General features: G+C 38.5%; 2 protein-coding genes across 4 annotated transcripts; one reads left to right on the top strand and one right to left on the bottom strand.

Annotated features, from left to right (window-relative positions):
- The first annotated feature begins 69,357 nt into the window (after window positions 1-69,357).
- Window positions 69,358-130,292, top strand: OXR1 (oxidation resistance 1). 3 transcript variants are annotated; one of them, XM_065752219.1, is made up of 15 exons: window positions 69,358-69,561; window positions 80,600-80,682; window positions 87,872-87,979; window positions 89,453-89,572; window positions 93,156-93,308; window positions 95,783-95,967; window positions 98,427-99,220; window positions 102,384-102,552; window positions 104,755-104,917; window positions 119,791-119,871; window positions 122,966-123,091; window positions 123,874-124,026; window positions 128,682-128,777; window positions 129,317-129,390; window positions 130,054-130,292. In XM_065752219.1, exons 1-15 carry the CDS (start codon window positions 69,408-69,410, stop codon window positions 130,187-130,189), a joined length of 2,595 nt encoding a protein of 864 aa, XP_065608291.1. In that variant the 5' UTR covers window positions 69,358-69,407; the 3' UTR covers window positions 130,190-130,292. The 3 variants fall into 3 exon arrangements, with proteins under 3 accessions (XP_065608291.1, XP_065608293.1, XP_065608292.1); XM_065752220.1 differs by lacking the exon at window positions 69,358-69,561 and adding an exon at window positions 76,260-76,307; XM_065752221.1 differs by lacking the exon at window positions 119,791-119,871.
- Window positions 130,293-136,515: 6,223 nt separating this feature from the next.
- Window positions 136,516-142,871, bottom strand: ABRA (actin binding Rho activating protein). The gene is made up of 2 exons (XM_065752968.1): window positions 142,083-142,871; window positions 136,516-138,116 (listed from the first exon to the last, which is right to left on the bottom strand). The coding sequence occupies exons 1-2, from the start codon at window positions 142,814-142,816 to the stop codon at window positions 137,639-137,641; spliced, it is 1,212 nt and encodes a 403-aa protein (XP_065609040.1). The 5' UTR covers window positions 142,817-142,871; the 3' UTR covers window positions 136,516-137,638.
- Between the last annotated feature and the right edge of the window lie 1,308 nt (window positions 142,872-144,179).

Below are 144,179 nucleotides of genomic sequence, written 5' to 3'. Positions count from 1 at the left end.
GCAGCTGCCTCATAAAGATGGGGATAATGTCATTTGCTTTGTTTATAGAGAAATTTCAATCCCAAAGTTTGGAGGTTAATACTGGATTAAATAACTTGAATGTTGAAATTAGAGTCCTCATTCAATGCAGAAATTTGGAAGTAAATATTGTTTAGGTTTGGTTCTGAGCAGTAAATAGGTTTAATTTCAATAGGTGCTTCTGGGCGTTTAGTGGCTTTGAAGATCGGGATGTTTCTCTAAATAGGACTATGATTATTTAATTGTGAGCTTCTGTGCACAGTGCAATTCATGGCCCCAAATTATAATCACATTTTACCGCTCAGCACCTAAGTCTTTCAAAGCAGAGGAATCTGCTGACAACAAACATTTGTGCTGCAGAGAACAGAGGATAACTTGTATTTTCTCAGCAGTCTGATTCTAAATGTTCCTCCCGAATGCACAGAAAACATGTCCGTGTAAATAAGAGCAAAGAAGCATTGTACTTTTCTATGTAACTACTACTTTACTACTGAAGTGAAAAAATACGTACCATGCTGGTACACTTGATAAAGCTTTGCTTTCTAAAACACTGTGGATACAGTATGTACTCTCATTTTTTACAGCAGGTTGACACTAAAACTACTGCTGAGATAAAATTAATTGGAGCCGTAAATATCACATTGCATCACTTTTTCTTGCTTGCTTGTGCAAGAACTTATCACAGAACCACAGAATCACGGAATTGTAGGGGTTGAAGGAACCTCTAGAGATCATTGAGTTTCCGTCAAAGCAGCTCCCTAGCCCAGGTTGCACAGGTAGGCGTCCAGGCGGGTCTGGAACTTCTCCAGAGAAGGAGACTCCACCACCTCTCTGTGCAGCTGTGCCACTGCTCCGTCACTGCACTGGGAAGAAGTTCCCATGCACATTTGTGTGGAACTTCCCGTGCATCAGTTTGTGGCCATTTCCCCTCGTCCTATCTCCACACACTGCAGAGTAGAGTGCTACCTAATGTGGTGGCACACAAGTACTTGCAGCTGGAACGTCTGGTACTGAGCATGGTGGGCTCACTGTGTTTCAGAAAGAGACTTGGAAGAGGTGAGTGTAGAACACAAAGCTGTGAATTAGTTATAAGCATAAAGAAATGAACATGCAGCTCCTCAGCTAGATGTCAGTGCCATGGGCTGCAGGAAGTGTTTTGGTTTGTTTCAAAGGAGAGAGTATAAATGAACAATGATGTTTTAGAAAGGAGAAACAGTGAAACCTAAGGTCATGAGTGGTACAAGTTCCTCAGCTTACAGTCCACCTTTTAGAAGCCATTTGAAAGATGATACATGTCCCTCAGATGCCATTTCTAGATGTTCTAGTCTGTTCTCAACTGAAAACTTTATTTTAATGCGCAGATAAAAGGCCAGAATGATTAAAACCATCACTGAATGTCACTGTTATGGCCTGTGTAACATTCATTTTATTACAGGAGCTGGGAATAAAATAGAAAAATATATGCGGCCTTTTCTTTGTGTGTGTTGATGAAGCTTTCTTTAATGACTGTTGTCACAGGGATGGATGACTCTTACAAGATGTTAACCATAACAAGTTTAGGTGTTGTCAGTGATACATCATTTTTGTGGGGTAAATAACCAAAATTAGTGTGTACTTTCATATTCTCTCTTCCAGCCAAATGGGTCTAAATTGCCTGTCTATTTCATAATGTCACTTTTAGGCAGCTGCTTTCTGAACTTCAGAGATGCTCACTAACAGCCCAGGTATTGCTTTACCTCCCGTGCTAATTATAGTTAATGTCAATGCAAGAAGTTCTCTATTTCTTAAACTGGTTTTCTTCTGGGAAATTAGGATATATTCCTCCTTTCAGAATCGACCTTCAATTTTTTAACCTACCTAAGATGAGAAAAGGAGGCATAATCCAGTTCCTCAATTTCCAAACAGTTTTTTAAACATATTGTTCTCTAAAACTGCTGAATATGTGCCCATTCCTAAAACACAGAGCCCCATAGCAAGCAGTGCTAGATGGTTGAGATTGTTACACCGACCAAACACTCTCCTGATATGGTAGCTGTGAAAGCACTGATAATTTCTGAGTGACAAGGGGGAAGCTGTCATGGTGAGAAGCAGGCACTGACCTGAGTAGCGACTGCTGTCAGTGTCACAGCAATTGGCTGCTGAAAGTCATTTGGAAAACAGATTGCTTTTGCAGAGAATTACTTGGATAACAGTGATTCTGCAGAGAAATTATTTTTGAAAGCTGCAGTAATTTCTTACTTAATGCAGGCCTGTTGTGCTGAGTACAGGAATGTAGTAACAACTGTTTTTCCTTTTGATATCTGGTATCTGGAAGTACCCACAGCTTCTGAACGAAGTGAGCTTTTTGCTGTAAGATTGATGACAGCATACTGACTGACATAGACACTTCTAGCTTTATGCCTTGTCTTTAAAGCTCTCTTCTCTTCTCAGAGGGTAAAAAAAGTCCAGTTGTCTTTCAAAGTTGCTTGCACGTTATTGGACAAACAGAGGGGATACAGAGGGGGAATGACCCTACAAAATGCTGTATGCAGCCAGATGTGTGTTGACTTCTTTGGAGATCCGGAGAGGCCAGGGATATTATTATTATTGTGGTGAGGGAGTATTCTTAATATAACGTCCAGCACGAACTTACTGATTTTCAGTAAGGTGCAGCATCTTCTGGGCTGAAGTTGAGGGGATGCTTCTTTGGAACCACGCTTAGGAAAACTGGGACAGGAAAAAGGAGTGAAAGGGTGTTTTTTTGACTTTTAATCATGTCACTTGCATTCTGTTGCTAACAGCTGCTCACTTTTAAGATTACCCTGTATAATTGAATCTCTTTCAAAATTGCAGTGGGTAGTCTGCCCCATACACAATTATTTTTCTCTATCCTTATTTTTCAGGCTGCCTGAATAAGGAAATCATACTGCAGAAACTAAAGCATACAGACATAAAAAGTCTGTTGCTTTTTCATGTGTGTTTATAATTCCTTGATCACCATAAAGATTTAATCTGTTGATTGGGTTCTCCTCCACTGTGTATATGGATAACACCTTGTCTCTTTTCACCTCCTGTTGCTCCATCAGAATGAAGCAGATGCAGATGAAGGTGCTTCAGTCAGAGCTACCGAGATGTAACCAGCAAAACCCTCCTAAATTTCAAGAGGGACTGAAAGGGTATCCATGTCCTGCAGTTTATTATTGCCTCACAAGAGAAGGAATAATAGCAGGAGAGGGGAAAATGATAAGGACAGAAGGGAAACTGAGTGTAAAGAAAACATGGGACCCACAGCTGTGTTGTGGGAAGCAAATTTGGGTCGGTTCTTGTTCAACATCTTCATCAGTGACCTGGATGAAGGGATAGAATTGCATCCTCAGCAAGTTTGCTGCAGATACAAAGCTGGGAGAAGTGGCTGACACACCAGAATGCTGTGCTGCCATTCAACGAGACCTGGACAGACTGGAGAGTTGGATGGGAGAAGAATCTTATGAGGTTTAACAAGGGCAAGTGTAGAGTCCTGCACCTGGAGAGGAATAGCCACAAGCATCAGTACAGGTTAAGGGCTGAACTGCTGGAAAGGAGCTTTGTGGAGAAGGACCTGAAGTCCTGGTGGATAACAGGTTGGTCACAAGCCATCAGTGTGCCATTTTGGCCCAAAAAGCCAATGGTATCCTGGGGTGCATTAGGAAGAGCATGGCCAGCTGGTCAAGGGTGGTTATCCTCCCCCTCTGCTCTTCCCTTATGAGGCCACTTCTGGAGTACTATGTCCAGTTCTGAGTTTATCGGTTCAGGAAAGACAGGGAACTTCTAGAGACAGTCCAGTGGAGGGCCGCAAAGATGATGAGGGGCCTGGATCAGTTTGTGGCCATTTCCCCTCATCCTATCACCACACACTGCTGAGGAGAGTCCAGCCTCGTCCCTTTGCCTCTCACTCCTTAGATATTTATAGATGTGGATCAGATTTTGGATTGCAAATAATGGATTTTGTATCCATTATTTGTATTCCTGATTGAAATTCATGGGTTACTACATCTGCAGTAGTTCTAACATTTCTGCTCTTGGAAGCTTTCCAAAATCTGATTGCTTGTGCTATTTCTCCATCAATCTTATAAAAAATAAAAAAAATAAGAGAAACAGAAAAAAAAAAAAAGCCTATTTCAGAAAAGAGTCAGTGTAAGAATAGCTCTAATCCATGAATTTGCTTATCTGAATTCTGCTTATGTGCTCCTTCAGTCCTATTTTCAAGTGGAACAGTATTAATGGAGAAATATGAGACAGAGACAAGGAGGTTAAGACAGGCGAATCTCTGGGGTGCTGCTGTCTGCTTGACAGCAGGTGGAGAAGCAGTTAGGCGTGGGGAGCAGGAAACTTGCTGTGCTTTTATTGAATGGCTGCATGTGGGAACGAAATTTAGGAGAGATGGCAAGATTCAGTAGGAAGAAAGACACAGTTTATTGTCTGCTGAGCTTAATTTCAAATCCCTAATTGTGCGCTGTTTGTATGGATGCAGGGATAGAGAGGTGAAAAGGTCTGTACTGGGTCAGTGGTGCCTTTGTTTTGAAGCCCTTTAGGCATTCAGTGATGCAGAGAAGTGATAAAAGGACGAATTGTTGTGTTTTTTCCTTTGGTTTGGTTTTCTGCAATTCTGAAGTGCTCTGCATAAACCTGCACCTTGAATTCTTAGCTTTCTTAGTTCTAGTGGGACACGGTTTTATCAGTGACTGTTCCCGGAGCAATAGTGAGTGTCTGTGTGAGTTGTGAACTGAAACACTGATTAATTAGCTAAAATAACAATGATACAAAGATAACTATGGATAAAAGGCTTCAGTCTCCTGCAAGAGGCCTTAGGATGCAGATGGGAGAATCAGTCCCAAAGGACAGTAAATCCCACTGTATTTATGACTGGTGAACAAAATGAGAGGAGAAAGGAAATAACTGAACCAGTGTGAGTACAATATGTCTACAAATTGAGCCTTCAATTTACAGGTACATGTTTAAAAGCTTACAATTTGACTGATGATCTCATCTGCTGTATATTATGAAATGCATCTTAAAGCCTCAAAATCCCTTCTCTGACAACCTTGGAAGCTTTATTTGTGGAAGAAGCAGCACCTCGGAAGTATGAGGGGTCCTGCAGTGCATATTGAGTGCATCTGTGCAAACGTGTTTTGGTGTAAAATTGATTTGTGTTATCTTATTCCCCGTAGCCACTTAAAAAGACATTAAATTTCCCTTCTAATGTCTTGAAAATCTCAATTATACATTTAATTGCTACCCAGAAGGCATCTTTGAGGGGAAGATACAGTGAACACATGGCTATTTTAAAATGCAAAGGCATGTTAGTTAAAAAGAAGGAAACAAAGAAAGAAGTATCATCAGATAACAGTGGGAGCTATTTGGGAATTCTACGTTTAGTTCATTCCCAGGTATGACAACTGTAGAACTTGAGTATGAAGATCTCAAGCATTTTTTTAATTATTATTATTGTTATATCTCTGCTAGAAGCTGTATTTTAAAGAAATACGTACTCACATTGTAGAAAATGTAAAATGGTAGAATTGTAGTGCAGAGAAACCAACAGAAGTAGCAGTTTGCTGCATTACTGTGTTCTCTTACGGTACTGCTGAGATTTCCCAGTCATTAGAACTCTGCTACTGATGTTTGATTGGTGGGAAATCCTGAAATGGCTGATCAAGATGCCATGAACATTTCTTTTTAATACTTCGTGTTAAAAATACATCATTCAGTCAAATGCACTCTGGTTTGTTCTCAAGATTGGATCCAGTTTCAGTGTCTGAGCACACGAAGACTTTGGTCTGGTGGCATCTTCGGTAGTTTCTTAATGCCTCAGGAGAGCACTGTGCATGAGACGTCCTATAAAAGGTGGTAGGAGAGATGTAGTTTCCCCAGCTTTAATGGTTGGGAGATTCATTGGAGCCAGAGACGGGTTTCTGATGCAGATAGCACATTTAACTGTGGCTGTGTTATAGTAGAGGCAGATCTTCTGCAACAGAACCCGGGCCTGTTTTTGATAACCCAAGTCCTGACCTGCAACCTTGAAAATCCCAGTAATACAGTTCTGAAAGGATTCAATCCCATAGCATGGTCCATTGTAAGCTCTCTCTAGATTTTAGGTTTTTCTCTCTTTGGTACTTCCCTGCCCTGTTGATAAAAATGACATTCCGTTGGGAAGAATTTAAGCTTGATCAGACCACGGAAGAGCTGCAGCTGATGCACCTATGTGGTCAGTGCCCTGTTCACTTCTCAATTCTTTCTCTCAGCTATTTCCTCTCTTATATATATCCAGTTATTTTCTTTGTACAAAGTATGTCAGCCATTCAGAATTCCTGATTGTATAACGTTGTTTTCATTTGGCTTAGGTTCAGTGAGTTCTCTTCTCATCTGCTTTGGGCATGTTTTACATTTGCTCTTTTCTCAGCCATTATACTCATTTTAGAGAAAGTGTCTCCTTTTGCCTTCCTCCTCTAAAATTTCACTCCCTGTAAGTGAATAAAATGAGAATTACTAGATCCTTTTTTTCTAGGTGGCCTGTGTTTGAGTGGAAAAGAGATTAGATTGGTCAGTGCACGGATTAAAAAACATCTTAATTCTGTGGAGTGTAGATGTATGGCTCCTGAGACAGCAGGATTGTTTGTTTCATTTTTTCTTACTGAGAAAACCTGACATTAAAATAGATCTGCTGACATTACCTAACCTACCTCCAATCGAAGATAGCTTTAATTTAATAAATTTTTTTGGATGGGAGTGTTTTCCTTTAGAAAAATGGAAACTAACCAAAGTAGGACTGTGTTTCCAACTTAAAAGTTATATACCTTTGAAAGAAATTGTTTACTTTCTTATTCCAATTAAACTCAACATTGTCACCATTATTTTACCCATTTGCAATTTATCATAAAAAGAATCAAAGTGAGAAATCATTGAAAGGATTTGTCTTTTTACTTTGTCATAATAGTTCCTTGAAATGATCTGAAATTATTCTGTTCCTTCTCTGTTCTGCCTGTCCCTCTGCTTCCCTCCCACACATTCTTTTACTTTAAAGTCATATTGCTCATTCTTACTTAAAAATATACATATATATGCTATATTATGGGATGGGGATTTTGGTTCCTAAAAAGATTTTTTTTTCTTTCACATCCTGTAATTGATTTTCACACAGCAGAATTTAAAATGACACTGACCTTATCAGCTTTTTACTGAGTTATATAACATCTCTGTTTCTGAAAGATTTCATCTCTAAAAAGGTGAAGTCACTGCAGCACAGATGAAGAATTCAGTTCTGGCGCATAAAATACCGTCTACTCTTTTTCTACCTGTATGCTACATGCCCTGTGTTGTTTGGGTTTGTTTTTTTTGTTTTGTTTTTGTTTTACAGGAACAGATGGTTAATTCCTACCTCCTTCAAATCAAAAGCTTCGTATTCTATAAATATGTATACCTCTATAAATTATTGAATTCCAAACAGATTTTTTTTTTCTGCAGTATATGTTATGGAATAAATCGAATGGAAGCTGAAGGCAGTCAGTATTTTGTCTACATGAATTATGAGTACTATGATGTACTAAATATATGTCATTTGTCACCAAGTGATCTGGGAAAAGCTGTGGGGCTGGATCTGCAGGGGGTCACTGTAATGATCAGCACTGAGACACACGCTGGATTGCTTCATGTAATTCAGATTTCTGCTGCAGAGCAGGAATGAGCTTTCTCTCTGATTTTAGATATCTCCAAACAAATCTTTTGTTGCTCTACAGTATTTCTATAAAAATAAAAAAATGGCCTTAATCTTACAGCCAAACTAAGCCAGCTCCATCTGTTTTTATTTACCAAAACCGTGCATTATCCTAAAGTATTATTTTATAGAAAATTATGAAAATATAAAAATTGCATAATGCAAAGGTACGCTTCCAGGTTTTGACTTCAGTGGAAAACTCATTTTTTAAGCCTAAATCATCTGAAAGTGGAAAGCAGTCAACTGCAGTCAACTGTATGAAGCACCGGAGCTTTCAGGCTTAGTGGGGAAGGAGCTGCTCACTATAGTTAGCTCCTATGTCTGCACCTTGCTAAGGGTGCAACTGCAGGTATGCATGCAGCTGGTGTTGCAAGGAGAGGACCCTGCTTGGCACTTGGAGCTGGAGCAGAGCCACTTGTACACCCCTGCAATAAACAGGAGGGTTTGGGGCCAGCTGGCCCTTTCCCATCTGCATTTAGAGCTGGCTCCAAGCAGCTCCTGCTCCCACTTTACGTGGACAAGGGATGAGGTACTCTGCAGCTTTTTGCCTTTGCTGTTCTGCTGTTTGCTGTGAAGACTTACACAAGTTTTAGTAACGTTGTTTGTAACCTCCTAATGTGGCAACTAGTTAGCCTCAGATTTGCTGGGATCTGAACTGAGTATAGAGAAATGCAGAAGGCAATTGAAATACATGAAAAGAATAGGATATAGTCTTTTCCTTTTTATCCTCCTGATTTATGTCCCTAAATGTCTTCCATGTCCTCTTACTTTTCACGAGTGAGAGATTTTTACCTTTTTGTTCAGAAGAACAATTAGCAAGGCTTAGCCATAATATTTTGATTTCCTAAATGTTCATTTTTGTAGAAGATTAGCCAGGGAAAAAAAAAAAAAAGGCACGTTGTGAGATTAGTTAAAATACTTCTTGAAATCCTGCCAATACTTTATGGACAGAAAATGCAATTTACTAATTCTGATTTTGTGAAAGTCACTGATTTATATACAGGATCTAAAATCTTGACAGTTTTACTGCTTGCATCTAAATTCAGCTTCCATGTTTCAGCTTGTATGCTGTTTCCTTACAAATGCTGATCAGGTGGTTGTTTAACAGCTCTGCCTTGGAGCTGAGCTCTAGTTAGGAAACTAAATGCATAAATGCCTCTAAACTCACTTGCCTCATTTAACATGCTGCAGTCTCATTTGTCATCTGAGCTCTGGTTTTGATGACTTCCATATGTATTTAAATCTCTCCTTGGCTTCTCTTTCTCTTTCTGTCAGACATGAGCTCCTTATCGACTTGTACCAGCCTTATGAGGCTGGTATCTGGTCCTGGGGATCTTTCACCTGGCAGTGCCAGCCTGGCCTTGGGGTGTTCTTTCTTCTGAAATGGGAGAGAAAAGCCTTAGCGTGCTTTGGAAAGCCACAGTACAGTGCTTTTTTTATTGGGTTCTTCTCTAAATAATGCCATTTACTATGATGCTTATAGATTGCTAGTGTCTGCAGTGGGTGTAGTTGTGGTGCTTATAACAGTTCTGCTCTCTGGGCTTATTGATTTCAGAATAATAATATAAAATCCTGCAGGGCACCTGTGTTCTGCAGTCTTTTCTTTCAATGTTTCTCAGCTCTTATTTTGTATCACCGTGAGTGAAAAACTCAGGAAAAGATTGCTGCTTGTCACAAGTATGTATCTAACCAGTGGCTCAAGGGAAAGGTCACCTATTTTCTCTGGCGGGAGCGTGTTGTCTTTACTTCAGCATGAAACTAAATTATGGCTTTAGGCTCTCTACTTGAATTTTAGTATCACCACCTGCTGCCTATAGAGCCCCCCAGCACAAGGGAAAGAAGGAACAAGCAGTGTGGGGCTCTCAATACCGCACTGGGTGTGCACTGCAGCCCACACAGCAGAGGCTGGTCACCATTCTGCAGCTGCAGATGTGGGCTGTGGGTGCCTGCCTGCAGTGCTGCTCCTCTCCCCATGCCTTCCCTCACTCCCTCTCTCTGCCCTGATGTCTACCCTCCATCTGCAGTCAAAAGGTTAAGAGAATACTCAGTGTGGCTAAAAGGTAACAATCCCTTTCGTGCTATTGTGCAGTCGTCATGGCAAATGTGGAGGCTCCCCTTGGCATTTTCTCTTTACTCCTTTCGCTATCAGTGTGTTTCACCCTGCTTAATCCACCAGGGTTATACTGGTGAGTGTCCCTAGAGGTCAGGCAGCCTGACCATAAGTCTCTGTGTGTACTGCAGAGTGCGGAGCCAGGATTAGTGGTACCCAGAGTCCTCTTCAGACCCATCTACAAGACAGGCACTTACTCAAACAGCTAGTGCCCAGTGAAACTCACTGGAGAAAAAGTAGCTTGGTTGTAATAAGAGAGCAGTGCGTTTTCAGTGAAGAGTGTGTTATATAGAATAGAATGAATAGTTCTGTTGGAAGGGACCTTTGGAGACCATCCAGCGCAGCTGCCGGACCACTTCAGGGTTCACCAAAAGTTAAAGCATATTGTTAAAGACATCATCCAAATGCATTGGGCACTGGAGGTCAGCCACCTCTCTAGGAAGCCTGTTCCAGTGTCTGACCATCCTCACAGGAAATATATTTTTTTATGTCCAATATGAGCTTTCCCTGGTGCAGATTTGCACTGTTCTGTTGTCTTCTATCAAATAATAATCAATAAAGCCAATCAATGTAAAACTAATTTAATATGATCTATACATTTACTGCACATTTCATTAAAGTGTTATAATTATTCTTCAAAATACTGACTTGATAGACAGAAACTCAATTCTCCTTTGGCTACGATGATGAAGAATTTCTCATTTTGCCTAGTTTCCAACTTCTCTTTGACAAGTTACGTGCTTCTAGAGAGATTTATCTGATATTATTATAGCCTGCAGAGCACTTTGAGTACCATTTATGTTTCTAGCAAGGAGAAAAGTTAGATATTTCAGTCTCCTGGATGAACAGCTTCTCTCTCTTCACTGTAAGAGGAGCTTGCCCTTTGTGAGTTGGTGCGAATTGCTTCATTTAATGGCAGTTGCTTTTTGTCCTGTGAGAGCTTTTGTAAGAATGTGTATTATGCACACGTCACAAATCTAAGTATTTGTCACTGGAATAGTATGAAAACATAGCATCTGTACAAGCTGGGTTACCTAGGTGCCTCAAAAAGGTATTGTTTACTTGCAGTTCCAGCTGCTACTCTTTGTCCAGTCATTCCATTGCCCTTTATTTAGTGAAGACATTTTGATGCTTCCAAAGACCTCTAGATTCAGTCCTACATCTGTTTAATGTTCTGTGCCTGGGTCTTAGAAGAGTAAAGCAGCAATAATGCCTTCTATGTGGCAGCATCGCAGAGCAGTGCCAGGGTGGGAAGCTGATGTCTTTGGGAAGGGGCACTTTGAACCTCAGTGTCAGAGGGAGTCTGATGGCTTCAAAAGAGAAGGGGGAGCTCCATTTGGGAAGGATAATGAGAGTTTGGATGAATGCCTGTGATGGTGGTATCTTCTGTCCTGGATTAACCCTCACAGTCTAGTAGCAGATCACAGAGTGTCAGTCTCTGCACTGTGTCCACCTGCTTGGACTAAAGGTGGTGGCTCTTGCTTGTGGCTGTAGGTCCCAGTTGGTTGCAGGTTGCAGGAGTGGGCTCTGTATTTTGAAGGAAGTGCTTAAGTTGTTTCCCTGTGTGCACCTCAGGTCGTGTGAATTACTGAACAAGGCAGAAGCATGAGTAGATTTGCATTTTTATGTCTTAGGGCAATTGTGTCCTCAGCATTTTCTTCTAACTTAAGCAGTGGCTGCCTACTGTGTTGATGCTTATTTGCAGAGACGGTGGAAGTGGAGTACACAAAGCTGTGCTGCTGTAAGAATGTCGTATCTTCCAACCTCCTCTGCTGTCTCTTTGAGAAGTTAAAAGACCCTTTTGCTCCCAGATTTCACTGCATAAATATATGCATATTATGACTGCGTATACTGTGGCAGTCTTAGGAACATTAAGTGCCCTGTGGTATTGCTGCTGACATGTAAACAACTCAGAAAACAGTCAAGCCTAAGGTTGGATTCAAAAAGGAATGTTAATTGCAATTGCCTAAGTAAAAGCAAAAAGATAAAACTGTTTCGTTGATGTATAAATTCCTTGCAGTTAGCACAGAAAATAATGGATGTTATGATAAATACTTTACACAGAAAAATGCTACAAGCTTATATGGCTTCAATGTGGATGAGGAATTCCATGTGTCACAAGGTATGAAAGAGAACACTAGCTATGCCTGTTTTCAGAAACTCACTGAATTCTGCGCCTGGGAAAAAGAAGATGGTATTATAGGATGTGATAATGCCAGTGTGAAAATCCCACAGTGATGTTCAGGGGAAGGGATCTGGGTGCTGGTTGCATACAATAAAGTGGTTTCAGAAACACCATCTAAGCAGATGATGTAAAGGTTTTCCTTAGTGATGGAACCTTAGATGTCATTGGATATAATGCTATACCATTAATGAAACAAATACGAATTAAATGGAAATTACCATCACTTTATAACCGTTATGCAAATTTTTTCTGTGCAGAATGTGGCAGAGCTGGAAATTTCAAAACCTATGCAAATTGTACTAAAATAGATCTGCATAAAGCACTGGAAGAGCTTTTGTGAAAATGGGACTAGTGGGAGTTATTTAAATAACAGTATAGCAGCTATTAACAAAATAGCGAGATCCAAAATAGTAATTTACTTTACACATCACTTCTAAAACATGTCCAGAATCAAGATAACTGTCAGCAAATAGCAGCCCACTTTTCTCAAAACCCTAAAAGAAAAGATCGAGAAATTTTCATACCTGACAAAACACACACTCCAACTGCTGAGCGTATTATTTCTGCCATGTGAAGCAGCTGTAAAATATTATGCAGTCATGGCGAAGCCATATGATCTTGAGCTCATAATCATTACAAAACCTAACACAAGAGAAAAACAATGAACTGTATGCACTGTAATTATCTGAGATATTATGTGTTAAGCATGATTGCTGCCATCTTCCTCCCCATCACCATCACCACCCTCCACACTGCTGCCATACCTCATCCTCCTGTGAATGCATGTCTCCAGGCCCATTCATGGTGTGTGGAGTGTGTTGAATCCTTTGCCAGTGGACTCACTAATCTTCTCTCCCAGGCAGTGAGAATGCCTTGTCCCACTTGAACCACAAGCGGATTCTGGATTCTCCCGCTTGGAGTTAATGGATGTAACCTGGCAGCAACCAATCTATATGTCTTCTGTAAATGATCCTCCAAGGGTTTACCTGTAGCAGTGCTGTCATGCTCCCAGGAATAATCACAAGGTTTGTGTCCATTTCTGTAAGTCTTTACTCTTTGGTGTTCCCCTGAACACATCAGGTGTGAGCTTTGTTAAGGAGGCTTGGGTTGCCTATTCCAAACGTGACAAACTCAGTTTTTCAACAGTTTAAGTGTTCTTCATCATCTTCACCATGTGTGGTGGCTGTTCTCCTGCATGTGCTGTGACTGCGTCCCTAACAATGACTGGGTAGTGGAGTGAGGGTGGGTTTGCTTTGCTGCCTGGTGTTCTGACCACTGACGGCTCGTGTCTTTAATTTGCACGGTAAAATTTGATAATGTGTGCAAAGGAATGAAAAAGAGTGTTGTAGTGCTTGCTCTACAGACTCCTTTCTGGCACAAAACTCTGATGCCCCCACCATTTGCTTTCCTGAAGCTCAGCTCAGTGTCGCATTGTTGATAAATGCTTACTGCTTTGAATCGCAATTTGGGCTGTATGGGTGTGAATTAATTCCTAATCCTTTCATAACACCACCTGTGGGAAGGTCTTTTATATTCTGCCATCGAGTGATCTCATATACTGCTTGCATTACCACAAAACTGCATGGTTGATTCCCGAAGTAACATTGTGAAAGATTGCTCTTTTCCTTGTTCACTGGCAGGCATTTTCTACCTGACCTTTCTTGTTTAGTTTTCTTCCCTTTTTCAATCCATTATGACCAATTCAGACTTGGATTGCAAGTGTGTTGTGCTCAGGTGTAGTGCTTATGGAAGAGCCGCACGTGGGTGATGTCAGAGGCAGAGCATGTACTGAGCAGCTGTGAAACCCCTTTGCTTTCCTTGGTTCAAGGAATTTCCCAGCTGAAGGGTTGCCTTTGTGTATATGCATGCAAATTTGGTAGCCCCTGATGAATGTTTCTCCCCTACACGTGGAATTCCCTTTTGCGCTGAGTGATACTCAGGGGCAATGATGTGCAGTTCAAGGAAGTGCAACCTTTTGTTGCAAGCCTGCTGCTTGCTTTCCTTTGATGCTACTTCTGTCACCTGCTGTGAAAGTGGTGAGAAATCATTTCCTGCTTGCGTACCCTCTTGCTGATGGCTGTGAGGTCCCATCTTGCTCCCTGTGCTCAGCAGCTCATTGCCACCAGTGTTGGGTTTCTCTGGTGTGTTCTGTGTCAATCTAATTCTGCTATCTTCTCTTCGTGAGTGCATGGCCAGAGCTGCAGGTGCAATTCAAGTGCATTCAACATAAGAATGCCCAGCAGACCTACATGGCATTGCCTTCTGCTTCAAGTGTGCAGAAGGAGCCTCATGCAGAACGTGGAGCCAGGCTGGAGGGGCTGGAGCAGGCACAAGTGTTTCACCTGATGCATTGCAATTGTCATGGCTTTCCCAAAGTGCTGGCCATGAGCAAGTGCAGGTTTCTGTGGAGGCTTGGGAAGATAACAGGGAAACAAACTAACTGGTCTCAGGCTTTCTCCCCTGTATGTGTGAACAGATCATTGCAGGGCTGTATTGAAAACAGATAAAGAAGTGTGTTTTCCAGAATCAGATAAATCCTGGCTTCAACACTGGTTTAAAACACCTTTCTTTCTAAAAAGAAATCAAATCCCTAAGGAGCATTTCTGGGCGTTCGGTAATATCACATGAAGAATAAGCATCACTCTTCAAATGAATGATTTTGTTTCCCCCATTAACTGTGTGGTAAAATCTCTGGAATTGTCTCAAGTGGCTCAGGGACTGTTTTATATTCAGTAGATAAGGATGAGTTCGGCTTTCCTCCAAATCTTTGTTGCAGTAAGGGATTTTTACTTAGAAATCCACAAAGATCAAACTGTACATTTTCCCAGCCCCTGGAATGCTTTGTATTCTGGTTTCTTCCCATACACGGTTTAAATGCTTTTTAATTTTTTTTTTTTTCCATCTGGAAAAGACTTCCAGCCATGTTTGCTTTAGCTGCTTTCAAGTTCAGTTTAGATAATAATGCCTTATTTTTTCCATGCTACTTTACAAAAAGAAAAAATACAAATCAGTTCAAAATTCTAAAAGAATTGCAGTAGGAACTGGGTAGGTTTATGACAATGAATGGTAGGGTCAAAATCCTAGTGCTGTTGAAGCCCATAGCTAGAATAGAGGAGACCTCTCAGTACATTCACTCAGCTCAGATTTCATGGCTTTCTATATACACTAACCGCCTGGAGAATGGGCTGACGAGTGCTCAACCACCCAACAGACATCTTGATTTTTGAGGGAAATGTTACAGGTCCCCTCTCAGTGCTCTGCTCCTGGAGGTGCTGCTGGCCAGGCACAGGTAGAGCTGGAGCCACCTGTTAGACTCTCTGTAGGATGTGCTAGAGAACTTTGTAGTTGTATGGAGAGGATTTAAAAGAGAAACGCAATTCAAGTTCCAAGTCTTGTCAGTATGAACGTACAGACATGTTGTGTCACACAGCTTGGAGATGCACATTCCTGCTGGATTGCCTAATGGGCAGATGACTGCAGAAGTGGCAGGCTGCTGAGGGGCAGATGCGTGCTGCTGCCTGGTGGGTCAGGCACTGGGGTGGCTGCACAGCAGGGCTCCGATGGCTGCATTGCCATGGTATGTGGCAGCTGTTTTAGGGAAGAGGCAGCGAGGCATAAATGGAGCAAAAGGGTTTTTAGCGGGTTATTAGCAATAGTGCAATTGAATTACACAAATAGGTGTGTGAACTGTTTGTTTTCGACAGGGCTGTCTAAAAATGAAGTGCTGCTCAGCTGTATTCCAAACAAACACTGTATCTCCAGACCCAGCCAGTAACAGATGAGGAATTCTTCCCATAGCTCTGCTTGAACTTCAGCCAGAATGGGCTGTCTTCATTAATTGTCAGTAATTGGACCTTCATACCCATTTGGTGTTAGCCTTTCAACTTCTGTTATGAAAGTGTCAGTTTCAACGTTTATGTGAGACCAACTGCCATACCTCATGGAAGCCACAAAGAGCCAGGTGGCAGCAGTAATGACCACCTCAGGATTTCATGCCTCTGAAAGGCCGTGGATTTTCTTCCATTTTTTGCACACCTTTTTAATCCCCAAAATTCATATAGTTTAAGGATTACTACAGAAAAATTAAGTTTTGGCTCTCGTAGTTCAGACCTCATTCGGGTTAAATCTTTGCCCTCCCTGTCAAACATGTATTTCCAAGTCCTGCTTGTGCAGTATTGACTCTGAAACCCTTGCTGCCATTCCCTCTGCTGTTTGGCTGTGGCAGGGTCATTTTGAACCACACTAAGCGAGAGGGAGTTCAGCTGCCCGCTGTTGAAAGCTTAGTTGGAGACTGCTTATGGAATACATGCATTTGAAGAAAAAAACCCACTAAATCTTGTTACAGCCAGTGCAGCTTTAATATAAAAAAGAAAAACAAACACAATGTGAGGCCAGTTATACAGCAGGGTGCTGGAAAAGGGTCAGGCTTACAAAGAATTCGTTTTCCTGGCTTCAAAACACACCCAGAACTGAGGCTTTCGTTGCAAGTCACTGCAGTCCAGTGAAGATGCATTTCAAAGGCTGCAGTGTTTTTCCAAATTATTTGACAACCATGACAGCTGTTTCAATATACAGTGCAGGTGAGCTGAAGGAAGATGCGTTTTGGCCTCATTTATTTTTGTTACGACATTGTTATAAAGTCATGTCCTTGCTTGAACCTGTGTTCAGAGTAGAAAACTTTCTTTTTGCACATTAATTTTCTATAAGCATTTGAACCCAATCCTTTATTAATCTTGTCACCTGGAAATGTCCATGTGGCATTTTGCTGCTCAGATGACAGGTGTTATCCCTTTCTTTGTGATTCCAGAAGAGCAGGCACAGTATGTTTGTACCAGCCTGCTGTTCCCCACAGTGCTCCAGTTACTTTGTGAGGTAGTTCTGTCCTGTAATTTGCAGCGTTATTAATTAGACTGCCTTCAGACAGCAGGACATATGTGCACTTACTGATCTTTAGGTCTCACTTGTCTTAGTTTGAAATTACGGAGATAAGAAACACTTTGTAGATTCTCTGTGCACAATATTGTTGCACAACACAAAAGTAAGATTATAATCTGTGGAAATCATAGAGGAAGCTTGGGTCAAAGGCAGAGCATTATTTCTTAGTATCTAGTGATTTTCTTCTGCAAAGTCATCCTTTAAACTGAGACAGTTTTCAAGAGGTAATGAATTTTAGGTACTTTCTAATTATCTGAGATTTGGTATATTCAACACCATAATGGAATGCCAAGTTGACCAATGAGTCAGTGAAATAAGTATATGTCACGCTCCAATATAAAGGAGGGCGACGAAGGTTCATTTGATTATGTATATACCCAGCGTGAGATTAAGAAACAACGGTTCAAATGTTGGTCCGACCAGTTTATTACCAATATTGACCAGGGAGAAGGGGAAGGCGGACACTGTTAGGGTGATGGGGAAGGGAAGGTGAGCGATAGGAAAGATAGGAAGGAAGCAAGGGCTTGTACAAAGCAGGGATAGTCACCAGCCAGGATCCCAGGGGCAGTCTGGTTGCAAGCGGCTCCGACGGTCCGAAGCAGAAGAGCAGGGGCGGCAGAAGCGGGGAGAACAGCAGCAGCGACGGGCAGCCCTGAGCAGCAAGCAGTTGTCCGTAGAAGCAGCACCGGGTCAGCACAGGAGGAGGGGTGCGGGGTCAGCACGGGAGAAGCGGCGAGGGGTCAACCCCCGGAGGGGCAGCAGCGAACAGTGATCAGCTCGGGAGGTCTCTCCAAAGAGAAGGCCTCTCCAGGAAGCAGCAGGCAGTGATCAGCTCGGGAGGTCTCTCCTAAGAGAAAGCTTCTCCAAGAGGAAGCCACTCCAGAGAAAACCCTCCAACTTCGTGGCTGCAGGACCCCTCTATTTATCTCCCAGATTTCTCCAGTCTACGTGACGAACCCCTCGAACCTCTCCTGCTTGGGCATCAGGCGGGTATCGCCTAAGATGGTTATCTCCCCCTGGAGATGAGTTCCATAAACGAGTGTTCTCCGGTCATTGAGCTGCAGCACTCCGGTCATTGAGCTGCAGCGTCAGGGGAGTATCACCTGAGATGGTTATCTTCCCTTGGAGGGGAGTTCCACAAAAGAGTGTTCAATGGCCACTGAGCTGCAGCTTAGGCCGCCCCAGGACATGCCCATCAGCTTGTCCCTGAGACAAAGGATTTCACAACCCTTTCCCAGGACTAACTTGGACATGTTCGGACATGTTCATCAGCAACCTTTGAGGCAATGGTAAAAGATATTAGTCTCTTACACCACCCCGTGACTCAAAGGTTGCTTAAAAATTGGGCACTGGTGATCCATGATGGTGAGAAAAAGATAGGAAGCAGAAGGGTAAAGGAGGGAGGGGTGTAGGGAATCAAAATGTTCATATAATTGTTACACACGTTTTTTTAGTCTTGGTTACAATTGTTGCCCTGATATGTCTCACTTCTCCATCAGCAGAGGAGGAAGTAAAGTACATAGAAGATACTACACGTTGTATTAGTTGAATAAAACATGGTATCATACAAGGAACAAACATAAGAGTTGCAATAGCACACAATATATAGAATAAAATACGTTTTACCCATGGTCCACCTGGGAGCCAGGAGAAGAGGTCAAGGTCTGGGCTTTTCCAAGTTTGGACAGGAACATGTGCTATTTTTCATATACCTTGAGCAATTTGTTTGCATCAATCTTTAGACAAAAAGTAGAATCATTTAATTTGCCACAGACACCCCCTTCTTCAGCTAGCAGGTAGTCCAGAACAATGCAATGCTGGAGTACTTCTGCCCGCGTCTGTGAGGCTTGATCTGCAAGGAGATCAAGGGCATAACATTGGGTGGATTACTCCAACATAACATACCCCAGTCCAGTTTACAGGTAGTCGTTTATATGCATAATGAAAACAAATCAAATAATGTCCCTTCAGTGCTAGTCGTGAGCTTCCTAACATTCACCCTTCACCCCCCTGCTCACTTGAGAGGTGAAGGTTTCCTGATGACTCTGGTAGTTCTTCTGGTGCTGGAGAGGCAACTAGGACCTAGGGTTTTGCTTTCCTCAGATCTAGTTGGCCATCCAGTCACCAGCATTTCGAGCCTATCTGTTGCCAGTCCATCCATCAAATTTCGTGGAATGCCCTTTTTCCAGCCCAGAGTCCAAAGACCATTACGTTTATGATCAATGTTTCGCCTACCTGTTCTTAGTGAGCATGAAAGCTTTCCAGTTCCATTAAGCTTTGGGCTAGGTGGCCTGAGGACAAGTCTGGCTGCTGCAAGCCTTACTCCTCTTGGTTCAGATTTACTGGAGGAAGAAACCACCGGCCCATATTTTCTTCCATAGTTAATTAACTCTTGGGCAACCTCCCCCCATGTCCATACTTTGCATCCTGACTGCAGATGATTAGAGGTTGCAGTTCCTTCTAACATTGCCTGGGTTCTTTCTCCCTGAGGCATAGCCTGTATCTTTCCTTGCAACTGTATGCCTATGGGTTTCAGCGATTCTGGAAGCCCCCTGATTAGAGGGGTCATTCTCTCAGGATCAACAGGCAACATCATGGGAGATTCATGGTGTGGCTGCAGCTTCCTGTCATACATCATTTGGAGACAGGCAGCCTTCTGAACATTCTCTACTAGTTGATCAACAGTTCCAGTAATGGCAAGGGGGTCTCCCCTTTCTAGGGGATTAAGACCACCTGCCCAATAGGCAGCTCTCTGTGTAAGGGACCAGGGAGCACGATTGTTACCAGTAGTTAAAAATACTCCTGGTCCCCAATAGCCTTCAGCCTCCTTTTCAGTTAAAAGTATCTGATCTCCACCTGTGAGGCTGACCCTCCATACGTACTCTGTTTCTGATTCTTTAGGAGAGCGGCCAAAATCTCTTTTCAATTTTGCTAGCTCAGTAGTAGAGAAAGGGATTTCTTTAACGTTCATTTGAGGATCTAAATCCTCGCTATTATCGTATGAATACTCAGTTTTTATTAAAGGACGCAACTGAGCTGGGGAGGCTTCTAACTTGTCTACACTTGCCATTATACCTTGCAGTTCCTCCCTTGGATATGTTTTTTCTTGAGATGCACTAGCACCACTGGCATCCTTACTCGTTAACACTTCCCTTAAAGCTATTTGCAACAGATCAGAATTATGTTTTTCTCTTTCTACTTGCTCTTCTAGGTTTACAATTTGATTTTGCAGAGCTTTTATCAATTCCTGACTTACTTTAACTGATTCATGCAATGCTTGTAAAGCTTGGCTCTCTGCTTTAAGCTGCTGGTCGCGGAATTCTACAGCTGCAACCAGAGCAGAGCCCAATACCGCACAAATAAATACCTTCCCTTTTCCAGCTCGGGTACGAGCATTCTTTTGCAGAACACTAATACGGTCAGAGACGCTCTGCACGTTATACCAGTTCTGCCGTGCCCAGTCTACCCCTGTTAACGAGGGTTTAGCACCATGCTTTTCCAAAAGTTCAAATAATACACCTTCACAACTCATTGTGGCACTGTCACACATTTTCTCAATACCCACAAAAGGTCTACACCGAGGGAGAGAGGAGGTATTCAAAAGCACAACTAACACCTCACCCCCACCCAGGGAGGCACAACACACCTATCAAGCAAAGGTAAATACAGTTCCAATCACTCCTCCCTTGAGAGGAGCACACAAAAAGACAAAAGCTAAAAACAACACTTTCTAAGGTAAACAAACTTCTTGGAGAGGTACACAGTTCCTCACTACCCAAGAGGCGCACACGAAAAAGCTTTAGTTATCAAACACCAAATGCAGAGAGGTCTTCCCGAGGAAGCATGCACGTATTTCACAAGTCCTCGAGAGGTATACACATAAACAGCAAAGTTTCAGAATTTGGAGCGGTCTTCCTGGAGAGGTGCCCACATCTAAGTTTTCAAAAATATCGCTCCTTGCAACTCCAGGAGGTACACACAGAAAAAGGTACCATTTTCACACTTAAGTTACCAGATTCAGAATTTAGAGCGATCTTCTTGGAGAGGTACACACATTTAAATGAAAAAAAAAAATATCACTCCTCACAACTCCAAGAGGCACACACAGAAGAGGATTCAAATTATACCTGGAAGGACAACACTCTCACGAAGGGTATCCTGCCGACTACGCCATTAAAAATGTCACGCTCCAATATAAAGGAGTGAGGCGAGTCATGGAGGTTATCCTGCCGACTACGCCATTAAAAATGTCACGCTCCAATATAAAGGAGGGAGACGAAGGTTCTTAGATTATGTATATACCCAGCGTGAGATTAAGAAGCAACGGTTCAGATGTTTGTCCGACCAGTTTATTACCACTATAAACCAGGGAGAAGGGGGGGGCGGACACTGTTAGGGTGATGGGGAAGGGAAGGCGAGCGATAGGAAAGATAGGAAGGAAGCAAGGGCTTGTACAAAGCAGGGATAGTCACCAGCCAGGATCCCAGGGGCGGTCCGGTTGCAAGCGGCTCCGACGGTCCGAAGCAGAAGAGCAGGGGCGGCAGAAGCGGGGAGAACAGCAGCAGCGACGGGCAGCCCTGAGCAGCAAGCAGTCGTCCGTAGAAGCAGCACCGGGTCAGCACAGGAGGAGGGGTGCGGGGTCAGCACGGGAGAAGCGGCGAGGGGTCAACCCCCGGAGGGGCAGCAGCGAACAGTGATCAGCTCGTGAGGTCTCTCCAAAGAGAAGGCCTCTCCAGGAAGCAGCAGGCAGTGATCAGCTCGGGAGGTCTCTCCTAAGAGAAAGCTTCTCCAAGAGAAAGCCACTCCAGAGAAAACCCTCCTACTTCGTGGCTGCAGGACCCCTCTATTTATCTCCCAGATTTCTCCAGTCTACGTGACGAACCCCTCGAACCTCTCCTGCTTGGGCATCAGGCGGGTATCGCCTAAGATGGTTATCTCCCCCTGGAGATGAGTTCCATAAACGAGTGTTCTCCGGTCATTGAGCTGCAGCACTCCGGTCATTGAGCTGCAGCGTCAGGGGAGTATCACCTGAGATGGTTATCTTCCCTTGGAGGGGAGTTCCACAAAAGAGTGTTCAATGGCCACTGAGCTGCAGCTTAGGCCGCCCCAGGACATGCCCATCAGCTTGTCCCTGAGACAAAGGATTTCACAACCCTTTCCCAGGACTAACTTGGACATGTTCGGACATGTTCATCAGCAACCTTTGAGGCAATGGTAAAAGATATTAGTCTCTTACAGTATATAGCCTTCATTTTAGCCAGTTCCTTTCTCTAGAGGTTTTCAGCAACTTTGTGCAAATAATGTCTTTGTATTCCCCTTCTCTGTGAAACTATAGCCAGGTAAATTTAATGATTGGTTAATTGTAGCAGCTCATGTTCTCTGAAATGGATTATGGACTGATCCTTCAAGCAGCTTGGTGGGCTGATCTGAGGACAATTCACCATTTGTAGCTACACGTGAGCCACAGTAGGGTAAGATTCAAGTGCTGCAGCTGATTTAGCAGGAGCTAAAAGGAGAAAATACTACATGGCCTAATTTACAGCTGCTGATTTTCTGTGTTCTGCTGGGGCATGCATGAATTATGTATAATGAACACATTGGCATTATTTTACCTAACATATAAAAAAAGAATTACTCAATCTAGCCATAGAATAAAGATGAATGGTACCTTACTGCCTTGAATTATCTTTAGATTAAAGAAAAAGTCCCAGTCGGTGGATATTAGTGGGCCAGGATGCAACCCAGTGGCAGCTGAAGCTCCTGCTCCTCAGCCCAGTAAACCTTTGCTTGCAACCAAGACAACTTCTGAAGAGGAACAGAAAAACACCGCCAATACCCAAAGGCGCAATCCACGGAGGAGTGAGTTGAAGAGATATTACACCATTGGTGAGTTTTCCTTCACAGAAAAATTCAAATGTACTCATTAAAGTTGCGAGGCTTTTCTGTTTACTCGTGTTTTATTTCTTTTAGTTAGTTGCACTTGTCTCTTAAGATTACAGATGCCCGCCATGAGCAATAAGATGTCATGTCTTCATGCTGATGTCAAATAACCCTTAAGAATTAGCCTGCTTTATTTATGATGTGCTGCTTGCAAGAATTGTTTCCTCAGTGTCCTTTTCCTGAAGAACAACTATTGAAGAAAGCATAGAAGAAATCTGGGGAGGAAGGGTATAGGAAGGATGTTACTGCCTTTGACAACTGTTGGTGTTAGAATTTAGGAAGAAATAATTTAGAAGGCTCCTGGTTAGAAAGAGTTTCCAGTTTGGAGAAGACCTGCTGAGCTTGAACTATTTCTAGGCCATGCAGCCAGGATTAATCGGGGGGGTTAATCAATATCTTTTTCCATATAAGTTTGGTTTCTGGATATTCTGCTGGGATTTCAGTATCTACGTGTTTAATAACATCACCTTAGGTACCCCTGCAGGTGCTTTCACATAAATCCTTTCAGGACTGGGCCTGACTGATTCCTTTGGTAATATTTTGCTTCTCACTTTTAAACTGCATGGTGAGTTGCCTTGTAGTGCTTGTGCCTGGTTCATTAATGCTTCTGAGAGGCAGATGTGCTAACAAGAGTTGGACAAACAAGAGAAGTGAATGTTAATGATGTGCTTTAAAGAGCTACAACTCAACAGATATAAGAAAAAGAGGTTAGATTTCTTGGCTGTTGAATTACAATATAAAATGTACAATATATAATAAATGTACATATATTCATTACATATACATAAATCTATATAATAAATATAAAATAAAAATATTTGTACACCTTTAAATTATCTAAAAAGTAAAGAAGAATGCGTCTTAAACAGTTTTTCATTTGTATTACATCTGAATGCTTGAAATTCTTTTTAAAGAAGGAAGCTGCATTTAAAATGTGCCACCCAACTGCCTTCCAAAAACTCACAGAAGTCTCAATTATTTGCTCTTAAAATGAATTTAAAAGAGGCAAAGTGAAGACATTGATGGGTTTGTGGCACTGTGGCCACGAGATTCCGTAATTATACTTCAAAAATCTTGAATTGTATAATCCTTCTTTAAAGGAGACTGTAACCCATCACGTGTGAGAAAAGCACCCTAAAATGTAATCCTTTATCCTTTAGTATAGGATGTGCTTTCTGAGAAAGCTTAATGAAATCAGTACGCTTGACCAAATTTTTACTTGAAATGTGTGAAGGAGCACTGCTCTGTGAAGTTTTATTCCTCATTCCTCCAAATAATCTGAAAGGAATATAAAAAATATGCCAAGATGGTTTCATGCCTACATCAAGGAGTGGGATGAGGGAGTTTTTCACTAGAGTAGTAATGGGCATAAAGATCAACCATATCATCAAAATGAGTTTTTAACCTAATTCAGGATTAATAAAATTATTGGAAAGTTGATCTTAATTACGTGTCCTTCTGTCGTCCAAATCAGAGCATGTTGTGCTTCATTGGACCGACATATAGAAATGTTTGTTGGAAGAGACCTCTAAGTGTTAGATACTCTGATTTCCTGTTGGAAGTAGAACTTCAGCCACTACTAGATCAAGACAACCAATGCTGTCTTGCCAAGTCCTGAAAATCTCCAGGGATGAATACTCTGTGGCCTTTATGCATACCCTGTTGCAATGCTGGAACATGGAGTGTGTCCACAAACAGCATTCAGCAGGCAGCTTGTCCATAAACAGGTGCAAACATTTGTGAGCAACAGTTGTATAACATTTGGAAGTATAAATGTATTTTTTAGGAAGGGTAGACCAGCGAGGTGAGGTGGTGGAGTTGGTCTGTATGTGAGAGAAGATATATAATTACACATTCCTGATTGTTGTGAAAATGAAGGATTTCCTCTCGGACAGCACAATAACGATACCAGATGAACATGTTTACTGTGCTGGATGAGTCTGATACAATGAGGGAAACAAAACTTATCTTCCTGAAGCTCCCTTGAACTTCAGTGTTTTTTAAGTGTGGTCCATTTGACTTAAAATTACTTGATTTTCTTTGACTGTTCTTAAAACTTAATTATAATAGCCATAGTCAAGGAGTTTGAAGCTTTTTGATGATAAATATAATGTCAAGTTTGCAGTGGACAGGGACTCTGAAACAGGAAATAACAAATTCTAATGTTTTGTGTACAGTTGGCCATTAAATATCTTAAACAAGCACATTAGGTCTGTTGGTGACTTACTACAATTACACAGGGCTTTACCTTGCTTTGACCTTGCTTGCATTTTGTTCTCTAATAAAAGCAATTTGTGTCCAAGATCAAGCAACATGAACTAACAATTACTGTGACGAATGGATTGAGAACGTGTTGAAATTCTAATGATCTCATCTGGCTTTGCCTCTTTCATTTAAAAATGAGTGTTCCTTTATGTTAACCTCAAACCAAATTGGCAAATGACTGTTTATGATGGTGACTAATGGAGTTTGAGTAAACTAATGCCTGTTCTATGTTGTGTCATACTTTCATTTTTCATTAAGTTTGTTTTCAGTAAGTATAATGATATTCAGAATGTTTTATATATATAAGATTTGTGTTCAAATCTGGATATGTAGTGTAGCATCCTTATTCGAACATGTATGTATATACAGTTTTTATGCTTTAAAATTCAAATTAGCAGCATCACATTGCCTATTATAACAGGGCTGGTCTGATTTATTAATGGCTGCCCATTAAATGAAATGAATTTTATATGAAATTTATATATAAAGAATGAATATTATATAATATTATTAACTATATATAATATATAATCATTATAATATTATATAATATTAATATTATATAATATATATATTGATATAAAGAATGAATTTTATATATGAAATTTATATATAAAGAAATGTGCAGCCAGTCATACTTTACCATGTTATGGAATAAGTGAAATCAGAGTTATTTAAGAAAATATTTTTTTGGATCTGCACATGCAGAAAACAATTCTAAGGTCTTTATATAAAACTTATTCTACTTTACAGACCCAAAGACATGTGACATTTACATTGCACATGCATGCTTTGCAGAAGGAATTGTAGCAGCTTGTGTCTGCTCTCAGGTCTATGAGCTGTCGGGTCATGTTCCTAAATTCTCTGTAGCATCAGGGTTGGATTTCATTTCCTTTGTATTTCTTTTTGTGCGTGTTTATGTCCCTTTATGCAAATACAGATTTCCACTTCTAAAAGGTGGGGAAAAAATAGGTAAGAGAGAGAAGAATGAAGAGGAAAAGGCAACAGGGAACAAGTTGTGTGCTCTGATGAAGTGAAATGGAAAATGGAGAGTCAGTGAGGAGGAGAAATAACTCTTCCATATGGCAGGCTCAGCAGGCAGAAGGGGTCCTGCAGCTTCACTGCTGAACTGGTGTGAAGAAATTGAGTGGGAACTCCTAGATTAATAGTGTAAGTGTGGGAAAAACAGTCTGCATGGTGGGCTGGATAAAGTTTTTCAGAGAACTCTAGGAACATCACCCAAGACACTTAAAAATTAAAACCTAAAATTAGAGTTTTTTAGATGCCTCAAGCACTTAAAAATTCACACCACTTATTTCTGAATTGATGAGCAACTCCCCCAGAAGAGGAAGAGAAGGTATGTGGGTCTTCAGCTCTCCATGAAGTGGGCTGGAATATTACACAGTGGAGTATTTTGTGGGTAGCTAATATCAAAGCAGTAAGACCATACCAGCCTAATGCTCCACCCAGGCTACACGCAGCTCTTCTTGATGGTTTGCAGTTTGTATGGGTACAACATCACAACTGTGTTGATTGTAGGACTCTATTGGAGCTCTCTTCATGGTGTGTTGCCCCAGGATATCCATTTAGCAACTTATTAAGGTTATTTGTGTATCTAATGTTATTATGCTCTAAAGATAGACACTTGTGGTGTATTCTCTGATTCCCGTTTAAACATGGAAGCTGTAGTGCATATTGCTTATCTGCCTTTAGAAGATGTTGTGTGTCTACCTAGTAACTCAGTTACTGGAGATGTAAAAGGCCTCCTTTTGTTTCTTCTGGCTATTAAAATAAAATGGTAAGACTGGTATAGAATAAATATTTCAAAATTAAATGGTTGCATAAAAGTATTTTTCTGATACCTGGAATGGGTCAAAAGAAACGGTTGTTAGTTTTGGGGGAGAGAAGGAACATAGCTTTTTTTTTTTTTCCCAGAATATTCTAATATCTTATAAAAGCTTTAATGCAAATATTGATAAATGAACTTTAGGTAGCACACTTTATTTCATGTAGAAAACAACTGTCTGCTATATCAGGTGGTATCTTTTGCTGGCATAGTCTCCATTTCCAATAGAAGGTATCACTGCTACAACTACAAGCAATAGTTCAGACAGAATGAATACATATGTATTTATGCACATAACATGTAGCATGCAGATACCTGCAAAATGCTGTCAGGGTTCTCTTTTGCTCCAGTTGTTCATTTTTAAAAATTTACTTCATGTTCCACTTGAAAAAACCAACCCCTACAACCTCTTTTGCAAATGAGATCAGCAGAAATATTAATGAAGAAAATATTTTCTGCTAGTTTGACGTGTCAATACTAATGCGCTACGCTGCCATGCAGACATGTGTTTATTTCCTGAATGTGTTACATGTTATCTTTTCAGAGCAGCAGAACTATGTTGGCATAAAATTGGCGTGGAAAAGAAATGAAGCTTTTGTGATAACCAAATCTGAATAAACACATGTTAGTTGACTAAGTTTCCCAAACAGACCAATACTAGCTAGTGCCAAAGTGCTAAATAGGGAAAGGCAAGAATTTCTTTTGGGTTTCAGTGGGTAGTCACTTCAGTTTCAGTTGGGATTAGTTTAATCACTGCCACTAATTTAGTAGTTCAGGCTGTATTATTTTTAAAAGAAGATGGAAGTTTATAGCGTGATAGAGTCCATAACTGAAAAAAATTATACGGGAGAGTCTAAAACGAAATCCTTATCAACTAATAAATTAGTAACAGTCAGTTCTTCCTGTTATGAAAGGGGGGACTATATGAGAACTGATCAGCTCATTGTATTTAATGAGTCTAGTAAGTACATCTTGCTCTTCTGCTATATGCTTCCAGTTGAGTCCATTTAGGTCGTGACACCGATAATGATTTGGAAGCGTAAATGAATATCATGTTGGTTACATATGCAGTACCTTCACTTTCTTTGTTTACATTCATTCCAAGCTGCTTCAGTAACATTTCTATTTGCCTTAAAATGTGTCAGAGCAAACAGATTGTGTGAATTTATCCATATTTATAGCATTGTCTACTAAATTTATACTGTGTCGCACTATCAGCTGATACAAGGTTGTTAGTTACACAGGTTTAGTAAATGATGTGCCTGAACTAACTTCAGTTACAGTGGTGATTTCATATATCATTTTGCGTGGTGGAGCTTCATCACCATGCATGAAGCTGAGTCGTGTTGGAGAGCCTTAGGCCATTGGTGAGGTATCACAATGAATATGTTGTTGAATTCAAGACTGGAGGAGAAAATTGCTGCACTTGAAAATATATGTTTCCTTACAACTCAGCAGAGAATCTTATTAGGGTTTATCTCATGGGACTACATGCTATTGCAGTCATTGCATAAAAACAAAGTTAGGAGGCTTCCTCTTGCCTTTTCCTCAAAAATAAACATAAGGATTTTGTGGATGTTTCTTTTTTTGCTAAAATTCATTTCAACTTTTAGAGATCTTATCTGGGACTTTCTGGAAATACCTTATTCCTTTTATTGGGTCTGATAGTAATTCATGTATTTACCACAGGGAGGCTTTCCTGCTAAGAATACTTCCCTTTCCAAACATGTCTTTGAAGGATTCTTCTTATCATTTAGAAGATGAATATATTTTCATCTCTTCTGCAGAATTAAATATGATTCCTTCCTGAATCAGCCTCCAAATGTCTGATTTTTCCTCCTATTCACACAGTTTCCTTTTTCTTTGTTGCTAATAATGTGAAAGCATGACACGTAGGTAGATTTGTTAGGGTTTATGAGATAAGTGATGAAGTTTAGTGCAGTAGATGCCATAAATTTGGGCTATGTCCTCTTGCTTATAGAGGAGGACAGATGGGAGATGAAGCTTCCAGCTTTCTCTCGGAGGATCCAGATGCAGTTCTCACACATTTGCATAGTCTGACACTGTCCCGTTCAATATGCTTGCAAATTTTTTACTGAGCACTCACTGCTTTTTGAGGAACAGCCTTCTGACCACTTTCTTGCCAATATTTTCTCAGAAAGTTTTAGGAGAAGAGGCTATTTTTCTAGCACTTCTTTACCCGTTTGTTTCTAGCACTTATTTACCCGTTTGTTTCTAGCACTTCTTTACCCATTTGTGAGTGGTCAGGAAAGGGATAATTTGTGCAGTGTGTGGCTAATAAGGAAAGTGACTTTTCATAGCAACAGTAACTATGCAAGGCTCTTACTCATTCACCTTTCATGAAAAATTTCATTAGTGATTCAGATCACATAGCTACTCCGGGTGAGCAAGCATTCGTTCACATCTTTGTTTTCTCTCTCTGTTTTTGTTTTGTTTTTTTTTTTAATTTAAAATTTGGAGCCATTAAAAGACAGTTTTTAATACTGTATCCTTCTTTTGTCCTTTAATCTTTGTATCTTTTGAATATGAATGAGTTCTGAGCTGCAGAGGTAGCATCCACCAGAAGAGTGATGCTCATTAACGTTCTTTCATCTTAGCATGTCTTCTTTCTTAGCATTCTGTTTTTGCTTTTAATCATATAGATTGCTATCGTATCATCTGGTAAATCATTTTGAACAAGATGTATTTCAAGATTTCATAATTTCCTTGCTTAACATCAGGACAAAGTTATATCTTTTATTGTTTTATACACTCATCTAAGCAATTGCAAGATCAACAAGTACTGCATCCTCTTTGTATGCTGAAATTTGAATATCTGGGTGAGAAGAAGACTGTAAGATTGATTGGACTTGTAAGCTCTGGCCTCATACAGAGTAAATCACCTCCAGTCTCTCTCTTATTTGAGGTCTCTTGTATACGGGAAAAAATGAAGAAAGACCTTCATTTCTTATACTTCAAGTATGCCTTGAGGACCAGTATTTTGGGTATTGTGTAATAGTGGAATCATTCTTCTAGCAGTGTAAGAATGAACAAGAAAAATATGGGCTGAAATAACTGGGTAGTTTAGGGATAGTAGGTGCTGATAAGACTGAGGCTTTTGAGCCTGGAGTCGGGGTTCGGGGAGGACAGTTATTACTGCTAGTGGGAGAGGTCTGAGTCAGAGATCTCTGAAAAGGAAAATCTTGATCCATAGAAGTTAATGGGATTCATGCAGAGGATGCTGAAGGAGCTGGCTGAGGTCACTGGCAGGCTGCTCTCTATCATCTTTGATAGGGGATGGATTTCATCAGTAGTCCATGATGATGAAAGAAAGCCGAATGCTGTTCCCCTTTTCGAAAATGGTAGTAAGGATTGTCAAGAGTACTGTAGGCTGTTGAGACTCACTTCTAGGACTGTCACGGGACAAGTCCAATTTGGAACTACTTCTGAACAGATGAAAGGGAAGATTGTACAAGCTTGAAAAGTAGTCCAATTTGAACCTAATGAGGTTCAATAGGTTCAAATGTAAGGTGCTGCACTTTGATTGGGTCAATTCCAAATATGCATATAGATGGGAACTCATTGAGAGAAGGTCTGTCAGAGAAGGACCTGGGGATTCTGGTGGATAAAAGCTGGACATGGGCCAGCAATGTGTGCTTGCAGCCCGGAAGGCCAACTCTATCCTGAGCTGTCTCAAAACAAGCATGACTAGCTGGCCGAGGGAGATAACTGTCCTCTTCTACTCTGCCCTTGTTGGGCCTTATCTGCAGTACTGCATCCAGGTCTGGGGTCTCTTGCACAAGTGTGATGTGGAGCTGTAGGATTGGGTCCAGTGGAGGAACAAGAAGATGCTCACAGGGCTGGAGCACCACTCCTATGAAGAAAGGCTGAAGGAGCTGGACTTGTTCAGTTTGGAGAAGGCTCCAGGGAGATCTCATTGCAGCCTTCTAGTACTTAAAGGGAGCATATAAACAAGGACAGGACTGTCTTTTTCAAAGGGCAGGTAGTGATAGGACAAGGGGGATTGTTTTTAAACTAAAAGAGATAAGATTTAGATTAGAGTTAAGTAGAAAATTCTTTACTCAGAGTGGTGAGGCACCAGAATGCGTTGCACAGAGAAGCTCTGGATGCCCCATCCCTGGAGGTGTTCAAGGACAGGTTGTATGGGGCCCTGGCCAATCTGATCTAGTGTGTAGCAACCTTGCTCATGACAGGGTGTTTGGAAGTAGATAGTCCCTTGCAACCCAAGCCGTTCTATCATTCTGTGATTCTATGAAGGTGATTTGGAATATCCAGTATGCATTTACTATAGGGAAATCATGCTTGTCAAATCTTACTCCCCTCTGGGATTAAATGATGAGATTTACAAATGATGGTAGATGATATCTACTGTTACTTTGGCAAATACTGTGTTTATTTGTAGTCATCATCTCTGTGTTTTTATGCTTTTGGTGATTAAACAAGTGATGGGCTGAAAAAACTCAAGACAGTAGCTAGTGAGATGGTCGAGACCTGGAGCAATCTCCCTGTGCAGAAATGTTGAGGGAGCTGGAGAAGAGGCAGACTTGGGAGGATCTTACAGCAGCCTGCCACTGTCTGCAGCAAGGCTACCAAGATGTCTGCTAGTCTGCTCTTTGTGATGTGTGGTGGAAAGATGGATGACATTGGTCTCCTGAGCTGAAATAGAAGAGATTCAGATTTGATAGAAGAAAAAGCTTTTTCTCATGGAAAGTCAAACAGTGGATCAAGTTACTTGTTTTTCAGATTCCCCACTGTAAATAATAATAATAAAAAAGGAAATAGGAATGCTTCAAGTTCTTTGTTGTAAAATATCATAGAAGATCAGCTAGTGCAAGAGCAGCCAAATATTTCTGTTATAGGGATCATTTTTGTTTTTCTTGTCAGTATTATGAAAGCTCAGCTTCACTGATAGTGTCAAATTTCTTGGGAACTTTGTTATTTGATATATATATTTTTATATCCATAAAAAAGTCTGGAGGATTGGAGAGAAAAAACAAACAACGTTGGGGTTGGACCAGGTTGCAAGTACTCCAGTAAATATGAAGCTAATATTGAGACAGAAGAGCCACTGAGTTCACAGAATGACAGAGCTGTAGGGGTTGGAAGGGACCTCCAGAGATCATGGAGTCCAACCCCCTGCCAAAGCAGCTCCCTAGCCCAGGTTGCACAGGTAGGCGTCCAGGCAGGTCTGGAACGTCTCCAGAGAAGGAGACTCCACCACCTCTCTGTGCAGCTGTGCCACTGCTCCGTCACTGCACTGGGAAGAAGTTCCCACACACATTTGTGTGGAACTTCCTGTGCCTCAGTTTGTGGCCATTTCCCCTCATCCTATCTCCACACACTGCTGAGAAGAGTCTGGTTTAATCTCTTTACCTTCTGCTCCTTAGATATTTATAGATGTGGATCAGATCCCCTCTGAGTCTTCTTTTTTGGAGGCTGAACAGACCCAGGTCTCTCAGCCTCTCTCATAGACCCTTTATCATCTTTGTAGCCCTCCGCTTCACTCTTTCCAGAAGATCCTGGTCTTTTTTGTTATTGGAGAGCCCAGAACTCCAGATGAGGCCTCACCAGGGTAGAGCAGGGGGGAGGATCACCTCCCTTGACGTGCTGCCCATGTTCTTTTTAATGCATCCCAAGGTGTCATTGGCCTTCTTGGCCACCAGGGCACACTGCTGGCTCATGGCCAACCTGTCATCCACCAGGACACCCAGGTCCCTCTCGTCAGAGCTCCTCTCCAGCAGCTCATCCCCCAGTCTGTACTGCTGCATGCGGTTATTCCTCCCTAGGTGCAAGACTCTACGCTTGCTCTTGTTAAACCTCATCTGGTTGCCATCCTCACAATGTCCATGTGAATATGAAAGCTAAGATTGAAATCTGATGTTACTTATTTTAGGTCAACAGCAGTAAAGTAGAAGTTGGATTGGAGTAAAGTGACTGAGTGGCCAAAATGAGCTGATGCTGTGAATCAGTAACCCCTACCAACCTTCTCTCCTATCTGATCCTTGTTGCGGGAAGCACAGTCTGTCTTTGTTTCCTTGAACATCATCTTGAGTACTGCAGTTGGGTGGCTGGAGCCAATGAGAGAGGGCTGCCTTCCTTCCGTTCAGGCAAGTTGCTTCCCATTGAGTTTGGCAGTGATCTAATCCCAGACATTTTACTGTACTGAGACAGACATGATGAATCTTTCTGGGATCTGAACATAAAGGTGTTCCAACACATACAAAACTTCAGAAAAGGTGTTTGAAAAGATTCTTCTTCAGATGCATTTTTTCTTCTTTTCTTTTTCCAGCTGATTTTTGCCCTTTTCTTGCTTCAAGCTTTCTCTTCAGATTGCTAGATAAATCAAAATGAGATGCTGTTTTCAGGAGACAGAGCTACTGTTGGGTTCATTTCCAGGGCAGACTGTTCTGAAGTTCCTTCTGGATTTCAAGAAGCTGGCTTGTTTTTATATTTTTCCCACCCCCAATATTCCATGGGAACTGAGTCTTGTTGCCAAACTTTGATTTTTATCTTGGGCTATGAAGAACAGTTGGATTTTATCATGAAGTTCCTGCACTACTGAGTGTTCCTCAATTTCAGAGCACTAGTATGCACGTAGGAGTGTGTAAAGACTTAACAAGCATAAAGCATTCAACAATGAAAGAAATCTTTTATAAATTTAGATACTAATTGGCCAGATACGTTCATGAGAACTAAATAGTAGCAGCAGCCCACTATATTTCTGGTGAATTTCAGTAATTATTACGCTTGAGAGATTTTCTTATTAATTTGTAGAAGAATGACTGCGTCTTACCTATGCCGAGGGAAATGCGGCAAGGATGACTCGTTCACAGGGTTGTTGATCTGCAGTTTCTCAGCCACCTTAGCTGAACATTTGCTTAACAACATGTGTGACCACTTGGTTATGTAATTAGATGCTTTTGTGGTCTACCTACAGTTTAAATCATGTTGCTCACTTTTCATTTGTATGTAAGACAGTGCTGAGACTGGCTGATCAGTAGTTTGCCAAGATATTGATATTTCTCTGAATAAGCCTGAGAGAAAATACATCCTCTGTATACTTATTTTTGAAATCATAGAATTTAAGAGTACTAAGTAGAATCATAGGATATCCTGAATTGGAAGGGACCCACAAGGACCATAGCGTCCATCTCCTGGCTCCACAAAAGAGCACCCACATTTCAAACCACATTTCTGAAAGCACTGTTCAAATGCTTGTCCAAAGACAATTATACAATGTTTCAGAGTTGATCTTTAGTTCATTCTATTAATTAAATTATTGTTATTATTATTTGAGACAAGGAAGTTTTGTTTTAGTAAAGCATGAGGCACTGATTGGTCACAGTTCAAGCCATTCATATCCAGCTGCTGAAGTTGACCATTACCTGGGTATTGACCACAGCTGATCTCAGAGAGAAAGTGGCATAATGGTGAATCCTGTGAGAAAACTGATTGCTACTGCTGGTGGCTCTGAGTTGGCAAACAACAGTCTAATGATGTGGCCAAAGCTCAGCTCTGGTGGGTGGAGATTGATCCCAGTCGGATTGCCACTGTACAATCCATGACTGAGTTTGATTTCATTGTTTTTATATAAAGTGTAACAACTTTCTTAGCCTGGCTGATATCGACCTATATCTGTACTGATTAGTTGTGTGATGTTTGTTTTTTTAAGACTAAGTATGTACTTTCTTAACATATCAGGTAGAAAAAGGTATGGTAGCAGTTGTACAAAGAAAACTTGTTTCTTATTAGGAAAAACTTTAGTGTCTGTTAGAAAACAAACCAAGCCAGGTGTGTCAAGAAATGTGACCTTTTTACATATGCTTTATTTCTCTTTAAGGATTAAAGATGGTACTGCAACTCATCACAAGTAGAGTACAAGAATTAAGAGAGAAAATATGAGGGCTCTTTCCCCTGTGTCTTGAAACAGAAGTTTTTTTCCCATGTCTTGAAAAAATTGTCCTTTTAGTGCATTCTTAGGAATAGTGTGTTATTATTACATTTGATTGTAGATAATTTGCCAGAAAAAATACACATTTTTTTTCCTGGAAAACTTTACTAATCAAGGTGGTTTGGGTTCAGCTCAGCATCTCCATATTCACTGAGCAGAATTCCTAAAATTTGGTGGTGTTTTAGACATCCAGCCTCATTCCCTATTTCATTGCTATAAACACAATCAGATAAAGACAGAAAATTTATTTTATTGTTGATTGTTTTCCAATTTCTTCTTCAGGATACAAAAGCATTTTTCTCTACACTGGTAAGAAACACATGATGCAGATCACAGAATAATGTAATGCCTTGGGTTGGAGGGGACCTTAAAGATCATCTAGTTCCAACTCCCTGCGATGGGCAGGAAAAAACAGAGGCTGCACGAGACTGATTTTTTATTTTATTTTTGATACCAGGTATCTGTTGTGATAAGATTCTCCACTGCTTAAGAACCAGGTGTTCTTCTGAAGGATGTTCTACTTCAGTCAGAGGTCACAAATGTTGTTGACTAGATTGACTAGGAAAAAACATAACTGCAGTCAGAGCATAGCTGATGCTGAATATGCCTCACTACCACTACTGAGCTCTCTGTCAGGTGCTGGAAGATATTTACTTTTGCAGTGGTAAAGATGTTGGAGAATGGGAAGCATGGCAGGTATGAAGAATGTAGGATCATTGAGATACTGATACAAGAAGAAAACAAGTTGGAGTGCAAGCAAAGGAAAAAGGAGAGTAGGGAATGAGTAAAGCTGCAAAAAAAGTTCAGTTGGAGAGAGCTTTGGTAATGATACAATTTATAAAAAAGCCCCATCTCATGCAATGATCCAATGTACTGTTAATAAAATCCCCCCAGTGTATTTCTCATTTTCATTCCGCAAAAGATGTTCCTGTCAGTTGTATTTTTGTATTGAGCCTATTTTAAGCAAGCCGTAAATTAATATACTGCCTCTGTGAACTGCAAAATAAGAGGTGTTCATTATGGTGTTCTTGTATGTTTGTGTGTTGGTTATCAGTGAAAAAGTATTATTTCAGTTTACAGGACAGATTGTGAGATTTGCTGTCATTCTTGTATTCTGGGATTATATTCCAGATTATATTCATATGCTCAATGATCATCAGTCTTCGGCTTCAGAAATTCCTTTAAAACTATTGGTGGTGATACTGCTGCTTTGTGCTGATACTTATCCATTGAAACCTCCTAAGTCTTCAGTTGCCTTTCCAGTTGGTTGCTTAAGGCAGAAGAATCAGAAACATGAAATGCCTGTGCAAATTGCAATTATTTATACCAACGGCAGCCCTGGGATGTAATGTAAATGTGTGTTCTTCCCCAAATGTCACATCAGCAACATGCCTGTTCTGGTGGGTTGGGGGCTGTGTTTTAAAGTCCAAAGTGAACACAAGTGTCTTGGGCAACTGGCCTTCTCCATCCTCAATCTTCCTGCAGAGGTCCCATGTAACCCTCAGGGTAACACCAGCACTGTTCCACTTCCCAGGAGCCAAAAACCAAAAGCAGAAATCTGGAAGATTGTGTAACAGTGCCACCAGGTGATAGCACAAATGTAGGATTTGCTGCCAGAGTAATGCTGCCAACAGACTGACTGCAGTAAAACATGAAACACGATTTTCCTCCCTAGGCTGATATATATATAGTTCTTTGGGCAAAACTTATGTTTGCTACAACATCCATAGTAGACAGTGTTTATGAATGAGGGTTTTGTTGTTTTTCTGGTGGGGAAGAGGGGGTTGCATTGGGAATTTTTTGCAATTTTTTTTTTTTATTTAGGGAGGCATGTTCAGATTTTGGCAGAAGGATCCACAGTGGAAGGATCTGTCTCTCTGAGCTTCTTTCCTTCTGGCATAGTGCAGATGAGAGAATAATCAGGACAGTATTCCAGTGTGTATCAGTCCAGTGTTATTTGTGTGAAACTCCAGTGTATGAATTGCTATTGATGCAGCTTGAATCTAGCTCATTTAGCATCAAGTAATGTTGTTTAAAAGCACTTTTAATTTATGTGTGACAGCAGTGATGCTCCTGCTGGGGTGATTTATGTAGAAAAGCTTCTTGGAATGCGATCCCATCCTAGTGGGAAAAGCCATATTAAGAAAAATATTAGCAACTAGGGAGCTCTGCTAACACTGGGGACATACTAGTATAATGGGAAAGCTGCTGTTTTGCATGTATAAAGAGAAAATTAAATAAACAGGAGCACCTTACAACACAGCATATTCAGGAAGCACTGATAAAGGTAATAGAAAATGATTAGGGATTTTAAATCATTTCCTCTTTCACTATATTCACATTTTGTTAATAAAAACAAAGTCTTCAGTTAAAATGTGCTTGGAATTAATTGCTTGAAGCAGCCTGCCCAAATGCATGTCCCACTCAAGGAAGTGCTTTGAGATTTTGAATTAATGACAAGAATGAAACTAACATATTTTCTGTTTAATTCTTGTATTCCCTATCAGAGCTTGTGCTTTGCTAGGATGAAGGGTGTAAAGAAAAAGGAGTAGAAACAACTGCTCCCACTCTTGTAAGCTGCTTTTAAATTTTCAGGAAAGAGAAGGAATAGTGGCGGTTTTTCTTTTTTCTTTTTTCTTTTTCTTTTTCTTTTTCTTTTTCTTTTTCTTTTTCTTTTTCTTTTTCTTTTTCTTTTTCTTTTTCTTTTTCTTTTTCTTTTTCTTTTTCTTTTTCTTTTTCTTTTTCTTTTTCTTTTTCTTTTTCTTTTTCTTTTTGTCTATGTTCCATAGACAGCATATCTCTTCTCAGTATGGTTTAAAATTTTCAGAAGGCTTTGTTTCATTGATGCAAGCAGGGTGAAACAATTTTCCACCATGCTTCTTACCAGAACCCAACCAAAATATCTGTTCAAATCAAAAACTTCAGTTCATTTCTTTGGAACCCAAGGGCCTCTCCTCTACCTCAGCTATGCTTTAAGTTTTTTGTTGAAATACAAATTCCATTCAGGTAAACTGAACTACTCAACTTGCAGACATTATGACCATGGGTTGAAATAAATAGTTGGCTTTCTTCTGATGTTTGAATGCTGGTTTCCCTTTGTTTTCATAATACCAACAGTGACAGTAGGTAAATTAGTTGCTTTGCAAGGCTGGTTATCTGCTCAAGTATCTTACATTGTTCCTTACTGCCAAGTCCAACTCATATTTCTGATTTTACTGTCTGGGGACAATTATATAGACATGAGAGGGTAGACTGTCCTAATCAGAGATGTAACATCTCATGGTAAATGCTATTGCTGGCAGTCTGTCAGTTTGTACTGACTGGAAATCCTCACATTGGTTACCAAAGCTGGGAAACAACCATACCAGTTTCAGAGATCTCACATGTGCTGTAGATCTCTGTATCCCATTGGCTGGGATAGTCTCCTAGTGTGTGTGGAATTAATAAAAATTATGTATGACACCACTCCAGTTACCAGTGTTTCTTAATGGTAATTGATTTAAGAGCTTTTCAAGTGTAGCAGATATTTACATACTGCCTTTGTTCCGGGGAAGGAGAGGGTAGTTAGTGCTGTCCCACATCCCGCAGGGAAATGTGCTTTTACTCTCTTCCAAAGTAGTAACGCCTGTAAATCTGATTACCAAATTAGATTGTCTTCCACCTAGCCATGCAGAATTTGGAAGCACAGATAATTTATAAAGTGAGGTTTACAAAAATTAGGAGTAGATACAATAATGTGTATATATATATATTATTTAAAATGTACAGCACAACTGCTATGTAGCACTGCTACATTCAGTTTTGATGCCAAGGTAAAGGCGTAAAGCTGCACTAGCTCTCAGTGTTTGTAAACTCTGAGTTTGCTTCATCAAAACTTTAAGGAAGAATCTGACCCATCATTCCTACAAGATGCTATTGAGGAGACTACGTGGAGTAAGAGGAATTGTCTTTTATTTACATAATGCTGTTATGTCAGAAGTTTATGTGATTCAGATATGTGTATTGAGTTATGCTGGCAACAGGAGGAGCCCTAAGGTTCCCTGCCTTCCTGGCAGGACACTTGCGTGCATATTGCGGTGTCCATGCAGGGAGAGACTGGGATACAACTTGCCTGTTTCTCCCACCTGCTTTTTGTCCTAGTAGCTCTTCACCTACAGTGGAAAAGTACATTAGCTTCACTGAATTCACATTTCAATCCCTCTATTTCCTCTTACAACTCACATAATTATTTAATGTAGTTAGAACATGAGCTCTACTATTTGTCACTATGGGGCCCAAATAGTGTTTCCATCTGCTGTAGAACCCTGCAAATGATGGCAGTTTATAATAAACATGTGCTTATTAATAACATTTTTTGTTGTTGTTCCTTATTTTTATTTATTTATTTTTAACTGATCTTGAAGATTGCTCAGGAAAGAATTCAGCTATCTACATGGCAGTATTGAAGCTGACCTTTCAAGCAGTAGTTGGTACTATTTGCAGAGCTAAAATGTGCTGCTTTGGGAGACTGGTGACCTCTTTACAAAAGAAAACATGCAGGAAGAACACCAGCTGTGAGTTTCTTTTTGAGTCAGGATGTGATCACTGAAGTAAAACTTCTTGAGGCACAAACTAGAGTGGAAATTTGGCTCGTGTTACTGTGCAGAGTAAGCAGAGGCAGCAGCAAAGGCAATAACTGTCTTTGCTCTGGGTCTTTTTTGCACACTGTTCCACGATTGTGGTTTCAAATCCATCCACTCAAAACAGTCTGTAGACATCTGTCTTGTGTCTACATGTAATCAAATCAAAGAGATTTTAACTTCTACAGTGAAATAACTGTGGCAGAAAATATATTTTCTTGGGATTTAAGTGTAGATCTGTCTTGTTCTAGAGTGACAGTGTGAAAGTGTAATTTGATAGACAGTCTCTGTTTATCACATAAATAAATGCTGTGATTTTCACAGCATTGATAAATATGAACATAAACTGATCCTGCTATCTAGAAAAGGGATGCAAATGTGGAGAAGCAGCTCATTATATAAGCTTAAAGTCTGTTCTCAGACCTTCACCAACTTGGATTAAGAATGCCTTTCTCTCTAAATATTGTACTAATGAGTATATAATGAAGTAACCACCCTCCTTATCATGAAAAGCTTCTCAAATATTGGACACTTTCTGAAATTGATAATGAGAACATCTTGACATTGTTAGATTTACTTAAGCTCAAGGTAAAAATTCTGACTGACTCGAACTAATTACAAGATAACTTTATTAAGCAATGAGAGTGTCTTCCCAGTTGCTACCTCGTGTAGTCTAGCAGGGGCTCAAGCTGCTCGTTACTGAGAGCACACCAGTGAACTTCTTGTGCTGGGTCCAAGATGAGAAGAACAAAAGCTGTGTCCCTATGTCAGAAGATCTCCAGGCAGAGGCTGCTGAGGGGAGCACAGAGCTGAACATTAAGGAGGAGAAGATGATGAACTCACTCGAGAGCATTTCAGGATAGGTTCGGGCTGGATATTAGGAAAAATATCAACTCAGAAAGAGTGGTTGAGCACTGGAAGAGGCTGTCCAGGGAGGTGGTAGAATCACCATTCCTGGAGGTGTTCAAGAAAAGGGTTGATGTGGCACTGAGTGATGTGGTCCAGTGGGCATGACGGTGATGGGCTGATGGTTGGACTTGATGATCTTAGAGTTTGTTTCCAACCTGTGCCTGCACACCACTGCCTTTCTTCCGCTTCCCCACTGCCCCTTGTTTGCCAGCACAATAACTTGCTGGAGCACATGAACATATGGAATGGAAGCCGAGGAGCAGGAGCCAGGAGAACTGTGGGTGGAGCAACCTTGTCCAGTGGGCAGCAGCCTCCGTGGTATTAGGGCTCAGTGCAGCACAAGGACTAGCTGTGGCCTGCCAAGGTTGAAAGCATGCTTAAGAAAGTACTTCCAGGCATCAGAGCGGGAAGAACAAACATATGAGGGAAATATTTAATTAAAGCTGGATGAGCTGGCGTACCCTAGGCAGGAGCCAGCTTCCTCTAGCAGAGGCATATGAGAGTCAGGAGGCAGAAAATTTAGGTGTCATATAGTGGTCAATACCAAGAAACAGGTTGCAAAAGAGGATGTTTTGAGGATGTAATTTTGCTCATTTTTATTTCTTGATAATTTTATAAACTGAACAAATGTTGCCTTTATACATGCTTAAAATATGGACTTACTGCAGGAAATTGATTTGCCACATCTGAATGTATCGGGAATCTGAGCCTTTTTTTATGATAACATGAACTGACATTTTTGATGTCCTGAATTTGAAGATATTTGTGCTTTCTTAGAGTTTCCTTATTATTTATCTAATGTTTTTTGTACTGCTCAGAAGTATATTTCAAGATCTCTGTAAATTTTATGATACATATTTATTTTAATATTATATTTTATACAACTTCATACGAGATCTTCATGTTGAGAGAATATGTAGGGAAAATGTTCTGTATCTGTCCTGCATTGGGAAGTGATAAACAGCAATTGGTTGTATCATTTCATATAGCATAGCCGACAAGTCCTACAAATCCTATAACAAAAATCTGCAATATTTGTGTTCTATTTTTTTAAAGTGAGAATTCAGTTTTATGATATTTTGAATTTACATGAATATTTATTATTAAGTGGTCAAATATTTTTCTGTGATACGGTAGAGAATATAACTAGCTTCACAACTCAATGCTGATGATTACTAAAATTAAAAAGTATGGAAGAGATTTAAGCTATAGGGGAAAAAAAAAGCAAAATTTATTTGAGCTGATATGTTGAAATCATTCTACTAAGAGCTCATTGAATTAGTGTGGTATAGATCTTTTCACTCTGTTCACCAGCCTTGCACTAATTCAGACTGAATGAGTGTGAAGTGAACTGGTGATATGAAAATGCTTTCTGTTAGTCAAATGTGTCATAAAAGACAATCCCAATTAATACTAATTAGCTACTGTGGTAGCAGCCATAGCGCAGAGACTGAAAGGTGAAGAATCATAAAGTAAACATTAGTCTGTCACCCATGAAATGCTCTCTGCAGAATTGTGTTTAATCTAATTGGTAAGGTGCTGGGAATACATGTATGCTGTGATAGTATGGTCTATCTGTCAAGCTAATAAAGCAAGCCCTACTTCTCAGAGCTCCATTCTCATGCATCCATCATTACCACTGCATTCAACTGTGAGCTGTGGAGAGTAAGCTACAAAACTTGTTCTATATGGCACATTTTATGCAACAAAATTTGAAGTAGATTTGCTGGTTGCTGGTACCCGGGAGGGTCATCAGGCAGAGCTGATGTTGGTGCAAATTTTAAATATACAAGCATCTTGAAGAGGCAAAAATTCAACATGTCTTTATTGTTTCCTTTTCCTAAGGATTCAGCTGCTGTATGTTTCATAGAAGACAGCTATGCTTGGCTGTGGCAATATGGTACATCAGTTCAGAAGTGATGCATCATTTACGCAGAGCTGAATAATGCAAAGATAAAAATTAAAAAAAAAAAAATTTGTTTGTCTGAAATGTTTGCTATATATACCATTGCAGCAACCAAAAGTATTCTGACTGGCTGAAAAAATGTGCAGAGCCACTGCCTAAACACACTTTTAACCTTTAAAACTAACATACAGACATTCTAGGTCTACCTCCTGCATGATTTCTTGCTGGATATTCCAGTCCTACTTTCTCTTTTAGTTCTGTCATTGCTGTTAGCCTATGGAGTTCATGCAGGATGGGCAGTTGCAGTAGTGAATAATGAATAAAAACTTGTATTGTGGCTGATTCTTCCTGGAATAGCATTTTGAAGGGCATACTGCATTCAGCAAGCTTCCTCCTTAATGTATTAATATGGATGACTTTTACAAAGTTAGGTCAAGCATGAGTCATGTTCTTTTGACATGGCACAGCTCCTAAATAGCATTAATGTCATGTCTACAGATACAATAGGGCTAATTTGCTAATAAAAATTACTAGTGACATCTGTCAACGGGATGAAATTAATCAGATCATTGCTGCTGCAGTGGAGAACATAATTGCTCCTTGGTGTGAGCTCTGGGTCTCCAGTTACGCAACCAGAATGGCACTTGCCCACAGACATTTCTTCAGATCGCATTTACACGCCTACATTCCCACTTCTGCCTGATTTCACTCCCTTCTGAGCAGTGCTGCATGAATTGGGTGTCAAGCATAGATTTGGCACTTCCAGGATGTTAGGGGAGAGTTTATAAATACAGCATTGAACCTAAAATACGATGTTGTGACAGAACTTTTCATTTACTAAGTAAGTTTGCTTTATCATGTTCATAATTCAATTTTGTATTGATGTTAGCAGTATAGTAATTCTTATACAAGGAACAACCGAATGAAGGTGTATTTTAAATAAATCTATACTTCAGATTTCTAGAAACATTGTTAATAGTCTGCTGTTGTCTACTTCTTTTCAAGATCTGTATACTAGTAGTATTTTATAATACAACATGAATTAATGGTGATGTTTGTATCACTGGATACAAATAAATAGAAGTATAAGGTTTGGTTTTGTTTAGCAAGAGAAAATCAGGAAGAAATATGATCCACCTGATTGTGCTTAGTCGTTTTGTTTTGTAAATTGCTGTGTTTTCTTTCATCAATAGATTGAAATGTTATTGAGCTTTCAGAGGACATGGAGTGTTTTACGACTAAGTACTAGAGTAATTACAGAATCACAGAATTGTAGGGGTTGGAAGGAACCTCTAGAGATCGTTGAATCCAACCCTCAAAGAAGATCTAAGATCTAAGATCTTTGTCAAATAATATTGACAAGATCAGCAGCACCCTGAAAGAATGAGAAGAAAAGGAACTGAACTTGAATCCAGAAAGCCAAGGAACTCATTTTGCCTCTGCAGCAACGAACCTGGATGAGGACTTGTTTTTATCTGCCAGAGAGGAGGAATAGAGGAACTTGTGTGGATGGTAAAAGACCTGGTTAGGAAGGGTGACACAAAGGCATCTGAGCATGTGAGCATGTGAGCAGCACTGAATGATGCTGAGGATGCAGTAGATCTGGCTCTGTTTTTTACCAAGCACAGAGCCATTTGCAGTCTCTTCACTTCTCAGTGTTCCAGTTTCTGGAAGACTTCATTAGCTTGAATGGAGATGCTCTCAGCTGGCTCAGATCCATGCATGACAAAGCCATGCATGCTGAGAAAATTTAAGCACAGTGCTAAGAAAATCCCATAGGACTTAGCTGACTATGCAGTGTCATTTATATCTCCATGTTGTCCCCTTGACTAGCATGCCTGTGAGGTGCATCAGTTTTGCACGATGTTACCCTGGGTAATAAGAAGGGTCTAACTGGAGTCCACTGCGTGAGCAGAACATTGCCTGGAGTTAATCAGCTAGGCTAGCTCATCTGTAAACTTATTTTTAGGCGATTTCAGATACAGTTTAAGCTAATGAGTGTGCTGATTTCTCTTCTCTCTGGATAAATGGAAGAATGAATTAAACATTTTTTTCAAATAAGATATTAAAAGTATTGCCTTACTTAGGTTTTATCATCTGCATGATTGCCTTGGGCAGCAGCTTTTATTGTCTCGTTATCTCAGTCCATTGAAGTATTCAGCTGCTGCTTTCATATGGCCTGAATGAAGGCTCTTAGCATACCCATTAAATTTAGGAACTGTCATTGCTCAGAGACAAGATCTAATATTGTCTAGAGATCAAAGCCTTGATTGATGGCAGACATTAACACCATCTCACCTTAGAGATATCTTCCATGTCCAGCTAGTCTGACCAGACAACAGGTGCAGTATCTTTTCAGTTAACCTATGTGATCCTGCTTCTATATTCACCACTGAATTGGGAAAATAGCTGTGCTGTTTGATTAGCGTTGTGGCTGATTTGTACCAGGGCTGCCAGCTGGAGCTTCACCAGCACATTTCTTGGTCAGCTTCAATATTGCCATGTAGATAGCTGAATTCTTTATGTTTCTTTGTAGCTTTAAGTAAGTAAGAAAAAGCTTTCCTACTTCTATAAGGCACCTGGATGTAGAATTCTTGCAGTACTACTGTCTGAGCAAATTGACCACATCCTCTGTGGGACAAGGGCTCACTGGGTAAGGGAGAGAATTTTAGAGTGGCATCCAGAAGTTCTTTCTGACTTTCAGCATGTAGTCTACAGATTTGTGTAGATTCAGGCCATCATGGTGGTGACTCTTCCTGCCAGCACCTCAGCACCAACAGAACATCGTGTGCTGGGAGCCCCACCTGGGCTGGAACCAGGACATGGGGAGCAGTGTGGTGCCAGTTCAAGTGATGGCAAATCAGTTTAGGGATTTTGACACACTGACTACTGGGAACAGCAAATAATATGCAGCTGTGTCTTCCGTTTTGATGAAGGAATAGATTGCCAAAAAAACATTGATTTTTTTATTTATTTGCAACTCCATTTTCAGTCAACATCAATGCATCATTTGTGATTTTTTCAAATGGAACATACTGAGTTTAAATTTCTCTTTTACTGGAGAGAAATACCCCTCCCTTCACAGTCACACCTTACTCATGTCACCACTTCTGGCATTACATGCATTTGTGAACAACTGTTTTGAAGGATGAAGTACAGGAAGGGAAACATTTTGCCAGAAATCTCTACTGAACGCCCTGAGAGCTCACTGAGAACTGCAACCACTGCCATCAAATCAGACTGAGGCATTAGTTTCACAAAAATAAGGCCAAATACCCCAGTGGTACTATGGCTCTGTTGCTATCTTTTAAATTTATTTTAATTAAGAAAACATTGGAAGTTAAAATGTTTTGTCACTTATGTACATTAACTATTATATATATTCTATTAACTATTATATATTTTATGAAGGGCTGCTATGAAAGTAATGCCTCCTATTTTATTATTGTGGCCCACAGTATCGGAGGTGGATGTTGTGGCATGACAGTAGAGGCTGAATCTTCCCACCAACATCCTGTAACATGTTGTTGCCATGTGACAAACGGCAGCAGAGGGGCAGTCTTAGAAAATGGCATCTGACATGGAAGTTAAGTATGAAACAAAACTGTGGAAATGAATTCCTCCATGCAGAAAAAATGGCAGCCATTGACATTAATCAAAATTTACTGAATGTTTCTGGAGACCAAACAGAAGATGTGAGCACAGTGAGGCAGTGAGTGATGTGTTTCAGCAGTGGTGACAGCAGGTCACCTTGACTGGTGCAGACTTCACCGGCATGTAGGCTCTTCTTCATCACTGATGAAAATGCACTACTAATGGTGGTGACTGTGTTGAAAAAGAATGTTCTGCAGCTGAGCATTTGCTCTATTAAATAGTATTTTTGTGCTGTTCATATTGGTTGTAATTTCCATGGAAATTATTAGGAGGCATTACTTACGGAGCAACCGTCATAGATGTGACCCTAGACAATTCTTCACTCACTGCAGCCCAGGCAAACTGAAAAATTGGACACTCTCTAAATTAGGCCTTACATATGAGATTTGTTCTTTACTAAGACATTGGCATAAGGTCCATCAGTGAAAAAATCTGCATTATATTTTGTCTTCGTCTGAAACACTTTTTGCTGTGAACTGGTTATGTATGAAGACTTCATTCTTTTGTCATGTTTCCATCTTACTGTAGTGATTAGAGAATACCTCATTGCAAAAGAGCTGTTTGGGTCACACTGTGCGTTACTGGTGAAGACTTAAAATTAGGGCAGAATAATAGCAAAAATGCAGGATGCTGTGGCCTGGGGTCTGAGGATCCCAACCTCTTTTTTGTCACAGTGCCTGTGATCAGGCACATATATCCAGTGCAGCCTGAAGTCCTGCTGGCCATGAGGCTGAAACAATGTGTAACTTGGTGCCTACAGGAAAGAATGACAAAGAGGCAAGGTACTTTCAGCAATAAATGCATCAGTAACTTCAGTGTCAGCACTTCCCCCATCAGAAGAGGAGAAATGGAAGAGCTTCTCAGGGCTAGTGATGAAAATATAACTGACAGTGAGAATGGTCAGATTTTGGGAAGAAGTGCATCACAATAAGTAACTATCCAGCATTCACTCCATGTTTCTGAGTCTCATCATTCTTCTTGTAATGACTGCACATGGAAAATAACAGAACATAGGGGAGCTTGAACTAAGTTAATGTGGGTGAATAAAAATTACTGCATGAAAAGGAGTAGCACAGAAAACCACAGTGTCATTTCCTGAGGGGTTTTATCTGTAGCAAAAAAAATGTTTCCGACTCTTCCTTCAGTAAATAAATAGCTTGGATTTTGGAGCTGGATTTTTGCTTAACCGTTGTCTTTAATCTTTTTTTTTTCTGATTTTTTTTCTGTTTCCAGATCTAAAGCCATCTACAATTTCTTAGAAGGAACGAAACAGGAGAGTATGAATGCCCAATGCTAGATAGATCAGAATAAATAATTTTTATTCCTTTTTCTCTTTTGAGACATGTAGTACATTGTGCTTTTTGTTTGGGTCGGAATTCTGACCTAGCAAATAGGACAGACCAGCTCATTCCAGAGGGCTGGAGCTGTGCAAATTATGTTTATGCAGTGTTTAAGTGTTTGTTTGCCATTATGTTTGAAGCTCTTGTATTTCTGATTCTGAACTGTAGAAGTTATAATTTAAATATAAAACGTAAATCCTTTGCATTTATAAAATGTAAAGTCTATATTAAGTCTTGGAGATTCCCTTCTTCCTACTTATTCAAGCACAAGAGAATTAGAAATATAGAAAATAATATTTTGGTCTCTCTATAATGCATACTGTCTGGACAACTGCTTTTATAAAAGGAATTCTTTCTTGTTGGTTTTTGTTTTTGTGTTGTTTTTTGTTTGTTTGTTTGTTTTGTTATTTCCAAACAGAAGAAACAGTTTTCTCCTGGGGCTGGTTGTTAAATAGGGGAATCAGGATAGCACATGTGTAATCCATGAAGCTGATATCATGATGTCTGTAACTGATACTGGAGTGTAAGAAGGAAACGGATTTTGGCATTCACTGCAGGGCTAAATATTTATGCTGACAACTAATTATACACACATACAGGGCCTTGCATTACAAAACTAAAAAAGCAGACTTGGGTCTCTTTCCGTAGTCCCTTGTCTTTTAAAACATGTAAAAAATGTCTGTTACCCCACTAGTTGCTTGGGAGAAGACTGCCATTATTCAGGTGAGGGATGCAAGAACAGTACTGGACCTCTCAGACCAAATTTAAGAGGGATTTAAGGCACACAGACAATGTGTTAGGTCTCTACAGAAAGGTGAATATCATCTCTTCAAAACTGTAAGTTGAAGTCTTGATCCCAATAAAATAGATAGAAAAATTCTGTTGATTTTATGATATTAGGATTTCAACTTTCAGATTCTCTTGTGTGCCCATCAAAGTGAATGAGTAATGCCATTGATTAGGGTGAGATCGAGAATGAGTCACTAAGCTTCTGTTGTCACTAATGGTAAGATGTAGATTGTGTCTTCTAGGACCTGTTAAGGATTTTTTCACATCAACTTCAAAGACGTGATGATAAATGTCTTATAAATAACCATGGTAATGTTGAATGAGATCAGTTATCTGTCCTCAGAAAGGGAAGTTAGAGAAGATAGAGGAGGTCTATTTCTAAGCAGAACATGTGCTGTAGGGGTTTGGTGGTGGTTGTTTGTTTTCAAGTGAGGAATCAACTGTTTACTAAAGATAATTGGAAGAAAATTGACAGCATTTGTGAATTTGTTCCTTTCATGATTCAAGAGATAAAACTGTTTTGTTCTTTCTCTCTCTTTCTCTAATGAAGTGCCTCTTAATAAACTACTAATCAAAATCTTCTGTGCCTATTTTTGATGTCAACTAATTCTTATTCAGTCTCTCTATCAAAAGTCCATCTTCTGAACATATTGGCCAGAAGAATCTGAAGTGTGTCTTCCCAGAACTGTTGCACATATATGTGGCATGTCAGGCAGGCACCCTTCTCCACGTTACGTGGTAACCACCTTGCTGAGGATTGCAGTGTGTACAGGGGGTGGTGATGCTGGATGCCTCCCAGCCAGGGCTCATTTAAAATGCAATGGCATGGGTTGTTTTCAAGCAGTTCTCTCATACAGAAAGGTAGAAAGGAGGGGGAATTTATTTCACTTTAACTATGAATCTCTGCTTTCCTGATGTCTTATTCCTATCAGAGAGCTGATTTCATGCAACTTTCAGTATTTTCATTGGCTTTAGCAAAGAAACAAAATTATATATTTTTTCTTTCCACATGATGGAAGATAAATGTAGGGTTTGATTTTCAGTGTAGATAAAATTGTTTTAAACTAAATTGGAATTTTAATTAATACCAAATGATTCGTTACTGTGCAAACTCAGTCTTCCCTTTTCCTACTCAATTCCAGCCTTTTTAACACAGCAAATTAGCACAAATATTTTCAACATTTCACAAAATAGAGAATGATTTGATAACTACAGTGTCCTAGTGCATAGTGTAAGCCTATGAAAGCCATTTATGCCCTATTTCTCTAGTTCAGTATTTTGTTTGAGAGAGGTTTGCAGAATGGGAGAAACAATCCTCATACAAATAACCAAATGACTGACATGGACTACAATCAAAAAATATGCACAAATAAAAATATGATTGCTCCAACTGTGCAAACTTTTAAACTCAATTGATACAAGAAATCCTTTATCTTTTTAAGCTCTCCAGAAGAATTTCTTGTCTAAGTTCTCTGAAATGAGTAAAATGTTTGCTTTTTTTTTTTTATAGAAGTATGGACACCAAATATACATGTAAACCAGGATTTTTCTCAAAAGTGTCCTTCTCAGACTTTCTGCCTTCGTGCTCTTACACCACTGTGCCTCTCCCTCACACAAGCTCCTGCCCTTGTCTCTCCCCACCACTGCCCTTTGGCCCGACTGCCTTTGCTTGTATTTCTGCATGAGTCTGATGCCCAAGGGCTCAAAAGTAGGGAGACAGCCCAAAGTAGGGAGACAATGTCCCCATGATTTTTTTTCCTTCTCTACTTGCTGTAATCTGATGTCTTGTTCCCAGGACGCACAAGTAGATTGATCTGCTTTCCTCTCTGGCCTGGCAGCTGGGTAGTTTCCTCTGTTGGAGGTACTCTGGAGGTTAAATGTGGCTCTTGAGCATGGCTTAAATTGATCATCGCCTGTAAATATTATTCAGACGGAGTAAGAGTGTCATAAGAGTTATCTTTAACACAGATTTAACTTTAGGGAAGTGAAATGTGAGTAGTAGGAAAAAGTTCCGTGTCCGTCAGCTGAGGGAAGACAAAATATCATAGCTACAATATTTTACAGGGAAACTTCCTTCTGCAAAGATGTTCTTTATAAAATAGGAAGAAATATCCTGGGTCACGCAAATGTAATATAGACCACTTCTGTCTTTCTGAGTACACTGATTTGGGTTACTGCTTCTAAAAAACAGAGGAGCATGAGTTCAGGTTTCTCCTTCAGTGACATAAGTAGATGCAGTAGTGATAATTCTGTAAAAACCCAGTGGAGTTTAATCGAAGAACCTTCAGGCAAGTGCACATTGATGTGTAGTGCTGATCTTGTCTGCCTTCTCAGACTACAGATGGTGGGCCCTTCTGCAGCAAGTATATATTTGAAGAGCAGGTCGAGTCCTAGCAGGCAGTATATATAGCTTCTCTATTTCTCAAATAAGGTAAACACATTGTGAAGTATTTCTTTGAAATGTCCTCTAACTGTGTCCCTGTAGGTCTGGCACGTGGCTCTGGTCACAGGCCACTTTTGTGCCCAAGTGTTGTTTCTTGCCCTGTGCATTCCCGCTTCGAGCATTTCGCTTCCCCTTGTGTAGGCCTGTAATACGGACTGGAGAGTCTTGCTGCTGTGGTCCTCCCAAGGCATCAAAAAGCATTCAAAGTAGGGTGACAGAACCACAAGTTTTGCATGTAGCATGTTGGGTGCCACCCACTGCAACTGTTCTCTGCTTCAGGACACCAATGGATGGCAGATTTCTTCCTATGTAGATGATACCTGCTCTTTCTTAAATTACTTTTCCATAATCCATCTGTATTTGTTAACAGCTGAAAGCTCTCTAACTCAGATTAGACTGTTTCGATTTCTCACTTATCCTAAATTGTCGTAACAACTACAAGAGTATTATTGACATGTGCTGTGGTTAAACCCTGAAGGAATATGAACACTGAATAAGAATGTGACTTTCCCTTTAGATTCCTCTAGGTAAATTTAAACTATCTGCCCGCACATAGCATGCTTGTTTCTCTTATGTTCTGCCAGACTGTTTCTGATGCTACTTCCTGACTTGACTGGTGATTCTTAGTGTACTGCTTTACATTAGAGATATTCTTAATTTAAGATAAAAGTTTTCACTTCAGATTAGTCACTTTGCATGTACAGGAAATGTATATATGCATATATATGTATAATTGCTAGTATTTATATTTTTAACTGTCTTCAAACTGATACAGGAAAGAATGTAAAGTTTTGTAAATTGCACAAAGAATAAACTCTTGCAAGATGTTACCACTGTTTTCACTCTGGAAAGCAAATAGATACATGAAGGAAAGGTAACTTATCAGAAAAAGAGTTTAGTTCATCATATCAGATGATTCTAATGCTTTCAGACCTGGGGGTTACTTTGATTTAAAAAAATATAACTGTAGAACCCAAGGAGTGAATAAAATTTCACTATCATCTATCACCTCTGCCCCTTGCTTCTGGTCCTGCAGAGCTTGGCACATCCTAGTGAGGAGTGAGAGTTCTCTGGTGTCTCCTGTTAACCTCCATCTTGTCAGGAAGTGAAGTCAGTCAGAGCTGAGAAGACATGCTTACAGCAAACATGGCACAGTAGAGGTCATCACTGTAAGAATAGATAGCATAGCAATACTAGGTGACGGCCAAAGTAGTACTGGCACTTCTGTGTTGTAGCTAGCTCGCTTCAGAACTGGTGCATCTACATCATGCCTTTCTCCTCTCCTTGGATGTCATCTTCACTGCTTATACATGTCCCTTCCCATACACACTTTGCCTTTTGTAGGCTAGTTTGAGTCCTGGTGACATGTTTTGCTAAGGATAACTGATTGTGTATCAGGAAAAAGCCTGCTAGCAACAACTTCAAGATCAGTGCTGTACTGTGCTGGATGCAGAGGAACAATCTTTCCTTGTTCAGGGAAGGAGGAAATAAGCAGGACAGTACAGTGATGGTTTTATACCGACATGACTGTTTCATACTGAAAGATGGAAAGGTTAAAAAAAAAAAAAGAAGACAGAGTTTGCTTTATTTTAGCTTTAAAAAAAAAACAACAAAAAAAAAAAACCTGTGGAAAATTTCAGAGGTTTGAGTGAACTGCAAGGAAGTGGCTGTCCTTATCAAGGGCCTTTCTGGCTGAAGGAAGACAATGTCATGCTTCTTTCCTTAACAAGCTGAACTGCTCATTTTCATAATTTGTATGTACGTAGTCAATTATTCATCCTGTAAAAATCTGGAAGGCATGCAATATGCACCCAGAAAAGCATTCTGCAGCCCACGTGGCCAATGAGTCAGCAAGTCCACCAGGGACAAATTTAATGCTCTGTGGATTAAAGATCAAACAATACTGTGATTGATTTATTATTGATTTTTTTTATTCTTCTTAAAGAAAAGAGAGTATCTGTTCAGTAGTGCTAATTTCATCCTCTGTTTCTGTGTCTGTGTTTCATTTGGCTCAGCATTCATTCCATTTCCAAGATACAAATCATATTATTTACCAATTCTTTACCATATTCTTTACCAATTTCTCTTCATATATACAAGAAAGTCAGTTTTTACATCGTATCTCACTTAAAGGAACTCTGATGTTACTGTTAAGTGAACTTATACTTTCAAAAACAATTTATAATTTAAAAATAAATATGGAGGTTCTGATATTTAAAAAGACAATAAATTAGTGATGAAAAGTTCTCATTTGAGAAGATTTCTTTTTATTTTCCTTTGAAATGTATAGTCCACATGTCTAACTTCAAAAGGGATAATGCAAAGTTAGTTATTTTAGCACAGATCTGCGTAGATGCATTCACATCTTTATGTAAAAACATGTTTTGGTGAATTTATTTAGATTATGATTAAGTAAAAGATGGGATTTTTCCTCACCACAAAAAATGAAGAGATATATTATCTAATTAGTCATTTTCAAAAGCAACAGTGGGTTGGGAATTGCTGCTGATGAATGAAGCTGTGTTGATTCTGTAGAGGAGGTGTGGGTAGGGCATGGGCTGCCTTTTGGCTGCAGCAACCACAGTGGTTGCAGAACACTTGTGGAGATCTCTCAGCTGTGAGGAGAGGGGAATAAATGTTGCCTTTAGTTCATTCTTTGCACATGCGGAATTGACCATCTTCCCCCAATCCCAGCGTAGTGCTAGCTGCATCAGCCCGTGGCTGCGATGTTAAAATCTCAGTGAGGATTTTCTAAAATGTAAACTCCACTGAGGGATACCAAGTTATTTGCAGAATGATTTTTCACATAAAGTGAAGGCCCATTTCTATGGCTTCAGCTCCATTGGTGCCTATATTTGGGGATGATTTAATTAGGAATTAGGGAGTACTGCAGTATTGTTCCATCTTCAGCAGTCCATGGGAATGATAGTTCGGTTCCAAGGGTCAGACTGGAAGTTTTCCTAAGCATTTCTTGTAGTACTTGCTGAAGGAAGCTTTCAGCTCTTAAGTTGCCGTGAAAATATGCTATATTATGTTGCATCACATGCTGAGGTTTCTTCTTCATTTGTCCTTATCTCTTTATCATTTTTGTTTTCTTATTATTTCTTCATTCTTATTCCAGTGGGCACGTACAGTATCACAGCAATGCCTGAAGAGCTGGTTATATCATGTAAACCAGAATTTGCTTCAGGTAATACATAGCTTTCTAAGTAAACCAGAAAACAGAGAAGGGAAAATGTTTTATTGGTGCTGAGATGAGCACATGCCTGTGGTCACAAAGGAAGAGTCAAAGGTTGAGCTGAGAGCTCCAGTAAAGTATGAAGAATCACTGTTAGGCCCTCTGCAGCAGGAGGTGTTATTTGTGAGGAGACCACGACCTGCTGATGTCTCCCTGCATGCTGTTTCCCAGAGGTCACCTTCTCCTGCTCCAGGAGTGCCTTTAAAAACAGAACTGGGGAGAGAGAATATGAACTGCTGTGAGAAAACCCTTCATTTTCACTAAGAAAAAGCCTTTCAAATGAGTGATAAAAACTGCACAGACATGCTTTCTTTCCTCCCTTCTCCGTCAGTAACTGTGCCAGTACCTCTGTCTCCGTCAGTAACTGTGCCAGTACCTCTGCTACTCCCCTACGTGATTTGTGACATTTTGTTTATAATGAGGGAACTGTATTGCTGGAACCACAGACAAATAGTGAAGGTGTTTTTTTCACAGGTCTTTCACTTTTTCCTTATAAGTCTCCATTCTCAGATACTTGCGATTTCAGTGCTGTGGATTTTCAGCCAGTGAATTTCCATGCCTTAAAGACTTGTACATTCTCCTCCTTTTTGCCTGTGCAGCACTAGGTTTTCCTCCTGTATAAACAGAAGTTTGTGAGCTGCTGGTTAGAATCCATTATGGAGATGCTGGAAATAAAGCAGCAGCTAACTGGAGTTTCAGTGCCTCTGGACATAGATTTATGCACCAAAAAAGAGGAAGCAGAAACAAAAATGAAGAAACAAAGAAGTAAGCCCTCCTGTACTTTGAGCTATTGCGAAGATAAATGTGAACCTTAAAGTCCACTGTATGGCTGCTTGCAAAGCAGTCAGTCCATTCTAATAGCCTTGTACTAGCATTATTTACTTGCAGAATTCCTGCTAATAAAAGTTTAGCAGAAGAAACAATAACAAGATAAAATTTTGAACAGATAACTACTGGAACAAAGTTTGACAAAATGCACTATATTTAGACTTGTACTTTTCCACTGTCAAAAACTTACATTTCAAATCTGTGCAGAATGTCCTCAGGGAGACATACATTTCTGTCAGAAGGAGGCAAAAAAAAGGTGTGTCTGGCATTAACAAATCTTGGTCAAATGTAGTTTAGCTCTGCATGCTGGGTTTGCTCTGAAAGCAGCTAGCAAGAGGAGAATGTTTCCCTTCCAGTTTTTATTGATTAACCCTTTACTTGCCAGTATATTGTTTGGAAATAAAAATTTTCAGTGGAACAAGAAAAGCAAATTGCAGGACTTGAAAGTAGCACCAGTGGGGTTCTGCTATAACACTTAATTTCCCCGCTTTGTGCTTTCCAGTACAGTTTGAATTGTGTGTGGTTCTGTGTGGAGTCAGGTTGGACCCAGTGAACCCTTGTGGGTCCCTTACAAGGCAAGATAACCTGTGATTCTGTAATTCAGACAACCTGTCTCAATTGCAAAGCTGAGTTGGGATTGTCACCCAAGAAGCCGGAATAAACTGGCCTCAGCATCTTTTTCATTTTTGACCCTGCCCATTATTAGATCCCTGTGATTTGGAGTTGAGCTGTTACAGCAGTGCCTTCTCTGATCAAGTACTTCTGTACTGGATGACTCTACTGTGTGATATTGCCCTTCAGAAGAATTGCAAGGATATGATTAGTAAAGCTAATGCTCAACAGTGTCAGCAGTGCAAGGTGGAGGTCAGCAAGATTCTTTCCTGTACATCTAAGGAATTCTGGAGTGTGTGAATCACGATACTGTGTACTTTCTGTGGAAAATTGTGTCAGATGTGGTAAGTAATTGCTTCCCTTATAAATTCGGTCCTGCAGAAAAATAGCCATGGATTATAATGGAAGATACAACCTTAAATCTTCCTGCTGTTTGCCAAACCTTCTTGACAGTAAAAAAAAAGAAGGCCACAGAACTCCTTTTATTTCTGAAGAAGTTTGTGAGTAAAACAGTTCTTAGATACTTTCACTGTCCCCACTGTACTAGTTGATATGCAGTTCTTCCTATTGAAAGGGAACAGGTATTTAAGAAAAGCAGCCATTAAAGATGCTATTTGATACTAAGCTAACATGCGCTTTCTGAAGTGTCTCCTCAACATAGCTTCAGAGACTTTATGCATATCCACATCATCAGCTGTACCAAGCTATTGGTAGTACTTCAGTGTGGTGACATGTGAAAAGAGACTGTTCTCATCAACATGGATATTCAAGACAATAAAGAAAAGATAGTAAAGCTCTTTTAACTGACTAAAGAATAAGATTCCCAAGCAGGCAGTTCACAATTTGTTTCTTGTCATAGAAGAAAACACTTGGTTACTTACTACTCTCTGCTGAATTCTTGCTGTGATAGTTTGATCAGTTTCTATAGAAATGAAATGTTCTCTCTTCAGCACAGCAGGATCTCTGTCTCTACTTACGAGGTGCCCTCTTTTCACTGAGTACACCACATTTTCATTACAGAACCAGCTCACTAAACATGTGAAAACTTAAAAGAACTACAACGGCATTAGTTTAAATCTTTCATATGCTTTATGAAAGTGAAATCGTGAAAGAGAACAGATACCTCAGAAGAGTGAGGATTACTGAAGTATAACAGAGTCAGATGCATGCTACTTGGCTGTAAGCAATGAAATGGTTCACGGGATCATCCAGCTGCTAACTAGTGGAAGGAGAACTTACTTCACTGACTGAGAATTGATTGCTGAAATTCACTTGTATTTTCCTCTCCTAGAACATTATCACTATCTGTAACAGGGAGTAAATGTAAAGAGCAGTATCTCAAATACATTTAGGTGTGGTGGCTGCCTGTCAGCACAAAAGAACAGAGGAAGAAAATAGTTTGAAATTGTTTTGGAGTTCAAGCCTATGGATCTACTTGGAATTATTCTCAGACTAGTATTTGGATTCTTTTATTGAAGTGTGAGGAAAACAAAAAGCAAAGATCTTCCAAAGAAGCACTGTTGATCATTGGTGATCAGTCTGAAGATTATATTTAAGCAATCCAACGCTCTGACATCTAGATAAACAAAAGATTTTCTGGACACCTTTTGACAGCAGGGCAGACTGGTCAACATTCCCAGTCATTGCCTCAAATCTTCTTCAAGATTCTACTTCATAAATAAAAAAAAATAAATGTTGGAAGAGCTTTTTATTTAGGGAGGAGTGGCAGAGAATGATGTGATACTAGCATCTAAGAACATATTTGTTAAGAGAATGGAAAAATGAATTTTGGAGGAGGAAAGGACAATCCTGCTGTGCGATGAAACAAAGCAGTAACAACAACTTTCCTTTTTAATATTTCTAAGATTATTTTAAACCTCAAATGATGCAAAAAGCTTTTGTGAAATGCAAGAGGCATAGTAGACCACAAAATTGAGCAAGATTTTCCTGTCTGCAATGTGCCACTCCATTCTGCCCTCTAAGGTCTAATTACTTATTTCAAAAGACCAGTGTGACTCTGAAAGCTTCACACAGTTTATGTTCCTAATTCTTTTTCATTAGGGTGATAATAATGATACTTGAAGAAAAATCTTGCTATCCAAACAAGTGGAAAAGCACTAAAACAGTCAAAACACTGCTGTGGATATCAAATGTGTCATAAATTGTGTTACAAAGCACAGAATAGCCAGGCACTGAGCAGGGCTGGTTTGTTTACTGAAACACCACTGCCGTGAGTCAGACTGGTTTATAAAACAGGAAGACAGCTTCCACATCCAGGACATTTTGGTTGTACTTTGTCAAGGGTAGCATTTAGCTACAGCAAACACAGACCATTACTTTGGTCCTGAAGTCTCTTTAATATCATCACTGAAGTCTTACTCTCTGCTAATCCATTCAGCAAAAGTATTTTCTGTGCATCTGCCAAACCAGTCATGCAGTGCCCTGCAGCACTTACAAGCTTGTTTTTCAGGCTTACGTGCAGTCTGTGTAGGAAGGGTGGGAATGTTTATGGTGCCAGCAAGTCCTTGTGGCATCCAGACTGAGTAACCTTGGAAACAGAATGCTATGGCTTGTGCTCCCTTATGTCACTGCTCCTATTGAAAGTAATATTAAATGTTAAGTCTGTTGAGAAATTGTGATTTTAATGTGCTGTCTAAAGCTTATAATTGACCTCAATCTTTATGTTCACTTAAGTAAACACTGCATGCATAAAGAACATATTCAGCACACTTTATAAATTTAGACTTTTTGCTACCTCATTTTCTACCTGCTGGCTTCAGTATGTAATGGCAAAACTACTAATCCTCACAGAACTCAAGCAAAGGCTGATAGTATGCAATATCAGATTTGCTACGTATCTTGTTTGAATGAATACTGTTTTTCCATGATTTACAAAACCAAGCACATTAGATAATAAAAGGATAAGAGCTTGAAATAAAAGCATAAGTCCTTATGTAAATAATGCTAAATATAAATTGCATAGTAAAAAGCCTGGAAACTTCATGGTATCAAGGCTAAACATTTGTAAGAGGAACATAATTTAAGAATTGCTCATTACATGTAAACTGAAAATATGCATCATATGAGAATAAATGGTATGCTTACATTTAAAAATATATATAAATATTCAAGGTTCTGACAGTTGGATTTTATATACACAGGGAAAATGCAATTCTGTTAAAAAGTCAATCAGTCAAATAAGGAAGGACGTGTAGAACAGAAAAAAAAAAAGTAAAATATGAGTTGCAGATTTCTTCTCAGGCTGCTCTATGGCCACTATAATATGGAATGTTCAGCAAAATCTGGTCATTGCCTTTCAGTTCTTTTTCCAAATTTGCTTCACTGTGTAGAAGTACAACTTCTGATCCCTTCACACACAGACATTTAAAAATGTCTTGTATTTGAATTCTTTTCTATACAAGTTCCTGACTCTGATGAGTTACCAACATTAGCAGTGGATGACTGACATTTCCAGAAACTGTCTAAGGTAACCAAGGCAGAAAAGCCACGTCAACTTCTGTACACCTCACAAGAGATGAAAGCCACAAAATAGTTTTTCTCCTTTGTGTTTCAATGTCTGCAACAGTTGAGGTGTCATGCCTCACTAAGTCCCCAAACTGATTGTTCTGAGTTTCTTTGGTCTGCACGGGTTGTTCCCTACACACTGTGAATGACCAAATAAAAGAACTTGTTTCAGGCTTCTGGTTCCAGAGCAGTATCATGGCATCAGCATGGCTGGGTAGGATGAGATCAAAGTAATGCTGTACTCATGTCTAGCTTAGTGTCCTGTTTCCCACAGTGCCTGCTAGCAGATAACTAGGGAAAGAATACAGATGAGAGTGAGTATGGAATGACACTTCACCAGTATTTCTTCCAAGCTTTAGGGAGTCTGCGGCATAGAGACTTGCAAAAGCCAGAGTTTGTATCTTTGTACTTAATGATTCTTGAAGGACTTTCTATGAATTTTCATACCTACTTTCTGAATCGTTCATAGTTTCAGCATTCACAGTGTCCTGTGGAATTCTGTGAATTCAGTTATGAATTAATTCTGTAATTCAGTTACTTTGGATGACAAAATATTTCCTTTTCTTTAAATCGCATGTCATTTAATTTAATTACGTGTCCCTACTTGGTACTTATGAGAAAGGGTGAAAAATTTTTTCCATGAAATTTTTTTCTACTTACCTACTTATTTTTCTCCACTTTCCTAGGAAGCATCTTGACACCTGTCTCGCTCTTTTCAGTAGTTTGAGTACATTGCATCTTTTTGAGACAGGATGATCAATCTGTTTTCCTGAGAATAATTTATAGTCATGTAACAGTATATTTTTCTGATAGTCATTTTACTTCTAACTCACACTGAGTTTGCTTTTTGGTTTTCTGATGATATTTTCATACATTCATTTTTGGTAGTAGTTCATTTTAAAGGTTGTCCTCGTGCATATAAACATAGTCATGCACTCAGAAGAAAGCTGTCTTTACACCTATCAACAGTGATTTTCAATGACCGTTTCATCTGTGAACTATATGATGAAATATTATTTAATTCCTTTCAGTAGATTTGACATTCCTGTATATCGTTGGCAAACTCCATTACTTTCTTGTTTTTTCCTCCTTGCCTATTAATTAGCAAGTTGGGAAGCATGGATCTCTGTTGGGCTACTGTGATCATTTTTCTTCATCTACTGGGAAATCTGACCTCTTGCTTACTGCACTTTAGAGAACATTAAGACATAAGCACTCCCATCCTACAACTTTGTTTCCTTGATGAGAGACTTTGGAAAAGCTTTCTAGGAGAATGAATGTACTGTTATAAACTGGTTATTCGCTTATTCCTTCATTTCTTCAAAGAAAAACAATGACTTTACAAACCAAGACTTAAAACTTCTGCTGATACTTTGCTATTGCACTGATCCAGATGTCTAATAATTATATCACAATTTAATTTCTTCATGAAGTCTTGAGACCAGAGAACCAGAAACCAGAGACTCTTCACTACTACCAAGTTTACCAAAGCTTTCTCTACAAGAAAGGAAAATTAATGTGCATCTAAAACAAGCCTAAAATCTTTGTTTTAGTTCAAAATTTGTTCAGGCTCCTTATAAAGATGATACTTATTACATCAGAAAAGAGTGTATCAGCACTACTGAACTTCAGAATGAACAGCTGTAATTTTAGTGCTTAAGATAGATGAGAAAGAACATAGTGGCAATATTTTGTGCTCCGTATTTAAGAGGAACTGAGCCTTCATAATCAGATGGTGATGCATAGGTTTACAATTAAAAATGAAACAATTGCATTTGATGCAGAGTGAAACTGACCAATATGGCCCCGGTTTTCTGCAGCATGAACAGCATCTCAGCACTTGGTACTACTACCCAACGCATGTACCAGTGCGTTGTGCCCCCACCTTTAGTGATCAACTGGGCTAACCATTTCAATTGCTGGAACAAAATGAGACAGTTGTACCATAGTGCAGTCAGGGCACTATGCTACTAGATACCACACCCTTTTCCAGTGACCTTAACCAGTACATAAGTTCAACATCATATTAGCAGAAATTTGGGAGGCAAGTTACATCAATGTTTTAATATCTGATTTTTTCCTTTTGTATTTAGTAAGAAAACGAAACAAAGCTGGAAAATAGTTTTTTAGTCCCTTCTGTTCTAATCATCAGCTTTCCATTCACAGAGGTTCATTGGCCTTACTGAGATTCACGGCCAAAACATCGCTTGAAACTAGGCTGAAATTCATTAATATTAGGAACTACACTTGGGAGAAATAAGCATTTGATTTCTGCAAAACACAGCAACTGTTTCCTTGACAAGAAGCACTTTGTTAGCACTTCACATGTAACTTCAGTGAGCCAAATGGTTTACTGATTCTAAGTCTTGATCCTCAGACATTAAAGTTAAAAACCTTGACAAATAATCATTAATTACCTATCAAAACAATTGTACTTCTTTGGAAATCTGTAAACAATGTATGTACACGATATTTCTTCCTCAGGTGAAATACAAGGAAGACAGTGAGACATGCCATTATGCATTCTGAGTGAAGCCTGCAGAAGAGCCCATCCAAGCAAATAGAAGGAAATTAATCAGAGGCAAACAGGATCTGTTAAGCTGTGTATGTGCATAGGTTCTTAATGGTGTATACAGCATTGCAGCTAAATGTGGCTGAATGCAAGAGAGAAAACACTGCAAATTATCTCTGGGGGAAACTGACAGTAATCAAATACAAGATACTAAAGAGTGAGGAGGAGAGTAATGTAAAGCTGTGAAATGTTAGGTGAAACAAGTAAGGTCATGTAAAATAGTTCCTTGATTCAGAGATAATACAGTGATAGACAGCCTCCAAATGATTTAGCTAGCTAGAAGCAATGTATCTTGATTTTTCAGGATAAATTGTAGCAATTAACCCCAAAAGGACAGAGTGAGTAACCTCCGTAGGTTTTATATATGATATTATTGGCACAAACGAATCAGGCATACACTTGTGATATAGTGCTGGTGGGGGAGGGAAGGAGACAGAGCAGATGTTGCTTAAGAGGGATTTAACAAGGAAGAAAAAGCAGAACTTCCTCCTACTGAGCTCGACATACTCCTTCTTGTGTTTCATTCAAAAGAATATTTCAGGAATGTCCCGCACAGATTTATATGGCTCAGGAAAAGGTATGTACAGGAAGCTTTCATGTACTTACTTTACTTAAGAGCAACAACAACAACAACAACAAAAAATCAGGTAGCAAAGAATGGGACAGAATTCACTCTTTTTCAGCTAATCCTTCGTCTTAGAATATACTGCCAAAGAAGGAGCAAGTAAAAAAGAGAATCAGTATCTCTTATTACCAGAATAAAATTGCAGCCAGAAGGATCAGCTGTTGCCATTAGCCTTATTCAGGCTCCTGATAATATCTGAGGATATTTTTGGCCCTTTTATCTCAAGAATATCATTCTACTTCAGATGGCATTCCCACATAGAACCGGCATTATGAAGCTGTTAATCAACTGCTCTTAACTCTGCTTTTTCCATGTTTCTGAGCAGAATCATTTTGTTCAGATCCACGAAAAGGATCTTTCTAACTCCTTGTATTTTATGTATAAAGGTTGCAACTAACGTTTATAACCTAGAACTAAAAGCCAAAACCTCTTCTGCATTGGAAACTGATCTAGTGTCAAATAAATGTAATGTGAGTATGTAACAAGCAGTCAATTGTATCTTTAGACAGACAGAACTTTTTCATCACTTCAGCTATTAATGTGAGTTTTTTCCCCCCAAGGCTGGAGTATGGCTTTCTAAAATATGTGGAACTTGCTGTGAATATGTGGAATACAGCTGGTCATGAGGTGGCAAGACACACTGTAAAAACAGACATTTTTTATGAATCTACGATTTGATTTGAAATCTTGGTTTTATTGAGATAGCTTAGTCTTCAGTAATGGTGTACTATGGAACTGAGCTTTGGCAACAGTAAGTACCCTACCAGTGAGACATTTTATGTTGTTATGTACCAATCTAGTAATGAAAAGAAGTCTATGGAGACTTGGAGTCTGGTTCTGTTGTTTCTGAGCAAGTATCAGCAACCTCTTTACACAGAGTCCATTAACAACATGATAAGCATTTAATGATTGTTAAGGAAAGAATAATTAAGAGTTGTTCTGCAAAAAGAATAAATAAAATTAAGACTGTCTGCCTAAGATTCAATATCTGGAGGATAATCAATGTTCTGATCTGCAACATTTGTCATTTGTATAATTTCTGTGTTTACAGAGGATGATATTAACTAGTAAATGCTCTAGAGTCATCAGTTGTACTGTTAGTGTTTTCCACATTGAGTTTCAAAACAAAAGAAGAAAGAACAAAATGTCAATAAGATGATAACATGAAGATATCTGTGTCTACTGAAAATTAATTCTGTTTAGCTAATGTTCAATCAAGTGAGCTTCCTTAAACTGCACAGGTACCTGTATATGCATGCATGTGCATGCGTATCTCTTAGCGTCCAAATTAATTTTCATAAAATTCCCTGAACAGAACAGAACATTCCCTTCACAATAAGCTATTATTGACCAAGTATGAACTGAAGACCTGGAGGTCATTTTATGTTTATTTGATAAGGTAGCCTATATACACAACTGTGTTTGAAACTGAAGTTCTGCCATAAAGATGGAGAAGTCCCAACATGATCTGCATTTGTCCTCAGAGACAAATGTCAGAACTTCCATGTTTGTATCTTTGATATTCTAACATATGCTGCTATATGATATTGTAGAACTGAGTGTTTCTACATCTGAGGATGCATAATATTGATTGATTGAGTGTACCCTCAGTAAGTTTGCAGATGACACCAAGTTGGGAGGATGTGTTGATCTGCAGGAGGGTAGGGAGGCCCTTCGCAGGGATTTGGATAGGCTGAACAGCTGGGCTGATGTCAACGGGATGAGGTTCATTAAGGCCAAGTGCCGGATCCTGCACTTTGGCCACAATAACCCCATGCAATGCTGTAGGCTCGGGGCAGAATGGCTTGAAGAATGTAGAGAGGAGAAGGACCTGGGGGTGTTGGTTGATGCTCGGCTCAACATGAGCCGGCAGTGTGCCCAGGTGGCCAAGAAGGCCAACAGCATCCTGGCCTGTATTAGAAATAGTGTAGCCAGCAGGAGCAGGGAGGTGATCATCCCCCTGTACTCAGCTCTGGTACGGCCGCACCTCGAGTACTGTGTTCAGTTTTGGGCCCCTCACTACAAGAAGGACATTGAGGCCCTGGAGCGTGTTCAGAGAAGGGCAACAAAACTGGTGAGGGGTCTGGAGCACAAGTCTTATGAGGAGCAGCTGAGGGAGCTGGGATTGTTTAGTCTGGAGAAGAGGAGGCTCAGAGGAGACCTTATTGCACTCTACCACTTCCTGAAGGGGGGTTGTGGTGAGGAGGGGGTGGGCCTCTTCTCCCTGATAAATAACGACAGGACGAGAGGGAATGGCCACAAGTTGCGCCGGGGAAGATTTAGATTAGATCTGAGGAAACATTTTTTCTCTGAAAGAGTGGTCCGGCACTGGAATGGCCTGCCTAGGGAGGTGGTTGAGGCACCATCCCTAGCGCTGTTCAAGAAGCGTTTAGATGAGGTGCTAAGGGATTTGATTTAGTAGTTGGGTAGGGATAGTGATAGGAGGATGGTTGGACTAGATGATCTTGTAGGTCCTTTCCAACCTAATGTATCTATGAATCTATATTCTTCGGGAAAATAAGGACAGTATAGAGTAAGTTTTAGAATATACATTCTCATAATGCTAAGTGACTCTTTTTTTAAATACATAAATCAGAGTTGGGTAGTGACTATGGGATATAATTTTTCAGGGAAGGTAGTTAATTAAGGAAACAAAGCTTGTAATGTACCTTAGTACGTGAAAATACAGCCCACATACAGCTGAAGATCGATGATCCCAAAAGCATCAAAAATTGTGGAATATTTCTGAAATCTGATGAAATTACTTTGAAAGATGAAGCTAAGCGTATATTATGGAGTAAAATACACTCATTCATTTTATATTCATTTCTATTGATTTCCATGTTCTTACTATAAATATTCATCACTATGATATGTGTGCCAGTGTAAGGGCATTTTAAATATGGCTAGGAAAGCAAAAGTTGCTCTCTGCTCAGAGTTCCCTGTAAGAATTCAAAAGGACTTGCTGGGCTGCCATAAGTACAAATAGTCTGACTGGAGTTACCTTAGATACCAGCCTAACAAACAAAGACATGCACAATTGCTGTAACCACAATACATACAAAGCACAAGCAGGTCAGATGTTGCAGCTCCACAGGACTTACTTGCCTTCTTTAAACTTGTTAGATTTGGGAAGACAAAGAACAATGATATGAAATTAAATGTAAGGAGCAGTGCTTAAGATTGGTTGCTTCAGTGCTGAAGTGCATTGTAAAGTGAGGCTGAGGTGTCCAGGTCCAAGACAGCTATCCAGATGTTCTCCTCAACCTGGAGAAACCTCATGTCTAGTTGTGGTACCCTTATTGTATGGCTTGTACAACAAGAAATGAAAGTCTTACTGAAACAGATTTGAATTACTAATAAAGTTGGAATTTGACTTAGTTTTCTACTGAGAAAGAAACTATTCTAAAAAAGATGCTGTAATGAAGTCCTGTCTATTTCAGTGCTATTTCAGGAATACGGAAGCTATACTTGAAGTACAGCAGCCTACAATAAAGGACTGCAAATTCCCTTGTTTCCCTGTTTATTCTGTCCTGTTCTTTCAGTGTTCCATTTCCTGAGGAACAATGATCAGCATCCATGGCTGAGATTGAGACATACCACCAAATTCATTCTGATCTCATAGGGAGCTTGTTATAAAAAATGGAACTATAGCCCTATCTCCTGTAGTCTGACATTCCAGGTTTACCATTTTTGAAACTATTATGTAGGTGACGACAGCTGCCTTCTTGCTCAGCATCAAACCTGAGAGGAGGATGTGGTATTGCAAAACCCACACGGACAGACTCCCCGAGCTGATGGTTCCTGGTAATTAACCTGCTTTCAATAGGCTCATTTACTAAGTGTCACCTACTGGTTATCTCTTCCCAACTTTGGAACTATTTGGACCTTCACAAAAATCGATTTGTGTAACCACTTCTAGAACGATGTACGTCATACTTTGTCATTCAAATTATTGGGTTTAATAGGGAAATATGCCTGAGAACGTGGGAGTTCTGCATGCCTCAGTTCTAGCTCCTCCTTCAGCAACTGCATATGCATTCTGCATTGCTTTATCTTTCACTGAAATAGCACTGGAAACAAACTGCAGTCCATGATTTTCTCTCCTAACTGTTTATCTTTTGCACTAGAAAAAATGTATTCTTGCTTTACTTTAGTTTTTAATGAAATCTGCTTTTAGCGAGAGAGAAGTTATACTTTTATGCATGTTCTAATTCAAATCCCTATTTTAGTCACGGTTATAGAGGCTTTTCAGCCATGTAAAAGGATGAGATCTTGACTAGATGTGGTAATTTAGAATACTTAACAATGGCAAACAGCCTCATCATGGCATTGAATGAGAACAGGTGCCTCCAGAAGGGGTGATGATGCATTTGGTTCAGACTGTCAAAATTACATAGTTGCATATAGGTTGCTTATATACAAATGAACATTGGTTTTGACAGACTGACAATATACTAAAGACAAGGTTTTTCATCTCAAAAAGCACATACAAATTTTGCTTCTTACAAGACAGAATAGAGGCTTTGTGTTGGTGCCTTCTGTGTGCAGCTTAGTAGTGCTATAACTTTGGCAAGATGGAAAGCAAGAGGCCATATCCTGTACACCAAGCATGTGAATGGCAGAGACATAAGCATTTTGCCTGGAATTAGTTACTGCAATTATCCCTTATTTTCACAAGCAACCTATCCGTTCCCAAAGAAATTATGTGTCAGTAACATTCTTTATGACATCATTTTTTCTTTTTTCTCCTTTAAAATACTTTCATACACAACTGTATCTTCAGACTTTGAAAATATTTCTTTCCTCGTTGTATTATTTTAATTTGATGAAAACTGATCCATGTTCTCTCGTCCTTATGCCGTTAGTTCTCTTAGGATGCAGCTCAAGCAGCTGTCCGCTTTATAATTTCTGCTTCCATGAGTGTTTACACATAGCTGCAGTGTGAACCAGACTTGGAGATCTAGCTGATGATAATATTAACCCTGAGGGAAAAAAAAATATATGCTTAGCTACTTTCCACTAAACTAAGACACTTTTAAGTGGATCATTTTCTCTATACAGTTAAAAGCCAAGTGAATGCTGGTGCTCACACTGATAGCATAGTAACAGGCACAAACAATTGAGGGAAGATGGAAGCAGCTCATTCTTTAGGAGGGCCAGGTTTAAGTGATTGTTGAGTTTAAAGAGATGCATTTTCTGCATCAATACCACAGGCTAGAAAATAATCCTAAGGAGAGGTCATTGTTGCACATTCAGAGATCATATACAAAGTTCTTCTCAGTCTCATTCAGAAAAATTCTATTGTTTCTAGATGCTGAGGACATAATGGCAGCATGATGAAGGAATGTTGTTCTGTAAAGATGTTCAAGGTCAATCCAAGTTTAAAAATTTGTATAAATATTATGAAAAATATTTATATTTAGTTTAGTTTCATGATAAAAAGAACAAACGCTGCTCAGGTAATATGTCAGTAGAAGTAAATGTAGTAACAGAGATGCATATGTGGCTATAATATTAGTGGACAACACAGCTCAAAGTTTCAAGGCATCTAAGCTCCAGATTTCTAAGCTTACTCCTAGTGCAAAGACATAGGTATATTTTCTCTAGAAGAGAATAAAAAGAGCTAAAGGCTGAATGTGGCTTTTTCACGGCTGCCAGTAGAAAATGAACTGAAATGAAATGAAAACTAATTACAGTGTTTAGGGCAGGACAAAACTGGTAGGCAGGATAGTTTATATACCAAACATCTAGTGGCACTTGGACCACATAGTGTGTGACTCTGCAGTTCCTGATTTATTCATTAATTCTGGAACTGACAGATTATACATTCATTTCTACTGGCAAGTTTTTCAGAGGAGAGCAAGGGGTGAGAGAGAGGGAGAGCTAATTCTGCTGAAAAATTATTTCAGTAAAATGTTTTATTTGGGGGGGGTGAATGGAACATTGTTATCTCCTGAGTAGGAGCTGATTTTAGTAGTAGAAGGGTTGATTTGAGTGTACTGTTTACATCAAGTAACCCTCAGAAATCAGCACTCCAAAATGCTGACGTTAAACTCTGATTTAATTGAGCAGCTGCTACAAGTGAATAGGAGTTGAGATAGCTCAGCACTTTGTTCCCCTGTTCTGCCTGCACACAATAGACTTGGCTCAACAAGAGCATTTTTTATTAAACAATGCTTTCACATGCAGCTAGATGTAGCACATAACTGCATCATGCTCCGATTGGAATATAAGAACATTAATTTACCGTTCTGTGTTCGTAAAGTCTATGGCACAGGTAGTAAATATAGTAACCTCACTTCTGGCCTCACCATCTGTAGAACACACATCTTAAGGCAGATGTCAGTCGTGAAACTGAATGCTGGAGATACTTTTCTGTATATAAAAAATACTGGAATATGTTCCAATTAGCTTGAATTCTTTAAACCTTGAGAGTTCTAAGAAGTGTGTGCACGAAGAATGCAAGTATACAAATGAGCACCACAAACCAAATTGTGTTTTCAAAAAGAAAGAAGAATTTGTACATACAATAATTTCTGCTGCAAGATTGAAGCATCTCCATGAGTTGAAAGGTTGAGTGACGCTTTACAGTTCACCACCACTGACATGAGTGCAGGGAAGACCTGGCTGGACCACCACAGGGTGGTTTCCCACATGGCAGGAAAGTCTTGGGAATAAAACCGATCAAAGGCAAACCAGCAAAAGCACATAGTGTGGCATCTGGTCTTGCTTTTGCAAGTTGTAGTGGTGAAGCACCCTGACAGCTGTAGCTGTTAGAGGATTGTCCACAGAGATGCTGCATGCCTGGAGGCATCCAAGGCCAGGTTGGATAGGGCCCTGGGCAGCCCGACCCGCTGGGTGACACCATGCCACAGGGTTGGAACTGGGTGGGCTTTCCAACCCAAGCTATGCTGTGATTCTGTAAGCTAAGGGATCATTTTTGTCCTCCTTAGAGAAACGGAACAGGGACGTGAAAGCTTAAAGTTAGCAGAAAGCTTCCCAGCACATCACTGCACAGCGAAGAGGTTGCACAGAATGTAACTAAGCCTCCTGAACTGCACATTCAGTTCGTGCAGCTATCTTGCAACTAAAAGAAAGCAGTGTCCCGTGTGTTCTGTTTACAAAACACAGCAGTGATACAGGCATCCATCTCTCCTTGCTGCTGCCAGCAGTCAGCTCTGGGACTGACGGGCGCTCCGGGAACCGGCCGGCACCCCGCTCCGGCGGCGCCGCGGTCCCTTTAAACGGAGGCGGGGCCGAGCCTCAAAGTTTCCCCAAGTTGTGGAGCGGGGCCGGCGGCCGTGCGGAGCTGCGTGCGCGGGGTGCCCCAGGAGCCCCTCCGCCATGGACTACCTCACCGCCTTCACCGGCAAGGGCGGCCGTCTGCTCCGCGGCACCGCCAGCCGCCTCTGGGGGGCCGTGCCCGGCGCCCTCCGGCAGGTCCGCTTCCAGGACAGCGCGAGCTGCGCGGTCCCGCAGCCCGCCGAGCCCGCGCCAGGTACCCACGGGGACGGGGCTGGGGAGGCCGGGCCCTTGGAGGGGCAGAGCGGAGCGCCCCGCCGTGCTGTATCACTGCTGCCCCCCGGCGGTGGGGCTGGAGCGGGGTGGAGCGGAGCGGAGCGGGGGTCCGGATCGGGAGCGGAGGAGGGAGGTGGCGGCCCCGGGGAGCGGCAGAGGAGGGCGGATGTGGCGGTGGCCGCGCTGCGCCGTTGACTTTCGCTCACGCCTCCCACGCCATGGCTGGTGCTGCTGCTGATTGGGGCGCGAGCGGCTGCAGGACGGCTGCTCTGGTTCTGCGCTCTCCCTCCTGCGCGGGGCGGTCTGGAGGACTTGCAGAAGTGCTTTAGAAGGATCAGAAGTACTGCGTCTGGTTTTTAGTGGCTCACCGAGACAGCAAGTAACTTCTGCGGTGTTATTCTTTGGTGTCGTCCCCCCCATTTCTTCGCTGTGTCCCTGTGCTGTCTGTAAGGGTGTTGCATCTAGATTGGCAGGATGTGCCCTTAGGAGCAGAGGTGTGGGTGGTGTGTGCATATGCAGCTGTGTGGGCAGCAAGTGCTCCAGGGAAGCAGTGCTATGGTCTGGACAGAAGAAACAACCTGTGACTTAACTAAAGCAGCGTGGCTGGGGACTGCTTGGGAGGAAAGCTGTATGAAGCTGAGTTGGTGGCAGTGTGCTCCAAAAGTCTGCAGGGTGGTTTACAATGGACAGTAATTATTTTTTATAACTTTTTTTTTCCCATGTCAAGTAGCTCTGTGCTAAGTGGGTGATCACATGCTTGTCATAGTCTGTAGATGGGATTGAAGTCAGATCTCTTCTGGGAAGTAATGTTGGAACTGTTAAGTACTTCCTTCAGCTATTTTGAATAAGTAAGGTATCGATTTTTTTTTTAATTATTTTTTATATTATTTGTTTCTAATGAGGAGAAACAAGATCTTACTGTCACAGTTGTGTGCAGTTGAGATGTAGCTGTTGCTTTCCTTGTCGTGTTATACATTCTGTATAGAAAGAATCATAGGCAACCAGCTAGGTTTACAATGCTATGCTTTCTTGCCTTATTTCTCTCCTCTGCTATCCAATCTGAAGACATAACAGGGTGAGAAAGAAACAGCAACGCATTTCAGCAATGAGATAACTTACCTTGAATAAGCCATCCACAAACTGTTGAGGGCTTGTTATTAAAGACTGATATTGTTATTTTGCTGATGCAGAATGACAGTAAAACTCTTCTGGTGTCTTGAGTCAGTTACAAGTCAGTTGTTGAGCTGTTGAGTAGTCTGCAGCATCTCTTGTAATAGATGACAACTTGGAGGGAGAAGCTCCTATGGCTGTTTATTTCCTCCTGCTCAGGGACAAAGGATTGATTTGGATTGCATTATACTGTCTTTTTTTTCCTTCTGTGGCTTTGAGCGTGAAGTGTATTTCCCCAAATACTCATATAGTGTAATATTTAACATTAGCATTAGTGAAAGGTGACTGCTGTTTTTGACTGTTACCATCCTTTGAGTTGTCCTAACCTAGGCAAAGTATGCTGTGCCAGGCAGTTAGGTCTTGGCTCTCTCTGCTGTCTTCTTCACAGGGTTTAGGTCACTCAGAAGTAGAAGCAGATTCTCATGAAATTCAGAACTTTTCATGTAGCTAGTGTTTTGCTGGGCCTTAGGAACTGCCTGTGCCTTATTACCAGTGTGCTGTGCTGAGCTGTGGAAGCTGTTACAGAGATTACAAGACTCAAAGTAGAGGTTAGATTTCAGCTCAAAGGTAGGTACCATGTCACTAACTTAGACCTCAGTGGTAAATTCTGTTTTAAATGTCCATGCAGTGTTCTGGATCCAGGTCTATTCCCACATTTTTTTTTGCCCCTTGTATCTTTCTGAACAGTCTCTGCTTATTTCCTTCACATGGTTCAGTTATGACTATTTGTTTTTTCTTAGAATAGTTCCTCCATATGTAGGCTTATTCATACTTTTATGTGAACTGGGCCAACCCTAAATTTCTGGAACAAATGAATCTTTGTTTTAATTCCTTTTTTTTTCATTTTAAAGTATTTCAATTTTGTTCATGTAATATTACTAAATCCGTATTTCATGTTTTCTTATTTGGCTATGGACACATGTAGAGCACTACAAGAGATCTACATTTGGAGGAGCAGTTCTGGTCAAATGCTGTGTTGTAATAGCTGTTGTGAGCTTGTATCCTCCTTCAGGTATGTGCTGAACAGATTCTGTCCCTTAGTAGAAGGGAGAAAGGTGAGGTTGGGAGGATGAATAGTGCCCTTGGAGGCTGTAAACCTGTTGGACCAGTTCGTGCTGCGTGTGTCAGCAACTGTGCCAGTGAAGTAACTTCACAAATGTATTCTGTCCTCTAATGAGTGAGTGTTGTAGAAGATGGGAAAAAAAAATGCACGGAGAAACAGAAATAATAGGTTACAATAGGTCCAACTTTAAGACCAATTCTACGAGATGGAGCATCCATAGCTTCTCTCATCATGCTTCAAGTAAAGAATTTCAATATCTAATCTTAACCTGCCTTCTTCTAGTGAAAGCCATTACCCCTTGTCCTGTCACTATTCTCTCTGATAAATAGAGTCCCTCTCCTGCTTTCTTATGGGCCCCCTTAGGTCACAGTGAAGTCTTCTCAGAGGCTTCTGCAGATTATACAACCCCAGCTCATGCAGCCTTTCTTCATAGGAGAAGTGTTCCAATCCTGTGAGCATCCTTGTGGCCTCCTCTGGATCTGCTCCAGCAGCTCTGTTTTGTCTGTTTTTTCATGGGACCCTCAGTGCTGAGTGCAGTACTCCAGAGAGGTCTTAAAAGGGTGGAGCAGAGGAGGAAAGCACCTCCCTGGCCCTGCTGGTCACCTGTATTTTAATGCAGCCCAGGATAATATTGGCCTTCTGGGCTGGAAGTATGTGTTGACATCAATGTTTAGTTTCTCAGCAACATTCCTTCAAATCTTTCCCTTCAGGGTCTCTCTCATTCTGTTTTCTGTCTGTGTGCTTGGGATTGCCCTAACCCAATTTCAGGACTTGGTGCTTGCCCTTGTGGAACTTTGTGACATTTCTGTAGGTTCACCTCTCAAGCCTGTCAAGGTCCATCTGAATGGCATCCTTTCCCTGCATTGTGTTGATGTCACCACACAGCTTAGTAGCTGTGTAGCTGTTGTCTTGTCTGTTGGTATGTGTCGTAGGTGCTCACATAGTAAAGATGTGTGCATTTTTATTTGCTTTAAGATGCAATTTCAGGCTTTAGGGAATGTGTGATTAAGGATTGTCTTCACTGCAGAATTATTAACTTGAACTTTCAGTTTGGTTTGAATTTAATTCATACAGAATTTACTGAAGTGAGCCAGCAGTATGTCTTATAACTTAATATGCCATTTGCTTAATCTGCTACAGAAGAGAACACGGCTGGCAGCATAAGAGATGTTATTTTGCTTCTATTTTGTGGCCCTGGTGTGACCATATATGCATTACTGTGTCCTTTTTGTGCAGCACAGTTCAAGAAGGCTGCTGAGAAACCCTGTAGAGAGTCCAGCTGAAGATTGACAGTGTATTTAAGAACATAAGGTATATGAGCTATGAAGGATCAAGAGAAGGCCTTTGGCCTTGTGCAGAGGGGGACCAAAGTGGTTCAGGGGCAATCAAGGGAGAATTAAAAGGGGTATGACTATTCTCAGTAGTAACAGATGATAAAATAAGGGGCAGCAGCTGCAAGTTCTGGCTTGGGAAGTTTAAGCTGGACAATGCAAGGAATTTCACTAGGAGGGTAGAACATGGTTGGTACAGATGACAGGCTGGTTTCCATCGTTTAAAGTTCTACTTGCTTGACTCAACCAAGCCCCAGCTGACCTGATTTGGTGTTGACAGCACTTCTGCTTTAAAAGTGGAGGCTGGAGTACTGAAGAAGTTTCTTTCAGGTAATAGTGGTCTATTACTCATAGCTCTGACTACCAGTATAAACTGCTGCTTTTGGAGCCCCTCCCAGATGTTCTACCCTCACTTATGTCTGTGGTTCATTTGTGGAGGGAGGAGATAAACCGTGCAAGCAGTATAGACTTCCTGCAATACATCTTAAAGTACAAAAGTCGAAGAAATGAGGGTCAGTCATTCAGAACTAGTTCAGAGTATCCTCCTGCTCAGTCTGACTGGGAAGTTGTTCTTGTTGCCTTCTTTGGAAGACCTAATGTTGTGATTTCTCCCCAGGCTCAAATGTTTGTTCACTTTTCAGCCAAGTGGCCTGTGGATTTATTTACACTTCTGTCATATCAGCCATTGATTGATAATAATGCACAGTGTATCCAGTAAGATGTGTGTCCTGTAACTGCTCTGTACTGCAATGGAGAAGCAGCAGTGCAGCAGAAATATAACAGGCAGACTTACTGGTATATATGTCAAGTCCTGCTTTAAGTTTTGGGATCAGGCAGTGATAAAATTAAATTCTGCCTTTTTGGTTTTCTTTTTTTTAAAGAGTTGGTTATGTTCTCTCTTTATGCCTGTTACATACTTAACTTCAAGGAACTTAACAGGTCTATGATAAAACACGATAGAGACTTCAAACCGAGGAGCAGCAGTTCTCCAGGCCTTCTCGTGCTTCCTCTGGATCTGTGTGCATATGTAAAATGTACCAGCACCCTTTAGTTAAGACATGAGTGCTTCTCACTCGCGTCTGAAAATACTTCAGTTGATAGAGGCATAAGAAGAAAATGTAATCTTGGAACATATCAGGCTGGTGACTCAGTCATCTTGTGATATGCTAATATATGCACAATCTTTTCAGACTTGTGCGCTGCTGGTTTATATCAGAAATTCTTGTGTTCCATGTGTATGTGATATTAAACGATCTTTTGTTTCACCTTGTGCTTTGTACTGCTGCATTTCACCTTATTTCTTTTCTCCAGGCTTTGTGGGTGCAGAATTCCTCACATTGCTGTGAACTGCCTCTTCTATTGATGTGCTATCAGCTTCCAAGTCTGTTCTCTAATGTGTAATTAAATTGCTTTAAAGACTGGTCCACTGGGAGCTCATTAGTATATCCCTATTCTGTTAATTTATGTTTCTCTTTTCCCATTAGCTAGTCTTTGGGATAGTTGACAATTTTTAATCCAGCCTTTACTATGCAATAGGGCTCTGATATGAGATGTCTTACTGAAGTGTAATTTATACGTTCCAGTCATTTGAGTTAGTTTATAATCCAGGTACAGCTCATTCTAGTAATGTATCCTTTGACTGTGTTGTGTTGTTGTTTTTTTTTAATCTGCCCTGCTGGAATTAATTGGAAAATGATAAAAATGCAGTTTCTGACATTAAAGCAGTTGTAATGCTGATGTTCTGTTGAAGTCAGACATGGAATGGTGGCCTTTGTAGCACAGGGTACTCTTTCCCACGTAGAGCACTGCTGTCCTTTTGAACTTCATAAGGTTTCTTTCAGCCTAGTGCTCCAGTCTGTCTACATCCTTCTGAGTGTCAGTCCTGCCCTTGAGTATGTTGGCTGTTCCTCTCAGTTTAAAACTATGTCATCTGTAAATCTAATGCAGGAAATGTGTACAGTAAGGTATTTACAGAAGCACTGATTAAAATTTCACATACATGGCAGATCTATTGGCATATTTACAGAGCAGTTTTAGAGCGTAAGTCTGCAGCATCGATAGGGTAAGCTACCTGATTCTGAGCTCTTGGTGGGGGTGTGTAGAAACACCCTTGGCTTAAATGTGAGAAGGCCAAGTGTAAAATGCACGTGTGCTATTGTGTTGATTTGGTGTACAGTGAAATAGGTTTAAAACACTGAAAGTGAAAGTGACTTGTCAAATGCTTGGAAGTGGTCTTTTTCCATCTTAGTAGAGTACTCGTCTTTTTTGACTAGCATGTTTTCATTATTACATACATTTGGTTGAAGATGGTCCTACAGTAGGTGGAACATGCAGCTGTGTGGTCTCTGATGTATGAGACGATATATGTAGACTTAAGCTTCCTTCACTGTTCCACTTACAAACATACCCTGTGGCATAATCTGAAAACTCTGAAGCATTTGTTTACCTGACTCTGAAACGTTCTTTCAGAAGAAAGTCAATGCGAGTTAAGTGGCAGAAGTGTTGTGTGCCAAGCTGGCTCTAGGTCTTCTGATGTTGGAGAAGTGCCCTGCTAACACAGGATGCCTTAAACCTGATTCTGTTGAATGTGTGTTGTTGTTGTTGTTTTTGGGTTTTTTTCATTCTCAAATTATGTAGTTAATTATTTTTTGCTGAAGTGCTGTACATCTGACTGGAGAGCAGGAGGAAGGCCCTGTATTATCAGGGGATCACCAGATGAATTGGTGTTGAGTTCATGTTGTAGGGAAGAGCTGTTACGAAATGCTTGAAGTGCTGATGCAGCATTAGTGAGGTTTTAGATGAAGTTAGTTTGAGGCTCTTCATTAAGGAAAAATGAAGAAAAAAATCATGAGAACCATGATAAGAATCAAGGGTTTTGAGAATGTGACTTCCTAGGAAAGACTGAATCACAATGTGAGAAGTAGCTGCTTAGCATAGGCAAGAGGACTGAGAAGGACATTGTTTATGGTGCTGCCGTGGTCAGGACTGCTGAAACTTCATCTAGCAAGCTTGTAAATTCTGTCATCTCGTAGCCTACTGTAGGGAGCTGGGGCTTAAAGGGAAAGAGATCCTAAGATAGTGGGAGAGTACTGAAAATAATAGTCCCTAGCCAACTGCAGGAGGAGTCAAAGGGATGATTGCTCTGCTGGGATGCCCCTTCTGGTAGGAATTCAGGTGCAAGGAGGGGAACATGTCTCCAAGTCTTATGGAGTATAAAGGTTTCCTATCTTAAACTTCTTTTTGGTTCTTTATAAATAGCTTTTAAAGATCTAAATGCTACTCAGTAGAGCAAATCTAATAAAAATACTCTCCATTCTTCATCTGTTACATCAATTAGAAAATTATTTCACATGGTGCTACATAACAGCTTATTAGAGAATCTTCTGAAGGAAGATTACTTATCTTACTTCCTTATGTGATTCATTTCTTAATCTTTACCCCATATGTTCCATGTCTGTTTTTTGGTGTATTTTTTTCTGAGATCCTGCAGAAGATTGTCCTTGATGAGTATTTAACAAGTCTGCTGCCTGTGCCTCTTTTTAAACTCATGCAAATCAAATGTATAATGTACAGTTCTTGTTTGTGATAATAAGAGTCTTTATTAGGATCAAGAAAATGGAATAAGCACAGCTACTAATTGCAAATAATTTCAATTAATTGATGATTTGTTCAGCTTGCTTTTTCAAAGGATGCTTAATTAGCTTAATTTTTTTTTCACCTAGAAAAAGTGATCTTTAACTTCTGTTAACTGTTATGAACTATTCTGTTGACTATTGTAAAGTCAAAGTTCCCTTATCTGAAGCTCTCTGTTCTTCAGACATACTCTTTCTAAAACTCTTTTTCCTTCTCTGCATCAGTGAACGCAGAGGAATAACAAGAGTCCTGCTCTCTAGTTCTGGTGATGATGGTGTTCACAGTTCTCTTGCTCTGCTGATCTCGTCTTCTGTTTCTGTATTCTTGCATCCAGCATTCTTACTGCATGTTGGTTTGGAGTCATTTTGAACGCTGTCCTCTCTCTGTATCTTCCTAGTGCTAGTCATGCAGGTCCTATGCAGTACAAATACTTTCTTACATGTGGATCTGACACCTGCTCTTCCACTTCAGGACTTCAAGGTGTGCTAGTGACACAGTCCTCCTGAATAGCAGTTTAAAAATAAAGCTTCAACTCAGATGTTACAAAATGTCTCATTTTCATAGAATTATACAATTGTAGGATTTGGAATGGACCTCTGGAGATGGAGACCAACCCCCTGCTACAGCAGTTTCCTGCAGCAGGTCACATGAAGGTGTCCAGGCAGGCTTTGAGTATCTTCAGAGAAGGAAACCTCACCTGAGCAGCCTGTGCTCAGTGCTCAGCCACAGTGACGTTCTTCCTTGTGTTAGTGTGGAACTTCCTGTGTTACAGTTCCTGCCTTTTGCTCTCTTCTTCCTTATCACCAAAAGGAATCCACCCCCATCAACTTGACTCCTGCTCTTTAGATGCTTACAAACGGTCATGAGAAAACAGTCATTGAGTTTTGTTTGTATGAAACACTATGGCTCCAGATGTGATAACATTTAAGAAGTGCACTTGCTGAGCACACTGACTCCTGAGGGAGGTCCTTCATGACATGGTGTCATCAGTGGTATCACTTCTTTCTTGCACCTGAGCTCCAGAACCATCAGCCTCTTGTAGCCCGGCAGGCTCACTGCTGGCAGACTGTGCAGCTTACTATGTTGTGCTCATGTGAAACAGTGTGTTCATCAGGAAACTAAATGAAAGGATAAGACTGATTCTCATTGGTGCTGGAGTCTTCTCAGAGCACTGCACCTTGCACTGGCAGTTGTTTCACCTTTTCTTTGCCTCCTAGAGCACCAGCAATACAAGGATGGCTGAAACCATGATTTGACTTTGAAAAATAAATAGCCTTCTCACTCAGCATGAGAGTGTTGGAGGCTTTACAGTACGCCGTCAGGGATGTACAATGCTTATCTCTGCTACACTGGCTCATTTACATAGTTGAAACAGCACCTAATTTAGTTCATGACACTTTTGGTGAATGCACAGATTCTCAGTGAACAGATAGGTAGCTTGAGTGTTTGATGTGGATTTGAAGTCTAAATAGTGGTGTCCTGCAGGCAGTTGGCACACCTATAGCTTGGTGCTGCCTTCATTCGTTTCTTCTTGCTCCAGGGGAGTTAGGTCAAAGCCAGAAGTGAAACATCCTGTATCCATATAGAGAGCAGGAAATATGGTACAGGATTTATATAGTTCTAGCCAATGGTTTCAGGTAGAGTGAAGATGCTTCTTCAAATAAATACCTACTCAATGCAGATTTTCATTTATTATGTATGGGATCTGAATTAATTCATTTTGTCTTTCACTGCATCTTTTCACTTTTGTGTAAGAGTGTTTGAGCTGGAGTGCTTTGGACTGAAAATGATTAGGCTGCTGGTGAAGTTTTAATAAGGTTGAAAAACTTGGAGCAGCTACAAGTCTAGTGGTTGTTGGCAGTTTTCCACAGCATGCCAAGGGTGTGTCTGTTGTGCAAGGTCAGGTAGGAACTCCCTCTTATTTTACTATGTTGATCCACAACCTCGGGGTCAGTGTTGGTGATGTTACAGTAGAGGTTGAACCTTCCTAGGCCCTAGAGCAGTTAGAAGACAGTGAAAAACATTGTCTGTCTTACCTGGACTGTCCTACAATACCTACTGTGCAGTCTAGATTCAGAGACTTCTGGCTCCATCTGTTTGGGCTGATGAAAGATGGACTGTGTGGGAGAAATTTTCCTAAGCAGTGATGCTCACATAGCAGCTGTGAAACAGTGGGTCACCTCAGCTGGTGCAGATTTGAGTGCAGCATGCAGATTTTTGTTCATTGCTGGTGATAATGCATAGCTAATGGTGGTGACTGTGTTAAAACATACTGTTTTGTAGCTGAGAGTTTGCTTTGTCAGAGTGTTACTGTGCTGTTTGTATCTCATGAGCTTCAATGGGAATAAATAAGAGGTATTTCTTTTGAAGCAATCCATGTACACAAAAAAGTGGAATTAGTTTAATGGCAATTCCCTTGTAAAGTACTAACATAGTGTGCTGGAAGTGGCTCTTATTATGGTCCTCTGCAAGTTTCCTAGTGTTGTGGATGTAAGAAACTTGGTGAAATTTCAGATTGCTTTGACACTGCAGGATTTCCTATGCAATTTGTGCTGTATGTCTTTTCCTCTTGTATCCTGATAGCTTCAACTGCCTGTGTATAAATCTGGGGGAGTTGGGATAGGAGATGAAATTCCTACGAGCATTCTCCAGTCTCTTTACCAGTGTTGGTGTCAGGGCACTAATTAAAAACAGTGACCTGTAGGAAACACTGCAGATTTGTAGCAAGTTTAGGTATGATCTCAGCTTAAATAAACAAAAAGCATGCTTTCTGCTCTCAGTGGCTGTGTGATAAGGTATTGCGAAAGAGAGTATGTTTTGTAAGGCTTGTTTCTGTTTTTCAACGTTTTGAAATGTTTAACTGAAAATATTCCGTTATGGCAGTAAAAATGTGAATGTACGGAAACAGTACTGCAGTTAATATCAGTGCAGCATGGAAACATGACATCTCATTCATGAAGTATTTTGGGCTCCTACGTAGCAGATATTCTACTGTTGAAGATGGAAGCCATTTAGCAGAGATACAACTTAACCATCTCAAAAAAACATTTACTTATAGATGAGTATATTAAAACACACTTTTCTAAAGATTTAGTATTTAACAGTTCCTGTTGAATCATGTAAATACACCTTTATCTTGTCTTAATTATGATATCAAGTTGATTAGTCCAAAACTAGAATATACTGAAAGTACACATTTTTGATTGAGTCATGAAGTGGAGGTCGTCAAGATAAGGAGCAGCAATAAAAAGAGTAGTTCTTGTGTTATTTATTTAGATTTTTACTGTTTATTCATGTAGTTTGTTTACTAACATGTTTGCTTCAAACGGGATCATTCTGAACTTAAATACGAATACACCTTATTTTGCACAAAAGCTTTAAATACTCTGTCCTTATTAAACAGCCTACAGCTTAAAAAAGCTGATTAGTTCAGACACACTGGAACTCTAGACCACCTGCCCACTAGACAAAAGCAGACTGGGTGTAATAGAAAACCGATTAAGTGCAGTACTTCCAGAAGTGTAATGGGGTAAATTGCCTCTTTAGTATTTCTTCTTTAATAGTTTCCTGGATACTAGCAAGTACTCAGGCAGTTAATTGATTCCTAGTTATCAGTGGTTTATATTGGTCAAATGCTTAAAGCATTGCAAGGGAATGAAGTCGTTATCCTAGCAGCTGGCTCTCTGTCAGACAGAGTCACTGGGAGCAAGCTTTGTAACCAGTGAATTAGATGTCTGCCCACGGGGCTGTAGTCAGCAGCCTGTGACAGTGCTGAGAGAGGAAAATGAATTTAACACGCACATTGCCTCAATTTCTTTCAGACACTGGCCAGAAGAAGACCGCAGACAAGAAAGATGGGCGACGAATGTCTTTTCAAAAGCCTAAAGGGACGATTGAATATTCTGTAAGTTGCTGCTTGATTATTAGAATGTCATTGCAAACCTAGTGCAGATTTAGTTTCTTTAGAAAATACAGGCAAAATGGTGACATGCATTGCCTTTAATCTTAGGATCTATATATCTGATGGCTTATTTTTTAACAACAATTAAAACAGCAGCTAGATAGCTAGTAGTACTTGAGTAATGCTTTTTTAAATCTTCCTTCTTCATAAGTTTCCTGCTTTTTCCAAAGAAAAACAAATAAACTTCCAACATCATACTAATCAACGTGTTGAATGGCTCAGCTTTACATAACCAGTTAGAAACAGTAAGTAATGTTAGTTAAAATCATATGCACTTTGCCTGCTCTCAGCACTGCTAATAAACAAACTGTGAGAATCAGGAGGGGAAAAAAACAGAATGAAGGATAAATTTTTTAAGGTAGGGAAAGGTTGGCTATATTTTGATACTGACCTTACAGCTGCCTTGTAATAATTCTCACAGATCCGTACCTTTTGCAGTACAGATCTCGTCCTCCAGCAGTATCTGAAAATGGAGCCTTTCTCTGCCTGTTCTGTTCTTGAAATGACCCTCAATCTGTACTGCAGTCAGCTTTTCACGTTTGTGGTTACTAAGGGAAACTGAAGTCAGAATTATGTCTTGTGTTATACATTGGAAATCTATAAATAATTTTTGAAGAGTTAACATTAAAACAGGGGAAGCCTATCATGGTTATTTTTGAATGCTTTTGAATCTGGTCAGGATAAAATAAAAATGAGATCTTATGAATACCATTATTTGATTTCTTGCTATTCTTATTCCAAGAATAAGAGATAAGGAAGACTGAACTCTTAATGCTGCAGTAAATTAAACTGATATGGCTTAATGACTATGAAGTCTGTGATAGTAATTTAGAGAGAGACAGAGGATGTGTGTATTAAGAGGATGTGTGTATTAAAGCAAGATGCATTTCGTTAGCTTGATTCCTATTGGGAACTTAAGAAAGCCCTTAGTGTGGGCTAGAATTGAAGTTGAAATTCAAAACAAACGTCAGCTGTTTGAATTCTTGCTACTGAAGAAAGGTAAATGTGACTTTTCTTGATTTTGTTCAACTCTCTAGGGAATGAACACTGTGCTTTTCTTCTGAAATACTGCATAAGCTCCTGAAGCATGATGTATGTGGTCTGAGTCATGGGAAGACTCTTGTTATCAATTAATGAAAGACACAAGTGTATAATAGAGCAGAGTCTTAAGACACAATTTTAAGCCAGAGTTCTTACCACTGAACTGTCATTCTAACTTGATCTTTTTGTAGTTATTTAGCGCTAAGTCTAGCTTCTAGAAACTCTTAACTTGTTTGTGTTAGTTAGAAACCACTTTGTCTGGATGCTGAGAACAAAACTACAGCTGCTCAAGGTAAAATTAGGAGTAGTTCTCATTCTTAGCTAAGGGAGTTTGGGTGGCAAGTGCTTTCGTGTTGATCATCAAACAGATGGAAATTTAGCTAGATTTCAAACTCAGATGAATATTTGGAATTGTTGTAATGACTTGATGAACATATTTATTTTGAAAGTAGAGAACCGATGTGTGCCTTTCTAGAGTGATTGTGGATTGGACACCTACAAACTGTATGCTTTGTTTTCTTCCTTGATGCATCTTTTCAAAGCTAGGGCTATGTTCTTGTCTGACTTTTCTAGGCTTACTGCTGTCATTGTTTTTTTCAATTTTGAGCTATTTAGATAGTGTGCATCACAATGATGATATGTTAATTCATCTATCGTACTGTCTGCCTCTTTAAAATTAATTTGGTGCTGTGCTTGCAATGTTCAAAAAGTTTTTCCTTAAATTACATGTCACAGAAATTAGCCTTTTAAAAGTTAGTAGATAAAATCATAATGTGGTATTGACTGGTGCTGTGTCCAAGCATTTGGCAAAGTTGTTTTTTTTCCCCCCTTGTTCTCTCCCCTCTTCCTGGTCTTCCTATCTCTAATTTTGTTGCTTCTTTCTAGTTATTTTAAGCTGTTGTTTCAGATTTTTTTCTAGTTCGTGGAAAACTAGTCCTGAAATACAGCAGACAGAAAACATCTTTTTCTGGCAGTAGTTTGATACATATATATCAAATGTATAATTTTTAATGGAAGAATGAGTGAACTCCAATTGTAGAGGTGCAGTAACAGTTCAGCTCATTAAAATATGAGTAGAAAAATTGATTTTTAATAGAATGGCTTGAGTTGGAAACAACCTTAAAGATAATCTAGTACTTCTAACACCCCTGCTGTCAGCAGGGTTGCCACCCTCTGGAACAGGTTGGCCAGGGCCCCATTGAACCTGGTCCACATCCCGGGGTGAGGCATCCGCAGTTTTTCTGCACAGCCTATTCCAGTACCTCATCAACCTCTGAGTTTAAAAAAAAAAAAAAAAAAAAGCACAAAAACTTCCTCTTAATATCTGATCTGAATCTGCCATCTATTAGTTAAAACCATTTGTGTTTGTCCCAACGCTGTACAAAAAGCTGTTTTCCCCTCCTGTTTATAAGCTCTTGTTTTATAAGCTGAAAGGCCACAGTGAGGTCTCCCTGGAACCTGCTCTTCTCCAGGCTGAACAAGCCCAGGTCCCTCAGCCTTTCTTCTTAGGAGAAGTGCTTCAGCCCTCTGATCATCTTTGTAGCACTCCGCTCAGACTTCCTCCAACAGTTCCACATCTTTCTTGTGCTGAGGGCACCAAGCATAAATGCAGTACTCCAGATGGGGCCTCATGAGGACAGAGCAAATGGGGACAGTCACCTCCCTGTCCCTGCTGGACACCCTTCTTTTGACGCAACCCAGGATACAGTTGCCTTCTGCAGATGCACACTGTTGACTTATTAGACATGAGCTTTCATCCACTGGGACCTCCAAGTGCTTCTTAGCAGAGCTGCTGTCCATGAGTTCTTCCAATCTGTAGGTCTATCTGGGATTACCCCAACCCTAGTGTAACCCTTGCACTTGGCCTTGTTGAATCTCTTTAGATTAATGTGGGCTGTCTTTGCAAGCTTGCCTGTATCCCTTTGGACAGCATGCTTTAAACAAAGTTTTAAAGTAATTTACCAACTTTTAATCTGACAAAAATGAAAGAAGGTATTTGTCTACTAATACGTGGCAAATGTGAGTACAAGTAATGCTCTGTATATGAACAAAGGGCTAATGAGGGTTACCTAAGCTTAAATGGGATGAGAGGATTTGAAGAGTGTTTGATCTGGGATAGTATTAGAAAAGTAAAACAGACTATTTAGATCTTAAGTATTGTCCTATCTAGTAATATGTGTGAAATCACAGCGTCACAGAATTGTAGAGGTTGGAAGGGACCTCTAGAGATCATCTAGTCTAACCCCCAAAATCTGCTTTTCTAGCTTAGAATTTCATGCTTATTTTTATATATTATGTAAATGACTACAGAAGGTAGAAGAAGCTAAGGATAGGGACTTGTCCGTATAGTTATACAACAGAGTTGACTAGAAGCTCTTGCTACTGACTGTAGGAAAGCTACTTGCATGTTAAAAAGCATTCTTATACCAGAGGTTAAAACAGAGTTTGTGTTCAGTTTAATACAGTCCTGAAAAATGATTCTTGTTTTGCTTCTTCACTAATCAATGTCTTTATACTTAAGGATTGGGTTTACTTTTCTAATGTAGACTTACATGTTGGTCTGTTAGGCACCAGCTTGACTATTCAATTCAAATTGTTTCCCGGAAATAATGCTTTCACATTTCACTTGTGATTGTCTGTGTCTTACTTGTATTTTCAAAGCTTGCCATTCTGTTAGAATCATGGAGCATTTTAGCTAATGTTCATCTTCCCTCTCCTCCCTTTGGAGGGGGAACTTTTCTATGAAGATATAACATAGGGCTTTAATATTCAAATATTTCCATAAACTTTCTAAATATGCAGCTGTTTAAACACTACTTGAATATGTAACACAGAAAAACGTTTTACCTGTGAGAGAAGTTAGTTTCTTCTATTTTGTCCAGTGTTGATTCAAGCTGGGGAAAGCCTGAGGGGTGGCTGTGTTGTGTGGTGGGGAGTTTTTTCTTCACCTGTTAGTTCTTAAGCTACAGATCTCAACAAAGTCTTTCAGCTTTTGGAAGTTCAGATTCTATGTCTTCTTTAAATATTGGAAGTCTTAAGAATTGTGGAAATAGAAGTCTGTATTACATGAACATGTCATTTGTTGAGTAGTTCAGAGACTAGCAGTGGTAAGTTTAGTGTGAAGACTCCTCTATGCAAGTATTACTGCTGGGAAAGGGAACTTTTTTGCCATTGTTACATTATGATGTTTAAGATAAACACCTTCAGTTGCTTAGAGATATCAGCAGATGGTCTTGACTTCTGAAAGCTAAGAAGAATAAATGTAGCCTTAAATGCATAAGTGTTATGCTTTGTAGTTGAATACTTTAGACTTAGTAATGTTTAGTTATTGTAAAGTATCAAAACTTTCATCATTAAGTGGTACCTGCAGAGTGTCTACCTGATAAATAGCAGTTTTTTTCTTCATCATCTTTGTGAATGTCAGCTTCTGAATTCAGCAATTTTTTTTAATATAGTTTAGCAGTGTTTCAGCAAGCCTCCTGTGCTACATAGACCTGATGGAAACGCTACTGTCCTTTGTGATTTGGCTGCCAGTTTTGTTGTAGTGTATGATGGAGTAAGTTGTAATTATCTGGTCTTTTTGATTGGGGTTTTTTTGGTTAGTTTTGTGTTGGTTTTTCTTTTGCTTTCTACTTTAGCACCAATTAAAAGGATGATATGAGAATGCTGTGATTTATGGACATCTGTGTGATTGCGCAGTACTGTGTGGTGCAGAAGTCATTCACACCTGAAATCAGTAGAGGTTTTTGCTGCTTTGTGTACATTAATGGCAGCATCCATTACAAAGAACTACCATTACACAGAAACAACTCTAAGAAAGCAAATTGCTGTTTCTTTTGCAGTACCTAGGTTTTAATGGCTTTAGACTTACAAATGCACCTTGTCAAAAAGATAACAAGCTGTGTACAGAAGAAAATCATTCAACTCCTGCTTTTAAATCTTGATGAGAGCTTGGAATACTAGTATATTCTAATAATAGTAATGCAAGTAGTAATGTATTTGTGTTTGGTACCCCAAACTACCTTCTGTTTCAGAGTTATAGTCTTTGAAGTACGTGGTGTTTGCAGTCTTTGTTACAGGCAACTTTGTTCTGTATTTAATGAATATTGTTCCTTTATCAGCTGTGCTTACTTGAAATTCCTGTAGTGTCAAGATGTGCTCAGTATCATGGAACCATAGAGTACTCTGAGTTGGAAGGGACCTACTAGGATCATGATGTACCTTTTTTAAAAGTTAATCAAGTATTTCACTTTCCTAAGTTTTTAAGTCAGTGTTGTGTTTAGTTTTAAGCTTTGGAATGTCAGAGTGTTTTGAGGAACATTATTTAATATTCTATATTCTACTTGGGTTTGGCAGCAGATATGAGGTGCATTTACCAGCTATTCTCACAATGTCAATAAGATGTATTAGTGTTAAATATTTAATCACTCATTCCTAACTACATGATGCATACTTACATTCTGGCATAATCTTTGCTGCTTCTGTGAAGAATGAATGTGTCTTGTTACCTTCTGCTGATAACAATAAGCATTATGTTATGCTCTGTAGAATGTTAATTCATCTGAAGCTGTCCAAGATAGACTGTGAATGGGAGCAGGCATGCCCGGGGCATACCTCCATGCTTATTTACATTACAGTATGGTTACAGAAGGAGAACATTTTAGTCTTTGGGTTCCAAGCACTGCATTTATCTGTGTGGCTGGGTATAAGGTGGGTCTACTCTCAGACCAAATGCTTTACGTGTGCGTGCTTTGTGACCCTTCATTCCTTCACCCCACCCCGTTCCCTTTTTGTTTTGTCTCTGCTAATGTGTTCAAGCAGAAGGGAAGTATTTTTGCCTTGAAGTTTGTCAGGAGTTTACAGGGCCCACGAAACATAGGACTTGTGTCTTTAAGGAAGAACATGAGGAGCAGAGAGGATGCATATCATAATGGATATACAATCAACTAGTGATATCCAACTGCTTTCTTTAAAGCAGGTGTGTAGAATGCAGTAGGAAGAAAATGTGTAGTGTTTTGGTTTTTTTCCCCCTTTTGCTCCTTATCCCTTGAAAATTATGCTTAAAAAAAAAAGAAGCACTTACAGAGATAATTCTTTTCTGTAACTGTCAAGTAAACTTAAGCTTCATTGAATAGAAGGAAAACTAAACCTGTGAAAAATTAATTTACTCGATATGATTGGTAAGTAGCAGAAGAGGTGTATATCATGCATGTGTAAGCTGAGGGACAAATGAGAAGACATTTAAGACTGTAGTTAGTGGGATTCTTTTCTGTAGCTCTGCTCAGTATTTAGTCCCACAAATATACCTTAGCTTAAAGTGCTTCATATTTTCTTAACTGATAAAATGTTTTTACCTTTTTTGCCCTTGGTGCTATGTTATAAAGCCCTGTATTATTGTGATAAGCTTCTAGTTGCATCCTTGCTTATCATGTGATTATCACTATCCTTAAATACTTCCTGTGTACTCTTTAATCGATTGATGGGGTTTAAAAATAAACTTCTTTGCTTTCTCATATTGGTTAATATTGGATATGTTTTGGGAGATGGAGAGAGGAAGCAAAGGCGAGATTAAGACTGTGGGGAAAAAAAATTATTTCTTGTCTCAGAAATCACTTAGACTGAACACATGCGTTTTCGAGTGCTTTAATACTAGTTGACCTGTTTTGCTCATCTTCCTGATCTCAGTGATCTTTACTTGAAAATCTGATTAACAGAACCTTATTTCAGTAGGAGGCTTGTGGAGAAGATGGAGAAAGATGAGAGGTTCTGTGAAATCAGACAATAGTGTGTATGTCCAGAGGTACCCAGCATTGAACTTATAGAGGAAGTTATGGTGCTGTATCTGAGCTACAGTCCAGTGTGTGGGACTGACAATTTTGATTTCCTGACATCTGAGTGAGGAGGCAGGTGTTAATATACAAGTTTAAATTAGGTTGATAACCAGGAGGTAGTTATGTTTTGGGGCAGTACAAGGTAGGTGGACTTAGAGTTGACAAAAATCTACATACTATTAAAAGTTATAAGCTAGTATTTGAACTAACTGCTTACAGACTTGATTTTGTTTTTCTTTTCTTTCCCTCAATTGATACAGGTGGAATCAAGAGATACTTTAAACAGTATTGCCTTGAAATTTGATACAACACCCAATGAACTGGTTCAATTAAATAAGCTTTTCTCCAGAGCAGTCGTTCCTGGACAGGTACTATTATACTATGTATGTTACTTACTCACCAAAGACTTTTTTCACCCAGATTTCTCATGTTCTATCAGAGCAAGTACTAAATTCCTGTTGTCTTAGTAAAAGACCAGTTTTTTTTTTCTGATCTGTGATTTCCTCCTCAAAAAACAAACCCACAGTGAAAATACTTCTCTCTCAAATAAAATCAATGAACTTTAATGATGTAATGACACTCGGACACAAGCTAAATTGCTGCTTTGTCAATATAGCAGGCTGTTTACAATGGCTTGCTCTGAAAATCAATTCATAGTACAGCTTGCAAACTGTATTTCTGACTGCATGCTACTGCTTGCATTTCTGCTTCAGTAAGTTGAATGTTTTCATTCCAATCTTAAAGCTGCTGTCCTTTTAGCAGGACTGTGTAACCTGTAAGACTGCTACTTATTTCTTCTAGGTCAGTATTGCTTGCTTACTTCTAATTTTTCTTTTTTTCCTTTTCCACCAGCCCTTTTCATTTACTTTAAAACTAGGGCTAGAAAGAAGTGATAGAGCAGCTGATGAGGCCATTTGGTATTAGCCTTTTATTTGAAACAGTCCTATGAGGACAGGCTGACAGAACTAGGGCTTTCCAACCTGGAGAAGAGGAGGCTCCTGGGGGACCTCATAGCAGCCTCACAGTACCTGAAGGGGGGCTACTGGAAAGCTGAGGAGGGACTTCTTATAATGGCACGTAGTGACAGAATGATGGGAAATGGTTTTAAACTGGAAGAGGATAAATTTAGAGTAGTTATTAGGAAGAAATTCTTTACTGTGAAGGTGTTGAGATGCTGGAACAGGATGCCCAGAAGGGGTTGAGAATGCCTCTCTCTAGAAACATTCAAGGTCAGGCTGGATGGGGCTTTGAGCAAGTTGTCTAGTGGGAAGTGTCCCTGCCTATAGCAGGGGGGTTGGAACTTGATGATCTTAAAGGTCCCTTCCAACCCAAACCATTTTATGCTTCAGTGTTTATTTCTGATTGCTTCAAAACCTAGTCTAAGTTTGAATGCTTACTGTGCCCCAAGCAGTCTCTTTAAGGGGTGAATAACTTTCTAGACTATTTCCTTTTCTACATTTGGTGCTAAGAGCATGTCTGTAAACACTTTTCCTAGCCTGCCTCTTGGTTATTCAAGTAAGCAAGAGGAGTAATCAGGCAGGACATCCTTATGTATACTGTGGAGTGTTTCTGACAAACTCTATAGTTGTAATGCTTTCTATTTGGACCTTTTCTCAGTTATGACTAAATATCTACTTGCTTCCTAAAATAGTATTTAAAAATGTTCAAAGTTAAAAAAAAATCAGGAAGTTTTGTTGCGTTCTTTATTCCCTCAACTCTGTTAAAATTAACTGGAGGAAAAATAGTTTATTTTGAGAAAGTGTGACATTTAGCTGAAGTAGTGGAAAATCTAAAGTAAACTTGAAAGCATAACTTCTAACTGCATTATATCTTCTTTATAGATTTTGTATGTTCCTGACCCAGACTACATATCTAGTGTGGACAGCTCCCCCTCTCTAAGCCCTATAAGTCCCCTATCACCTACATCTTCAGAAGCAGAGTTTGACAAAGCTACAGTAAATGTAGGTATACCCATTCTTGAAAGTAACTTTTCCCTTATGAGATGAATGTTATTAATGTTATGCTTTCTTCTTAAAGTATTTATTCATTCTGGGGAGAAAGTACTTTAACACCTGGAGTTGAAAGCAGAATAGTAGATGTGAGATTGTACTATCTTAAATGAGTTTTCTATGTGAAAACTGGCTTGCATTCAAGTCATTACTATATTTGCAGATTGATATCTTAAGCATTGATTCCTGTTGCATTTATGTGTGTTACCTTTGGGAGCTAGATAAGTATTTTTATCTGATTTTGAATAGTAGTGATATATTCTGTAGCAATGATACATTTTTATATTGACAAGAATATTTATGTAGTTAAGGGTTCTACCCATCACCCCTCCCTTAGTATAGAGGTTGTGAGGAGCTTTCCTTTGGCTTCGTTAAGGAAAAAGAAATAAAAAGTCTATTTCAGTGAAGGGCTGATTATTGAGAGTTGATTATAGGCAGCTTTCATTTAATAGCATTGTCTGTGTTTATAGACTTTTCTGTACTTAACTATAAAGCTTTGAAAGCTGCCCTATAATTAAGCTTAAATGCAGTTTCTTGTCTTTGAGCTCACTTTGTGAAAGTATTTCCAGGAACACTAGTTTGCTATTAAAAGAATATAATGGGAAGAACTCAAACCAGAAATATGCAGAGAAGATACAGTTCTGATACTGTAATATATGTAATTCTGACATATATTCTGAATATATGTATTCTGTTTCCTAACATGTCAATACTAATCTCTTCCCAGTTATTTTCTTTTATTTTGAATAGCCAAATATCTTGATAGTGTATAGTAAAGCTGTCAGATGCCTACTCCTGAAACCAAACTGGAGGTGTTATAGCTCAGTAAATAGACTAGATTAGTCTCTTTTCTTCTGTGTTAACTCTCAGAATGACTTAAAATGCTAGTATAGGCCTACCTATGCAGAATATATACCGAGAAGCTACTCAGAGGAAAAAATTAGTCACACTTACAGAAATAGGAGATCTTTCAACAATGTAGTAAATATATATCTTGTCAGGAGAAACACTTTAGCTTTGGTCTTGTGAATTATTTTGTGTAAGTTTGTTTGCAGTAGTAGATAAGGGGACTAAGTAGTGTATCAGTAATTTTTTTTCCAACTGTCATGCATATAATCAGCAAAAACAGATTAAAGCTTGAAATCATAGAAGAAACAAAATGGATTAAAAAACTTCTGAAGCTTTAATCTTCTTAGGCAGGATTATTTTGCCTGGTGTGGGCAATTGAGCATTAGCAACATCTTGAGTGTTCATTTTCACTTGATGTGCTATTCTGAGTTCTGCAGAACTCTTGTACATACCCTTACATATCACACAAGGATCCCTTTAAACACTTCAGGAAAATTTAAACAGAATATTTGTTTATGGACAACACTGTTTCTAATGCTTTTCAAAACCTGTGTAAGGGAAGTGAACGGTGTCTAGATGACTTTGGTCAAAACAAGTGAAGAATGGCAGAAATCACTTGCACTCTTCAGTGTGGAGTTTGTGTGTGGGGATTTTTATTCTTTTTGGCGATGTTGTTTTTTTTATCAGCAGTGTAAGTGGTGGTTGCCTTAAATTTGAAGGTAAGGCTGGAGAGTTTGGTTCTTTAATTGCACTTGTTTTCCATGCTTTTTCCCCTCTGCTGATTACTACCCTACTGAGAACAATGTTAGTATACATCATTTTATGCTCTGTAGCGCTGTCTGTCATTATTGACTGTCCTCAAAACTTGCAGGTTAACTTGAGAAGTGATGCTACTCTGCCTGTGTGACGTAATGAGATCTCTATTTATTATGATTGTGGATTACTAGGAATTGGATGAGATGACTGTATTTTCCTAAGCAGAGGTTCAGAAGTTGGTTATAACAGCCTTGAGCTTTTTGCTTCAATTTCTGTTTCATCAAACAATAGTTTCGCAGTATTGTGCAAGTGAATACAAACCAGCATTTGACTAGTAGTCCTTTATAACCCTGTTTTTTTTTCTTACAAAGCTGTATTTAAGTTAAGATTTCAGTATGTATTTCAGTAAGCTTAGCATCAGGCTTTGTGTAATAACTTGGCTTAGACTAAGCCTTTCTTTTGCTGTTTTTGTGTTGTTGACTGGCTTGTTTTTCTGGTTTTCTTCTTTACTCAACAATCTTATGCACAAATTAAAAAGCTTATTGGATTAAGCAATTAAAAAGCTTCTTAATATTCAGCTTGCTATCAACCAGAACCCCTCAGATCCGTTTTCGCAGTGCTGCTCTTCAGCCTATTGTCCCCCAATACATTTATTCAAGGCCCAGTCCCAGGTGCAGAATCTATCACATGCCATTTTTAAATGTCATGCATTTAGTGATTACCCGATGCTCTCGTTTGTCAAGATCTCTCTGCAGACACTCTACTATCTAAGCAATCAGCAGCTTCTCCCAGTTTTGTATTTTACACAAAGTTACTTAGTATACCTTTGAGTCCTGTATCCAAGTAATTGATGAAAGTGTTAAAGAAAACTAGCCCTGGAATGGAACCCTGAGAAACCCCACTATTGACTGGTACTTGACACTACCCCAGAGTAGGAGAGGTAGGACCTAGTGTCCTGGTAGTGAAGGTGTTCAACAATGTTCTCTTCTGGCAGTGAATTCTAATCATGTTACAGGTAGAAGATGAGTAATGCCAAATAGTTCAGGAGAATTATTCCTTGTCACAGGAGCTTCATTTGCAGTGCTATGTTCACTTATTTCATTTCAGTACAAGGTAAAAATTGATATGCTGGAGATAACCCAATGGAGGGTTGTCAGGTCATCCATTTTATGATGGTAATACCATGCTTCAAAATTGACTGAGGAAGCTGGGGTTGGTTGGTTTGTTTTTTAGCCTGGGGAAGAAAATACTGATGGAGAAACTGATTACTGCATTGTAGAAGGTAGAGAGGCTGCAAGTAGGAAAATAACCTGGCGTCTTCAGCGTGAAAGGATGGGCAGCAACAACTATAGGATGTTGCACAGAAGGTTCTGGTTAAATAACCTTCTTGCGGTGAGATTGGTTAAATATTCGAACAAGTTACTAGGAGAGGCAGTGCAATCTCTAGTTTTGATCTTGACTGGAATAGCCATGAGCAATTTGATTTAGTGTAGGCTTAGGCTTAATATCAGCCAAGGCTTCTACTAGCTGACCTTCAGTGAGACCTTCAAACATAGAATAATATATAATATTATAGCACTGAACAGGGCTTTTGTTTGTTAAAGCTGGGAAATAATCCTTTCTGCTAACTGCCTGTCACTCATGGTTTCGAATGTGAAAAGGTATCAAGTGATCTCCTTACGTAAGTTTGTATTTTGTGTGTTCCTACGTTGATTCTGAACGTTGTTGTGTACTGGCACTTCTTCCCATGGGCTAGTTAAGCTGTACTTTATTAGAGTTGCGTGTACTCTCCAATCAAAGTATGAACTACAGTGGATTTGGAGTTCTATTTTTACCTTTATGTTAATGTCAAAGAATAACAACAAACACAACAGAAGATCCCTTAATGAAAAGGCAGGCTGCTGCATTCTCCTTCTGCATTCCCTTTTAGGATCCAGATGGAGTGCAACGGAAAGAATCGGTTGCTTCACCAGCACATCCATGCGTTCGTACTACGAGAGTGGTATCGTCTACCTCTGAAGAGGAGGAAGCATTTACAGAGAAGTTCCTAAAAATTAACTGCAAGTACATCACCAATGGCAAGGTACTTAGCATTCATGTTTTATATTTACTGTTTGGAATGTAAAAATAAAATAAATATACGGTAAGATTGTCTTATATAAGTTTTTGTGTTTCTGTACATTTTTCTTACTGTTTTCTTTGTATTCCCAGACCACTTACTTATTAAATGTAAGACAAGCAGTTATTATGTAATTAACCTCACAAACTTCCTATAGACATATTGTTGAGACTTTTTTTTTTGTGCTGAGGGGCAGGAAAGCTGTTAGTTCCCCATGTTAGTATCTCTTTCAGGTAATACTTTCTTCACGATGCAGAATATGCCTTGTAAGAAAATATGTAGTTAGGTAACTTCACTTCTGTTTTCCAAAAACAGAACAATGAGAGCAGAAGTTATCTGATTCTGCAGACACTTCCATAGCAGATAGAAGTATATATCATAATCAATTTTTATTTTAATGCTTTCTTCTTACAGAAATCTCATAATGTTACTAGTGTTTAACTTCCGTGCAGCTTATATGTACCCAAGTGTTGTGCAAGCTTCTAGGAACTGAGCTTGTCAATGGTCAGAATGCCTGGAATGCTCTTGAGGGTGGGGAAGAGAAGTATTGCTCTCACTTTTCAATAAGAAAGACTTACTTGAGAAAAACATGCTTTCACTCAAGCTGAATTAAAGCAGAGTACTTGTACTTTCTCGTTCACCTGAAGTTTGATTCTAGAAATACACCTACCTACTGCTCTTCCTTAGAAATAGATTTGTAGATGAGTAATGCAGATAGTAAGCAGATCTAAGGAGAATCACCTAAAGCTGCATGGAAAGTGTTACTGATTTTTTTTTTTTGTCTAAATGTGAAGCCTTTTGACAGTACGCATGTTTCTAGCATAGGTTGTGTACTGAAACAAGCACTGTAAAAGCTTTGTTATTTTACTTTTTTTGTTCTACAGTTAGTTAGCTTTACTCTGTGTTCTTCCCCTGCGTGACTTCTTTAGCCTATGTGGATTGGAGAGTGGGCAATGAATGCTAAGTTGTTGAAATATGAGTTGTAGATTTCAGAAATTCTGCATGCAGCTTGGCATTTGTCGCACAGTGGTTTTACTTGCCTTGTTTTGAGAAGTAGTAGGTAAAAGAGAATTAGCAATATTAAGACTTAAATGAAACCCTGGCAAGCTGAGTACAAAAAGAACAGTGTTTGTAAAGTGAAATGGGAAATAATGAGTGGATTCAAAACTTCTACAAGAAACAAAGATATTTAAAAACGAAACTGAACGTCTGTCTTCATCTTTCGTAAATTGTGCATTAGTTTTAATTCTCCTGTGTGTATTCAAGAAAACAATGGACTAATTTAATGACAAATTCACGTCAAAATTGCATTAAGGAAATTCTCTCATACTTTCATTAAGTGTGTTTTTACTGAACTGTCTGGTCTTAATTGTACAGTTGAGCCCAAATATTGAGTGTGGCTCCAATCCTTCCTTACCATGATTGATCAGAACCTATATCTCAGATATTGTATAGAATTTAAAATCCCAACTTTCTGTTGCCTAAGAAAATTTAATAGAAAGAAGATAAATATTCAGTTCTGAGTTATTTTATATTCAGGTGCAGTTTAATTCACTTTAATATGCAGATTTTTTACCTGGACTGTATTTTCTGGGCCATCTTTAAGAATAAGAATTTCTGTTTTTGACAACCTGGTGTGTGCAGGTGACTTTTTGTGATGAAACGGTTCAGTACTTCTTGAGACTGTTAAACCTAAACTTCACTGGGATATGAGTTTATTTCATACCTTTAGAATCTTTCCTACATACAAGAAACTTCAAGTGGTATTCTTAAGTCTTGTTCAGACACACTTCATGTAGTTGTGTTATATTGAACTATGTAATAGCTATATGCAGACTTTAATTTTTACTTCAGTAAGAAGTCTACTGTCAGTCAAACTAATTTTCAGGCTTTCAAATACTTAAATGTTACAAAGAGATTCCTCTGAACCAGTAACACCTCTAAAAATAGCACTTAATACCTGTTAAAAAAAAATCTGTGGACAGTAGCTTGCTTTTGCTTTGATCTTTCAAATAAAAGTTGGTTAGTATCCACAGTGTTTCAGAACACTGGGATTGTCAATACCTCAAAAACAGTTGGTGTGATGGCAGAGATGATTGATTGTTGTTTTTACTTTAAATTTTGGAACTAGCAAAAAGCCCTGTGGCTTTCCAAGAAATGTATGTGTATTTATTTTAGATGAGCTGCCTAGCATATTCATTAGATTGCAAGCAACTAACTATTGAATAGTTCTTAAGAACAAAAAGGAGCAAAACTCATTGAATTTTTCTCAGAATTCATTAATTTCCATCCTCAGAGACTATTTCCAGATAATGCAAGAAAACTTTATAAACGCTTTAAAAGTATCTTTATATCTTTATTAAAAAAAACAACACTTTTCCACATACACACACACACAAAAAGAACAAGCTGAAATATGTTTTTCCTTTTCATTTTAGGGTACAGTCAATGGTGTGCTGCTAGTGACGCCAAATAATATAATGTTTGATCCTCATAAAATGGATCCTCTTGTCCAGGAGAACGGCTGTGAAGAGTATGGCATCATGTGTCCTATGGAAGAAGTGATGTCAGCTGCTTTGTATAAGGAAATTATGGACAGCAAAATTAAGGATTCATTGAGCATGTAAGATAGTATAGTACTTGTGAGCTTTGAGTATAATGAGTTGTATCCTCGTGCCTGACCATGCAAAGCTAGCACACAAACACATTTTCTTTTTTTTTTTTTTCCTTAAGAGTATTGAAATGTGGCTTGGAGAGGCCATGGAGAAGTCTTGATTTGTCGTCAGTTCTCACACTCACTATACTGTCAGAGCTGCTCTGAAAGTAATGTCTCCTATTTTATTATGTTAGCCTGCAATGTCAGAGGTGGATGTTGGTGTTATGGAAGTAGAGGTTGAACCTTCCCACCAACATCCCATTGCAGTTTTTTGATGTGTGACAGATGGCAGCAGAGGGGCACTCTTGTCAATGTGGAGTCCATATATGGAAGTGCGTATGGAGTAAAGGTGTGTCATTGGAATCCTCCATGCGGAAAAAATTGTACGCGCTGACATTCAACAGTGCTTTCTGAAGCCAAAGAGTGGATGTGAGCACAATAGCATGATCAGATGGTGGGTGGTACAGATTTTGCCAAGTATGGCATATAGGCTCTTATTCATCGCTGGTGAAGATGCATAGCTAATGATGGTGACTGTATTGAATGATGTGTTATGTAGTGTTACGTAGCTAAGAGTTTTCTGTCAAACACTGCTATTGTGTTGTTTGTATCTGTAGTTTGTGGAAATAAATAGGAGACATTACTTTTGGAGCAGTCTACATATATAGAATCCCCTGCATAAATGGATTTTAACTTCCTCTTATGGGAGAAGTATGGCAAGAGGTACCACAACACTTCTACCATTTCCAGTTGAGGAGATACATTTGAATATTTGACAATTTAAAAACTGATGCAAAGAACAGAGAAACTCAACTTTAGATATAAATCTTTGTGTAGCACTTTCTGCTTTCCAAGTGGCGTTCCACATTTTCTTACTCTGTTAAGTAATTAGATGACCAGTTTTCTGTGGCTAATAAATATTTTTATGGCATAATTTTTCCCTTTTTTGGCTAGAGATAAAACTGTATATTTGCCTTTGTGATCTAGAATTGTTTGAAATTAACAAAATGAACTTTAATTAGTTTTAATTTCTCAGTATTGGTCACTGCTGTAGGCATTCAAAACTTTTTGAACAGCAGTATAAAAAAACCTTTATTTTATTCTTTTACCTAATTTTTTATGTTCTTATTATTTCTGAGGAAAACACAAATATTATAAATTCTAACATTAAAAATGAACATATTTAAAAATTGAATTAAAAAATCGTGCCTCATTTTCATGCCTATAAAGCACAAATAAAGGCTGCCTTTAGTCATTTAACTGCCAGCAAGTGTACAGAGGAACTGTATATATGTATATATATGCATGAGAGAATAAAGCTATTTGCTTAACTGTTAAAAATAAAGGGATGATAAATCTCAGTGTCTTTATACCTCAGTATAGTTAAGCTAAGGTATGAAGCTCTTAATTTTGAAAAAAGACTTTTCAGATGAAGTTCTTCTAGGTAAGGTATCTGCATTTTAGAACTCTAGTCAAAAGTATGATTAAATATGAGAAATTATTTATGAAGGTTGTGTACTGCTAAAACTTTGACAGCTTTTTGGATGAATTCTGAAGTGATACAGATAAAATTAAGCAAGTTCACAGCCCGTTAGTAGCCCTCATTTTCTAAAACCTGTAGAATTCTAGTTAGCTTATTTCTGAAGGTAATTTTGAATAGGATAATTTTCCTCAAGGGAAGTACATTCTTACAAGTCTACTTTTCTGTTTTTACGCTCCTTATCAATACCTGATTTCTGTTATTCAAAATGCTGAGTTGCAGCAACTAGTTCAGGACGTACTTTGCTTAACAGAGATAATGAGTTAAATACCTAACTGGTGAGCAAATAATCACTATTTGTTATTTTCCATAGGCAGAATGGTAAGATCTTGATTAAAAAAAAATACCTTGATGGTTCCTATTGTTCCATGTTGTCTAGCTGAGACAAGGTTAGACCAAGTGATTTCTGGCATTGTTTTACCAGGGAGCTGGGTGTGAGCTTTGTGCTGAATGGAACAGATTAAATTTAAAGATATATTCTTTGATAGATAAACCTGTAAAGATTGTGGAGGATATGAGAGCTGAGGGTTATGCAGGGTTTTTCAGCCCCTTCTGCTACCGTGCATTTCTTTTGTTTTACACTTTAAGAGTCTCATACACATTCTCTGGTTATGAAAGATCTGCTTGCAAAAGTAATGTGAAATTTGGAAGTTACATCTATGTCATACTGTCGAAAGGTCTGCCATAAGCTTACTGTTAAACAAATGTTGGACAAGCATACTTGTGCTTGTTTCTTATTGCTGATGCTTACTGGATTAAGGAGTGAGAGACATTGTCGTAAAAATTAACTAATCCTAAAATATTTATTTTTTTAATATTTAACTAAACTTAATAAAGAAAAAAGCTTGACATAAATGCTGTTATAATACTCTTATTTGCTCAACAGAGATGTAGAACAGCTGTCTGTAAGGGAACTTTGCCATTCCAAGAAAGCTGCAAAGAGCAATACAGAAGAAATGGATTCCAGGATTCAGGATACAGGCAATGACAGTGCTAGCACTGCTCCAAGGAGTACAGAGGAGTCTCTTTCAGAAGATGTGTTCACAGAATCAGAACTTTCTCCAATACGTGAGGAACTTGTTTCTTCGGATGAGCTTCGACAAGACAAATCTTCAGGAGCATCGTCAGAATCTGTCCAAACAGTAAACCAAACTAGCGCAGAATGTTTAACAACCATTTTGGACTCAAAAGAAGCTGGCAGTGTCTTAAAACCCAGTGCTGAAATGGTTGTCAGTGTTAAACAGTCAGATACCCACAACACAGATTCAGAAGGTGCAGAGGTGTCTGTAAAGGGTAGGAAAGACTCTAGTGAGAGCATGGAGAACATCCTCCAGCAGTCTTTGCAAGGATCACATGTTAGTGAGGAATGTGACAAAGAGACAGAAATGGGCAAAGATCGAGACTCCACGCTACGAAAAGAACCAGAAATAGAGAGTAAGATGAGAGAGGAAAGTCCACATTGTGAAGGTACCACAGACTCTCAAGAGACAGAGCCAACTAGGAAGGGAGATGCAGAGAAAGAACAAGCTCAAGACTCGGAGTCAGAAGTTGAGGAACTTCGCAAACTCTGGAAGACCCATACTATGCAACAAACCAAAAAACAAAGAGAAAATATGCAGCAGGATTCACAAAAAGAAATTAGTCAGAAAACTGTGACTTCAGGAGATGGGCAATCAGAAGGTGAGCCAGTATTTATGGGTATGGCCTTTCTATTTCTTCTTGACTATTGGCTTTGCCTTCTGCTCCGTGGAACACATTCTCATGTGTTGCTTATTTTTCGCCACTGTGCAGATATGTCTAGCCCATTCTCACATAAACCAGTGGAAAGATACTGCTTAAGAAACTGAAAACATGGATACCTTTACTGACACTTTTCCTTGTCAAGATTATTTAAATTAAAGTTTGTGGCATCTTTGTAGGGGAGATTTCTATAAACATATGAGATCCATGATGATTAGGTTACTGTAGAGTTCAGTCAAAAATGTTCACTAGCGAACAGCTAAATATTGCTTAAGCTTTGGTCTTGATGTATCTGAGTGAATTTCAGGGAATGACTTTAAACTCATGACACGTATACCTTGTTAAGTTCTATGATGCGAGCAGGAAACACTGGAGTTTTGATATAGCAGAGACTTAAATTGGTTTTAGAACATTCACTTATGTTTTGTTTTGTCTGCGCTGACCAAATCAAAGCTGAATGTAGGAAAAGCTGTACAAGTAGAAGTAGTATGTGCTATGAAACTGTAGGATAGCTGTGTTTATAGGGATGTCCTTACTCTTCTGTAAATACTAGCCCCTAAGACTGTTAATCAGAAGTTGGCTTAAGGCTTAAGATAATTCATATAAGTGTGTGTGTGTGTATGTGTATATATATGTATATGTATTTTTTTTAAGTAGTTTGGAGGTGATTCTGTATATATTATCTCCTTTTACAGAGTTCTTATAGGTTACTTTCTGATATCATCTTATTATTGGAGTAAATTCAATTCAAATTCAATTCAAATTCATTGTTTGAATTGTGCTGTATTTTGGGGACTCAAAGAAAACTTGTATGTCACATGCTAATAGAGTGTGCTTGAAGTGCATGTGGAGGTCAGATTAATTACTAAAAGAAAACAAAATCTGAGGTTGTACTGAATAATTCAGGCTTTTTTCTTTTTCTCCCTCAGTTAAGCAAGTAACTGAATTTTAAATTTGGAGCAGATTAGCAGTTGCATCATTCTGTGATAGGTTAGGGTTTTGTATCTTAAATAATTAAGGAAGCTGTCTAGGCAAAACATCAGCTACAGTTGCTGGTTATGAGTTTCTTTTTTTAAAGTGAACACAAATATACTCTGCCACTGTAGCTGCTTTTCTTGCAACTAAATATTACCTGCAGTTCAGCTATTTTGGATACTTTTGTCATTTACCCCTTTCCCCCTGAGATTCTTGTTTAGTGATACAATAAGCTTTTCATGCAGGATGAACTGTGCACAGTGTTTGCAGGAGGAAAAAAATGCATCAGAGGCAGGTATAGAAGTTTCTCTTTTAGAGGCTTGTGTCGATGGCTTCAGTTGAAACTGTGCATTTCTGATTAGCTTATTCATTGCCTTACTAAGTTTACTGTTTTACTTGCATTCATATTTTTTAATCTAGATAGAAATTTTTAATCTAGATAAGAATTTCTACTAGTTTCTTCTATAGGCAATTTTAGGTAAAAATCAGAGTAGCAGTGTGGACCTGTTCCTTAACTCCTAAGTCACTGAAGATTAAATTTCAGACAGCTCTTTTAGCAGTAGATTTTCTCATTTAAAAAATTGACACTATAAACGATGTCCAAGCTATTGATGTAAAGCTCTGAAGTAATTCTACAATGAGTTTTGTATCATTGTCACCTAGGTAACTACCTTCTTGTTTACTGCATTTAGCAAGGACTTAGATTTTTGCTCTTCTGTGGGAGTTTTGAGCACCTAGGTTTTTGCAAACTGCTGTTTGTCGTTGTTCACTAAAGTTAAATGTTTTTGAGTTAGGAATTCATGATCTGTTACTTGTTCTGAATGTTGAACAGGTGAGTGATACAGTTTAATAACTTTTATTATGTAATAGCTAAAAAGACCTCCCTCCAAATTTTTGTAACTCAAGACTCGTTTATTCTTCCTTGTTTTTTATGAACATTAACCACTAGAAGCTAGATGTTGGTGATACCTTAAAGAAATTATAATGGTCAGAGTTACTTACTCAGTGACAATGTTTACACTCAAATTCTATGAAACAGCTGGGATTTTTTGTGTTTAAATCTTACAATTTATCTTTATGCGCAGAAATAAGTCTACAGTATTACTGAAAATAACACATTGTGTAACAGCGCAATTCTAAATTTTATGGTAAAAAATCAGACTGAGGAAGCATACTGTAGAGATGTTTATAGGTCAAAAGGTGATTGTTTGCTGCTGTTATTGCATGAGTATTCTGCGTGGTGAACTTCAACCATAAATAGAGGGTGGATCTTCTAGGAAGTTGAAATACGTACGTACACGTAATACTGATAGTATGATACATCCTTTTGTAATTACAGCTGATCATCACAACTCTAATTTAAACTTCAATTTTTCTTTCCCTACTTCAAGAAGTTTTTGGTGGTGGTTTTGTTGTTGTTTTTGCTTGTTTGTTTCCAATTGATGTCCGGAACTGGTTCTAGGATTTGGGCAATTACTGTGATAAATAATTTTGAGAAGGTTTCTTCTGTAACCCTGTGCCAGTTTGACAGCCCTATCCTTGAAGATAATCATATATTTAACTGAACGAACATTAAAGCAATAGCAGAAAGAAAACATGCTGCAGCTTCTGGTATACTTTATCATGGAGTGGTGTTCATACATCTGAAATGTTTGAAATGACTAACAAAATGAATTCATCTTAGTTGTCTAACAGCATTGCCAGAAATCTTCCTTACTAATTAAGTAATTAGGGAGCACACTTGTATCTGGCATATGTATCTATTTGACATTGTCATCTTTGGCATAAATATGGTACATCTTCAAGTGTGATGTATTTCTGAATCAACTCAGTGTGATGTGCACTGAAAGTATTTCGGAAGTTATTCTCAAGTGTGGTTGAAAGATTAACTTGATGTGAATTGGGGTCAGAAGCAGAATTATTTCTAATGTTCAAATATGCTGTGAAGTTAATTCTACTAAGGATACATCTTAACAGCAACAAAAAACATTGCAGCATTTACTTGTCCTTATGTTACATCATGTCTTATTACTACACTTATTCTACAAATTTATTTCCCAATACAAAATTGGCTAGTCCTTCTTTTAAGCTCTATTGTATGTTGTAGGTAATTTTTCTTTACTAATAGGTTCTTCCCTTACGAAAGAAAAACGAAGACATCGATCTCATAAGTTTTTGTGTCTCAAGGTTGGAAAACCTATGAGAAAAACATTCGTCTCGCAAGCAAGTGCATCAATGCAACAGTATGCTCAGAGGGATAAAAAACATGAGTACTGGTTTGCTGTTCCTCAGGAAAGGTAAGAAGGAGGTAGACTTCTACACTTTCTGTGTCTCCCCTCCTCCTGCTCTATTCAAAAAACTTCTGTGACTGTCTATAAAGAAACTAAAAAAATGCCCAACAGCCCAGGATGTGTTCTGTTTCTGTGATACTAATTATTGGTTTGTACTCAACACCTGAATACCTCATTACCACAATGAAGCTTTGGGTCAGTACTCTCTGTAGCAAGTAAATAATGAAAGAAAGATTCAAGTAAGTGGGATCTGGTGCAGGAAGTAAGTTTTGCAGGGAATACTTTGTCATCGTCTGTGCTTCTTATTGCTTAGAAAAGTAGTTTTCTTTTCCTCTGGGTTAAAAACAGAAGTTTCCCATATAGTTCTTTCATATTCATATGTATGGAGCAGCACAGTGGTGGTTTTGTTTTGTTCCCCCCCAGGAAGCAACTTAAAGGCATCTCCTAGGAAAGTATTTAAATGCTCACTCACTGATAAAGTGTTGAATTTCTTGAATGGTTTTTTGCTAGTTAGCATATTTATTCATGAAAATGTTATTTTTTTCTATTTTTTAGCAGTGCAATTGCTTACCTTCAGCATAAAGCAAAACATACAGCATATTTTGAAAGTAGTCATTCTTAGCTTACAGATTAAAGTCATTACCAGAGAGCTCTGATAAATTATCTGTATAACTTCTTGGCACATTACTGATCTGGCTTTTATCTAGAGTGTCCTCTGGTTTTGTAGGTCACGTTGTAGTGGGATTGTTTTCTTAATTTGGTGTTAAACTTGCTGAGTTCTACACTGGATAGATCTAAATACTCAGAATTCAAACACACTTTTATTTCACAGTGGTAAGAAGGAAAATAACCAAATCAGGGAAGAAATGTCATGAAATTCCTTAAATATAATTATTTACTTTTTTTTTTTTTTGCTGCTCTAACTGTTGATTTTAAAGTTCTTTTAAAAGAAAATTGTTTTTTTTTATATTTAATTTTCCTGGTTGTTTTAGGTTTTTAAAATTTAATGCCTCGGCATGTGAGGTACTCGAAGCTTCTTTTCATGACTGTCTTAGAACTTACCAAGCTTTATGCTTCTAAAATGTTATATTCTTTCTCTGATAGGCTTTTTCATTATTTTCCTTTTACCTGTGCTGTCTGGAGACCTTAGTTTTAAAAGGAGTTCTGACGTTGTATAACTGGTATTAGTGTATACCTGTGCAACATCCTTTTAGACAAATGCACAGACAAATCATAGCTGCAGTTCTGTGGAACTTTGCTGCACTGTATTTTGTTATTTTTGGAGTATTCTGTTTTACGTAGATTAAGTAAGAAGGGGGGAAAAAGTCCAAATTTTCTTTATGCTCTCTGGTGAGAGATGTGGCAGTATTCAAATTCTATAAATAAGTTCTGTCATAAAATTCTGCCTTTTGAAGCTATCGCTACCATGATGAAGTAGTTCTGGATTCATTGTCCATCCTTTTCCTAAATCTGTCTGTGTGCATACAGGCAATGCTTAAGCAATACACACTGACACCTGTTAACACTTGTAAATAACTTATAGTAATTTTAACTTTTTTAAATAAACTGCAAAACAGTACTATTGATGGCAGATAATCTAAAAGATGGTAACTTAAACATGAGTACTTACTCCAGTACTGCAGATGGGCTAGTTTTAATTTATCATCTTATGTGTTTGCACATTGTTGGGGCTTATTGCTTCACATATGTGCTGATTTTTGTGGTCTGTATATTTCTTGGATACCTGTCTTTGGGGCATTGAGCTGTTTCATAGAGACAGGGAATACAGACATGCATTGGAAGTTTTTTTTTTAAATCCTATTTGTGCTTTTTATGTACTGAATTGTCTGTGTACTTCTAAATTATATTAAAAAATAACTTCCAAAATCAAAACAGAATATTATTTCAACTGGAAACAGAACATTCCAAAGGGATGATAATGGCTGAAGGGCTGTGCTCATGTATGAGAACACAGCCAATCATTTGCCAACTTGCTTCCTATTTCCTCCAGTGTAAGCTTCATAAAAAACAATTGAAAACAAGCAAATAAAAGTAACCCACAATAGTATGATAGTTAAGTTTTTGCAAATGTAATATAGCAAAACATAAAAATCTATTTTTATTTTAACATTAGATACTTAATAATTGTGTGTAGTCCAAAGTTTACCATGTTTTTTTTTCTTTTGTGTCATTACTTGACTTCTCTAGGACAGATCACTTGTATGTCTTCTTTATCCAGTGGAGTCCAGAGCTATATGCAGAAGATAGTGGGGAATCTCTTCGGGAGCCTGGATTTATAGTGGTAAAAAAGAAGGAAGATCCTGAAACTAGTGAGGAATCTACCACTGAAGATGCTGCTAAAGAGTGGGAGGTAAGGAAGAACAGTGTCAGAGACTTTGACAGTATTTTAATAATATTCTTATGAAAATTAACATTTTCTCATTTAGAGGACCAAAGAGATGTACTTATTTCTGCTTACTGTAATCATTATTGCTTAATTTATACCATCTTGATGCTTTGCTCTAACATGAGGTCAGGCAACATTTCCCAATGACAAATCCATTTTGTATGATGCAAATTAAGTTAAATAAAGAAAACCTCACACTTGAATGTGATTAAAGCAGTTTTAACATTGGTGAAGTAAACTTAATTTTCAGTCAAACTGACATTTTCTGATTATATGCATTTCTTTATCATGCATTTGTCTTAGATGTTGAATAGTGATTGGTAAGCCTCAAAACAGGGATGAGAGAAGTGAGGAAAATTAATCTATTAATTAAATGCTTTTCCAATAACCCAGTAATGAATTTCACAGTTTTTGTAGCTTTTTAATACATAAGTATGCTGCATGGATTTTAGTAATACACAGTAACTGAAAATACATTTTCAATGAACACATCCCACATGAATCTGTGTCCACTGTGTTTCTATGGACACATCTTTACATGTCTGTAGTTGTTGCTTAGTGTACGTAGAGTTGAAACACGTGTAGTCTTGTGCATTCAGTGTCAGTCAAAAATCTTGATTCTTGTCAAACTGTTGAAGTATCCCATCAGCAGTGTTTACTTGGAGTCTCAGGATAGAAATTGCAGTATCTGACTGTAAGCTTAATTTATATTTTTTCTTGCTGGAGCATACTAAAATTGGAAAAAACTTCATACTTGTTCATGTGGTGTGAAAAAACTGTAAAAATTATTGCAATAGCATTTTTACAGATAATAGTTTTTCTCTTAGCCCCAGAAGTTTGAATTTTTGTAGAATTCTGAGTTCAAACTTGTCACTTAGCTGAAATATTAGGCTGATGTTTGGAGCTAATAGACTGTGTGGAGGATTTTGCTGAGATACTGATGTTAATATATTGCATGCTTATCTGCTGAATCTTGAGAATTTGTGTTTATATTGCTCAAGTATTGTTACTACAAATACATTTTGGTATTAACTCTAGCTCAAAGCCCTTTTTGATATTTTAAAGCCTAGCTTTTTGGGAGACAAGGATCAAAGTGGCAACTGCCTAATTTTATTAAGGCACAATCTCTCAATGAACTCTTTAATAACTGTATCTTAATAGAAGTACAGAACCAAGGAAGTAGGGCAAATTTTTCTTCAGGATTAAACTTGTAATGTGTTAGGATTTATCTGTGAAGCTGCAAGAGGCAGTCTTCTTCTTAAGTGTGTTAGTTACTGTAAAATGAGGTCGTTCCCTTAGCCTTTATTTAGATCTCCTCTGGAAACAATTGTAGGCGGCACTTAAAAAGTACTGTTATTTCCATCTGTGTTGCATTAAGATTTATCTCAAATGTGGTTCATGTAATCTAATCCAGAAAGCAACTGATAATTAAAAAATATATATCGAAGTTAGACACGACCAGATGCTTGAACCCGTTATTTACAAATGACTGAACTGCAGTGTTTTTAACATACGTTCTAGAAAATACCTGCAGATAAAAATATTGTCAGCAGATGAAGTCATGGCTGCTGTTGTCATGCCATTATTTCCACTGTTTGTTTTTTTTCTTAGAATTTCTGTCAATGCATTTCCTTTTAACCTAACAAAATTTTTGTCAGCTCTTGATCCCAGTTTCATCCAAGATAGCAGGAGAACGGTATTGTTGACACTTTAGTAGATGAAAAGTAGATTGCCTTCTTTAGAACACATGGTAGGAGAGCTTGGTTTAGAAAGAAAAATGGAAAATAAAAGCTTTATGTACAAGTATATGACAAAGAAGTACTGATTTTTTATTTTTTTTTCTGGAAGAGGAAGCTAGTGGAGTAGTTTTCATTTTCCAACGGTAATATTTCTTTTATTGTTGCATGATTCACTAAAAGTAGAGACAGAGAATTAATGGTTAACCTAGATATGTGATGGTGCTCTGAGAGTCATGGTTGTGTCTGATTGTACCTGGATGCATCAATACAGGACTGCTTTTTTTATTAAGAGACTTTAAGGGAGTACTGTGATTTTTTTGTTTGTTTAGTAAAAAAAGAATTAACATAAAAAGGAAAGCGAAGGCCAGTAACATAAATGACAAGTAGAAATGTTTGCTTTCTTCTGCTGTCTGCATGGTTTATTTCCTGTTAGCCTTTGCAATGAAAAAAGTTAGCAGGTACAATTTCTGCTGATTTACCAGCAAGAAATCAAGACTCCTGCCATTAGATAAACTCTTGTTTTCTCAAATATGAAATATTAAAAAGTTAAATATATTTCAGAAAAAGAAAACTGTGCTCTTAAGTTTGAGATTCTTTGGGGGTATTGCCCTCAAATCATACTTGTGTCCAAATGAATTTGCAGTATTCATCAGGGAAGAGAATTTTTGTTTGTTCTGGTGAGTTGTGTTGCAGTCTGTACTGAGTTGGTTGGCGTTGAAATACTTCTCTACATGAAATAGCAGTATTTTGAAGTTGATTGGAGGAAGAAAAAATGGAAAACAAGTGTGTATATAAAATGTTTTGTTGGTTGTTTGGTTTTTTTTAACCATGTTAAGGGCATAGTACAGAGCAGTTTACATTCCACTGAACTTGTGCACGCATAAAGATGCATCTCGCAAGACCTGCTAATAAATATTTTTCATGGGTGTTGGTCATAAATAAGACTCAGTCTTTTCAAACCTTTAGAGAGTCAGTGGATCATATCTGGGGAGAACAGTCCACTGTGAAGAATATTCAGAGCAATGTTTTTACAGTTTTAGCACATAGATACAAAGGAAATTGTGTGTTCCAAGAACTTAGAGCAAGGGGAAGGGCGTTAGAGGGGAAATGATGGAAGTTACTGTGTAAGAATACATAATGGAGAAATTACATAGCTTGCTTTCCTGTGTTTTTATTATAATTTTTTTGTAAATCTTATTTATCTTGAAGTACTAAATTGATCTCATCACAGAATGCTAGATTAGATTCTAGAACAAATCCTAACTGTACTTAGGCAAGGTACCACAATTAAATGTCTTCATTATCGTGCAGTATTGGAAATATATGATTTTTCAGGGTAAATCCTGTATCTGGTCATCAACTAGAATACTGACACGAAAAATAGAATTGATGCAACTAAATGCTTCTGAGACAAATTAAGTAGTTTTGACAAAATCAGTTAAGGAAATGTTTTGTTTGTTAAAAAAATTTGTTAACACAAGTAAACAGAAGAATTACTCTGCATTAGAACAGCTGATTGTATAAAGTACTGAATCCCTTTCTCCTTTGCACTTCCCCTTGTCATCAGATCTGATTCATTGCAGTGTTCCATGATTGAGTCATACTTCAGATCTACATAAATCTTAATACTCACTCATAAGAATGGTGAAAGCAGGAACTTCAGTGTCTTAGGACCTGCATGCTGGTATTAAAGGTGGAAGTGGAGTGCACCCTATGATGTTACAGCCTATGGGCATATCAGTGAGCATTGCTCTTTCCCCTTAAGTAGGCCATAAGTTTTTGTATACTTAATAGTATGTTTTCTATAAAGTTATTTCTATTTCCTGCTGTGTATTTTCTAAGTAAAATGGCTGTTTGCCATGTTTTACACCTTAAAATATGGTGTGATCATAATGCTGTATGTTGAAGGGGAAAATGCAGGAACAGCAGAAAGAACAGGAACTCTGGAAGGTGTAGGCTTGTTGATATTAGTTGATTAACAGGCAAAGTTTCTAACTAGTATGTGCAGTATACAGACTTTTTTATATTATGTGCTGTCTGTTTTGAAGTTCTCACTATGTCACTTCATTAAGTAGTGTATTTAATGGGCTTTGCTCTTGGTCTGTGTGGTGAGATTCGTATGAATTTTTGCAGTTGTGTAATACTAAAAATGTTATCAGATTATTTTTGTAATTGAAGAGGAACTGGCAGCAGCTAACATAATACAATACCTTTATTAAAAACTGGTCACCTCTATTCTTTCTTTTGTATTAACTCGAGCATTATAAAAATCTCAACTTTGTGGTTAGGATATTTCTTGCTTTACTCAAGTTATTTTTTCTACTTAATCTGCTCTGGAACTATTGTTGAATGTGCATTCACTACTTAGAGCTCTTTTCCTGTAGCTGGAATCATGAATTTAGGGTTGTCATAGTTATTTCATGCATTTAATGGAGAGAACTTGAGTCCCTTTGCTAGGAATTGAAGCTGCTCAAAAGTCTTGTAGTGTGGAGACTCCTAATGGCTTTCAGAGTGCCTCTGGAAATGCAGAGGAAAATGTGGATAAGAAAATGCCTTTTTATTTTTTCCTGATCTTTTAAAACAAAGGATAACTTAAATTAGATTTCCTTTCTTAAGAGTTATTGGCCAGCTAAGGAGCTGTTCCATTTGGTGCTGTACAGGCTACCCTTGAAGCTGGTTATAGTAATGCTGAGTGTGTTTCTTGCAGTCAGGCCTCAATTAATCATAGTCTTACTTCAGCATGGCTTCTTACATACCTATGGAAGTTATTGCAATTAAGATGTTTAAAGATCCAGTTGTTCTGGAAGGCAAAGTAGTTGCTTTGCTTAGGGCTTAACACCTGAAATTATTTTGATTATATACAGGTAATGTAATTATTTTGAAACTTGGCTGAGTTTCCAAATTTACCTGAAAGGCTTTCCTTACAAAGTAGTTTGTCTGTCTTATAATTGGAAGTCTGATTTATCTTCTCTCATTTATGTCTTCTGCAAGTTTTCTGATAGCAAAATCTTGGACTGAGCCTTTATTTTACTTGTCAAAATCTCTGTGAAAGAGTAAGATTGGTGTGCTCCCAATTCTGTAGATCTTGACAACTTGTATGTTTACAGTTTTAATATGCAGGATATACATCTCTTATCAGATCTATACCATACAACAAAAAAAAGTAAGACTTGATATTTCTAATGTTGCTTTTTCAGATTATACTAATGTGTATGGAAGCTATGCTATTTTAAACACTACTTGAGTCAGCTTTCAGTCTTTTTTTTTTTTTCTTTCAGACTCTTTAGTGATAGAAGTGAATACAGTCTGGAAAACATGCCTATTATATGTAATAAATAGCTACCTCATCTCTTTACTGGTTTGAATTCTTACATACATCACTGAAAGTGAAACTGATGCCACTGTTTATTGGTTTTCATGTTTGCTCCCAGAAAAGGTAATACAACAGCATAAAAACAACCTTTCTTCTAATCAGGCAGAAATGCAGATGACCTGTTAATTGCACTGAAGGCATGCAAGTCAGTGGAGTCTGCTTCCTGTGATTTGTTTTGCTCAGTTTTTAGGATTGCTTCTGAAATCAGAAAATTACATTAGTCTCATTTTGCACATGTGCCTCCATCTTCCTAGGAAGTGACGTTTGTAGCTTTTTGTCGTGAGACCTGATCACATATAACACTGCATACACAAGAAGTTTTAAAACAGAGTAATTCTTCCCAAAAGCATATCAGTGTATCTTTCTGGACTGACCTCCCTACTTTAAGAGGAAAGGAGCAGGAAACATGAATTACTTAGTTACTGATGGGGCGTTATATTTAATATGCACACATTTTTTAACAAGAATTGTAGAATTCAACTTCCTGATACCAAAGAAATAGATGTTGTGTTAATAACTAAGTGAAACAGAATAATGCTGTATAACCAAATTGCAAAAATGTTTCATGTCCTGCATTCTGTTCCTTTTGCTGTGCTTACCTTGTTTTTTGATTGTGATCTTGTAAGCTGATAACTGTGAATGCTGCATGGCCAATGTATAAACTAATTTTGAAAGTAAAACATTATAGAAATGGTGTTGTGTTTTGTTTTTTTTTTTTTAAGACAGATAAATTCATTAGAGAAGTTATGTAACAGTTGTTGAAAAGCCTGGGTGCTTCTGCCTTGAATGTTAATTGTGCAGAGATATTTAGCTTAGTTACAAACTAGTAATGGTGCAAACATGACTATCATTTGATATAAGTAGATAGATTTTGTTGTGTTCTGTTGTTTAGGTAGCAAGAAGATTGATGCTCCTAAGTGTGTGCTGCAGATACGTTGGGTCTGAGCTGTTTTTCCTTATCTCTGGATTCTTTTCAGTTATGAACTTATATGCATCAACTAGCAAAAAAAAAATAAAATACGATGTTCTGATTCAATATAACAGATCAGCAGTAAATCCCAGAAATGTTCAAAAGGATAAAAGAACAGTTTATTTTGTCTTTAATTAGAGGATATTCCTGGGGTTGAGATTCTTGAGCTCTTTATCTAGAAGAAATTTCTTTGAACAGTTCAGAAGAAAATACGAAGAATCAGGATGGAGGTCAGTTGCAAAAGAGAGCTTTTGCCACTTTAGTAGCTGCAGTGTTCCATAATGATGCCCAGGCTCTTGTTACCTGCTGTGTGCATGCCTTCCCCCTCCAACATACTCCCAGGTGCAGGGCAGCTGCCAGCTGTTGGCCAGTGCTGCTGGAAGTCTGAACATCAGCAGGCAGACTGATTTGAAAAAGTTTCTAGTGCATTTATTCCCATTAAACTTTGCAGTTCTCCTTAGGTGAGAAAGTGAGCTTTCAGATCTCACTTTCTCAGGTTCATTCGTCTTTTTTTTGGTTTTTATTTTTATTCTGAGCAAGATGTAAAAATGCTTTTGAGAAGCTCTTTTTAGGAGCCACTTTCATTTCAAGGGAAACTAGAAACATCCAAGTTATTTTAATTATTTAAGATTTGAAGGAGAAGTTGGAAAGTTCTAAAATCAAACTACTTAATGTCCTGGATTGATAGGCTCTTTGTGCAGTTTAAGAGAAGCAGTGTGTTAGCTAGAGTTTAGGAGAAATTTATTGTTATTTTTGTGGGGTGAAACAAAGCTGAGGGGGAGGTAGTTCTGTGATCAGCTTTCTCTTTTAGCTTTGATGCATTTCCACAGGCATTTTGAATGGAAGGAATGGAGAGTATGCAGAAAATGTAAGTTTGTCCTACTGGATTTTTTTTTTTGCAGATTTTCTTACATGTACTGCAATTTTTTATCACTGAAACAGTTTTAATTAAGTCTAGGCAGTGTGATTGTTGCTTTAACCTTCAGTATTAGCTCCCTTAGTGATTCAAATAATCCATAGCTCCATTTATTATTTTTTAAATCTTACACATACACAGACAAATACCATATGAGTTCATATATATGAAGTTTTCCAAGTGGCAGATTTGAACGTCTCAGTGATTTAAAAAGAAAAAAAAGTTCTTATCTCTTTTCTTTGTAATTCTTGGAAGTTGGAACAAAGTTTCTTTTAGAGTTACTAGCTTCTAAGAAACATTTTGCAAATGAAGAAACACTTTATCCTCCTGAAATACATGGAGTTCCATGGTAATGCAAGTTGGGGTGTTACCAAGCCCACTGTGCAGTATGGTTGGGTGTGAGTTCTGCTACTGTTTTCCTCTGCTTAGTCTTGGCTTTTAGGTCAGAGCAACAGCACAAGGGATCAATGTGTTAATGCTGTGCTGCTGCCTGCTGCAGCCTTTGCTTATTTGATATTTTTCTCCCAGGACTAGGAGAATTGGGTGTGGGGAAGGGGAATACAAAGGGGAATACAGCCTGCAAGTGCTGCTGCAGGGAAACTTTCAAAGGAATGCTCTAAGCATTACAGCTCAACACATCTAATTAAATAAACATCCTTAAAGGAAAAGAAATTGAAGCATAATTCCAGAAATATTAAGAATGTAGCATCCTGGAGACCTCAAAACCATCAGAAATCGATTACTTATTAAATATTATTTAACCGGAAGAGTTTTTCCAAGAGAAAGCTGTTTTTATATACTTGTGAACAATAGTAAGAAAAACTTGTTTTCATACTGAGTGAGAATTTTTTGCAGTAGAATTTGTTAATAATGAATAGTAGTGACACAATTTCATGAGCAGTTGCCAATTTGGTTTTTTTTTTTTTTTTTTAGTATTGTGTATAAAAAAAAAGAATTAAGTTCTGTATCTTTAAATATTTTAGCCTTTCAGCAAACTCGTTCTCTGCAACCACCCTTGAATACACGAAACCTTTCTTTCTCTGCACCGTCATCATTTGGGATGCAACTCCCCTACTTGCTCATTTGTTCTCTGCCACGTCAGTCAAACCTTCATCTAGCAGCCTATCCTGTCACCATTGTGGGGCTCTGTCCGTGCCTGGAACTGACAGCAGGTAGAGAAAATGCTTTCAAACAGCCTTAAATGGTTCTTTTGTCTCTTATTAGAAGGGAAATACTTCCTCTGGCAGAGCCGAGACAGGGAAGAAAGCATCAGCTAGTTGATCATAAATATGTCCTGGTAATTTTTTGTGGAGTATGTTTGCTTGTTGTTTCATTCTCATAATGTTACAGTGCTCAGACAGTTTCTGAAAGTTTAAATTTAGAATGTGTAAACAGGATGCGAGGTCAGATTTTTTCACCATTTTCAAGAGCATAATTTATCAGGTGCATAACTTAATTGCTGATATTCCACAAACACTAGACGAGAAATTACTTTGAAAGTTAGGGGACTGTGGCAGTTTCAATGTTGGTGGATTTTGGTGTTTTTTTTCTCACTTTTGGACTAATGCATCTTATGTCAACATAAACTTGGTTTGCAGCTAAATATATTGAATTGTAGTTTTACATTTTTGTTTAAGAATGGAAGTGTAAATCCAAGCTACTGCTTCTGTTTCATTTCTCAAAAGTTATTCAGCCATATGAATTTCTGCTAATCCTTCTGAATTCATGGTAATGTGTGCTGTACTCATATGTCTGTAACAGAAAGAAGGGGAAGGCAGAACACTGCTCTTATACTACATCAGATTTATGGAAGTAACCGTATATTTTTTTTTCTGCATTGTTTTCCCAGGAAGGTTTAAACTTGCAGTAGGATGTGAAAGACGTATTTGTCAGTGGCACTTGCAGTACAGTAACATCTTGGGGAAAGGGTGGAAGCAGTCTTGGCAACTTGTGCTGTAGGAACTGACAGACCTGGAAAATAATTATTTTCCTAATGATTTTTAATTCAGACTGACAGACTTTTTGCCATCTTTGTTTTCTGGTGCATGCGTCTTTTAAATATAGAGATATGCGTCTTGCTTTTTTTTTTTTTTTTTAATTTAAATACATTAGTTGTATATCTTTTTTGCAAATATTTCCTTTCAGGACCAGCACTTCATGTTAGCCTAAGTTCACATACGCTAATGAAAGCATAGTATATACATGCAAAAGTGATTGTCAACTCTGCTGGAGAGTTTGAACTATGTGAGAGCCTGTCCTGTAGGGAGGCTTAGATCTGAGAATCTTCTCTGCTGAGAGAGTTGTGAAGAGCAGTTTTCTTATATGTAAAACTTGGATCAGAATAGAGGATGTAGAAATAACTGCAGATAAGTTTAAAAAATACAACTATATTGACGAGATACTATATTCTTGTGTTTGTGTTGTTGTTTTTATTTCAACTAGAGGTCATGTTACACTAGTACACTAGCTTCCTTACAGAAAAGCAAGGAGTATTGCAGCCATTGCTTGGGTTATGTAAGGTGGTGGATTGTATAGAAGACTGGCTGAGTATATGAAGTTTTGACTAAATGTTTCATTAGTGCTCTTCAGAAGTTCAAATGAAAGATCAGCTGATGTGAAATTAACATAGTTGTTGGACCAAATAGAATTGCATGCTTCATTCAAGTATGCTTTAATTAAGCATATGTCACGTAGGTCTGTGTACCAAAAACAACTTTGCTATAGGTGATAAACACTTTAGATGCTTTCTCAGGGAAATCCAAAAGGAATCAAAATCTTGATGACTCTCCATGTACTACACTTCCACTTCAAAAAGTCAGCGATATGTCTGCTTCCCAGTTTTTCTGGTTTTCTTAATAAAACTATTTCATATTGACTCTCTTCTTTGCACTGAAATAGATGAGATGCCCAAACGTGCAGCATTTTTTCTTTCTGTCAAAGTACTTTCAAACTAGAAAGACAGACAAACAAGAGAACAAAAAGTGGAATGCTGCCTTGGAAATGCTTGTTGTGCCGGAATGTTTGTTGGAGCTTCTATAGAGAGTGCTAGCCAGAGGAGACAAAGCCAATAAAACCTTATCTTGGGCTTTTTTTATTCTGAAGATACTATGAAATTGGCATCAGAACAGTAAATGGTTTCCATGTCTTGAGACTTATGTGAATTTGGAGATTGTTGATATATTGGTTAACAGTGAGCTCACATTTGCAGTCCTTTGACTACTCTTAGATTGTGCAGATGAATTAACAGGATTTTCCATGTGAATAATGAAAGCTTAATGCTTCACTCGTGTGTATGCTGGAAGTGCAAGGTTTCTACCAAGAGCTTTCAGAAGTCAGTATTTCAATGCTGAGTTTTGTTAGTTACAGTATTGCACTGATCTATTTTTTTTTTAAGTAAGAAAACCAACAATCCAAAACAGCAGTAATGATGCAGAGAGTAATGCAGTACTTTCATTAGTGATGATTAAGTCTAGAAACTTGTCCTAATGACAGATGCTTGCCAAACCCACATTGTGAAATACTATATTATTAATAATAATTATGTAATGTTAGGCCTCACAAAAAAATGCAGTGTGGTATTAGATGAACGTTTGAAAAGATTCTTTATAATCTGAAAGATAAGCTTCTACTTGCTTGTTTTATTTCCTGTGCGTTTTTAATGGTTTGTCCAATCAGAGGTTGTCTGCAACTGACATGGGATTCATTTGCCTACTTGTAAGCATATGTGGCACCTATATGACGCAGCACTTGGTCACACCTGGTGGCATATTTGCATGGTATGATCAGACTTGCTATTTTAGTTTGATCAGTCTGCCTTCAGGTGGCAGCTTGAGGTCAGGCACCAAGTGCTTTTATTGAGGCAACTCAGCTTCTAGTTTACCTACTTGCTAGTGCTGAAACTGCCTTAAATTATGTCGTAAATTTGTTTACAGCATGAACCAAGTTGATGTCTCTTTAAGAAAGTAATTTTCATAATTCTGATTCCTAGCTCTTTGCACAGACATCATAAGTTTTGTTTAACATTTGCATCTGTTAAATAAACTTATCTTGTTAGCATTATCTCTCAAATTAATGATTTCTAGGATCTTGAAAAGTAGTCTGTTATAAAGGTTTCCAGGCTGTGTAAATGCTATTCGTGCTTACAGCTTTGACTGTGTTTTTTTTTTTAAGATCATTTATTAATTCTGCAGAACTTTATATTTTTCTTCAACATATATTAATTATGACTTACTGCAGGTGCTGTAGGCTCAGAGCACTTTAAGGTGGGTACTTAACAGTCATTCCTGCAGTGCTGTAGAGACCCCTGATCACAGGGAGATTGTTGCTGTTGTCTTGAGCTTTCTGTCACTGCTCTAGAAAGTATCCTGGTGTGGAGAGCACTTCTGGGACTATCAGTTTTGAAGAGGAAAAACAGTAATGCCTGCCAATTTAGCGGAGTCAGGTCCCTCCCCTTTGCCAAAAAATGCCTAACTCTTGTACCTTTGCTTTTTTGACATTTTCTGGCCATTAGTCCTTTTCTGCAAGGCTACTTGCAGGCCAGCTAATCCGCAGCCTGCCCTGTCATGTGGGACTACTCCATCCCATATGGGTCTGTTATTTTTTCTCTCCAGCTTCTTGATGTTCCTTTGATTAGCAGCCCTTGCCCATCTTGTCTGTGTATGGACTACTTTCCTTAGGCTTTGGTCCCTCCCTTAAGATTGCTAAGGGTGTGTTCTGTCTCATCATTTAAGACACTAGCTAGTAGATGAAGCAGTACAGGCTCTAATAGTGACTCCTGAGAATTATCCCTGGTTAAACTTGAATCAGTATCATTAACCCCTTGAGCCCACTGGTCCAGGTAATTTTTCAGCCTTACTCTCTGCACGTGAAAGGTATAACTGATTTGACTGCAAAGCCTAATGCAGGTTTGTTTCAAAAATCTATCCAGTATGATAACTATGAAAATACAGTTTCATATATAAGACCTTTTGACATACTTCTGGTAGTATATGAAATACTAATGAAGTATGGTGATGAAGAATGAAAGCTCAAAGTGAAACAGTGCAAAAAGCATATCCTGAAGTGACCAGGATAATAGACAGTCAGTGTAGAGAACAGAAGAAAATCATGTTTTGCATAATAGAATGGATTAACAAATTTGGTTGCGAAGAAGGAACCTTTGATGGAATGGGATATAAGCAAAATGTGAATAAAATCATCTTGTAGAAGCAGAGGGACCTTCTAACTAACAACACTACTAACATTTCAAATAGCCATCTCAAACCTCGTAGGGACAAAATGGTAGCTGTTTTCAAGATATACCTCCATCAGTTTGAGTGGAGTAGTAATTTTGTCTGCTGTAAAGCAAGTTCAGTTTGACCTGAAGTGTAAGAGGTCACGTACTGTAACTGAACTGTTGAGCTACCTTGATGTACTCAAAGTCTAATTTCTTTCTATGAAAAGATGTAGTTATGAGTACTTAACCTTCAACATACTTTGTCTCCTGGTTTACTCATACATGGTTTACTCAGAGAATGCTAGCATGGGTTCTATACATAAAATATACTAGATTTCAGATGATGGATTGTTTTATTCTTGGTCTTTAATTTTCCTGTTTATTGCTTGACATTCTGTGGCATGCTTTTTGTGATGCTAGTAACTTGTGCATGCTGTTTTGAGGATGCAGGCTTCCCCATGTCATGTGAAAAGGAGTGCCAGGCTTACTGGCCCTGTTTCTTGGTGATCTGAGGAGCTTACGGGTGCAGTATGGTGATAGAGCATGCATTTGTCAAGATAATGTTGCCTATAAAATTGTAAACATTCCAGTATATGAAACAGCAACTACATAATGGTGTTGGGAGCTGAGTTTTTATTTTTTACTTCTTTTTTGGGGGGTGGAGGGGAAGACTCTCCCATTGTCATCATGTTTTTACGGCCCATTTTAAGTTAAACCACTTACATGGTAGGGACTAACCTCAAAGAAGCAATAAGACTTAAAGGGTCATCATTGTCATTCTGAAAAGCAACAAGTTCACAAGTTGATGAGGAAGTATTTGTATAATGAAGTGCTGTGGAAAATAAATGATCAAACTGTCAAATATAATCTGTATGCTTGACAGGAATGCTACTAAAGCTTTGCATTTAACTACTTGACTCTGAAAATGCACAAACCGGTACGATTTACAATACAATTTTTTTTAAGAGATCAGAAAATGATGGAACTAAAATGAGTGCTAGTAGTTTAGATTATTTAAGTAATAAATCCAGATTCACCTACTCCTTTTTCCTTACCTTGCAGTTGCATGGGTAGAGCGAACCATTGCTGCTCAAGAGCCAGTCGTACATGACTGGACTCTGTATTCAGGACAGTGGCGAGTATCTGGCCTAACTCCTTGTAGTAGGGGCAGGTAGATGGGGAGCTGCTGGACTTGTCTTCCTTTGCACCGTGGTAGGATCTCTGGAAGTTTTTAATATACTTTTACTACATGGGACATCCATTGAATCTGTCCGCTAGCTGTTTTAAGAAGCTTTCATACAAATGATGATTTTGAGTCTTTCTCAAAATCACATTATGTGCTGCAGTTGCATCAAAATGACTGTTGTAGTCCTTTAGCCAGCTTGTTGCACTCAGAGTAGCGTATTCTAGAGCTTTCTGACTACAGGCTTTCTGTCTATATACCTCCTGCCAAAATGGACGTGGCATTTGGAGTGAATGTATTGGTGGATGAGCAGCTCGTGAAGGCTTGGAAGTGAATGGAAAGTACAGGATGATGATGCCATGGAGATGGTACTGGGGAGTTAATAAACTTTGGTCTTGCCATTTTAACTATCTTTGCTTTTAGAGGAGTCAGAACTAGTAAGAAGCCTGAGGTTTGCTTCTAGTTATTCTTATGACAGCAAACCGGGTTCAGAGGGTTCATTAATTCTGTGTGTAAAGAAGCTTTGAGAGGATATTAGGGTGAAGAGCTGGGGATAAGGCGTGGAACTCCGACTAATATGAGGGCTGCTCCAAAAGTAATGTCTCTTATTTTATGATGCCAACCCACAGCATCAGAGGTGGATGTTGATGGTATGGTAGTAGAGGTTGAACCTTCCCATGATTATTCTGTTACATAGTATTGTTATGTGACAAAAGGCTGCAGGGGGCAGTCTGTCAAAATGGTGTCTGACCATTTGGAAGTATGTATAAAACAAAGATTAGCCACTGAATGCCTCCTCCATGCAGAAAAAGTGGCACCCATTAACATTCAGTGATGCTTGCTGAATGTTTATGGAGACCAACCAGTGGATGTGAGCACAGTGAGGTGGTGGGTGATGTATTTCAACACCGGTGTCAGCCGATCACTTCTGCTGGTACACACTTCTATGAGTGTGGCAAGCAGGCTCTCGTTCATGGCTGATGAAAATGCACACCTAGTGGTGGTGACTACATTGAAAAAGTGTTTTACAGTTGAGAATTTTCTCTTATCAAATACTGTTATTTTGTTCTTGATTTTGTAGCTCCCATGGAAATAAATGAGGCATTACTTCTGAAGCAACCTACATAGTTTAGCATCCTGATACAAGTAACTTCATGTGCTACTTTATCAACTATACATTCATTATAGAGCAGTGAGATATATCAGACTGCTGGTGCCATTAGTGTTTTATTTGTTACTTTGCTGTGTCTACTCACAAGTCTAAAATCACTTCCATGTCCACTGTCCTTGCAGAAACAAACATCTTCTAGCACTTCTTGTTTGTTTGTCATCAAAGCCCATTTTTCCTTCATTATTTTCCTTCATTTTTTTTCTTACTTTTTTTTTTTTTACTTTTCTTCAACTGTCAGTGGAATTATTGTCTTCCTGTCTCCATATTCAGGTAGTATCAGTGGCTGAGTATCACCGCAGGATCGATGCTCTAAATAGTGAAGAACTGCGCACACTCTGCAGACGTCTCCAGGTGCCCTCTTCAGTAGTTTAAAACCCATCTCCAGATAATTTTGTAGTGTCTTTGATCAGGGCAAGTCCCACTCTGAGGTGGGTTTGTCTTGTCTACAAACAACACTACAAGGATCCAGCAGAAAATTCCTTTGTTTTAGCTGTTTTTAATTGTGTAATGCTATGATGGAATGCAGTAATTTTATGATGAAATCATTACTTTTGACTCTCTCAAACAGGAATTTTCTGTCAGAATTCAAAGATTTGTTCTTAGTACTACTTGACTTGGTGTGATGATGTCTTTTAACATCCACTTTATGCTGGTGTGTTGTGTTAGATAGCTTTCCTAAAAAGAATGCAAAACAGGTGAAGAACCCAAGACTTTATTACCTGGTTATGTGGGTGTTTAATTTTATATAGAAATTTTGCATCAAGAATCTCAAAGTACTTGGCAAGTACAAAGCTTCACAACTTCCCTGGAATAGGTAAGTATCGTTTTCCGTTATACAAGCAGGTAACTGAAGGCTGTACAAATGGTCTTTGTAACAGAGCTTTCAGTAACAGTGCCTCAGTTGGTATTTTAGGAGGGTTACTGACATGGACTTTAACTGTTTTTTTGCATTCTCTTTAGGTGTTTCTTAGAGTTTTAACTGTGAAAGAACTGAATTGATCCATACATAGCAAGTTACATGCTGATTGAAAACATAACTTAAAGCTTCTTAGAAGTATGAAATGTTTTGGTTTGCTGCTGAAAGTGTAGAGGGTTTCCTGCTTCTTTGTTACTTTAACCTTGGCTTTTTTCACCCATTGTGTTACTATATGTAAGAAAATCTTATCCCTTTGATTTCATTGCAGTTAGAATCTTGCAGTTTATGAAAGACGACTATAAATTGGTAGTGAGTAGAATTCCAGAGCTTATATTTCTATGGGAAAATAAAAAATTCTGCAGAGAATGTTTAATTCTCACTTGAGACAGGAAGGGGAAAAACTTTCTGCCAGATGTTGGTGGACAATCCTTGTATTTATGTAATTGAAATGCAACAGTTACCTGGAAATAACTTTTACCTGGAGTCTCCAGTTCAAGATGTAAGCTGATACAAAATCAGATGCAATGGCCTTGAGTACTCAAGCTGTGCACTCTCTAAACTCTCTGCTCTGAGGCTGAGTCTTTGTGGTATAGGCTGCCTGATACTTACTAACCAGAGCTGCTTCTGGAATGCCATTAAAGGTCAGTCTGCTTAATGGAAACTGAGCAGGAAATAAGCTCCACAAGATTCAGAGCTGCACTGTTCTTTGTCAAAGATTCTTTCCAGCAGATACAGCTGAGTGCGCTTCTACACACACTTTTGCTTGGTGTACCTTAGTCAGAATTAAAGATTGACATAGGGGGATAAGCATTCTCTTATAATTTTCAACAATGCTGAGCATGAGCTTTATAGAGTTGAATCAGTGGTTTGTGGTGTATGAGAGGCATGTAAGGTAGAAAATAATTGGGTTTCCAAATAATGTGTTCTATAGATAAAATCCTAAAGCTTTATCTCTTTGTATTTAATGTGTATCACGTGTGTAAGTGCAGATGCTTTTTCTAATGAGACAAATTAGTTTACCTAGATGCTTGACTTTCTATTGAAAATTGGAAGGCTTTGAATTTTTAGCTTCATTGATTCTTGCTTTCGTGAAGTGCACCATTTCTTGTCTTAAAGATAATACTGTAACAAAGTTACTGTATGGATATACTTTGTACATGCATTTTAAAGTAAAGGGAGTTCAATAGGAACTTTCTGGAGTTCTTGAGGGAAGGACAAGAGATAATTTGGGGTTGGACTTGTTTCTGTGATTTTCCTCCCACTTTTCCATATGCCTGTATTTAAGTATTCTTATCTGTATTCCAGACATTTTTTTCTTCAATCTTGTTTTTTTTCTAACTAAAAAAGTTCATTTATCAAAAAGTTTGCAAAGATTATTATGGTGGTAAGTGAAACAATGTTGTTGTCCTATATGTTTCTAATATGAGCTATATGGCAAACACTGGTTATTGTTGTGGAAGAAGCAAGTATTTCCTTGAAATCCAGGCTTCAAACTTATTTAGTCTGACTTTCAGTGGAACTTGGTTCAGATTGATAAATTTTCCAGATATAATCATTCTTGTTAAGGTTTTTTTCTTTGTAGCTTTGAGAGATTTATCAGTAACTCTTGCTGCAGTGACTTAAGTTGCTAACTTCCTTACTTTTCTGTCCTATCCTTTTGTCAGACTTCAGTATCCCCACAGAAAGTTTTAACCATCTCTGTAGCTAGACTTATAAAAGGAAAACTCTTTGATTTTCAGTTGGTCTATTTCTTGATGCAAGGCATTTTAACTGAAAGTGTTAATGAATGAGAGCTGAGGTAGAAAGCTGCTGTGATCTGATGAGTTGTGTGGCCTTCTGCCACTTCCAGTAAATGGTAATCAACTGATGAAATGAGTAGGTGTGTGGGACAACTATTTTAAACTACTGCAGGAACATTAGCTAATGTGTCTGTGCCAGATCTCCATTGATTATATAGCAGAAGTATTCCTTCAACTTTCTTCTCATTGCTCCTCTGCTATCAGTTTTTTTTTTCCTCATAAGTACTCTAGCAGATCACCTCATACAGCAGCAATATTCCTAGGACTCTGTTCAGATGCTTTACTCATGTTAATTGACAGCAGACTTTTAGGTGTGTGGTTTGATGCAGAAACAAATGAGAAACTAAGTTGAAGTTTCAGTTCATTTTCTTTAATTACTTTAAATTACACTTAACGTGGATGATGGGATGAAATTAAAATGCATCATGAGTGTTTTTTCTTCAGGAAAGCATCTAAAGTCCTTCAGCTATCTGAGATTGTTTTGTTGCTTTTTTTTTTATCATGAAACCATGACTTTCTTCTTAGTGTCTGTAATATAATGTTAATATTTTGAATACTGACTTGCTACTTAAAGCAGCAAAAGTTTTGATCAGGCCAAATAATGTATTTCTTAACTTTCAAAGGGATTTACATAGCTGTAAGTTAGTCACTGCATGATTTTAAATCTGCAGAGTGTATCCTCCCTCTAATAGAACTGAAAATACTTATTTTCCTGTGGTTCTTTTTGTAGATAACAACAAGAGAAGATATCAATTCAAAACAGGCAACAAACATCAAAACAGACCTGGAGCCTGAGGCATTCCGGCCAAATCTTAGCGATCCCAGTGAATTACTTCAGCCAGAGCAAATAGAAAAGGTATTTACTGAGATACGTAGGTGCATATATGTAGGGCTTGGGTTTTTTGGCTTTTTTATTTTTTTAGTATTGAATGTCATCAGAAATGCTATGACTCAGTGTATAACCCACAGTGTAATTTAAGAAGTTGTGATACAAGTGAGTAAGTACAATGCAATTCATGGGTAAAACTTTGTTTTCCTGTCATAACTTTCATGCCAATATCATGTACATCACACCAACGCTAGTCTGTCTTTGCTCTTATTTCATTATGCCTTGACACCAGCTTGGTGATCACTGCAATTCTCACAATCCAGCTAAAAGACATCCTGTTAGGTATATTTAGTGAACTCTTACATCAGGGCTTATGGTCTTCAAAGGTATGAGAACAGGAGAACAAGCATTCTCTATTCTCCATCTGTTTACCTGTTGACTGGTATGTACATGACATGTATTTACCTGTTGACCTATTGACCTGTTGACAGTGATCTAGGGGCACTAGATCACTGATGCTTATTATGCAAGAGTAATTTTTTAGGTAACTTTGAGACCTTACCAAGCATGTTCTTTGTTTGGTTAATCATTCTTCACCTGCAGGTTGCTGGTGGAGGTAGGAAAAGAAACTTGCTCGAGACCAGAGGAAAAAAATGCATGTGTGAAACTTTATGGTTTTTATGGCACTTAGAACTAATTGTTAAGGCTTCTTGCAGGAGCTCAGAAGAATGTAATCAGCCTTCATTTAAATTCTGCATGTTCTTACAAATAGTAAAAGTGAGTAAAAGAATTGTCATTCTTGTTAACAGCTCACAAAGTCTCTTCCACCACGGACCATTGGATATCCATGGACTCTTGCCTACAGTACTGCAAAGCATGGCATGAGTTTGAAGACTCTGTATCGAACTATGCTGGGATTAGATACACCTGTGTTGTTGGTTATCAAGGACAGTGATGGACAGGTAGGAAAATGTTTGCATGGAAACTGGGACCTGTGCAGAAAACTGAGAAGTATAAAGGAAAATAGGACGAAGTGTGTGTATTGTGATGGCTTCCTTCTTAGGAGTTATAATTGAGGCTTTTTAAAATGTGACTTGCTGAGAAAGAGTTCTTTGACATACTTCGTTTATAGGAAATAACTTCAAAACTACACGTTCACTCTCAAACTGTATGAGTCTTATAATATTACTGCCTTACTTTTAATATTTTTTTACATACTTAAACCATTAGAGAGTTTCCAAGAACTTCTGATGCCAGAAGTTGAGTAGGAATGTTTTTGCTACTGCTAGTACTGTCTGGTACATTCTGTGTCTGCAGAATCTCTCACCTGCAGGATCTTAGCTGCATAATGTTTTATTCCTTGATCTCTGGTTGGGGTGTAAATTTGAGAAAGTGGATTATATCTCACCATTTGAGTAGCGAACATCCCCTCTCGAGGATTCTGTTAAAATATGAGCATTACAGGCAGCCTGAATGAGACTTTGAATCTTTCTGAATGTCTGGTGCTCTCTTATGGAAGTGACAGAACCACTCTAAAACCTAACATTTCCTTTACTTATCTGTCCTGCTTTGATAATCACTGTTTTTATTATCAGGAAGCATGGGCTCATTATCACCTCATATCATTCAGGGGGGCTGAAAACTGTAAATAAAGGGTATGTTTCCTAATCTGAGTCCCAACTCACATTCTTTTTCCCTTCCATTTCCTGCTTAAGGGATCCCATACTTTATAAATTAAAAATCCTTCTAAATCTCTGCTAATGTCCTTTTTTTTCAGCTCAAGTTCTTTAAAAGGGAACTTCTTATCCTTTAATTTCGAAGATAAAGGCTGTTCGGCAGACTTGAAGTCTCTCAACAGACCCATGTGCTTACTTCTCTGTTTACTCTTATTTCCCTTGTTAGCTTCTCAAGATTAATTTTTGAATCCTACAAGATATCTACTTCCAAGTACCCATTTATCTGGCCCAGAAAGTGTCTTTTTTTTTTTATAAATGTCATGTCACCAGAATGTAGTATTGCCCCAATAGCTGAAACTGTTCAGGTGACCTTCCACTTATGAGTATCTCATCTTGAATGTTGACAGTGTTAGCTTCCAGAGACGGTGATAGTTTGAAGCTGCATCCAGAACGATGACAACACATACATAATAAGAAATAACTGGAATGATTCAGTCTCTTCCTGTTACCGTGAAGCTGATGGAAAATTTTCATATATCAGTTATTCAGATATGGGTTTCTCTTTATTTCAGCAGCCCATTTTTGTTCATTTCATGAATCAGTCTTTCTTAATTTTAATTGTATGGATCTTTACAGTTCAATTACCTGCATTCAGTAAACATATTCTAAGTTCACAAGGTCTTTGACAGAGAGAAATTACATCCAGATTTCTGAAGCTTCATTCCACCATCCCTTTTTGTTTTGAAAACAAAAAGGAAATCTCCTATAAGAAATTGTTTCTAAAAAGCAAAATAACTCAATTTCTAGACTTAGTGATTACATATAAACGGGTAAACTTTGGGTTAGATTTCTTGAAATACTGAGTAGTTGTTTCTGCAGAATGCCCACAATAGATGAAATATTCTACTTGTAAAAACTGTGGGATTAGAGTAGTCAAATAGCTAGTTTTTAAAACGTATTTCTGGTATTTGATCAGCAGTCTCTGAAGGGACAGGGAATCAATAATTCTTAAAGTTCTGATGAAAAACATGATTTTATAAAGAATTAAGTTACTGAAACTCTTTAGCCAAAACTATGTAGAGCCACATATAAAAGGACCCCTTTCTGAACCTTTATTCAGACTTTTCAATAGTATTCAAAATACCAGCTTAGAATGACTGACTACTGTCAATTAAATTATTTTTATTGAATCTGAATTGTTCTGTGATATTGTACTTAATACACGTTACAGCTAAGCCAAGCCTGTTGTTAGAAAAACGACTTTAGAGGATCACAGAATCACCAATGCTGGAAAAGATTTCCAAGATTGTCCAGACTGCCTATCCATCAACAGAGTTAGTACTCATTTAGTGTGGAACAACTACTGCTTCACTTCATTTAAAACTGAAATCAAACAGCAGTTCTAATCATTTAGTCTATAACTTAATTTTGGAGTTCTTCATAAGTTGCCGAGGGAAAGAACACTTGCATGTCTTTGTAGCACTGAGCTGAATGTGTCTGATTGTTTAATGGAAAATCAGCTAGCTTAATGTCACACTATAAACAATGGTTCTTAGATCTGTTTAATTGAAAACTTTATTTTCTTCTTTCTGTGTGAAGAGCACTTCAGAATTGAGAGATGCACTTTTCTCATCCTCTTTTGTTTTTTCTCTTGTTGCTGACATTTGAACATATGACCCTTTCAAGTTCTGCACATCAATTACTACAACACCTGTATTAGATGTTGTACTTGATTAACACTCATGTCAACTTTCACTGATCCAGGAGGTTATCTGGGCTATCAAAGCAAAAGTTGTAGTTCTTAATATTGGAAAATAACCTCAAGTCTACCTCAAAAACAACCAACCAAATTAAAAGAAACAAACGAAAAAAAACCACTCTTCAGGAAAGTAAAGGGAAAACTATTTAAAGGATTCGTTCCTTTTGGTCTAATTTGATTAATTAGGGAAAAATTGTGGGGAAAATGCAAAATTTGTGAAAACATTTTTTTCTACTGTATGCTCAGTGAAATGAATCTGTACCAAAGAAATATTGAGTTAATCCTTCTATAAGCTTGCTTTAACAATTCTTCTATATTCTTCCATTGCAAAAAAATCACTTCAGAGGTCCAGAAATTTGAACTTCTTTTCATGGAAGTTCAAGGTTTATGGCTGAATTTAATCTTGCATTTGAAAGTGGTATGTGTCTTTGAAAAGTGAGTACACTTAGCTGACTGAAATGCTTCATTTCATCTTCTTGTCAAGTAAGTTCAAAGCAAATTGTATTCCTACAAAAAATCATCTTTTAGTGTTGAAGTATTGTTCACAAGTTGTTCTCCAAGGTAAGGTATCTATTCAATTTAGCAGTGTTCTTAAAAAATAAAAACAGAAAATGAGGCTTCTTTGGGTATTACAGCATAGAGGAAGTTCAGCATGTAAATATTATGTTTTCTGCTCTCTGATAGCGGGGTGTCTATGTTGACTGCAGAAGGTTCAACAAAAACGATTCAGAAAATGTCTTGATTGCACTTGGTCAGACTTCAGACACAGTCTGATGTGCATTGTCACAACGTTTGGAAGAAAACTATCTCTGACAGTCTTCAAAGGAAGGGGAAATACTGTCTCAAAAATGTCCAGTGGAAGACTGTGTATTGAGTGGAAGAGGATGTTTTGTTCCTTAATGAACACATCATTGCTTTAGATTACTATTCTTCCAGGCATTCTATCATTTATTTCAAATGGAAGTATGAAGGAAGTATGAAGTTTCTGAACAAGAGTGTTCCTGGACCCAGTAAAATTGCTGAGAAATAAATGAATTTTTTAACAGCAGTTTTTCTGAACTGATAGTTTAAAACCAAGCCAGCTTGAAAGCAGTCTTAATTAGATGCTTGATGCTGTATATAATCCTTGAATTCTTCGTATGAAACTTGAAACTTAGTTCCTGCTCATATCATTTTATATTTGTTAATGAGTAGTATAGAGCTCAACATGGGATGGAATGCTTGGAAAATCTATCCATGGCTATGAAGTTTCTTAGGATGGGTAGAAAAAAGCTGTTCTACATCCTGAACATAAGATACATGTTCAGGACATGAGCTTCTGTGCCTCACTCTCATCAGTGCTTTGCTTCTCGAAGACTCACTGTGAATCAAAACACAAGCTTTATTTTTTCATTTCCTCTTATATAAGCAAATGAAAGTGGTGTATTGGACTGCTTTGCTGTTTGCATTTGTTCTGCTCTCATAGATGTTCAACCAAGTTTCCTGTGAGTAACAGGAATACTAATTTGGTGTTTCGTGGAGTGCACTTGATTTTTGCATAATTATGTCAGGTGCTCTTCCAATTATTCTTGTTCCTGAGAAATTGATAGTATTTAAATTTTAAAATCCCGTGATCAGTCCTCAGACATTCTTTTAACTACTGTTGAAATGTTCTTATTGCTAAGTATTCATAGTATTTTTTTTTTTTTACTATCCAAAGAGGCTTTAGTTTAAGTCAGGTTCTGCTGTAAGACAGGTAACTGTCACTTCTTATTTGTTTTATAAGGAATAAGGGACGCAAAGAACAACAACTCATTTACAGCTAGGAACTTGCTGAAAGTACCATAGCTGAAGTGGAAGAGAAAGTACATATAAAGTAGCAGAACATGTTAAGTTTTTAAATATGTACATTCTTTCTGAGAATTTTATAAGTTTAGATTGTATTCCTTTGATTTTTTTGTTGTTGTTGTTGACTTCTTAGTGAGTGAAAGTCCTCTTATCCTCTTATACTGCTACATACCACAATGTAAATCAGTGCACTCAAAACCTTGATAATAAGTAAGGTTTATACTTCCATATTAAATTAAAAATCTAGTAGCATTTACAACCCAACTGATTTGTTTATCTGTTATTATCAATCATTAGAGACTCTCAGATACTGTGTAGTCTTAAAGTATTTTCTTTCATGTTTTCATTTTTATAGATCTTTGGTGCACTAGCATCTGAGCCATTTAAAGTGAGTGATGGATTTTATGGCACTGGGGAGACCTTTCTGTTCACTTTTTCTCCAGATTTTGAGGTAAGAAGCTGTAACTTGGTATGCATTAATCTTCCTCCCACCCAGCCACCAATGCACGTTATCTCTTAATATACAATTTGAGGTTGAGTAAATAATATTTGGCATAGGAAATACCATCATCATACAAGCGTTTCCACAGAATCAGTGTGCAGTAAATGTAGTGTTCACATAGTGAAAAACTGACTCTACTATTCTGAATATTTTTCTATAATTTTAAATTATGCCAGATGTCTGTCTGAGAAGTTGAAAATGGCATCATTTTAAAGGTTTTATCTTAAGTGTATTTTCTTGGAACTTCCATTGTGTAGAAGCATTAGTTTTTTTAGAGTGATGTTATTTTAAACAGTATAAAACTTAAACAAGCAAACAAAACAAAATAGTACAACTTCTGTGTGCATATATCAGTTTTCAGAATTTCTTTGTATACTTTTTATAACTTCATTGAATTACCATCTGACATCTTTATTGGTGTTTGGTTGTCCTTATGGAAACTTTTGTTTAGGTGTATTTTCACTTCTTGGTCTTTTTTTTTTTATTAGGTTTTCAAATGGACAGGAGACAACATGTTCTTCATTAAAGGCGACATGGATTCCCTTGCTTTTGGTGGAGGAGGGTGGGTCATAGTTTATTATTAGAAAGATCTCAACTGTCTGTGTGCATCTTCGCATCTTTAGAATTCAGAATTTATTTCAGTTTGACATCTCATTGTTCAAAAGTTATCATTTGTGAATGATTCAGTACGTCTTATGCTTAACTTCTAATGTAGACTTAGAAAGGACATCTGTCTTCGGTGTAGTTGACACCAAGTTTCAACCATAAAAGGCTGTTGTACTTCATATACTCTAATTATATTCTAGATGAATACATGTTACTCAAGTTCCTGATGGCATGTAAATTTGTGACATACCTACAACTAGAAGGGGCTTGATTTTAAGTTGTACTGTCCCAAGACATGCCAGTGTATTCAGAAACTAATGATGTCTCATCCTTTTCAGCATTCTTCTCACTACTATTATGCCCTCTGCTTAATACGAAATGGAGGAGAAAAGCTGCAGAAATCTGATGAACTTTTCATTTTAGTATATTCAGAAAGAAGTACTCACAAAATAAGAAAAAATCTTTGCAGCTTTAAATTTATCAACAGCTAGGAAGTACTTGTGTTGACAAAATCCTATAATTTTTTTTCTAATTTATGAATGAAAAAATGCATTCAAAAGTTTTATGTTAACTCTTTCAATCTTTTGCTTTATTATGTTGACTGTCCTCTGTCTTGCAGTGGGGAATTTGCTCTTTGGCTCGACGGGGATCTCTACCATGGAAGAAGTCATTCATGTAAAACATTTGGGAATCATACACTTTCTAAGAGAGAAGACTTCATTATTCAAGACATAGAAATTTGGGCTTTTGAATGAGTTGTAAATGAGAGCTATTTCTACAGAGTATTGTCCCAAACCTGAAATTAATGCAGCTTGGAATCATATGAGCAATATAACGCACCAGTTTACCTTTTTTGTTTTTTTTATAGTTTTCATTGTGGCAGTTTAGTTATTTTGCAGTAGTGGACTTTCTTGTCTGTAACACACTGTCTTACTTTTTGTAAGCTGTGGAAACTCAAAAAATACAGACTGTGGACTAAAAAAGAGCATCACTTACTTCAATCCTTGCAGTCTATAAAACTTTATTGTCCATCTTACATTTGCTTCCCAGGTTTCCCACACACATCTTTCTGTAATCCTGCTGCGAGCTGCTTCATTGAATATAGGTTATTTTTGTATTTAAATTATATATGTAAATGAAGTTGCCCTGTATGATCCTATATAAGTAGAAAGCTGCGTGTAGGTACTTGGAAGTAGTACTGCAGAGACTGGTCTTGACCAACAATGGGAATATTGTTAGGGTGCCACAGACGAGAAGCCTAGCATTCCTTCTTTAGCACATACTAGTATGCTTGTGGTTGAGTTAAAAGATATCCAAAGTCAGCTGTGCCACTTGTCTTGATTTTATTTGTTTGTTTGTTTTTTCATGTTCAGAAAGTGAGTTAAACAATGTGTTCTAGCTGCGTGATGACTGTATTAGTGTTTTGCACATGCTATTAAGTCTGCAGGTTTGGGACAATTACTGACAATATTGAGCTACGTGGCAAAGACTTAAAATAAATAAATAAATAACAAGGGAATATAAGAATGTAATAGTTCCACAAAATTAAAAGACTACGGTGAGTGAAACTCAAGACAAATTGTAGCTATAGTAGGGCATTAAAAGTACAAAGATTATGAAACAAATGCATCTTTCAACATAGTGTCAGATATATACTGTTATACTGTTGTAGCTGTGTAGCACATCAACTCCAAGAATATAGCTTATTCCTGTCCAAAGAAAAAATAATTGTGATGTTTTTTGAGTGGGTCTATGTTGTAAATTTACAGTTAGCACCAGCTCTGATTATGATGAGACAATGTACTATAGGTAGACAATATTGTAATTCAGTAGACTTGTGGAATATGCAAACTTACTGTCATGTGACCTCAAAAATGACAGACTAGTACACAGTTCCAGTAGCTCTTGTTCACTTTTGTAGGAAAATTGATAAGCCGTTGTGGCAATAACAGCTCAACAAAATTGTTTGTTTCAAAGCTTTTATTCTATGTTCTGCAAACAAGGCAAAAAAAAATAATTGCTGTTAAGTGTGACAGTGACTGACTGACTTTGTGCTGAAATTTCAGCTATTTCAGATAAACATTGTATATTATCTTGTAAATTAATGTTTAAAGTAGTTTTGTTATTAGAGAAAAGTGTTGATTGACGGGTTGCTTATAGCACTTTAAATTATTCTAGAAATGGAATAAAGGCCAAATGAGTTGGCTTAAGTAGATGTAGTTGTATATTTCAAAATATTTACATATTTGGAAAGTTTTAAAAACCTATTTGAAGACAGTTTACTGCTATGGTAATGAGAAAGGGAAGAAGGTTCATCTTATAATATGCTAATGCTCTATATGAATAGAAATACAGGGCTTTGTTTCCTGTCTTTGTGTATAGCTCTTTATCCTTATTAGAAATTAGTACAATGTGTAGACTAAATGTTTACAAAATAAGGAAGTGTAAATAAACTAAAATGGCTTTTCTCCCTTTGGTCTTCCACAGCAGTATTATTGTCTTTGTGGAGTTAAGACTGATTATTGAAAAAGAAAATCCTGTAATGGATTTTAAATACTCTAAGGTCACAGTGATGTATAGCAAATAAATCTAAATATATGTATAAATAAACTTGAGTTGGGGGTTTATTTAGAAGTTGGAATGCACTAGAAGCACAAATGCAAGTTACTGTTATTACTTGCATAGCTTCACTGAATACATAGTTTGCTGCTCACCCTTAAGTGCTGATGATCACTTCATCTTTTGATGTGCAATAAGTGTGTAGAAAATGTCTGGTCAAATATTGCAGGAGTTTGGAAGAATTGGGAGCAAAAATATGAGTGCAGCTGGTTTTGTTTTATCAGAATTATGTGCCTGCTTTAATGTCTTTTCTTTTTCTAGTAACATAAAAAGATAAATGCCTAGTAGTAGCATCAGACAGAATTGTAGGGGCTAGAAGGGACCTCTGGAGTTCTTAGCATTGCAGTTAATTCAGTTAAGTAATACTGTCAACACAATTTCAGTCTATACTATTGTAAAGCCCTATAAGGCCATATTGATTCATAAGGCTGTATTGGTTGGGCCAGGTCCCCTCTTTTCACACCTGAATCGCTGCTTGCTTATCTGCTGCGTGCATAATATTTCACAGAACACACCTAAAATATTAGGGGAAAAAAAAAAAGCTTCTATGTTTGTTCCCCTTTGATGTTTTTCATTTTTAAAAACCCAATGGGAAGTGGTGAGATTGGAATATGCTGTCAGCCATTTTCATGGAAATAAAAAACAAAAGCTTGACATTATTCTTGCTGTTCAGAACCCACTAATTCAAGTGCTTAAATAGAGACTAAGTTCCATATTGCAGATAAGCCTTATGTTGGATTTTAAAACCTTCTGTGAAGAACTTTTTGAAGAATTAAACTCTCAAGAATTGTATAAAAGCACAGCAAGTCAGGTTGCTAGTATTTCTGAATCAGTATTGGATTAAAGGTCATAATGATGAAAATCGAAAAGTACGATAAGCAGTACAGGAGTAATTATATTTGCTTAAATATGAAATGTTAACTTCTGTAAGATGCATATAAAAGATTTTAACTATCTTCATATCCCTCCTTCTTCTGATTCATTGGGAATTTTTGCAGTGTAATTCTTTTCCATCTTTCCTGGCAGGATTTTCACAGAATCACAGAATTGTAAGAGTTGGAAGAACCCCCTGAGATCAACTAGTCCAACCCCAGTTTTCTTCTGTTCTTTTGAGGAATTGAGCTTTGACATATGCTGAAGGCCCTATGAGCTACATTTTGAAAGAGCTTTTTGCTGGGAAACTGTCTGTGTCTCATAATACTGTACCTGAATTTATTCATTGACTAGCTTGATGTTTTAATGAAATACCTGGAATACTTACTGGCAGCTTGCTCATTTCTTTGGCCAATGGTGACATCTCACCACAGTTGTATACTTTCTACTACTGCTGATTTTTACTTTAGTAGCCTAGCTTCAAGAAGTGCTCTGTAATACAGAACTCTAGCTCTAGAGAAAGAACTACTGCTATGGAGGAGGGAGCTAACTTGCAGTGGATGGGATATGCATCTACTTAATGATCCACTCACTCAAAGCCACTGAATCAACTGTTGTGATGTGAAACTCAAATTTATTCTGATACAAATTCAGTTTAAGCTTGAAAGTTATATTTGAAGAAGAAATATGAAGCTCAGAGATCTTGCAGGAGAGGAGGCAAGTTTTTTAATACCAAGGAAGGAACTTTATTTTGTAGCACAACACTTAAAATAGCAACATAAACATCAAACAGAAGAATAAGAGAAAGACATTTCAAGTAAAGAAAAATTCATACGTAAATAGAGTTATTAGGAGAATAATGTGCAGCTGTAAGCTACATGGCAGTAACTTTGCTGTCCACTGCTCATGTGAAAAGCTGGTGGTTGTGGAAAGGTTAGTCAATTTGATAAACTGTTTTTGAAGCAAGACAAATAAGAAAACAAGTGAGAAAATTTACCAAGACTACTTTAATGAAGCAGTTTCTGACTAGTATCTTAGTATCTAGAATTTGAGTATTTAATTCAGCAGAGATCATACTAGTAACAATTGTAATATAGTGGGAGAGTTACGCTGGGAGAACTATGAAGCATTCACTACTTTTTCATTAGTTCAGATTTACTTTCTTCAGATGATTTGCATGGAAACTTCATGTCTTTAAATTTAAGTAAAAACTTTTTAATGAAACATTTAGCATGCATGAGACACTTTTATATATCCTTAACTGTTGATATTTACAGTTCTTTTTCAAGAGAAGTATTAAATCTGCATCATTTTAGACAGCTCTGTGTCATGCCTTTTGCAAAAAAGTTAAGTGAGGAGGAACAGTGTTAGGCAAATACAGTTATATTACTTATGTGAAAATTTTTTTTTATCCAGTTGGAAATAAATATTTTGCATCCGGGTCAAATGTCTGCCTCAATTCAGTGTATAAGGCCAAGAGTACGTAAAGGTCAGAGTTCTACATCTGCTTGTGATGCAGTCACACCCTCCTCTTTTTTTTTATTAGAAGATGTGCAGCAAAGCAGAGATGGCTGTTATGTGAATGAAAAGAGAAGTAATTACTTCTTTTAGTTTAACAATTTCTTCATTAAAAGCTGCTTTCAGTGATGTAAGAGGCACTCTCCAGCTTCCATTTCCCTATTGAACAGCTGGAAGAGGTGAAAAAATAGTTTACAGTTTCTGCAAGGTGTTTTTGTATAGATGCTGAGTGGCTTAAGACATAATTCAGGTTTTCTGATTCCTACTTCGGCAATACACCTGTTTTTTTTCATATGTTTCTCTGAAGGTGCAGTATAGGCTTTGTATTAATGCATGTTCTTACTACCTGTTGTGACTATGCATAGCATTGAAGTGCACTTGGTGGTTTGCCATGTTTGTGTTTCAGTACAAAAATATATTTTTTTCTACTGTCTAAGGGCACTGAATGAAAGAAGATGTGTATAATTCCACATGTGGTGATGAGGTGCTCTTGGTCTTTAAATCCCATGAGTATAACACTGAAAAAAGTATCTATGATGAACTTAATCTGTGTTGTGTTCTCTTATAATAGGATGGAATTTCTTGTGAGCAGAAATATAATGTAACTCAATAAATATTTCACAGAACCATAGCACAATTGAGGTTGACAGGGGCCCGGGCCCATGTGCATTGTGAAGAGGAAAAGGACCTGGGGGTGTTGGTTGATGCTCGGCTCAACATGAGCCGGCAGTGTGCCCAGGTGGCCAAGAAGGCCAACAGCATCCTGGCCTGTATTAGAAATAGTGTAGCCAGCAGGAGCAGGGAGGTGATCATCCCCCTGTACTCAGCTCTGGTACGGCCGCACCTCGAGTACTGTGCTCAGTCTGGGATCCCTCACTGCAAGAAGGACATTGAGGCCCTGGAATTTGTCCAAAGAAAGACAATGAAAATGGTGAGGGGTCCAGAGCATAAGTCTTATGAGGAGCGACTGAGGGAGCTGGGGTTGTTTAGTCTGGAGGAGGCCCAGAGGAGACCTCATTACACTCTACAATTTCCTGAAGGGAGGTTGTGATGAGGAGGGGTTTGGCCTCTTCTCCCAGGCAGCAAATAGGACCCGAGAAATTGGCCACAAGTTGTACCAGAGCAGGGTTAGGTTAGATATAAGGAAAAATTTCCCTCAGTGAGTGGTCAGGCACTGGAATGGCCTGCCCAGGGAGGTGGTGGAATTGCCATCCCTAGCAGTGTTCAAGAGGTGCCTGGATGAGGAGCCGCAAGATATAGTTTAATGCTTGTGGCAGCAATGGTGATGAGAGGATGGTTGGACTGGATGATCTTGTAGGTCGTTTCCAGCCTTGTGATTCTATGTCATTTCAAAAGGTCTGTGAGGAGAAGACCTCTGTTTTGCCTTTAGGGTGTACTCTTTTTACAGTTATCAGATATTCCAACTGTTTCATTTCTGTGTTTAGACATTTGCTTTAGACAGTGAAAGCTCCATAGGAAAATAATTTAACAGTCTGAAAACAGGAGAAGATATTTGTATTTCAAAATAACCTATTGCTGTTCTACTTCATAGAAGATAAATGCTAGTATTTTTTTTCTAGTGTTTGGGAGAGGAAACCAAATATATAAATATTTTATTTATAATTCATGTATCCCTTTCACAAGCAGACTCTCTCAAAACAACTTAAGAAGCTGTACGAATAAGGTAAGAATATGCTAATATTGAAATATTACATTTGAAGTCAGTTTTGCAGATCTATTTGAGTAGTCTAAGAAATCTCAAGAGAATATGAATACTGAAGAAATGCTATTGAATTCATCTAGTAGTATTTTTTTTTTCTTCCTGAGATTCACAATGGGTAACTGTACCTAAAATACTGTGTCATGCCAACTTAAAATAAACACATAATAACCAGTTTTTGTACCACTTGCTGTTGAAATATGTAACTCACCTGTTCATTGGGGATTCAGACTGAGGTACCTGTGTTCTCGATGATAATTAGTAATGCTTGTTTTATAGCAGAGTCAGGGTGTTCATACAGCCTTTTACTCTGTAAGAAAATATTTGCTCTTTCAGTTTGAATAAGTCTTAGGAGGGGGAAAAAAACATTTCTCATTATGCAGGTTACTTGCCTAGGCCTGTGGATGTGTTACAGATGCTTTACGTATAAAGCACATTTTTAACAGCATCAGATTTTTTTTGTTTGTTTATTTGTCCTTTTTTGGTTTTCCACAGTAGTAGTCTGGTGACATTGTGATCCCTATAATCCAGTGGGCAATATAAACCTTACAGAGTTCTCAGATTTGTGTAAAAGACAAACACAATTTTTAGACATTAAAGTGTTCTTTCATTGGGATATAATTCTCTTCAGCATCCCCTATTGAAATACACAGTTTCAGCAATTTCAGAATGGTTAAAGCAACAAATACTGTAGGCTTAGGCTGGTTCTGCACACCACTTCCCCTGAAGTCAGGTGTTTTCAGGGCTGAGCACTGCTTCTGTATCTTTTCTCATAGAAGTGCATTTCAGTAGAAGATGTAATCACTTGTTCACTGTAAACATCAATACAATTACATGACTTTTACATTATGTCTTATTTTCCCCTGTATTTACAAGAAAGATATTTACACAGTTATTCAGATGATACATTGCACAATTTTGCATAGGAGGTATTTTCTACATGGCTATCTATTCTAAACATTTTATGTTTTATGTTCTGTTTAATAGTTTCAGGTCATCAGCCATAACTAAAAACGAAATAATTTAATAAATTATATAAATATATTAAATAAATAAGTCTCGTTTATAAAATATTTGTCAGATTCTGTGATATCTAAGAAAAAGTTGGTGGTAGCTGACACTGTAGAAGTATTTGCTTATATTATTTATAAAAGGAACAAATTTGTCATCCTTATTGTATACAAATAAACTTTTTTTTTAATATGCATTTAAATAAGCTAGGAAATATGCACATAAGATCAAAAACTTGGTCTGAGCTTAGATCATTCTGCTTCTGATCTGGTGTGGTTTATATTCCCTTTTTAAATAGTTGAAAGAAACTTGAATGTGAGAACGAGTAAAAAAATTGGAATTCATTTGTGGCTGTTTCTGTTGCTATGAGTGTCTATATTCACCTGCTTATATTCCAAATGTGTGAAAGCTAATAGCAAAGGAAAAAAAAGGTTTTCCAAGGCAAGTTGCTCTTGTAGCATGCTTATTTTAATAAAGTAATTATGACATTGTCATCCCTTCCTTGCCATAACATTTCTCCCTCAAAGTCCACCAGCCCATGTTTCCTGGCTCTCATGAGAATCCCAACAACCTTATCTGAAATACGAACGTATCTCTCAAAGAGTTCCCCGAAGGTGACTTGTATCTTGCCGTCACGCCGTGGCTTAGCCATAGTTTCAATGATGAAACACAGATCTCTGATCTCGCGGTGAATGTGGGCCTCTGCCCTCCTGGCCCTTTCAGCAGTTTTGGTGCCTTCCTTCGGCCGCCCGTAGCCTTCGTCTCCCTTGTGCAGGCGTGTGGACATGGCCAGCTTGTGGTCAAATTCTTCACTGAAGGGATTCAACTTCTGCATTGCGACGTGCTGGTCTGCCCACTCCTGCCACCTGTTCTTCAGGCTGCTAACAGGACTGTATTTCCTATGAGCTTTGATGCTTCTTTCTTCACTGCGCTTGCTCTTGCTGAATGAAACAAAAATGGCATTTCAGCTTTGCATTTCATAATTAAATTACACTTCTGCTACTAATCTTTATTGACATATATACTTATACCATTTTCTAGAGTAGTTGTTGACCACCAGGTGGCATATGTTCACCAGTTCTGAACTAGTTCTCCAGGAGTTTTTAGTCCACATTTCAGTTGGTACTGAAAGGCAAATGCACCGACGGCTTGATTTCATCTGTGGTAGCAACTTGTAGCCTAGATTTGAGTCCAGAGTTCATATTCTCATTGGAAAGGGTATGAGGATGGAGGAGACTTAAGGCTACTAATCTTAAGAAATCTTAACTGATTTTGTGTTTGTGTGTAGCAATATGATATTGCTGATTGCCTGCAGGCAGACAGACTGCTGATGCTCTTTCCTGTAGTGGACAATGTCATATTGTGAGAGTTATGGATACTCTGAGCTAGTCTTTGTGCTGTCCACATCCTGTCACTGTGTCAGTGTAGAGCTCACCTAAGGAGTACACTGTGCTGTAGCTATACCAGACTAATTTGTTTTTTAATACTTCTAGTCCCCAGAAGGCTGCACTGGTACCACCCCAGTAGTGTCTGATCATTTTTAACAATATCAGAACAAAAATACAATTAGTAAAACACTGCAAGCTTGCTGCATGCTTTGTTTTCTACTGAGCCTGTTGAAAGAAAGGTGTGTGGCACTGATGTCCACTGTTCGGGTCTGTGCACCAGAATGCCACCAGTACTGGACAGCACTGGTGCAAGAAGTGCAGGTACCTCATACCTGAGGTAGAAGATGATCTAGGAGAGAGAACAGGACCGTTATTTTCAGTTCTGGGGTTGCCACTTGCTTGGCTTAGCTGTATTAAGAAATTGTACTGAAGTTCCAAGGATACCCTTCACCATCAGTATGATGACAAACAAGTACAAGAATCAGGCTGCTCCATTGTCTTTCCAAGGACTATGAGCTCTGAGAAAGGCCTGAATCTGCAGTTCCCCAGGTAGAGAGGAGAATCTGGCAGTGAGTGAGATAGCTGATCTCTGCAGAGGCTTCTTTATGTCTTTTTATTTAAACTGTCTAGCAACTATTCTCATCTTTTCTTACCAAAGCCTTTATTTCTCTTTTCAGTCCTTCCCAGTGGCTGAGAAAAATGCCATCATGTCAATCATTTTGCTTTTATCATGCTGTATGTCAGTTTGGAAGATACATATTGTTAATCCTTTAATTCCTTTGCTAGTCATAATTGCCAAAGTGCAATTTTCCTTGTTATTTAGCTTGTTGATGAGTTAATGTAGTAAACTATCATAGACCTGAAATCATTTTTTTCATGTTTGTACAGTGCGTAACAATGAATTGTGGATCCACATTGAAGACTGTGAGTTTTAACCCACTGTAATAATCCCACTGTGAGTAACGAGTAACCTGCGTTAACAGGTTACTGTTACAGTAAGTGATAACACTGACTGCAATCTGAACTTGCAGGACAGCATCCACATCCTGCATTTCCTATTATCCTGTTTACAGAGGAAGAGTGGGAATCCCTAAAAACACTAAAAAAGTGTTCTGAATTTCTTCTCTGCTGAATCCCTTGGACTCCTAAACAAATTAATTAGTACTTCTTAAGCCTGTAGAAGTTAACATTCACTCGATGAAAGAAGTAGCCTGATTGCATTAAACATTGCAGCTGGAAGTCCTGAAGGTGCAGTGTGAAGGGGAAAAATAATGGCACTGATGTTTAGGTTTTGTTTATTATTTTTCATGGGGTATAGAGTGGAAAATAGGAGATGTGCCTTAACAACCATATTCTTTTGGGCTTTTAGAAGAAGATTAAGGCCAACTGAGAGGTTCATAAAAGTAACAGGCTTAAATAATGTATTCTGAGGCTATAAAAAAAATGCATAGAAAATAGTTTTTAGAACAAATCCAGTCATGCTAATGACATAGCAAAGGAAGAAAATGACTTGCAGATTTCAGTAGAAGAGATAGCAGTAAGTGTCATTTTCACCTCATTGTGTGTCTATTTTCCCCCAGGTATTAGACATATGGAGAAAACATATGTAGGATTTAAAAGATAGCTGTTTTGCCTGTACTGTAACATTTTTAGCAAGCAATTTGTTTTAATTGGTGTTATTTACAGGTAATATGCTGCAAACAGATCCCCTTCCCTCCACCCCCCTCCCCCATCTGTGTGAAATCTTTGTTTTGATGCTTTGTTTTTGTGCTAATTTCTGTTTAAGGACAGTGCACACAGACTCTCCCACAAATAGGGACCACAAACTCTCAAGCTCTGGATTGCTGGAGAGCTTTTCCAGTTTGACTCTTAACCATTTGTTCCTTCTGAGAGATGGCTGGTCAGTTACACAGCAGAGCCTTGGGAAGCAGTGTCCTGGTGCTGGCCCCTTCCCTCCTTACAGGCTCATCAGGCCAGGCCTGGCCCAGCTGCAGTTGGGCCGCAGCAAAGCCTCGGCACGCCCTGGCCTCAGAGCTGTGCCCTCCTTTGTAACACATTTGAAGTTAGATGTGAGGTCCTACACCAAACAGTTCAGGTTTGGTCATACATTCATGCCTGCAACGTTACAGTTTGTGAAAGCAGAACAAACTGTGCTGTGTCTAATGGCTGCCTACAGCTTCCCCTCCAGAAGCGTTGGACATGTGGACCTTTTCATCTTTTGCTCAGAAGAGCATGATGAATGAGTTTGGCAGCTACCCTTTGGCAAATCTGGTGCCAGCACAGCTGTTTGTAGCTGTCTTCTGGAAAGGTTGTTCTGCCAGAGGTCTCTGGGAAAGCAGACAAGAATTTCTACCAGCTTCTGCTGTTCCTTGGCTGTCTTGGGAGACCCCCAGGACCACATGGCTGTGGCTGAACCTTACTTGTTCGTTACCTAGGTTTCAAACAAAGCTACTGTTATCTAGTAATCTTCAAGCACAGTCCTCTTATTGAAAGAAGCCCTACCCTACCTACTGTCTGGTACTATGATTTTGATTGCAACTTAATTCCAGATTCTCAGTGGAACTTGTAACAACTACTTCTGCAAGTAATAGATTCTGCTAACTGCTTTTTGTTCACACTAGCCAGAAAGTTTGTATGGCAGAAACTTCCACAATGTTCAGTGAACTTTTTTTTTTTTTCTATCGATGATGTAGAGAGACTTTGAATTTGAAGAATCTATCAATGATTCAAAAGTTCTTTTTGTCAAATAATTTATAACATGATTTATAAATTATTTATAGCATTACGTGTTTCAAATCGATCCTTTAGAAGTAGAGGCAGTATGATGTTTCCTAATGATTTCTAATATATATTTGGGATCCCAGCTCCTGTGATAGTTCCCATTTTTTGAGTTTGTGAATTTCAAATCTATGGAAAGCTTCCAAGGAGCAGCGTTTATTAAGACGTATTTAGAAGTAATTCCAGCAGTATCTTTTTTGGACATTCTGTACAAATTACGCCCAAGAATGTTCACAGTTTGTATGAAGCAAAATAATGAATAAGCATTTGGAAATATTATTTTCTCAAGAGTGTTTATTTTGACTTGTTATTTGCAGAAGTAGATGAATAGCTGTGGTTTCTTGATGTGGAAAGAAATGTTAATCTGAAATAGAACTAAAATATTAAGAAATAAGTATTGGCTTAGATGAACCAATAAATCTAGTGTCAAATTTAATGACATTTCCTAAATATAACTTCTCACTTCTCTAATGTGTATAGTCCATGAAACCTGAGACTATCGTCAGATGTTACCAACCAGCCTCTTAAACATAGATATGTGAAAGGTTTTTCTGGATAGATTCTTTTTTTGTTTGTTTGTTTTGCTTCACTTTCTTTTTCATTCAAGAGAATGCTTTCTCTTTGACCCTGTCCTGTGAATTAATTTTGGTCCTGATTTAATTTCCCTTCTCTCTCAAGGTCCTGCATCATAGTCTGCTGACCTGACCATTCCTGATACTGTAACAAGGATGTTTTACTTACAAAGATGGTTGTTTAATCTTCACAGGTGTCACCTCTCGATCGTTGTCCTCAGGCTCAAGTCTGTCTTCTGCTTCCCCATAGCCACTGTCCTCTGCATCCATGCTGTTATCGTGGCACTTAAACAGCAGTTCTTCCCTGGTTCCTAATTTGTCCTCTTCTTTACAGCCATTGATCAGCTTTGATGCTATGTTTGAACACTTTCTCCTTATAGTGGGAGATAATTTCCCATTAAGAATTTTGTCAGTATCATTTGATTCTTCTTTGAACTTGACCATCTCTGAGTCGCCATGGTTGTTCTCGTATCTGCTGCTGAGGAGGCTAACGTCGCTTGCTCGTTCATAGGCTTTACTTACAACAGTTTTCAGCACCTCTTTGCTTTTAATGTTGAGCTTTGTAAGGGCTTCGTCAGATTCTCTTGATTCACTTTCCACATTTGTTGTCACTGACTCATTCGCTGAGGATTTTTCATCATCTTTTCCTCGATCCTTTTTGGTAGATGGAGTTGGCCATTTCTCAAATTGTCTTTCTCGCACCGTCTGAGCTGATACATCTCCTGCACTGGGGACCCACCCAGATGGCTCTTGGGCTTGCTTTACGTTGCGGTCACTTGCCCACTGCTGCCAGCCTCGTGCCAAGCTGAAGACAAGGCTGGCAGTTCGGATCTTGTGGACAGCTCTTTTCGCAGGAGTCGTGCTCGGCTTCTCTTCAGGTGCCATGTTGCTGTCTGCTGCCATTCTGGTGCTTAGGTTTCTGCTAAGCACCACTTGAATGAATTTTCTGAAGTAATATCCAGCAAAGAGAGCTGCAGAGGTTTAAATAGAAGCGGGAGCAGTTTGTGCCTATGGAAAATATGTGAAACACTTCTCACAAAGATATAGTATCCTCACCATGACGGGAGTTCTTTTTTTAAAACAGGATCACGTTTCATCACAGCAGATGAATGATGCGTGGTGTAGACAGGATGACACAGGCCTGCACTGGAGCAGTGAGAAATTCACAGCTTCTTTAGGCTTTCTTCCCTGGGACTGCTCAATTCCCAGTTTGTTGTTGAGTGGCTTGGTCTTCTGGAACTGCAGAACTTGGGTTAAAGATACTGAACAAAGTGTCTGAAATGGCTAAATGTTAGGTGCTGACAGCTTTGGCCAGAGCAGAGACCACTCAGCATCACAAGTGAAAGGTACTGTCCATAGGCTATGAATGAGACACTTTTAGATGCATTTAGTAAAGTGATGCTAGGTGATTTCGTTTTATTGCTCTTATAGCCCAGAAAATTAAGTTTATTTTTATTTTTTTAGAAGATATTTATGCACACTTTTTTTATTGTCTGTTTATTTCTGTCTACAAGAAGGACTACAAAGATAGGGTCTACAGGGGAAGACATGTCAGAAGCGCTGGGGCTGCTGTGTGTGTGCAGCACAGAGCAGAGGAGCTGAGGGGAGGTCTGATGACGGCTGCAGCTCTCACAGGGAGCGGAGGGGCAGCGACAGGGCCCGAGGGAACGGCATGGAGCTACAGGTGGGGGTCAGGGACAGGGTCTGCACCAGAGGGCGGTGGGCATGGAACAGGATGCCCAGGGCAGCGGGCACGGCCCTGAGCTGCTGAAGCTCAAGAGTCATCTGGACAGCGCTCTCGGACATATGATCTGATTTTTGGGTGATCCCATGTGGTGCCAGGAGTTGAACTTAGTGATCCTTATGCATCCCTTCCAATGTGGGATATTTTATGATTCTGTGATTTACAGCATACTCTTAAGGGGTCTAGGAGCACTGCCATGTTTGGTGTCAGCACCGAGTAGGTGAAACACTGTCTCTAGTCTGAAGATTAAATAAGAAGTCTGACTTGATTGGATGGATGAATGACCTAATTTTTATTTCAGGGTTTGGAATTAAAAAAAAAAAAAGTGCATTACCTATTTAATTTCTGACTTTTTTCAAGGACGTTGTTATGTTATATCAAAAAAATATATTTACACCAAAATTATGGTAAACTTTTACAATATAGAGAAAGAAAAAAAAGTACACTAGGAAAAATTGTGTTTTTTGTGTTTTCTTCATTCCAGAGGACTTGCTGGAGAGTGGTCATATTTGGATTTATAAA

This window comes from Cyrtonyx montezumae, unplaced genomic scaffold (assembly GCF_038088225.1).
Source record: "Cyrtonyx montezumae isolate F1298 unplaced genomic scaffold, pur_monq_1.0 scaffold_8, whole genome shotgun sequence".
In the NCBI taxonomy this organism is placed as follows: Eukaryota; Metazoa; Chordata; class Aves; order Galliformes; family Odontophoridae; genus Cyrtonyx; species Cyrtonyx montezumae.
This window is presented reverse-complemented; position numbering and strand designations above follow the sequence as displayed.

What these genes read in the sequence shown, in the direction of transcription:
- OXR1 (XM_065752219.1), top strand. Translation starts at nt 69,408, where the DNA reads ATGGACTACCTCACCGCCTTCACCGGCAAGGGCGGCCGTCTGCTCCGC. An exon ending in GCCCGCCGAGCCCGCGCCAG is followed by an intron (nt 69,562 to 80,599) that starts GTACCCACGGGG and finishes AATTTCTTTCAG; the next exon opens with ACACTGGCCAGAAGAAGACC. An exon ending in CTTTTTCTCCAGATTTTGAG is followed by an intron (nt 128,778 to 129,316) that starts GTAAGAAGCTGT and finishes TTTTTTTATTAG; the next exon opens with GTTTTCAAATGGACAGGAGA.
- ABRA (XM_065752968.1), bottom strand. Translation starts at nt 142,816, where the DNA reads ATGGCAGCAGACAGCAACATGGCACCTGAAGAGAAGCCGAGCACGACT. An exon ending in AAGATTAAACAACCATCTTT is followed by an intron (nt 138,117 to 142,082) that starts GTAAGTAAAACA and finishes TGTTTCATTCAG; the next exon opens with CAAGAGCAAGCGCAGTGAAG.